The sequence below is a fragment of the Patagioenas fasciata genome, chromosome Z, assembly GCF_037038585.1.
Source record: "Patagioenas fasciata isolate bPatFas1 chromosome Z, bPatFas1.hap1, whole genome shotgun sequence".
In the NCBI taxonomy this organism is placed as follows: Eukaryota; Metazoa; Chordata; class Aves; order Columbiformes; family Columbidae; genus Patagioenas; species Patagioenas fasciata.
Window position 1 is genome coordinate 31,559,514 of NC_092560.1, and position 144,179 is coordinate 31,703,692.

At 40.7% G+C, this 144,179-nt stretch overlaps 1 protein-coding gene and 1 long non-coding RNA gene across 5 annotated transcripts; one reads left to right on the forward strand and one right to left on the reverse strand.

Annotated features, from left to right (window-relative positions):
* The first annotated feature begins 28,329 nt into the window (after window positions 1–28,329).
* DAPK1 (death associated protein kinase 1) lies at window positions 28,330–118,174 on the forward strand. 4 transcript variants are annotated; one of them, XM_065860793.2, is made up of 26 exons: window positions 28,330–28,445; window positions 28,856–29,006; window positions 70,834–71,055; window positions 80,781–80,919; window positions 82,146–82,275; window positions 82,558–82,606; window positions 82,755–82,781; window positions 83,204–83,356; window positions 83,501–83,546; window positions 85,147–85,236; window positions 86,456–86,548; window positions 88,066–88,185; window positions 89,570–89,668; window positions 90,469–90,567; window positions 91,709–91,807; window positions 93,324–93,521; window positions 94,460–94,657; window positions 98,275–98,373; window positions 102,177–102,254; window positions 105,017–105,239; window positions 107,179–107,367; window positions 109,163–109,360; window positions 111,603–111,738; window positions 113,319–113,439; window positions 114,948–115,136; window positions 115,759–118,174. In XM_065860793.2, exons 2-26 carry the CDS (start codon window positions 28,945–28,947, stop codon window positions 116,989–116,991), a joined length of 4,290 nt encoding a protein of 1,429 aa, XP_065716865.1. In that variant the 5' UTR covers window positions 28,330–28,445; window positions 28,856–28,944; the 3' UTR covers window positions 116,992–118,174. The 4 variants fall into 4 exon arrangements, with proteins under 4 accessions (XP_065716865.1, XP_071658862.1, XP_071658863.1 ...); XM_071802760.1 differs by lacking the exon at window positions 28,330–28,445 and adding an exon at window positions 28,459–28,533; XM_071802761.1 differs by lacking the exon at window positions 91,709–91,807.
* Window positions 118,175–135,877: 17,703 nt separating this feature from the next.
* On the reverse strand, window positions 135,878–140,915 carry LOC139826388 (uncharacterized). Its single transcript, XR_011736403.1, has 3 exons — window positions 140,826–140,915; window positions 137,081–137,234; window positions 135,878–136,122 (listed from the first exon to the last, which is right to left on the reverse strand). It is a non-coding gene; the product is annotated as an uncharacterized lncRNA (long non-coding RNA).
* Between the last annotated feature and the right edge of the window lie 3,264 nt (window positions 140,916–144,179).

A 144,179-nucleotide genomic window follows, 5' to 3' on the forward strand; every position in this document is an offset into this window, starting at 1 on the left:
CAGGGAGAAGAGCTCAGCACCTCCCTCTCCACGTCTCCTCCTCGGGAAGCTGTGGAGAGCTGATTAAACTGTGTTTGATGTCCCCAGGATGAAGTTTGCCCTCCCTGCTGCCAGGGCACAGGCTCTCCCTCGTCTGCTTTCTCAGCAGCACCTTCAAGCAGGAAGAAAGAACAATGAGAAACGAGAACCTCCTCCAAGTGCAAAAGCACGAAAGGCAATCTTGTGGAAGATGAAGTTCAGTTCATGAGCAATGTTGTACCAGTGATGACTGATATTGAGCTGCTGCCAACCAGCAACCCCAGGTCCCTTTCTGAAGAGCTGCTCTCCAGCCACTCCTCTCCCAATTTGTACTTGTGCCTGGCATTACTGCATCCTATGTGCAGAATCTGGCATTTGGTCTTGTTAAATTTGATCCCATTAATCACTGACGAGTGCTCCAGTCTAATAGCTCCCTCTACAATGCCTCTTGTCCCTGAAGAGTGTCAACAGCACCTCCAGTTTTGTGTTGACAGCAAACTTGCTAATGGTGCATTCAACTCCTGCATCCACGTCATTGGTAAACCTGTTGAACAGGACTGACCCCAGAACTGAGCCCTGAGGAACACTGCTGGTGACTGGTCACCAGCCAGATGTAGCCCTATTCACAGCTACCCCTGGAGCCCTGCCATTCAGTCAGCTCTTCACTGAGTCCACCATGTACCTGCTCATCTCACAGCTGCGCAACTTGTCTGGAAGCATGCTGTGAGGGACAGTATCAAAAACATTACAATCAAACCATTTGGAGGGCTAGGAATATATGACTACATTGGACTGACTTTTCAAACATATTTTTCTGAATTGGCAAAACAAAGAAACCCTCATGATTCATCACCCATCATGTTTTGTTAGGTGTTTTTCCTGACGTTGTGCTGGGAGCAGGGTCTGGCAATATTTTTCTCAAGGTGCTTAGCTTTGATATTTTTTCTTAGGGAGCTGTTTAATATCTGGCTGCCCTTTCTTGTTTTTATTGTATATTACTGACCAAACAGATGCTCTGAGCCAATCTAAACACTCAGACAGATTTTGTTGATGTTGATTCTGAGAGGAGAGATGGTGTATGTCTGTATGATTCAAGAACAAACAGGAGTTGATTTGATCTCAGGCATTAACTAAGGCACTGTGAGAACTGCTGAAACACAGGACTCCAGAGCATGTCTCTGCAGGAAATAAAAAATTCATCACCAATGATGTAATAGAAATGGCTTTTCAACATTAGCAGTGGACTTCCTTCATCAGCACTGTTCTCTATGCTTCCTTTGCATTTCTGATCAAGCTGTCAGAAAGCAGCAGGTTTATTTAATATTTTCCCTTCAGAATAAAATTCCTGTTCTCCTGTGTACTCCTCATCTGCAAAACAAATTCCCTGATTGAAGGTACGAGATGATTAAGCTACTCACGAAAGAAGGGCTTAAAAGCATAAATAGCACCTTTTGTTGTGTCACTCTGACCAACATAGTAAAATATAAATTTCAATAAACTACCATAGCACCTGGTATATTCCATTATATTTAAAAGAGCCATCACTCTCCACAGTGAAACAGACAGATGAAAAATAATTTCAGAAAAGAAGTTCAAGGCATTTTTCAGTGCCTTTGGTGTCTGCTCCAGAGTCCCGTTGCAAGGATTATGCTAAACAGGTGCAGTAAAACCCTGAGAAAGAGAACACAAGATCAAGCTCAGTCTTGATACAGAAAATAATGGCAACTCTGCACCAGCAATTCAAGAAACTATGCATGCCATTAAAACAAGGCATTCCATAATGTTTGACTCTTGCTCATCTGTTTTCCCGCTTTGCTAGGACTATTCTAACAGAAGCTCATAAATGTTTGAAGTATTGCTCTTTTATCAGTTTCTCCACAGCTTTCTCTTTGTAACCTAAGTTCTTATGATATTCGGGTCCTCTGTCATGAGACATGCCACATGCCTGGAGAGGAAGAGCAACACAGCAGCCTTGGCCCAGCACTTTCTAGTGGAGCCCATGTGAGCATAGCTCCTGATAGGTCTTGCATGGCTGCAAAGCAGTGTGTGTTGTGGTCCCCTGTTGCCTTGGGTAGCCAGGCTGCTCTGTTGATGGTCTGCTGCATTTGGCAGCATCCACAGAACAGGAAAAAGAGTATGACTCTGCAAGTACCAGAACGACTCTGGCCAAGGCAGCAAATATTTCTGTCTATCTGCACCTTTCCAGAAATCAGCTGGTATTCACATGGGGTACAGGGCAGCTTGTACATCATAAAAGGCAAGGTCCTGGACATGGAGACAGCTTCAGAAGTACAGAATGTGGAACAGGAAATATGGGGAATGGAGGAAGAGGTGCATGCATGGTATTGAAGTAATGGTTTAGGGCAAGGCAGGTAATTGTAGGTAAGTGTATGGGATCTGAGACCAAATGCTTAGTTTGGGAAGATGCAGCATATGTATCTAGGGTTGGTAGACAGTTTTTGCTTTTTTTCACAAGTATCTGTGTAAGTTACATGCCTTAGCAGCAAGGGTTGTTTGTCAGCACGGAAGTAGCCCTTGAAAGGATTTAGCTCCCATGAGGTTTTGTCTAACCTTTCTCCCATTGTTGTGGGCAATGACCCATATCAGGAGAGATGATGAGCACTGCAGCATGATGCCCTGCAAAATCACAGCTATTTAATGAGAAAGTAGTCTACAAAATGCAAAAATAGAATAGTGACAGTACAAGTAGAAAGTAAAGCAGTGTCCTTTAATCTATCTGGATATGACTACCTGCTCAAGCTACATGTTCTGCAGAAAAAGCAATTTATACCATGTAAAGCAGAAGCACTTATGTTGAAAGCAAATTATTTGTATGGCTTTCATCTCTCTGCAACATCAGACCTTTATCACCTTACTCTTCTGAATTACTTTCTGTCCAGTAGGGATTTTCCAGAGCAGAACTGTCATAATAACATTTTGTATTGACGTGTACAAAGAATTTAGTTTTTGTGATAATATCTCTTGAAGGCAAAGCACACACAATGCTGTATTTTTTTCCTTCTGCCTGCATTTTTTAGCAATGAATAAAATGCTAGACACAAGTATGAGACTGGTAGGTCTTTAAGGGAGAAATCCCTAACCCAGTGAACATCTTAGTCCTTGCATCCATCTATTAAACAATGAAGTACAACATGTGTGGTAGCTTGTGGTTGGAATTCTATGTAGAAGAAAACCTCTTGTAGAATATTACACAGAAATTTCCAGGTAAAATATAGGAGCTTGTAACTCCGTGATTTTTTTAAAAGCAATCAAGCCAAAATACCTAGCCAAGAGACAGGCAAATGTGTGCCTGAACCAAGTGGTCACTCTAAAAATGGAAAAGTTAAAACTGGGCCAGAATGCAAAGTTAAGTGGTCAAAAGGCACAACCGTAGTTACTGTTACCATGGTTTCTGCTCAACTCTGAAGGGAAGCTCTCACAAGGCTTTCATACCTCCAGGCATGCTGTGTCAGGACAGTCAGGGAACTGCTATAACTCTTGGAACACTGCCAGCCAGAAGCCTCTGACACCTTGGTTTCTGCTCTCTCTCCCATCTTGTAAAATTACACATTTCATATGGCCTATTTCCTATGGCCTGCTGCCGGTGTTGATATCATTAGGGGAGAAGAACTACCGTCCTCAGAAGTGCCACGTGATGGTTGACAATGTGGTTTGCCTTCTGTTGTTGTTCTTTGTGCATCTTCTGTGCTTTATGAAGGAGAGATAAATGGCTCCTACAGCAGTTTGCAGTAATCCGTGCTAGCATACAACAACCTCCAAGGAAGGACAGGACAAAAAATCAAGAGCAGACCTCAGCTAGCCTTCCAGGAAAAAAAAAAAAAAGCACAGTTCGGTGTTTAATTTGTAATGTAAAGTGTAACCCCCGTGTTGTGAGCTGGGTGAATGGGGACAGAGCCCAGTGAGGGTTCTGTCTGCTAACAGAGACCCACACAGGGACATCCACCCAGCTAAGCACCTTTAACGGCCTTGAGGAGCACATTGCAAAAGCTGGATTGTGTGCCCTTGTTTCCAGCATGTCCACGTTTCCAGCCTGGTTTGTAGGCAGCCCGCTTGGATCTCTCTGCACAGCCCCTCCCGCAGCTCAGGGAGGTGGGAGCAGGTTGTGGCTCCTCTCTGGTACTCTCCAGCTCCCTGAAACGTGCAGAGGCTATTTTGCTACGTTTGGCTATTTGTAATTTTGGCTTTCTGGCCTTTCAGAGAAAAGGCTGGAAGGTCTGGGGTGTTTCAGTTATGCAGTCCCTCTGAGTTTTTAAGAGATTATTCTTACTTTTTTTCTTTGTTTTTTTTCTTCTTTTTTTTTTTTTTTCTGGAGTCAGCATTCTCTGGCAATATTAATAAAGTGAAAACACTTCTCTTCCCACATCTTAACAAAGTCTGATTTCAAAATATGACCTTGTTACAGGCAAATGCCTTCCAGAATGCAAGCTACTAGCAAACACAAGTTAGAGCAATGGGAATCAGACCAGTTTTTAGAGCCAGAGCTTCCAAACTTCAATTCTTGTGGGACTGCTTCCTGGATAATAGGCAGAGTGAGCACCACATAACAGAGTTAATTTGCAGCACAGCACCTTTTATTTAACATTATACTTCAATGAAAATGTTCATTAGCAAGCCACATGCAAATGCTTCTTTGCATGCTAGTGAAAGGTTGAGAAGTTTTTGAGAAGAATTTAGGTGGGTAGGCAGGCAGAGTTTACCCAGTTAGATTCCTAATGCTACTCCATCTCTAAAAGTAGATGGCAGGGAACTGCAGGGTCTATTTCATGGCTATTAGTAAAGCATGGCAGGAAACAGGGGATCCTCTTCTCTTGTGGTATTAGCATGAAGAGTTGAGTAGGTTCCTTGCAATGGATTTTTTTTTTAATCACAATATGCTCACTTACAATTTTCCAGTCTTTTTTTTTTTTTTTTTTTTTTTTCCTCAGTATAGGCAAAAAGCATCCTGGGGGCAAAGTAAATTTCCCCAGCATCTTGGCTGACAAAACAGATACTCCATTATAAAACGAGATCCCGAAAGGGACTGTTTCTCTACATTTTGATTGCCACAAATAGTGTTGCAAATATGCTGCTTACAACCATCACCATCTCCTCTCTTAAAGACAAGGAAAGCAAGTAAAAGAATACTTTACTTGGTATCCTCTGGTAACTCTGCAGGCTGCAGGATGGTGGCTGAGGAAGCAGGACATGGGACAGTGACAAACACAGCAAGAATTCTTGAAAGGGCGGCAATAGCAGAAGGGCTGGTCCTGTCCTATGCAATAACACATTGCGTTTGTCAGCATACATTGCTGGACCAGTGGTGTCTGCACAGCTGCTGACGTATTTCTCCTCTTGGCCTTGCACAGGGAACAAACTTGGCTCTCGAACTTCTGTACGAGTAAGAAAAATGTCTCTGTCTGCATTAACTGTGTATCTTAAAATAAACTAATCCCTTTGATTATGGTAGAAGATGTTGTTTCCAGGAGGAAGAAAATAAGATATCTGGCTTATTTTATAACTGAAGATCTGTGATAATAAGGAAATACAAACAGCTCTAAGTGGGCCCTAATACGCTATTACATTTTTTGAAAAATGACTATGTAGGAAATTCACTATCATTTTAATTGAAAGACAGTATTTTTCCTGACAATAGCTGCACTATATGTACTCACAGAGCAAAAAATACCCATGTTCTAGGGTTAAAAGATTCTACTAGCTTCACTTTTCATGAAAAATGATCTTACCTCAACAGGAAACAAAAAAAATCTCTTGAATGTTTCACTTTTTGATATCAAACTGTGTTGAAAAATCTCAGTGGGCAATATTTGAACCTATGTAAAATGTCCATACTAGTTGTTTTTTTTTTAAAAAACAAAACAAAACAAAACAAAACAAACAACCTGCAACTTGTGCTTCCCTGTAGAGATTTATGTGCAGCAAATCTCAAAAAACAGAAGGAAATAAGTATGCCTAAGTACTAGCTCAGATACAGTACTGTTCTGTTTCTAGTGTGATGATTAGAATGCCAGAATAAAAGCATTTACTTAATTTGATAGGAGTATTGACTATCAATGTAGAGGGTACAACATAGGAAACAGAAGCAGCATTTGGCTGTGTAACTCATTCTTACTCAAATATCCTTCTGGAAAATGGAATAATCAATAACTCAGAGGATAATATCAATTGTTCGAAGGTAAATTAACTCAGCCTCATTCTCTTATAGTTTTAAAAGCAAGCTTGACACAATTAATTAAATATTCATGCTCCAAAGCAAGGACTTGTGAAGAGAGTTGAAGGAATGCATGCCAATGAACACTAGTGGAATTCAAAGCATTTTCTCTGATAGAAACTGTTGATCTTACCATCTTTAATGGCAGGGTTATAAACAGAGACAGAATTGCACAGCTGGTACCTTATGATAACAGACAGACTGAATAATGGAGGATCAGATAACCCCATTTGCAGGAGAGAGTCCCAAAAGTGAAGAAAAGTAAAAAACTACCTGGTGTCTTTCTAGTAACCATGCTTTCAAAGAGAAGCCTTAAAGGTGGTGGTTGCAGAGACTGTTTGGAGCCCAAAAGAGAACGTGCAGAGAGTTGATGTTCCACATAATTTTCTTCCCGCTAACAGACAGTGTCCACAAAACAGGTAAGGACCAAAGGACCAAAGGGCTTATTCTCTCAGTTTCTCATACAGGAAGGAGGCAACAAGAACTGCTTACTGGGAGCAGGGAGGAGGCAGAGTGAATAGAAAATGTTGTAGGTCTAGAGAGAAATAGCTCTTCCTTGGTTGAAGAAGTAGTTTAAAGCATGGGATGAGGAGTATTGTGGACCAATAGTCTTTTGCATCCTTCTCACGTTTTAATGCCTGGAGATCAGACCACTGTCCGTGTCCAGTGAGCTCTGATTCAGGCAAAATTTCAGAATCTTACTGCTATTCAGGATTTTCTGAATTCAAGCAGTACAAAATAAAACAGTACTTATGTAAGAGTTTTCCAGTTTTACATTAGGATTATTAATGAAATGTTCTATTTGCTAAAAGTAGCAATTATAGGGCAATAATCTGCCACTCAGTGGAGATCAACCTGACTCTGTCCTTATGTTTTGTTTCTATTCATTTACCCTGGCTTCTACCCAGGAAAAAGTGTAAAGGCTTTCTTATTTCAGGTACCCATGTTCTTCCAATTACGTATTTATACAATGAAATGCGTAGAAAGACAGTATTCAAAAATTCATTTACTTGCAAATAACACTCAGTATGTTTAGGAAGATCCAACATAAGCACATAATAACTGATCATTACTGTCTAGTTTATTACATTAGTCTACTAAATAGTCATTCTATCCTGAGAGTAGGCAGGCTATTGTATCCAGACGTTTTCAATATGTAAGAATATAACTGAAATTATACCTGAGTTGAATCCTGTTTTATTGTGAACTATTTCTGTCATATTCACCAACTGTTGCTTTAGATTTTGGAAATAAATATTCAGCATGAAATTATAGCATGAAATAATCACACAAAAGTTGCCACTTCACAATAGTCCAACCACTGTTTTCCAACTTTTGCATCAACAATACTGTAGAAAATGTTTTGGACTTATGTATATTTTTGGTGTATTTCATGTACTTTCAGAACAGCTGAACACCATTAACATGCACCTTTTCATAAACCTGTACAGCAAACCAGTGAAGAAAATAACAGATCTGAATCTCCAAGATAAACCCTCGCTCAAGAACATCTGGGACTTGTCCTGAACGGTTTGTGCACATGCTTTGCTGTCCAGCTATCCCTTTTCTGCCTGTTAAGTCTACAGTGGGAGCCACAGTTACTTTGCACTGCAGAGGTCATTGGCTAAGGAAGCTAACACTTTGTGAAACCTGCTCAGATAGTCAGCCTTAAACCGACTCTCAGCTTTGGACTTGTGGCAGAAGATTTTCTCTCTTGTCTTTGTCAGGACCTGTGAGGAGGAGGAGTGCTAGGTACACTGCTGTGCTTTGCTTCTTGGGCATTTTTAGGGTAACAAATACCTCCTGCCACACAACCAACTGGATGTGCAGGGCAGCGGGCTTGCTTTTCGAGGCAGTGACTCCCATCCCTTCCCTCCAGGGAGGCTCGGGAGTGCCTGTTTGCAAGCATCAAGGAAACACGCAAGGCAAGCTTTTTACAGAAGCCGTCACTGACCTAGCAGTGCAGCTCTGCTGGTCGAGGTTAACCCTACATAATCAAATGCATAATAATTTGGAAAAAAAGGTAAGTCTTGTTCTACCTTCATCCTTCATTTTTGCCTTAAGCTACCAAACAAGAACTCATGCAGAGTTCTTTTAGAAATAGGGAACAGTTTTTCATAAAAGGCATGCCTCAATATGTCAGAAGATCTTAGAAAACGGTAAGTGAGCAGTTTATTTCTGCCTGCCTACATAAAGACCTGCACTCAGTGCTGTGCCTGACATTCTTTCAGACCCGTACAAGCATCGTGGTGGTTTGATTGTTTTGTTTAGTTTTTTTGTTGTTTTTGGTTTTGTTTTGTTTTTTTTTTTTTGTTTGTTTTTTGTTGTTGTTGTTTTTTCTTTCTTATCAAAGGAAGCACAAATTCAACACCAGGTTTTAAGCTGTGGGCTTTAGGCCATGACAATTTTTGAAACATACTGTTAATTGTAACAACAAAAAAGATTATGCCTTATCCTTCTGCAAACCGGAGTAGAAGTCTTTCCCTAGGCTACAGGTAAACATGAACATGGGGCTCTGATCCTGTTTTTCCACTTTTGCATACATCACAGAGCTGTTGCAAACTAGCATGGCTTGCAACTTCTGTCAAAGGGACCAAAAGACAGAAAAGAAAGGCAGTTTGTAAAGGGCAGGATGCAGCTGTAGTGAAATGCCCTGGGGAAGGGAAAGTGGGCATGGAGGGTGAAGGTATAGTAGAAGGGACGTACAAAGTAGTCGCTTGTTCTGTGCCTTCCGTCATAAATGTTTAGTCCTTTTCACATAACCAATTTCAGAGAGGTTGTATTTTTTAATACTTCAGTCAACATCCAGACCTGAACAATCTGTCCTGGCAGCAAATACTGCAAACTGCTTTGGATTACAGAAATTACAGAGAATTTACTTTCAAATTCTGCCTGGTAGCATTTAACTATTCCAAATATGAAATCATGTGACAAACATGGAACCATCTGGACACTAAAAGAAACTTGTTAGCAATTTGCCTGAGAGCATCAGTGCTTAGCCTTGACTCTATGTTCTGGGCAAACTACAGGGTTAGGACTCAGGTCTGGCCATGCAGAAGCTATGTGTGCATCAAACTGGATGTGCACTGCTTCATAAGTGACACTAACATTTTGAAAAGAAAAGGGGGAAAAAGCTGCTAGATTATGCATTCTGCAATTTATTTGACTCTTGGTTTCATGTTCTGGAAAAATCTAAACTTGAGAATATGCATGTAACTATTAGGCCCAATACTCAAACCTTTTCAGGTTTTCGTGTCCCAGCTGATTTCAGTTACACACCTGAAATACACTGGAATGGGAATCTGCAAGTCACAAGAGCAGAATAGTTCTGAAGAGGAGTAAATGGTATTTTGTGGGAAGTTTAGAGGGAAGAAAAAATGCCATAGTAAGCAATTTTTAGCCATTTGCCCACCACCAGCACTTTCCCTCTCAGAATCTCACACTCGTCAGTAGAGAACAGGCTGAGCTAATGGGAATGGCTCTTCTCCTTATTTCTTACCCACCAAGGTGGATTAAAGGCTGCTAGAAACATGTTTCACTCTTTTGTAACATTGTGTTTCTTTGTAAGTAATCACTGGTGTTGCCATGGGGATGGTATACAATGGTGAATGAGAGTAACCGAGATCCTTAGATCCAGAAGTAAAATCTCTTACTAAGAGATGTTTGAAAAACATGCGGTGCCTTTCCCCATCACTACCACTTGTCTCTCTTTTCTGTAAAAATGCAAACCAACTGCAGGATTGCATCTTGGGTCAATAGTAAAGACAGAATACACTAAGTATTTTCTTTTAAAGGCTGTTATCCTGAACTGAGTAAACAAATCTGATGGTATAACACTAGAAGTAACAGACAGGAGCAGGAAGACTCAGTTTCTGGAGAAACAACTGCTTTCTTCATGTTGTGCAATTGCATCAAGACACACTTGGGTTATCATTTCTTGGAAGTCAAACCAACTGCTGGCCGTGATGGGAGGCTGGGAATCATGTGCCCCCAACCATCACCAACAAACTTTTGTCAGCCTGGGAGCCAACGCCAAGCACAAGCACTTTCATTGGAGATCTCTCCTTCCCCGGCTGTTAGGTCTTCAAGACTGTTTTGCCACCTTGCTGCACTCAACCTGGCAAAATATATAAATAACTCAGACATAGAACAAAGTAGCATCTAGCAATACACAGACATGTGCAGGCGTTTGAGCAATATGAAGCCAATAGATCCCGGTGTCACTACAGCCCGAACAGCTAATTGTGTCTTATTTTCCATTGCACACATTTAAATAGGTCTTACACTTCCATGTAGGCACTCCTCAGTCACTGATTATTTGCCCAGCAGGAAGAAGAACCTTTGTGGCATACATATTATCTGCGTTTACACAGTCACACAACTGAATTACTGACCACAACAGCATTTCTTTCAACTGACTACCTTTCTTACATGCATTCCCCTTCTCCAGCAGGATGGTTTATGCATCATGTGTATTAAGATGTCTTCTGCCAGCTTGGGACACAGGACTTCTTGAGCTTGGATAGTGAGAGGCTAATGAATGGCCCAGTTTCCTAGGGTGTCAGCTTCCTTTCCACCTCCTCAGAAGCAAATACATATGTTTCAAATCATCTCCATGGAAGACTGTTCCGTTGCCCTTTCCCACTTCTCTGCTTCTTGTATCATATAGTTGTCAGCACAGAAGGGTACAGTGCCATCCCCTGTGATTCTGTGAAGTTCAGATCCATCACAAGACAACAGAGCGTTGGAAGTCTGCTGTAAATAGAAAGGCACTGAGTTCACTGCTAGTGAGTAACTCTGCAGTTGTAAAGTATTTGTCCCAAAACAACAACTAAGATTAGCTTTCACAGGAGGAAAGAACAGGGTGACTCACCATTGAAAGGCAAAGGTACTAATCAAAGGCAACTTAAGCAGCAGTGAAATGCAGTTTCCTCAGCAAACAGTATTCTTTCCTGCTGGGAGAGAAGTATAGAGCCTAACATACTCTACCTCATTCGAAAGTGAACTGCATCTCCCAGTCTGAACTACACTGAAAGTAGAAGAAAATACAATGTAAAAAGTGTAGTCCAACTGAAAGGAGAAGGAAGCAGCAGCTGTGTGTTGGAATAAAGGATATAAGCTGTATAACAGCTATCTGTGGTGGTAGTTCCCTCTAACTTCTAAGTACCCTGAACCAAATGATGGAAAAAGTTTATTTATCAAGCCTAACTACAAGGAGAAATGCTCTGCTCCAACAGCCCTGTGAACAGGCATCAGGGATCTGTCACCAGCAAACCTTCTCCTACAGGTTAGAAGGCTGTCACAGCTTCCAGGTCTAGAAACAGACAACAACCACGGTCTCATCCTGGAAAAGAAAGACCTTTCCAGCTCTGTCCTTTCCACTTCCTCACCCTACCTAATGAATGAAAGCAGATACTTGTTTTCGTGAGGCAAGGCTTGTCAGCTCTTTTTGTAAGTGTCAAAAATACATGAATTATTTCTGTTACTGCAGCCTTTAGCTACACTCTCCCCTAGCAACTGCTCACAACAATCAAGAAGGGCAAATGTGTGAATTAGAAAGAACGGGAGAGGGACATTATCATTCTTTTTTCCTTACAGAAGGTCTACTGGGGCGTTTTAAGACCCACGTAGGAGGCTCTGCTGAGGAGGGTGATGTCAGAGTTGAACCCTGGCAACCATGGGTACTACTTCTGTTATTGTATTCTTTTATCCAGAATCTATACAGGAAGGTGCTCTCTCTTTTATATTCTGCAAGCTGGATGGTGTTGTGGAAACACCAGAAGTAATCTTTTATGTCAAGAACATTGTGTTGGCTGTTGTTCTTTTCTCTTCTTATGTTGGAGGGGCCAGCTTCATTCTTACATGAACACTCACATGAAAACATGAGGTTCGATGTTCTGATTAATTCATGAATGCTGAACTGAGATTGATCTTAGTGTCCTTTACGACTATATCTGAGGCAAGGAATTCCCCAAAAACAATTTTGCTGTCAAAACATGTATAACCACTATGGAAATCTGCCTTATTTGATGGATTTGTTTTTGTTACCAGCTTCCTGGATACCGTATACTTTGTTCATGAGACAAAATTTTTTCCGTGGTCCCACCTTGTGAATATCACCAGTATAAGCACCTGTTCATCTGATTTCCATTTATCTGTCAGTGGCATTGCTCCTGTGTTTCCCTTTAGATTAATAAGGAGCCAGCTGCTACAGTGTCCCCTCAATCTGTGGTCAAGGACACCAGATTCATGAGACGAATAGGTTTTCCAGAGCTGTAAACACATTATACCTTCAGAGTGACTGTTAAATATCAGGAGGAAAAAAGGTCAGGTATATAGTACTGCTGAGCACTGCCAGGTCACTCTAATGAGCCCTGTTAACAGATGAAATCAGAGATCAGGAATTCATCATTATCTTCTGGAAATAATGACTGGAACAGCAGGATTAAAATAGGAAAGAACACAACATGCTTTGTATGAGGTTTTTCCCAGAAAATCTGGACAGATGCCCTCAGTCTATTTTCTAATGTCTAGTGTCACTGAAAAGAGGAAGAAGATCACAGCCAAAGCATCAGGTTCCTTGACAGACCAAGGGCAGTTTGTAACTGATGGTCTAAGGCTGGAGGAAGGAAGCACGGGGCTGTACCAGGCTGCAGCTCTGCCCTGGACTGCAGGAGGGACCAGGCAGCTCACTGAGCCTCAGCTGAGAGAGAAAGAGCCTCTAGCAACCGAAAACTGGAGGGTATGGGAAACTGAGCAAGATGAAGAGAGTCAAATCGGGTAAGAGAGAGCTAAGACCAAATATACTATAGAAATAAAACAAGAAAGGATAACGTGAAAGAGACTTATACTGTATTAGGCTCCTCTAGATAGTGCACCTGTAATTCCAGAGTGAAGAAATGCCAGCCAAGTCAGGAAGAACACATGTTCCTCCCTGGAAGACTTCTGCCACTTTCACCAGTTCCTCAGGATGTCCCCTACCTTGTTGAGAAATAAGAAAGGTAGTTCAGACTGTAAGGAACTACAGCTTACCTGCCACAGCTATCTACAATATTTAATAAATACAACTGATGCAGTAGATATAACAGACACCCCCATGTAGGTAAAATTGCGTGAGCAAAATGTTTCTTTTAGCAGTTTCGCACTGAGGTGAGGGGGAAAGAACTGCTAAAAAAACCAGAGCTGTGACCACACCAGAGTGCTCAGCAGTGAAGTATGTTGGTATTTCCCTGGAAGCAAAACACTCAGACACAATCACTGCATTACTCACATCTTTGGCCTCTCTGTTAACACCACAAATGAAAGTGTGAAGTGTGAAGGTGGCTTGCACACTATATAATGTCAGGACTAAAGTTTAGCTTCCCATAGGCCAGCTGGCCTGAAACCCTGGAACTGAGGTTAATGGAGCCACCACCTATCTGTGCACAGGAATGCATAGGGCAATCTTTCTTGTAGCACTGACAAGAACATTTATATTTGTCTCCGTGTTCTGTAGTTGTGGTCTTTTTGTTTTTTTCCACCTAGAATGATACTGTGTGATCTTCATCTTTAGAATTCATTTCTGAACTCCTGTGATTTAGCGCTAATGTCTGCAGTATCAAATGTAGGTTCTTGTCAAAAGGCTGTATTTTGAATCAAGACTATGAATGTTCAAGTTCCCAGCAACTGCAAAATATTCTTCATCCAGAGAAAGATGCACAAGTATCTCTGAGGTTCTTCTATATTTACAGGAATTTTCGCTTGGTAAGGTTATGAGCTTTTAAGTTCACACTAGCTTTGTCTTTGCAGTAGGATTTGTGTTGCCATATATCAGAACCAGTAACTTACATTTAAAAAGGCTCTACTGGCTTATGAAATCTTATAAGATATTTAACATAATACTCAAGATAGTCACTCAGCCCCTCTTTTATTTTATAGAAGTCAGCATGTTTTTATTGGCCTATACAGATCTTCATGAGTTTAATGGCCAATACCATCTAACTACAGTGACTTTAAGAACTGGTTATTTTCAGTTTTGAACAAATGCATGAACTAATACCAATGACAGCAGAGAAAATGAAATAAGTAGGAATTTATGACTAGCAAGTCCTGTTCTGCTTGATCGTAGTGATGATGCACTCTTTCTCTCCTTGTTCTCTTCTCTGTGCAATATTTGACACTATGGTGGATTATCTTTTCACAGGAAAACTGTTAATGAAAGCATTTTCTCTTGCACAGAAGTTTAAGGGCCAAATGGAAACAATAGCTTGACCAAACGTTATAAGCCCAAGGCCTTGCACTGCAGGTATTCTTCTACACGTCATTGTCTTTCTGTGTTCCTACACAAGAGCAAATGCCAGCACCACCTTCTTTGTGTTTACTTGCCAAAGCAGAGGGTAAAAAAAGCCTCATTACATCAATCTCATCCCTTTGCTTGCTTGGTGGGTCTGGTTTGGACTCAAGTCTCTGTTCCTTAATCCTACTGCAAATTGTAAGGAAGGAGGGAGGAAGTGGGACCTGGTAAGACGTGTGTAGATGTAAAGGCACCTTCTTCAGCCTGAGAAGATGGCAGCGAGCATAAGCAAAGTAAATCACTTATTGTCAGACACTGAAGGAACTTGCCTTCTCCTGAGCCACCACCTTTTCAGTGGTGCATGCAGCGTGACCTGGTGAGCACAAAGAGGAAGGCCAGCCACGCAACATTACTCTGTGCAAGCACAGTAACTCCTTAAATTCTTTTTTAGAAAAGCACACTTGGGAAGGATTGTTTTAAGTGATATTTCTTCGTTTTGTGTGCTATTGAAAAATTAAGCCTTTTCATTATTAAAGCTGTATAGATGTCAGAAAACTCAGTGGGTGCTAATGCCTGTACAGGCACCTGGCACAAAGCAGTCCCTGACACAAAGGACTCAGTACAAAAGGAGAGGATCCTTCCCCAGTAACTCTCGCTGGAGCTGATGGGACTGTTTCTGCAGTCCTTCTCTTCACTGCAGTGAAGAGTGGAATGGCAGGCCCCATGCTAGCAGCGTATTTTATATAAACAAGTCACAGAGGAGCAAAGATCGTGATTCATGGAGGTTGCTATGATACCTTAGTGGGGTAGACTCAGTGTCATTCACAGGAGTACAATCCCTGAATGTACAGTAGGATTTCCTTCTGCAGCCCACAGGCAGAGACAATTCCAGCACTTACACTGCAGTATGTATTAAAACCCACCAATCTAATAATATGTCCGTTTGCTGACCCCTAAATAGCACCCAATGCTGCAGTAGTGTAGCTGTGTCATATAGTGTGAAATATATTGCTGATTTGGAGTTTAAAATAAGAATGAGGATCTCATTTTTTTTCTCCTTTCTACCAGGGTAAAGCTGCAATGAACCCCCCCCAGCACAGCAGCAGTGCTGGGTAAGTGCACCACCATAATGGAATTCAGGTTTTGGATTGCCTTGTGGTCCCAGAGGAATGTGAGCTATGTAAGGCAGACTAAATGATAACTTTTAGTAGTCTAAGATATGGATGGTGCTTTCTAACCCTTAGGGCCTACCTCCAGTGCCCCAGTAGCTCAAAAACTAGTATTTATGGGAAATTCCTATGGATTTTAATAGGGAATGACAAGCCTTCTATAGAATGTTTAGAACAACCCAGAGATCATTACAACAGGTATGTAATTCTCCATTAAAACCTATTAGCTCCTAAATTTATCTGGAATCTTGCTGACTTCTTCCCTGTTCAATTCAATAAGGCTTTTCCATAGAAAAATCCTGCACCTTTATTGCAGCCTACACAGATACAAGACAGAGTAAGTCTGTATTGTTTAACAGGAGGTAAAATTGCTGCTTTTCCTTTCTGGTATATACAAGGTGGGAAGTCTGTTCTGCATAAATTCCAACCATTTGATACGGAACAAAAATCAGTTCATAATAAACACAGCTTGTTTCAAAAAAACATCATTGTAAGTTAGGCTTAACTAAGAGGAAACTGAAAGTACTCCACAGTATTCACAGAGTTCTCTCCAATAACTATCAGCCTTTGAAGAATAGAGAGGGTAGATTTATGCCTGCCATAAAATTATTGCTTAGGGTAGAGTAATAGAGCAGTTGAATTTAGCTTCTGGTCATTAGCATCTAATTAAAAAAAAAAAAAAAAAAAAGGAGGAAAAACCATTCTAGAAAAAATAGTATGAAGTTACTGTCCAAATACACAGAAAAGCCGTGTTCATTTTAAGCTCCGTTAGCAACACAAAGGGACAGAAGAAGCTGCCACCCCGCTGCCGCTGGCAGCAGTGCCAAGGCTACAGATCACTTCAGAGGGGCCAGAGGGCTTGTGAGCAGGAAAACTGGTAGTGGTGTTGTGTAAACAAGAAGAGCAAAGAAATATGGAAGATAGATGCCAGGCCAAAAAGAAGCACAAGATTGCCCCTGTTCTTTATGCAGCAAGAGCTCTGAGACTGATTTTAACTACTTTGGTGTCACAAAAATATAATTCAGTCACTCTCCGTCCAGATATAAGTGTTGTGGTTTCTGTAAGCAGTAATTATGTGGTGGAAGCTTGTCTCCTGGACAGAGTCCTTTGACTGCAAATTGATAATTTATAGGCAAGACACTCGAGGAGAAAAGCAAAGACTGGTCTCAGAAAATTTCTCAGCACCACTGCTCCTTACAGATGGATTTGCCAGCCAGAGTGCCACATCTCAGTAAGACTTCCGAAGCCGATTTCCCTCCTTCCCCTCTCTTCTCACCTCAGAACACCCAACACATGCTAAGGTTTGTTTGCAGCCTTGTTTGACAGCAAAGATGAGGAACTCAATGCTGCAGAACTAAGGTCAATGCCAACCACATTGCAACAGAGGTCTCCAACCAGCTTCCCAAAATGGTCCAAAGGTGAACTACACCTGGCCACCTAATTTCCTATACATATATACTAAATATAGCCAAGGTATGGGACAAGAGTTTTTCAGCACCTTCCAGCCTGGTAGGTGCTTCTAAACAGAATTTTAAATAGAACAGCATCCTTGTCTTCTCCTGTCTGCACATCGGAGGGAAACGCCCTTAGATTCCCCTCTCTGTGTTTACCTTGTCTTCTGTCAAAATGAGTCTCTGATTCTCTTTCATTTCTTCTCTGTTTCTTGTTTTAATTTTGAGTTTGGTTGGTTTGTGTTTTGAGCAAACTAGTAATACAGAGAGAAATTGCTTTGTTTGATTCAATGCCTCTTGCTGTAGTCATGCTGCCTGTCTTCACTAAATTTGTAATTTGGCTATCGATGTTATTGATGTTCCCAGAGGTTTTGTGCATGCAGCTCAGGGTATCTCACCGCAGCAGAAATCTCTTTGGCAAGTATAATATGTCAGAAACAAGGTGTGAAAAAATTAATTTTAATATCATATGAAAAGCTTGCAGATATTGTAAAATACATGATCAATATAATGGAAAAAAATGTAACTGTGCCTGCTGTAGAGCTAAAGTAGTGTAAACAGGAGTGTGTAATTGAAATGAATATCATGTCTGAGCAGAGAAACAGCAAATGTGATTACCATAGTGCACACGTACGGAAAACAGGGTGGCATGAACCCTAAAAGAACAAAATAAAGATGTCTTGAGGGTAAACAGAGGAGCAGATCTCGCGTACGTGCTAATCCTTGGCTAATCTAGCCAGTAACTCCTAATTGTCATTTAAACCCGAAGAGAGAAAGAAACTGAGAACTGGTCACTACTCCTTGTACCAGCAGCTTGCCTCCCGCAGACTCAAACTGGTGATCCCAGGGGTTTGGCAGGCGACGCTGGCATGGAGCCACACAGCATTCATCTGGCTCCTGGATTGCTTTTTTGGCCTTCTGACAAAAGGCCTTACTTCTTCCTGCAGAGGGTTGATTAGCACTGCTCCTTCATTTAATGTTACTGCAGAGCTTAAGCCTTTCTCACACAGAAAATGTAGAAGATTGCTTCCTCGATCACCGATTCACTAGCCCAAGCCACTGCAGTTCCCAAAGTGAAACACTGCAGGCAGAGTGTCTTGTAATGGCCATCAAAACCTACTTCAGTGGCTTTACGTAAAAGTAATTATTTTCACTAATTCTTTATTTACATGGAATAGAAAATGGTGCGGACTGAATTCTGACCTCAGTTACACCTTGTTAAATCTGGAGAACAGTTTAATATCTGTAAACGGAATTCAAGTGTGGTCTGTAGACTGAACACACCACAAGGATTTTTGCTGTGACTTCACACCAAGCCAATAAAGCTAACACAACAAGACTTTATTTCATTTAGGGGAAATGTTTGTGGGCCACAAACACTTATTTTTCATGCTTACAAACATTTCAGTAATAACACAAATGAATAAAATACAAGCAAAAAGGATGAAACGTTTGTTAAAAATCATATTTCTGCTTTTGTAATACTTTTGTATTGAACACTATTTGAAAAAAAAAAAAATCTGTTCTTTGTTGCCATAGCAATAGATTCCCAGGGTGAAATTATATCATACTGCCTTTCTTCTAGGTTTCTGCAATGTGCAATCACCACCCACTCTCCTTCATTACCGTCAATAATCAGCAAACCCTCCCCACCCCCAGCCTCTATTCATCTGCATGTTTTGGGATGGAGGATGTAATCGTTATTGTTTTGACAGGCATAGGGAAGGCAAGTGGATTCTCAGCGTGCTGAGGAAGCACGGGAGGTGCTGTCTGAACTGTCTCCAGCCCAGTCCCAGTCCCCTCCAACAAGTCCCATGAGCGCTCGTGCACCCGCAGCCCCGCATCTCTCCTGTACATGTGCGAATGCCGGTGCCAGCGACACAACACTGCACAGCAATCTGCTGGGAGGGGTGGGAGCAAGCACCCACGCTAGCCTGGCATTGCCAAGGCCATGTCCAGTTTGAAGGAGAACCCTGACTTCCTGAAGTAAAATGCTATTGCATTAACTCAGTGTGCCACTTCACCCCTGCACCACAACCACTTCAAAGCGAACACCTCTGTAGCAGATCAACAGGCCAAGCTGAGCTCGCAGAACACGCACCATGGTCTGAAGAACACAGTGTAATGTAGTTTAACAGGCTCGTACCAACACAAAAAAAAAAAAAATCAAAAACCAAAAAGTCCTGGCCTCCGTGTAATTATTCTGAAATAACGTACAGTTACCACTCTCTCGCTGAGAATCTAGCCCTACATTTAGTTACGTGGATATTTCTCCAAGGTTAGATTCACACATGCTTTTTAACACTACATCCCCAAAATCAAAGCAACTGGCTAAGTTAAACAGATAATTCATTTTAAACACTCACCTTGTTTTAGTTATCCTGGTCCCATTGCTTTAGAGGACCGGGCCAATTTATTCTCTTGATTTACACGAGCTGAAGAATTAGCCCAGGATAACTTTATGACATCTAACATTACTGAAGATTTTTCTCTTTATTTGAAATAGAGGCTAGCGTTCTCTATTGTTTCTCCATGTTCTCACTACTTAGAAAAAGCAATGCAACTGCAGACCTACCAAGAGCACTGAAGGTACATGAGCTTCCTCCTCCTTCAGTTCCAATCCTTTTTCTTCAGCACTGCTCTCGCTCCAGAGTCAGAGGTCCCCGTCACACGGCTGAGCCACCAACCCACCCACCCCCCTTGCTGAGATTCAGAGCTGCCTCTCCCCTTGAGCAACATTCACCAGGTTTTCAATAGTGATTTCTAGTTTCTAATCTGAATTGCTTGGTAAGTCTTCGTTGTTCTTTCTCACATCCTGACTAGATCTTTCTCTCCTTAGCCAGCCTGTAAAACATTTTTGTTTTCTAAATATTGGTATTCTTTTGCAGAATAAAATTTGGTTTTTCTAATAAAAATAGAAGTTTCTACTTAGCTAAACACAATGTACTGGGGGAAAAAAAAGTGTTTTGCACAGTATTATGCATTAGGTCTTTCCAACAGCATGATAGCTGAAAGTCTAAAGAAAAAAAGAGCTGCATGACAAACTCTTTCTCCTTGCCTGTCAGTTAAATTAGCTACTAAATAAGGTTTCAGGTACAAGACACGTCATTGCTAATGCATGCCTTTGTTAATTCAGGAACACAATGTTTTGAATGCTTACTGCCCATGTACTAATTCTTTACGGATACAGCAGTATCTGTTTAAGCAATATGCATATAAATACTGTATCTTGTTTGTAATGTGAGTATAAATTAATCATTATGGTATTTTTATGCGGAGAATACTAAAATAACGTTCTGTATTTTAATGGACAAACCCATGCTACTCTGTCTTAAAGTCAGAAGACTCTGGATTTGAAAAGCACTCCCTTTATTTAAGCATTTAAGTAAGAATTTCACCCTTGGTTCTGCAGGGTGCTGCATGTTCGGATGCTCACTCAGCAGAGTAATTACCAATTCTCCAGCTTGCAACTATGCGAGCAGTTGTCTGCTCTGCTAGATTCAGAGTACACAATGCTGTGTCTGGCACCGGGGCCTCCAGATCTGCTTTGCCAAATCTCAGCTATGTGTTCCTGCAAGAATTTTCCATCCTAATGCCTGACTGTGGCAATCACTAAGAAAAAAATACATTGTCTTTTGGCAATAGCAGCGGTAGCACCACTTGTCACACCTGTTCTGTTTGTGGCTGATGAGCCTCGAGGCTATTTGGAGAAGGAAGGTCTTTGACTCAGGATGTAAAATCCTACTGGGACAGTTGAGCACATAGGCATACAGCAGCCTGCTTTTCATTTGAAAATCACACAGAAGTAAAATAATTACCAAAACACAGAACAAATAATCTATCCATCCTCGTAGCTCAACTCATTAAGTAACTTGTTCAGATTTATCTGTTATAAAATAATAAATCAATTAAAGGGATACAATGCAAAATGAATTTAAGGCATACTGGGAGGGATTAATTCAGCTGGGGAAATGGATTCTACCCCCCCTTTTAACATACTCTGCATTATACTACTTGTGAAGTGCTTGCTGTTTGCTCTCCCCATCACAGTTGCATCCTGCCTTGCTTTGGAAATTACTATTTTGGCCCAGAGCCCTTCTTCCACCATGTTTACCCCCAACAAAGATGTGCTATCAGGGCAACTGTCACAACTCCCTTATCCTCAGCAGGCTATTGTAGCCATCCATAGCAAGGCGGAACTTACTTAGGTTTTGTTACCTTGAGCTAACAAAGAAACAAGGGGAAATCAAGGGAGGGCCAGGGAACCAAAATTCAGTAGGCAACGGCTGAGCATCACAACCAGGTGAAGTCAGAGATCAACCTCAGAAACTGGCATTTCATCAGGACAGGTTTTTTTATATACCACAGGGAACTTCAAGCGACCGGATTACAGTGCTTGAACAATATACAGTATCTCTTAATCAGCCAGCCAAGATTAAGTGTCACTTACACAACAGAAGCCTCTTGTACTTTTTTTCCATAACCTTTAGCTTGATGAATCCACCAGTTTGCAAAAGCTTAGTTATGCTCCTACCTATCTGCATGGCATGCACACAGAAGCACTCTGCAGGATCTGTGTGTCGTGGGCAGTACCTGAGCAAAGGAATCACATGCAAAAGAACGTGAGCACAAACCTCAAATTTCTCTGCAGAAATTACAGCACAAATGTTTCATTGCCTGCTGTATGTGTAGGCAAGATAGGCAGATGGAATGTATGTGCATGAAACATGCCAAACATGATTACTCTATCTTGCAAACACCCCGATGACAACTCCATGCAGACATAGGTTCATGCTTAGGGATGTTTTGGTTTTGGAAATGCCCAAATACACTGAGCAAATGCTGCAGAACAGTCCAACAGACTTCTTTTTTTTTTTTTTCCAATATGCTAATGATTTCACACATAGGCATTTCACCAACAGCTGGAGAGTGCTACTCTCTTAACACTCCCTCTGTATCTGGTCAGGGTGCCAGACAGCTGATAAGTTCATCCCATCTCATTATTTTCAGACTGCTGCTCTTGATTCCTCAGTACTTTGAGGAACCTGTATCATGTACTAATCCAACAAAAGAAATCTCCTACACTTTCACCTTTAAATATCTCCTGCTGTATCTGTTCTGGTTTAGCACTAGTCAAGACTTGCACTATGAACTATTCTCCTACAAAAACTGTGATAGGCACATGCAAGCATCAAGACAGAGTTTTGGGTCAGCACACTGTACAGATTTTGAGATTGCCTTGGTAAATGTTCTTTCAGAACAGAAGATGCTATAATGCCCGCTGTAGTAATGAGGTATTTAATGTGGACTCCACACCACTGTATCTGGCATGCCATAACTACTGAGACAGGAAGAATCTGGGGCAGCAGTTAGAACCACTGATGACATTACAGACAGATTTTCACAGTGCACCCTCGAAGGGAAGACCATCACCTAGGTGTCTTGGCTCACGGGAGCTGACAGAGGCAGTCTTAGCAACTAACTGGAACAAGGAGTTAAGCGCTAGGATATTGTGCAAGTCAGACTGATCCCACAGACATTCTGCATGTACAGTTCAGTCACATTTAGCTAAAAAGAAAAATTCCTTCCATAATTTGTGCCTTTGGAGTTAAATGCGGTATCCAGCCTGCACTTCCAATGCCTTATCTGAAAAATGATTACACTAAATACTACTCAGCATGTATTTCTAAGGATAAAGCTATGACTGCCATATTACTGTACCATGCCAAAGGAATTTGAACCCACAAGTGGCTTTGCCAGGCAGCGAGCCAAGGCCAAGTGTCAGCAAGAACGTTTCCCTTCTAACAGCTGACATCGGCAGGGAAGCGGTGTGAGAGGTCTGGCTGATTACAGCACCAAAAGATGCTGCCACAGGCGCTGTCCCACCAGCCTCCTCTGCCCTACGCATGGTTTTCTCTAAAGCTGGTTCTCATCCCTGGCAAGTGCAGTGAGTGCCTGTTCCGCGTCTACAAGCATAATTACTTAACAACCCTCACTGCCACTGAGGTGTAGCAAAGGATAATTAAAGCAACTGATGTTTGCAAAGCTTTTGGGGAGTGTTGAATGAAGGTCGTTATATAAATTTAATTACTGTTATCAATTTTTTCCTTTTATATATCCACTTTGATTTTTTTGTTTGCCTTATGATTCAGGTTGTAGAGCATCTCTTAGGAAAAGAAAAAAGAAAAAATAGACATAAAGACGGGACAGCAAGTGCTACCTCATCCTGTCATAAATTACCTCTGGAAGCTTACTAATCTCAGTAAATACGTTTTCGTAGTATCATATATTACTGATAGGTCTGCTGAACTTTTACATTTCAAAGCTGAGCAATGGGAATTCTAGTGCATATTGTGCAAGAGCATGATGCAAAGCCTGTTGTTTTATGATAGTAAATGTTATAAATTGTTATTATTAATCATGCATATCACAATACTGAGAAGCCAGTCAAGTTCAAAGTTTATAGCACAATATACTGTACAAATAAGGCTTTCAGTTTCCCTGGAAAATTTCTGAAGCAGTTTGAAAATTACCAAGGACTTCCAGCAAGTGCTTTCTTCGTTTCCTCTTTCAAATGTAGGTTTGAAGTATTCTTCGGTCTGACTGAAGCAAATTAACCAAACATGCTATTACATATTTGATTGGTTTTGTTTTCACAGAAAGCCAAACTCTTTGAGCCCAGAATTAAAAATCAAAAATCCAAAGGACTTTCTCATGCTACTTTAGAATATGTATTTTGTCTCCTGGATTATACATTGTTATATGCAACATAAAAATATTTTATATTATTAGAAGTAACATTTTAACTAAATGCAAAAAATTACACATTTACCTTACTGAAATGACACGTTAACAAAATCTTTGTCAAAATGTTTTGATTTGAAGTAAACCTTCTTTTACAGAGAGAAACAGCTCTGCTAAAAATTTAATCATTTGCAGTTTGTCTTCTACTAAATAAGTATACAATAACACAAAGACCAAATCTACATGAGCAAATAAATAGTTACAGGAAATCTAAGTCAAATAGATGTAATTGATATTTAATTCTGATTGTGGTTAGTGGTTATCCTTACACCATTTGTCAGAGGCTTTCATAATCTTAATTCTGCTGCAGGGAAAGACCGATCCCCTGTAGATGTGAGCCTCCTTTTTCCATTGACTGCTTGACCTCTCCAGTGGAGAATAGCTGCCTTGCAAGGGCACTGTCACAGAAGGAATGGCATACGGCTTCATAACCCAGACTCCAGAAGTGCTGTGCCCATGACTCCGGGTTTGGGCTTTGATTCAGGGAGATGCTGAAACATATGTGTTTAAGCCTCCACATTGTTCAGAGAGTCTGCTGTTCACTGGTCCAGGTCAGGCACTCAATCGCCTTGCCAAATGGAGGCTTCATGGTGGGACGTACCTGATGTGGGCCCCTGATGAATAAACACATGAACCGGCAGATTCTAGATTAGCTGTACCTCTCTTGGGAGATTAAACACGTTTTGGTTTTTGTTGGCTTTGTCTGCGGGTTTTTTTCTGGGGGGAGATTGTGTGTGTGTGTGTGTGTGTGTGTTTTCTTGGTTTTGTTTCATGAGGAACCGACATAAATACTTAGAGAATGTAAGAGGCACTAGTCTTTCTGTGGTGCTTTCAGAAGAGCGATGCTGGTAATTTTCCATAAATTTGACTTCTATGTGGCTTCCTAACACAGCCATTAAATGAACTTTAACAATTTCTAACACAATAGTGGGGACTTCTATTGACTTAAATGCTAAGGAACGATTTTTCCAGCCTGCAAAATTTACTCTGCACCAGTTAGTCTAGTGACAGTGCTAAAAGTATTGTCTTGTGAAGCTACAGATTCTGCCTCCTTTCTTTGTCAGCTGCTTCAGGCCTTTGTGAAAGAAATCGATGGATTCAGTCTATTTTCTGAGGGATACGTTCCCTAATCACGGAAATCACTGGCAAATCTGGAGCTCCTTCTAAAGGAAAAATGCTTTGCGTTTACCAAAACTGAGTGGCTCTGTGACACTAATAGTTACACTCCCATCCTGGTGTCATTCCTCGTTGTCTCTGATAGATATAGAAGAGCAGCTTTCAGGGGCACAAGGCAAACTAGCCTTGTGAGAAATTAAACTAGCTATGAAAAATCTATGAATCAGCACAGAGAACATCACACACAACCCATGAAATTGCTTTAATAGTCATATTAAAAAAAAATATGCTCTCTTAAAAAGAAAACTCTCCACAGAAGAAATAATAGCCAGCATACAGTAATTCATGTTCTTTGACATAATTTGCATAGTACATTAGGAGAGATACCTTACCTGCATGACAGAAACAAACCAGACAGTGATCTTGAAAAGATTTATCCTGATACATTACACTTAATATGCCTCCTTGTCTATTAACTTTATGTAGAAATGGCTGTGTATATTCAGTAGCAAAGTAGCTGAAGAGTGCTATAAATCACTTGAGTTGCAGAAATAACCTAGCTTTCCTTTCACTTAGCACTGCTAGGGATACAGATGTTTTCTGCAACTTTGTAATATTTATTGAAAAACAGAATGTTTGTTTTTCTACATAGCAAAATATACATGCACCACTTGACATCGTAAGCTGCCAGGCATCAATCACTCTTTTGAAAACACGTTTGTTGCTACTAATCTTGCTCCTGATCCTGTTTCACACTGAAATAATCTTATTGACATCAGTATAACTCCTGATTTACAACAGTATAAGTAATGGGTTACTCTCACTTTATTTTCTGTTATGTTACAATAAACAAAAAACAGCTTGAAATCACAGAAACACAAAATCATGGAGATTTTGCTACTGAGTTTATTGGGATTGGATTTCATTCAATGTGCTATCAAACCTGTAAACATAAACCACAAGCACAATTGCTGAATCACAACCAACAGGAATTTAAAATTATTTTTCCCATTCACTATGCATGTGATCCAACACCATTGTCATGGAAGTTAATGGGCAATTTGAAAGCATAGCAATGGGGCTGGGTTTTCACCTGGAGTAAATGTTCCCAGGCTGCAAGATGAGTGCCACCGGGAGGAGGAAAGCCCTTTTGAGGTGGACTACATCAAACACAACTGGTTGAATACTTCTCTGAATGAACAGGAACAATGCTTCAGCTGGCAAATGTCTTCTTTTGCACCTGTGTGTGCCATGGCACACTGTGGCTGTCTTGAGCAGAGCGTGACTCCTCCTCATGCCCACAACATGGTGACATACGTTGCTGCTGCACACAAGGGCATTCAAACACAACTCCCAGGTCCACTGAGGGACCTGAGCAACAAAATTCTGGCATCCCAGACCTAGATGGACAGGTGGCAGGAGCAAGACTTCTCCCTTCTGATATAGTCAGCAAATGAAAGGGAAAATAGAAATATTTTAAGTAATGCAGTTTTCTCTTGAGCCTATGCATCTCAGTAATTATCTCAGTTATGCTGTAATGATTCCAATGTGTGCCTGCTCTTACTTGAATCAATAATGAGATTTCAATTGCTTCGGCTAAAGCAGGGCTGGGTCATAAAGAGTAATTCTGAACTGCATGTTTGAGAAATGCTTGCAGTGCAAAACACATACAACAGATGTTTCTCTTGTATGAGCTCAGGACCATCATAAAAATACCAAAACAAAGAAGTGAAAAAACATCTGAAGGTCAAGCAAGGTTAGAGTGTTTCAAATTTCATGGGCTGGCTCCAGCAATTGTCCTCATTTCCAGCAAAGGAACCAAAATGAACTTTTGAACCTGTATCCAGCATTTGTTAAAAACCTTGAGCTGTGTTGAAAATCCAACAACCTAGAAGTGTGTGAGCCATGACTTTGAAAACCTGAGATAAATACATAGAATATTGGCTGAAGACAAGGCACAGCATCATACCCCTGCATGTCTGGCTGTAACTCGGTCTGAGGAGACACCACCATGCTGCCCTCTTTGAAGATGGCTTTATATAACTTCACATCCAGCCATCCATTCAAATTCTCCCCATTATACAGATGACATCAGTGGAGGTACAAAATTTTCTGACACTTGCCCAAGGTGACACTATGACTCACTCTGAAAATTTCAGGGCTTCTGTACTTCTTGCCCTGTACCCGAAGAAGACCAGGCTCCCTCAAGTGCTAAATCAAGTAAGTGTAAAATCATACAACAGCGTTGAACTTCTTTTCATCTTTGATGAGCAATTCTCTTTCTGAGAGACCTCAGAATTTAAAAGCTGTTCTGTCATCTGACATCATGCACTCACTCGAACCTAAACAACAAGGATAGGTGGAAAGTAGAGCAACTAGGAAAAAACTTGTTTCCAAAATGTAAGCAGTGGTTGAAGCTCCAACTTGGCATCGGACCAATACTACCGAAAACATCGCTTACTGGGAAAGCAGAACCTGAGCAGCAGCACATGTGAAAACAGGAAACATTAAACCAAATAAAAGGTGCAACACTCTGCAGAAACAGAATCACAGAATGTCAGGGATTGGAAGGGACCTTGAAAGATCATCTAGTCCAATCCCCCTGCCCCAGCAGGAACAGCTAGATGAGGTTACACATTAATTAGGAATTTAATATACTTTGTATTTTTAAATAAATGATCATTATTGTTTGCTGGTGCTAAGAGAATACCTGCAAAATCTACTTCATCGCTTACTTCGAGAAGCGCCTGAAAGCACGGCCGGTGCCCGGGGCTTCCCGCGGCGGACACGCTCCCGTGGGGCCGGGAGTCCCTGCTGCGCCCGGGGCAGCACGTCCGCACGGCTGCAGCGGCCCCAGGCACCCGCCGCTGCCCACGGGGCCCAGGGCAGGTCCTGCCGTAGCGGACAGGGGGCCTTCGGCGGGTGCCGGTGCGGGGCGCCGCCGCCCCGCTCTGTCCCGCGGAGGTCGCTTTTTGGCAGAGCAGGGCAGGGCACCAGCGGCTGGGGCAGACGAGCAGGAGCCGCCTGTCCCCGGGCTGCCCGCAGCCCCGCTTCACCCCGCCGCGGGCCGGGGAGAAGGCGCGGGCAGCGGGCGGGCGCGGCCGGCGGGAGCGCGCACAATGGCGGCGCCGGGACCCGCCCCAGGCCCGCTGCCGGGCGGGGCGGGGCGCACCTGGCAGCGGCGCCCGGCGGCGGGGCAGGGCCCGGGCAGAGCCGGGCGGGCCGCGGTGGAGGGCGGGGGGTGGCGGGCGGCTTCCCATTGGCCGGGCGGCGGAGCCCCGCGCGGCGGCGTCGCGCAGTGTCTGCGCGCTGGCCGGGAGCGGCCGCGGCGCTGTCGCCGCCTCACAGGTCGCGGAGTGGCCGCGGCGCCGCGGCGGCAGCAGCGGGTGAGGGGCGAGGGACGAGGGAGCGGGCGGGGGGAGCGGCCCCACTGGGGGGCGGAATCCCCGCCTCGGCATCCTGCCCTTGCTCGAGGTCAGGTGCGGGGATGCCCGGGGGCTCTTGCCGCAGCCCCAGCGGCCCGTCCCGGTTCACCGGGCAACGGAGCCACGGAGGAATGCGGCGGGCGGGCGGCAGGGCGCTGGCGGCCGTGACGGCGACTGGGCGGCGTGCGGCTGCCGGAGAAGGGGCGGGGGGCGCCGCTTTCTTCTCCCGCCGCCCGGGCGGGGGCAGGGAGGCGCCCTCCGGCCCGCGGTGCCGTTTCCTCCGCGGGGGGAAGGGTGAGGGGCGGCCGCGGCAGCAGGGGGGACGCCGCCCGACCGCGGCACCGGGCGTTCATCTCCGCGCTCCTCCGCAGGGCGCGCAGCCGAGCGCGGGGCGGCTCCGGGGCGCTGGTGATGAGGACGCCGAGCAGGGACTGAAACCGACGGCGGCGAGGCGACAACCATGACGGTGTTCAGGCAGGAGAACCTGGAGGAGCACTACGAGACGGGCGAGGACCTCGGCAGGTGGGTGCGGGCCGGCGGCGGGTTTGGGCGGGAGGAGCCGCCGCCACTGGAGATGCCTCCGCGTTGCCTTTCCACCCCTCCGAGGGGCCCGAAGACGGGAAAGGGAGTTGGGTTTTAAGCTGCGGCGTGTTTGCGCTTTTAATACGGATCTGATAGGGTTGTGGATTTGGGCGGTTCCGAGCTGGTACCTTCTCGGCGTGGTGCCCGTCCGGGTGTGGTGCGGCGGTACCTGCTGCGGCAGTACCTGCTGCGGCGGTACCTGCTGCTCCGGACCACGGCGGATGGGAACGCCGGCTGCTGCAGCCGGGCGGGTAATTGAGAACGTGGTGCGTTTATAGGACAGAAGTTTGCTTTGTGTTGGTGGCGAGGGGCTCCGTTTTGTGTTACGTGTCGGTTTTGCTTTGGTGACACGATTAAAGAAGTGGGAGAAACTCTTGTGTTTCACCAGTGGCCAAGATCGGTGTCGGAGCTGCAGTCGGCTCGGGGATGTGTTGTTTCAGGCGCTGCCGATGAAGTGCTGCCTGCTTGAACCCTGGTTCTTGAGTGCTGTGTAGTGATCACTTCCGACCTCAAGCTGTTTGGCATGCCGTGTTTTTTCAGTGCTTTCCGTGTTTTAAACCTGTTAGTTTAACACTGAATTGTGTTATGTGCGAGTCCTTTTATCTTCCTTCTCCCTTTTTACAGGGGAATCTGATGGCATTTGAGCACAGCAGTATGGCAGAATCCTTTTCTAGTGTTCATCTCTGCGATTTCAAAGCTTAGGATCAGTGCTTAACTGCCACCGTGCAGTGTATGTGGGGCAAATCATCTCATGTCTACTTGGGTGTCCCTTTCTGTTGAAGGCTCTTGTAGCAGAAAGCATTGTAAACATGTTACTGTCATAGACAGGGACTTAAAAATACAACATTGTTTCTTATTAAAAACAAAACCAACACATTATCAGAAAGTTTATTGGGCTGTTTAAAATAAACTTTGCACCATTTATGTACAAACTTGTTGCCATGACTCTTACAGGTACATGATGGATGTGTTATTTTCACTTAGTGTTCTGAGTTGGCTTTTTCATACATCTGGAATGACAGGCTGTGTTGGACAGTGAAGTTATGTTAACTTATTGGATGTCTTGTTAGAAAGACGTTATCATGCTAAACTCTTAATTTTAGGTTGTGTGGTCTAAATATTTTGTTTGGACGCATAGAATTATTGGATTTGATTTCCATTCTTTTAGGCAACAACATGTAAAGTGTTCTGAAATTCAGTTGTAGGTTTCTGGATTCCTCAACAGAGAACTAGACTTGTGCTTACAGACAATGATATGTGATTTACTTTATAGAAAAAAAGTACGGATCTAGAAGTCACCTGTTGTGGGTTTTTTTTTTAAGGTTCTTCAGGGAGAAGATGATGTTAGTATGGTAATTTAGAAAGTGTTCAGGTTTATATAACCTCTCTTGTATTTATTTTAAGGTGTCAACACAGTGTTAGGTCCCCAGTACATATTTGTGAAATGGAACAATTGCCCATAGGCCAATTACATAAGAAAAATTTAAATATATGGGGATTTTTCTGAACAAACGAGCTTTGGAAGTCACATGTTAGCTTCAGAACACTGTAGTGAAGACCAAGTGTTTCATTTTTACAGTACAGGGAAGTGCAAACACTGAGCAATGTTATATAGTAAAAAACACCAAAGGAAAAAAAAATCAAATTGCCAGAATATTAAGTAGTGGAGTTCAGTAAAAACCAGGTATATTAATGTGATCAGTTACAGACGAAGTATTACAGTACAGGGTTTGTTTGTATTCATCTTAATGCTATGTAAACTTGGCATGCAATCTAAACCTATAACATTTTAAGAATTTAAAAGCATTGATCTCTAATCTTGTTTTTTTTCTTGAAAAAGAAGAAAGTAGAGAAAACTGGATGGTAAAACATCGTGAAATGTTTGTCAGGGCTTTTGCTTTAAAAATGGAATGCCGTTATTTAAAAGGGCCAAAGCTTTCACTTCAGCATCACTTTGAGAAAACAGGATTATGCCACTGCCAATTGTTGCCATAAAAGCATAAGAGTAAGCAAATCTCTGGATAGTTGTTGTATGGTTTAGTTCAGTGGTGGTTTTAACATCTTTTTAAACCTAAATCTCCAGGGTTGATGAAATACTCTCTTGTAAATCCCATCACTTTCCATTCCTCTTTTACCCCTTAGGTAGGTTTCTCACCCGTTGTGCTTGCATATAAATGTAGTTGCAAATGTCAACCCTGAGGCTCAAACTCGGAAAGCAGTGAATATTTAGAACACCTTTGACTTTAATTTTTTTTGTGTTTGTTTGGGAACCTGAATTGTGATTTAATACTTTAGGTAAGTAATGATGAAAGGTTTCATTTTGCAAAGTCAAATTATTTTTCCCCTTCTTAAGGAATAATACTTCTATTTCCTCTTACTTAGCTGCAGCTGTGCAGCAAACAAGCTGAATAAATGAACAGATTATTTTTTATTGACGGGTGGGGGGTGTGTGAATAAATCCTGAAGTTCCTAGGCCAACCTGCCATTTGAGAAGACTCAGTAAAGATGCAAATACTCAGAAATCTAATAATCTTCACTATTTTCCCTTGTAAATGATTTAGCAGTCTTTATTACCTTATAATCTGTCAGTAACAGGAATAACAAATCATTTGAACAAGAAAGTGGTCTAAGAAAGGTTTATTGCAGAAAGACAACTTTGGATTGTGTAAATGAAAGTTTTGTTTAAAACTGATAAAGGTGGTTTAAATATTGCTTAACATAAAACCTAGACTTGTTGGAAACAAGGAGAAGGGATAAAGGTGTGCCTGGGCTGAAAAAAAAATGCACTTCTTCCTTTTCTGGTGCTCTTGCACAAAAAGTAACAAATAGTCCTCATGCTTTTACCAAAATGTTTCATTCCATTCTTTGGTTTGTTTTGATTTATGCTTGGGGAGAATAAGAAAAAAGGAACTTGGGATTGTGAATACTGACAAGATCACCCTTATTTGTCTTGCCTGTGTGTGATACCTTCTGAGACGTTCATGGCTGATCAGGTTGGTTTATCTTAAGCTTTTGTACCAAAACAGTCATGTAATACTTGTGGATCAAATGATGTTTTCAGCACAGAACATAGAAGAAGATTGTGCTCTTGATCATTGTGCACATTGCACTGCATACATGTTTTTTTCTGCCTTACGTATTTCAAGTGATGGTGTATTACTTGCATTGTTCAGATGCAGGCTGCGTGCAGATGTGTTAAGGAATCATCTAACCATGAAATTTCAAGGGGTGGTAGAGATCATAATGAAAGAGCAACAAATCTATTAAAGCTATTTTGTTCATTTTCATTCTGCCTGCAGTTGCAGGTGGTGTGACTGTGCATTTCAAATACCCTGCTGCAGTGCGTTTACTTCAGTCTGCCCAAAAGACGGGAATTCAAGTTCATTAGTATTAAAAACCTCACGATGGTGTGCATGCAAGTAAAGACCTTGGAAACAGATCAAACTAATCAAAATATCTTTTCACCCTTCTGTGACTGGCCTTACTTGAGAGTTGCCACAGTACTGTGAGAAATGCAGCATTGCTTAAGTAATTACAGGGAGAGGTACCCAAACAAAGCTATGATACAGATACATACTGTGTCTATTTGTATGAACTGAAGGGATTTAGTTCCTGTTCTTATAAACAGCTCCCTAACCCCATATGTTGTTTTGTTTATTTCTTTAAACTTTTATGGGGTTTCTACAATACGTGTGGATTGTTGAAATAAAGTTTTATAATTGAAGAATGGTATTTGCATTGCGCTGTGGTTTGCGATTTATAGATTCCTGCTGATTCAAAAAGTAGGAAGAGGTATCTTAGAGTTTTAAACTTCAAGCTTATTTGGACCTGTTTGATTCAATAGGGAAACACTTGCAACTTGTTGAATAAAAGCTGTGATGAATCTTGTCAATTTTGGAAACCAGTCTTCTTCTGCTTGGTAGCTCACTAAGCAGAGACGCTAACAGTAAAAAGCAGTAAGTTAACCCTGCTATCTAAGATATCTAATCGCTTTATCAGTTGTGAGAGAAAAATGCATAGGGAAACATGCTGAAGATGCTGATAAGAAAGAATAAGGAGTTGTGCCAATGTGTATTTACAATCTGAAAAATGTTCTTTTACCTTTGAGTGTTTACTGAAAAGAGACTTCTTTTTTTTCCACCCCAGACACTGGAAACTGATTTCTGTAGTAAGCAGCACATACATATATATGAATATATTATATATATATATGTCCACGCGTTATTCACATATCAGTTTTCAGAAATGCTGCTTTTTAGAACTGCGAAGGCTGTCCATCATCTGTCCACACATTTGCAACTCTAACTACATTATGCTTCTGTATTGGGAGGAAGACAAAAACCCTGAACAAAAAATACTTGGATGCCAACTAGAATTTTACTTTTGTGGCACTTTGCAGGCTTGACAACCTAAAGTAATCTTTCTGGCTAGCCGATGTACTAAAATTTGTGTGAGTGTTGTCAAGCTCTGTGGTGAGATCTATAGGATGTGAAATTCTTTTGAGGTGATACTTCCTTTCAAAATGGTCACATTTAAAACCCCTGCCAACAGTCTTTATTAATGTTTTAATGTAACACTTTTTACTATGAATTATCAGATTAGAAAGTCGTATGGGGGAGGAAGGAACAATGTGAAAGATGGTCTGGTAGGGCTAAAAGTATTGCATGTAAGGTATAACATTTTTAACTGTGATACATTGAAATTTCCAGTTTTTGTTTCCCTTGCCTAATCTCCATTGCTCCATTAAAAAGCATGTGTTACCTTTTTTCATATAGAGATAAAATGGTTAAGTACTGAAGATGCAGAAGGTGCAAACCTCTGCGGTAGCATTTCCTGAGTTATTTGTACCAGTAGAACAATAATACTGCAAGTACAGAACTCACTGTTTCTATAACTACATATATGCAAATTCCATTAGGACATGATAATTAATTACAGTAAGTTGAGTTTTTCAGGGACAAGGACCTGGGAAGAAACCCTGAAAATACTGGGCACAAAGTCACTGTTTGAGCAGAAACTTTGTTGGTTGATGGGTTTGTGTGGGTTTGTTGTTGTTGTTGTTTTTCCCCAGTGTTGAAAGTAATGAAATTCAGATATAGCAAAGAACCCTTTCTGTGCTGTTTGTTAGCAACGTAAATGTTGTTTCAGTCATGTCCGTTCTCAGAGAAGTTGGTTATTCCATGCTTGTTCTGCAAGTCCTGGCCCTGGCAGTTGCGTGGGTACTGAAAAAGGTCTCTTAACTGAAAAGCATGGTGGGAGGAATTATTCTTCTGTGTCTCAAGTCACTTTACCTCCCAGCCATGCCTCAAAATGCCTCCTTTTTGAAACGCATAATAACCTGCAAGCTGCTGACTGGGCAGGCTGCAAGAGGCTGTCACCACACAGTGCCACTGGTGACAATTACTGCCTTATAAAATGTGCTGAGAGGTGCGCCGCATGTAAAGCACAAGGGGTGCAGATGTTTTTTGGGTATAACTGCTTGGTCCTGCGTAGTTTATGTCTCACTCTGGGGGAGAATAATGCCTGCTTTGTAGGTCTTTTAAAACGATGTGTAATTAAAACTAGACCTTGCTGATTATTCTGTGCCTTTAGTTTAAATGCACGGATCTTTGTAAATCTAAACTCATCAGGAAGCAGATAAAAATGCTCGTCTTTGATTTCCCTTCCAACCAGGCTCAGTAAGACATGCTCAGTACTGGAGCTGCTATGTTAGGGGTGTGCTGAAACTTTAATTCTATCTTTCCATGCTTTGCTTTCTTTGTCCTCTTTGTTTGTAGATTTTTTGGGTATTTTGGTTTTGTTTGTTTGTTTTTGTGTGGGTTTGGGTATTTATGGGTTTTTTGTTGTGTTTTTTTTGTTTGTTTTTGTTTTTTGGGTTTTGGTGTGGTGTGTTGTTGTTTTTTTTTTTTTTTTCCTTCCCATTATCTCCCTTTACAGATGTTAAAATATGTCACTTGCTCTGCTGGAGCTGTGCATACTGGACAGAAATTGGCCCCTTTAGCTTAGGAAAACGGAGGCCAAGGCTGCTCTTTTATGAGTGCTGTGTGCCAAGCTCAGTCCACACTGTTGGCTGAAAGGAGCAGTAAGACTTTCCCCTGCTGTTTCTGTATATAGTGTTGTTGGTTATTTTTGTTTTCTGATGCAGCGGTACTGTCAAAGGGAAAAAAATACACCTTATATCTAATTTATGGCAGCAGTGCACACTGAGATCAGCTGAAAGCAGTGCGAAATCTCAGCCTGTGTGCAGTTGTGATTGCCTCCATAAATTGGTCTCAAGTCAAATATATAGGAGGGACACAGATAAAGAGTCACATTACTACAAAGGCCGAAGAACATAAACTGACAACAAGGAAGTTTAGGTGGAAATTGGGAGAACGATGGATGGTGCAGTTGTTCTAGAATAACCTTGATGAATTGTCGTTCCAGTTGATCACAGGCATTCAACGGCGTATCAGTTTTTGGAGGAAATTGCGTATTTCCTGTGAGACCCACAGCTGGGCTTAACGGCTCGGTGTCCTGTTTTTAACTGGCTTGATTGTCGAACCTGTGCAACTTGTTGGTACAAATTTATGTTCCGAAGAAAATGTGCCAGTTAAAGAAGTGGCTCAGTGGTTTCTGTTTCCCGGATGGTAGTGGCTTGCCCAGAAGCTCTGTCTCAAATAAGACTGTTGTTTCTCAAACTGTATTTTTACCCCACTGCAGGAAGATAGGTGACACAAAGGAGGATTATCCAGCACACCTGAAAAGCATTCATCAAATTACTGTGCAGTGCAGTAGATCCTATTTAACCGTCCCTATTTCGTGGCTGAGCTAGGCAGAAGCTGAAAGAAGTGTGGACAAAGCCTAAAGATTTTCAAGCCTAAACTATTTCATTGCATGTCTTCGTTATGCAATGAGTTTTGGAGTGACATAAATGGTGTGAAATTTAGTAGAACACGGCACAAGGGGCTGTGTGAAGGAGTCTAGCACAGGTAGTGTTAAACTCTGAGATCTCATCACTTAGGGGGTGACACAGCACAGGTGGAATCTGCACATGTTTTGGTCAGTTGTTGGGCAGCATTCCTGTTATGGAGCAGGCTAATATCAGAGATGAATTACAGAGGCGGGCATCTTCCTGTAATCTTCTGCAGTATGTTGCTACGTCTTCCTTTGCATGATACTCACAGCGCTCATCCCTCCAATTCGAAGAGATTGGAGCTATTTAAAGTGAAGAAGAGATGCCAAGGTGGTGAAGCTGTGGGAAGAAGCTTTTTAAGAGAGGGGACTTAACAATTATGTTCACAGATGCATCTGCAGGCTGGAAATAGAAAGGTTTCTTGCCTCCAGAAGAGTGAACTTAGGGACTTGTCTTTGAAATGAAACCAATATGAACAGGGAACCTAAATTGTATCGAGACTGAGTTGTAAAATTAAAGGAAAGGATTGCATGCTATTGTCCTGGAGAAGGAGGAAGCCGGTAAGGATACACTCATTGTAAATACCTTTGATCCATTTTAACTTTCTCTTTCAGAGTTTCCAGGCATACTGTAGTCCTTGAGGATGTTGTAATTTTGTACTAAAGGTATTATATTTTTAGTGTGTTTGGTGGGCTGTTTGGTTGTGGCACACATGGATGTTGGGAACAGTGTCTTGTAACAGATGCATTTCACCCAAATCCAGAATAGTTCACATGGTTTGAGATTGCTTTAAAACACTGAGTAATTCACATGATGGTCTGCAATGTTATACTCTTGGTTTTGATGCTTTATTTCCTTCCCCTTATGCCTTCCCGATTACACAAGCAGATGTGACAGAGTTTCTGCTTGAAGAGGCAATATTGCTCAGGAGGAAACATCATTGTAGGGCTGCCTGGGCCATGTGCATGTGTTGACCACCAGCAGCAGGGCCCTCGCAGTGCAGTGGTGGATCACTCTTTACTGGAGCAAGTCCTCCCCAGTACCATCTGCCTGCAGGTGCGAGTCCATTTGTTTTGTTAGGAAGCTTAGATGGTCTTCCCTGTATGTTAACATAAAGAAAAATATCTCTTACTGGGTGGTCACAAACATAAGAGGACATATCCAAAGCTTGGAAGAGTTCACAGTCAGTGCAAACTATAATTGTGGGTACAACATGATTGAAGGGTATAGTTAAATTGAATTTTCTGTTGAACTATGCAGAGGAGTGAGCCTTCGGAAAGGAAGAAGATTACTTTGGGCAGCAACATTCTGTCTGTGTGCTTCTTGCTGAAATAGGGTGCTAAGTTAGCCTGTAACCAAACTGGCGTACTGGAAATATTTGATTTCCGCTTTATTTGTGAGCAATTATACTGTGTTTCTAAGTTTTCACGAGTCACTTGAGCCTTGCTTTCTGTCTGGTATGTAGACAGGCCTCTAGGCTCTTGTCTCTTTTCTTGGTGTTCTCTCAAGTATCAGTCAGTAGTTGTTGAGGTACTGGGTGGATGTGCCTGTAGAAGTGTTTGCTGAGTACCTGATCATGTGCCATGGGAACTTCCAGTGGAGGGACGTTATCCCCAGGTCGCACTGTCTGTTGAGGTTGTGGTCATTTGAAATTGTTATTCTTATAGGACACAGAAAATGCATTAATTTTCTGGAGCCTTTGACTTTTAACTGTCTTGTGATTACATAGAAGCGGTCTCTCTATCTCTTATTTCTCTGTTTTCTGAAATTTTTAGTCTCGTTGTCTACAGCTTAAGAGGATTTGGCTTCATTGCTGAGATGGTCCTTCGTAAACCTGTATCTCTAAATGAGACTAAACAAGCCAGTGCTTAAAACTTAGGATCTTGTGTACTTTGTGTGTCATGTGTTATTTGGTACTGCCCTTACTTTGCTTAGTTATGTAGGTATAACTAGGTGGAGCTAACTTTTATGTTGATAATATTGTATTCTATTCTGGCATGGTTTACACCTAAATTGTTCTGCCAAGTTTAACAGAGATTGAGGTGTGGGCTTTTTCCTCTTCATCCACAGAGGAAAATAATATTAGTGAGTGTTTTACTTGTGTAAAGTTGTGGCTAAGAACTCAGCACTTTCAACAAAACTGGCTGTTCTTCATGGGAGTTTTTACATGGGAGTCTCGGATAGCAATAAATTTTAGCTTTCTTTTGATATCTTTCTTCTTGCTGACTCTGATTCCTTCGTTGGGACACTTGTCTCCTGTTACGTTTAATGAAGATGATGTAGATGTAATCCCAGGGATGGATATTTCACCTTGTCACGTTCTGCTTTCTTTACCTTTTTTGGTTTTTTGTGTGTGTGTGTTGATGTTTTTTGGTTGATTGGTTTGGGGAGGAGTGGGTCCTGCTAGCATGTATTTCAAACACTTCGGTGTGGTAGTTAGGACTTGTTTGGTGTATTATCTGTCTGGCATTATTTCCTGATCTCCATGAGCATGGCCATCTGCACAGAACTACTGTTGAATCCCTGGGGAAGGAATGCATATCAGGGAATGGCTTAGTTCCTTATGTCTCATCTTTTCTCGTTGCTTTTTATTTGAAAGGGCCTTCGGATACTATTTAGTTCACATTCCTGCCTAAAAGAAGGATCACTTTTCCTTCCTTTGTTGCCAGTTATAACATTAACTGGAGGACGAACCATTCCAAATTGTATCTTACACAGCTGGTCCAGTTGTGCTGGGTGCTGGCCCGAGGCACCACGCTGGTCCAGTTGTGCTGGGCAGGGGTGGCCGTCTGGGACCACGTGGAAGAGCTGCTCTGAACTGGGATGCAAAACCTGACTGTCCATCAACCCTGGACAACGAGACTGGTGACTGCACAGTCTGAGTATGTTTTCCTGCGGCCGCAGCCGTGGGGTAGCCAGACAAGCCGTCCTTTGCAGGGAGGTCATAGCGTGCACCCTGGGATAATTTTTTTTTAAAGTGCTCTAAATTCCTAAGTGCCCAAGCTTGTCTGCAAGAGTGAGTAGTTGTGAATAAAGGCTGAAGAGCTGGGGGAAGCGGACAATTATTTGGCTGTGAACAGCAACTCATAAAACCACAAAGTATATGGACAGTTGCTAAGGCGCTTGGTATGAGATTTATGTATGTGATACAAACCGTGCTTTGTTTGTAATGCTGCGTCTTCTTAAAAAGCTGTCTTTGGTCAAGGAAGAGCAGTATTTTCATCACTGGCTCAATCTTTCTGGCTTAAATCATGTGTTTATGGATTGTATTGCTTGGTGAATTTCTCATGTATTTAGCTAGCATCAAAGTAATAATTGGAGGACAAAACCCCAGAAATTTCCTCACACAAAAAGTGACTTTGCTGTCTTCTGTGGAGTGCAAGCTTAAGGTTGTGCGTTTCTCCATGTGCTCTGGTACTGGAAGGTTAGTGAGATGCTTGTGGACTTCACAGTGATTGTTCATACCTGATGGGAAGTAATGAAGTGTGGAGAAATCCATTCCACATCTTTAACTGTATAATTTCTTGGGAAAGCTGAATCATGACTATTTTCTGGCTCTGCTTCTGCTTTTCAGTAGTTAGATTTTACCCTTTTTCTAGCAAGTGTTTGATGAATGATCCATACTCCATTACCACATTAAATGTTTTTTCAAATATACTGAAAAAGCAACATGTTCTTCCATTAGCATCATTTAATCTATCTAACAGGTGCAGCTGTGCTGCGAATGTCATACATTTGTGTATTTTTATTTGTGGCCATTCAATGTAGTTATTTTCCAGAGTGGCAATCTGCATAGAAATGCTGCCTAGAGGCACACTGTTATTGCTCATTAAGATCATAGGTCATATCCTATAAAACAGGGAGGTTCTGAAAAGGTGAAATAAAGAGAAGCTGCTCATTATGATGAAAGAGTGAATGGCATAACTGATATCTGGTAAGAATTATCACTGTGCTCTTCCTCCACAAGCTGAAGAACAAACACCCTCTTTGGGTGTGCTGCAGAAAGCTCAAAACATTCTATTTATGAAACAGTAGCAAAACCAGTCTCTGGCATTATCAAAACTGAATGTTTGTTCTGTTCATTTGTTTTAATATTCAGCCCAGGCTCCTGGTTTAAGAATTTTGAGCAAGTGGTAGCGGAGCTTTTATGTTCAGTTCTGAGTCAGATGTACATCACATACAATCTTTTAACATTTAGCAAGACTGGCTTGTGATTTAATGTTAATTGCTGAGCTGGTTCACTAATCTCATGAAAAGCCCAAATGAAAGGGAAAATGAAGTACTAAAGAACAACAGAAGCATTAAGACTCGAACTCTGACATTAAGTACTGGCATGGTATATTATGTTCTTTATTTAAATGGGTATGTACTTAGGCATTGATCATTAAGTACCTGTGCGTGCAAGCTGCTTTTTAGTACCGTAAATGGCAGTAAGGGTAGCACTTGCCTTGAAAATCTGCATTTCTCTGCATTATCCCACATTCTGGCTTTTTCTTTTCCATCATAGATGTAGTTATTACTTGAACTGTTTACAAGTGTGAGCACTCTGCTATTCATATTATAAAATGTTTTCTGAAAAGGCTTTAGCAGATGTAGATGTGTACAGACCAAATGGTTTTCAGCAAGCTCCAGCCGAAGCATCATTAATAGGAAATGGCTGGCATCCAGCTGCCTTGGAAGTTTCGCAGCCATACATATTCCCCCAGCTTATAAAATAAATACCACTACACCTCAGCCCAGACTTCACGCTGGTATTGCAGACCACCCTATCTATGAGTAGACCTCTGCATGAAACATTTTCTTGAGTAATTGCTTGGGTAAATAGGATGATACCTAGTTCTTCGCATTCTGTAGTTTCATAACCACTTAAGTGCTTGTGTTGAGGGACTTAAAGCATGGGACCTTTTCACGTTTTCACTTTGTTGTTGTTTTTACCATCTCCACGTTTTACAGGGATGATATATGTGTGTATAGACTGAGTTAACTTTCGTACTAGTTGTGTACATCTTACGTTTGTCACAATGTAACTGACACCACATAGGTGTATTGACAAAGGACCAGCTCCAAAGTCCTCTAGAGCGGGTTACTACCTTTCCCCTTTTGTTACAGTGTTATCAATGCACAGGTCAAAGCTCAGTTACTTGGAAGTGTTCCTGGCAGGAGATCCACAGAGTACCAAGGTTTGGTCAATCTGACACTATACTTGTGTGTTTTGTGACCTGTGGAGAGACAGTGAGAATGTGAAAGTGTGGCTGAGCACTACTGTCTCCTGCATGCTAGGAAGCGAGAGCTCTTGAGCTTTGCAGTATGGCTTCGTTTTGTATTAAATAAACAAATTAAAAAAAAAGGAGATTGAACATACCATGGAGAAGACTGTGTATAAATTTAAGTGTTAAAACTGTATGTATAATACCTGTACACTTAGGCCATCTCACTGAAAAGTAATCGTATGGTAAAATGAGTTTTCAACAAGGACTTATGAAAAATTTTTTATTTCTCAAGAGGTGAGGAGTTGTACAGCTCTTAAAGAGACCAAGTCATAGCACTTAGGTGTTGTGCTTTTGCTTACAAAGGAAGAGCCAACAGCTTTCCCTTCTCTCCCCCAATAACGTTGTAATTGCTGTTCCTGCCTAGGCAATAACTGCATCAGAGAGCAGAAAAAAAAATAGTGTCTGGCCATTGCTCAACCTCTCGTATAAAGTTTCAGTTACGTTGATAACTTGCATTTTTTGTCTCGTCTACTGGCACAGTGACAAGCACGCATGTCTGGTGTTACCCAGACTGTACGAGTGAATGCTGGATAGATAATATGAAACTGAAGACAGAGCTGAATTGTTTATATACACACAGGAAGCAGAGAAGGTTTTGTCTGTGCCTGTCTAGTGTGTGCCTCTCACCCAACTATTCTAACCATTCAAAGCACTATAAAATGCAGGAAAGAGAATTTAGTTCCTCGGCTACTTTCAGACTTCAATAGTTCGGTCAACTTCTTATAGCAATCTGTAAAATTGTTAGTATGGCTTTGTTTTGTGTCTACAGTAATTTGTGGGTTTTCAGGAGGACAGGATCATGAAACCTGCAGTAAAGCTTCCAGCTTTTTCAGTGTGCCTTCTCTTCTGAACATCTGCTGCCAGCATAGGCCCAGAGTACTTTATTCATTGAAATTTGCATTCCAAAACCCAGATCTGAATAGGAGAAAAAAATCTGACATCAGAATTCCTGCTCATGCAAGAGAAACTGTTTAAAAAAAAAAAAAAAAAAAGAATGACAGAACTCTGTAAAAGCATGTAATATGTCTTTGTTCTGATTAACAGCAACAAAAATCTGCTTATTTGCCAGACTATTAAGCCACATCAGTCCATTGATAAAAGTGTAATTCAGAGTGAACAAGACAGTAGTGGTGAGCACATTGATGTACAGTAGTTCCTTTTTTTTCCTATGTGCAGCTTGTAACTTGGAACAACATTTTTTCTATTTGTACACTGATGCTAGTTTTTCAGAGCCAAGAATGTTCCTTTCATACACTATAAAAGTTTTAGCAACGGTGCAACTCCTCGTTCTGGCAAGGGCTTTGTACATGCTTGAGAATTAAAATAAATCATTCTGCTCCTTTTCTGCCTCATCTCCTCCCCTGCAAGCTTTCATTCCTTGACCTTCAGCTGCACTATAACTAATTTTCAAGAGCACGATTTGACCTAATTGCTTAGCAGAGTATGATCATGGAGAAATCACATATATTGTCTGCTAACCCTGTGATCATAACTTGTTTAAATTCATGTGCTCCTTTGAGAGAAGACAGCCACACTGATGGGAGGAAAGGCAGTGTGGTGGCACTTTGAGGAGGATTTAGCAGCTAACTGCAAGATCTCTCCTTTCTCTTACTTCCATTGTCTGAAATCCCATTGTTAGTGCCACCTTTTCTTCTTGAAAACCCTTATGCTTCATGCTGCATGGCACTTAAGAAAGAAGGCAGCAACTCTTGAATCTGTGCCTGGTTGAATGATGAATCCTTATTTTCTCCAAATGAAAAATAGCTGATTGTGCATTCCTGCATATTGTTCCTTAAAAGGCTTACATGCAGGCACAGCGGAAATTTGAAATGCTGTGATGATTTGGAAACAGATAAATAGTAAGAGACAGTAAGACAAAATGAAGAGGAGATGCAGTTGTATCTTTTAGGTCCCTTGTCCTGGAAACCTTCAAAGCACAGCAACAAGCAGAAGTGGTGGGAAGAGAGGGAGCGCAACTGACTCCTGTCTATGTGGTGCCTTCCTGACCTGCACCTTGCTGAAACCTTCAGCCATCTTTTCAGTACTGGTGGTACTTTCTGTCTAGCTATCAGGGCCATCTCTAAAAAAACCCCAAAGCCATAGGCTGCCTCAGAGCACATCCTTCATCTGTTGAAACCTGCACTTCCTGCTGCTGTTGGTCACAGCGATGAAAGCGGGTCTGCACTGTGAAAACTCTTAACATGCTTCTCGTTCAAGCTGAGCATAACGGCAACATAAATGGGAGTCAAGTCAAGAGAGGTTTCTCTGACTCCTTTGTGAGGCAGATGGAAATAAGTTCTGAATTCCTTGCGTGTGTCTACCGGTACTGAAACAAGTCCCAAATTAAGTGGAGATGCAGGAGTTTTTCTAGCCTATGGAATAGCGTAGTGACAGTAAAATTCACTTGCTAGTAAGAAAGAACTTCAGCATCAAGTGTGAATTTTTTAAGGATTATTGAAGTTAATAGTACGCAAAGTATGGTGCAAGGAAGAACATCAATGTTTCCTAGCTGCTGTTGGATTCCGTGGCTAAAGTTAATTGTGAGCTATTAATTTTTACCTTTTCATGGAGGACCAATCGTGCACCTGTAGCAGATTTCTCTATCATTGTGCATCTCCTGCTGAATTCAGAGCTTCTCTGTTCCAGCGCTTGGTAGTATCTTTCACGCTTTATGCCTCCAGAAAGAAAGCTGAGGTGGGGGAGCTTTCCTGACTGTCATTTTCAGTTAAAAATTAGAAAGCAAACTACATTGATTTTGTTGTTGTTGTTGTTGTTTGTGTTCCAGTATTAGTAATCCCATTTTTCTGTCTTTTTTTGTAACTACTTTAAAAAATATATATATTGGGGGTGGGGGGAAGGTGGCTGATCCTTCAGATGTCACACATGAACTGTATGCCATGTGTTGTGAAGAATGCGTTTCAAATTAATATTCTTTTAATGCAATGTTATGGGCCTGTAATTTATACTGTAAGGTTTTACAGCCCAAGATCTTTGACTATACAACCTTAAGTCCTCCTGTATTAGGTAGGTCTTTTTGGAGGTAATGAGAGTTAAAGGTAAATGAGAATATATTTGTGTGGGATCTTACTCATTTTTTCTTAAAAACAAGGGTGGAGGGGAAGAGGAAAAAGACTTGGTGTGCCTGTTTGTGGGGACATACAGGATGTATGGTCTTTGGGTTCCTGTACTTGTTTTTTTCTTCCATTTTTACCCCACACGTAGATTGTATTATAATTGGCATGTTTCAAGAGGTCTTATCGTTAGTCAGCTGCATAAAATGGCTTAATAATAAAGTTCTGTTCCCTCACCCAATTCTTTCTCATTTTGGGGGATTATGAATTTTTAAAAGCCTTTTAAGCTGTCTCATTTGAATGCAGCTTTCTTATATCTACTAAGTGATGTTATCTTTAATAATGTTTATGTGCTTTTTGTGCGTTCTCAAGAATGACAATCTCTCCTGACAAAAGAGGTATCGCACAGAAACAGTTCCTCAGCTACAGTTACAGCTGAAACACTGGAAAAAATAAGATAACGTGACACTTCTTGAACTGAGAATTGAATCCATTCTTTAGGGAAAGGGATGAGCTTTATGAATATGGTATTTAATATCACTCTGGTGGTGGTTATAAAATGTGCATGCATGTGTTTGCGTGGCAGGTACCTGCATGGAGGTAGAAGATAATGCGCATTTTACACATGCACCAGGTAGCCTTGTGCTGGAGAGCAGGTTTACTCTGGTTTTACAGTAGGTGTATGTGATGGCTGTGTGCTTGTGCAGTGTGGAACAGGGCGCTTGCTCTGACAAAACCGAAGCAGACCTGCAAGTGTTGGGTGCTGCTGCTCACCTCACCTTTTCAATCGCTTCCCCATGTTTCAAGGCTGCACAAAGAGAGGCTAGTTAATCTTTGGAAAACTTAGACCGGGTTGTTAAGTATATTTGACAGCTTGTTTATATATGTAGTTCTGTTTGGATCAGTTGTTTTCTACCCTTTCTTCTCCATTCTCTTTCTTCCTCATTGTATCAAGGTTCAGTTGTTTCTGTATGCTACTAGAAAGAACACATCACTGCATTCTGGCCTATGTTGGCTGTTGTCTTGGTTTGCATTTGGTTTTTTGCCATTCACGCTTGGCCAGCTAGTGTCTTGCTTCCTTGCCTGTTGGATTTTTTTACCTGATTTTATCTCCAAGTCTCAAAATCTACCATGTTATGCTTATTCACTTAAACATGCAGAAGTTCGGATTTTTCAGGATATTAATGGTTATAAAAGGAGACAACGTCTTCAGTTTCAGTCTAAAAGTGTCTCAATTTGTGATCTGCTCTTAGCCTTTGTCCAGCATCCTGACTGTACCATCTGCCTCAGAAAGTTGATACATGGTGAACTCTCATAAATTGGTTTTTCTGTTTGTTTTTTTTTTTTTTTTTAAGTGCATGACTGTTTTAGCAGAATGTTACTGGAATACTGTTACTTTGGCTTAAAAAGCTGTTAAAACAACAGTGATGCTGGGATCATTAATATCAGAAGACATGTTACAGTGAATTCTTGCATCCATCTTAGTTAACATTGCTAATTGTTAGTATTTATCTTGCTTATACATATGTAACTGCAATAGAAGGTTTCGTTACTCTGTGGCCATTTAGAATTTTTATTCTGAAAATTGTGTGGTAACTTTTTTAAATAGGGTAGGAAGATGTTGAGAAAAGAATTAGTGTAACTGTCTTAACATTTCTTGTCTTCAGGTACTTTTGAGAGGCCATTGAAGGTCAGTTTACTGTCTCTTGCTATTTTCAATAGCTGCATAGCTTTCAAGCTCTTTTTTAGGTGTTTAGGATGTGCAGTCTTTTGCGTTTTAGGTTAGAGGAGGTTACTCTGAATGTGGTTGAAGAACTCTTTCACAGATGGGTCTGTAATGTGGCCTTATTATCTGATTATAATGAAGGAACTATTGAATTAATATCTTTCTTTGAAGACACCAAAGCTGGTCCTGCATACAGTCTCACTGTTGTCCATACAAAACTTCCTGCTGAAATTCCCAAGACTCCAAGCTGCACAACAGTACTTTTCTGGGACAAGAAAACTGCGTAGTTAACAACTAGGTATTTGTTATATTATGCATTTCTGCTGGGTTTTAGGTTACAGGGACAAATGTAGGTTTTGACCATTCTCCTCACTTGAAGTGGCCTCCACAGCCATAGCAATGTGACCCTTTTGTTTTCTGTGGAATTTGGATATAGTTTGCCAGCAGTGAAAGCTGCTGAAAATGTTTGATATTAACTGCACTTCTTAACATATGTAGTTTGGTGCTACTGCTGGAAAGTTAGTCTAGCAAAGTGCAGTGTTTTCAATTCTGTCCTCTCAGCCTCGTCATTCAGGGAGGAAGACATCTGCAGGGAAAATTTCAGACCTCTTTGGGGTTTTTAGTCTTTATTAATTCAAAACAGTAAGCTTATTTTGTTTTAGGTAATACATATCTTTAAATGCCCTACATAAAAATAAAATCTGATGTTTCCAAAATAGTATCCTAGATGTAATGAACTAGCTATAACTTATTTCAGTTTTATTTCTTAATCTGAGAGTAATTAATTTTCTGTAGTCAGAAGAAGCTGAGCACTATGGAATAGTACTGGAGCTTCTGACTGAACCCCATGTAACTCTTAGTAAATCTCTCCTTAGTCACATTATATCACATGACAAAACCCCTCACCTTTGGCTTTTGGGGGAGCTCCTAATGCCACCTCCAAAATATTTCCTCTGACTTCTCTGTCTAGTGTTAATGATTAGGATATGACTAGCCAAGCAGAAGACTTGTGTTAGGTGTTTTGCTCTCGTGAATAAAAACTGACAAGAAAATAAGAACTCCATAGAACTTCATAAGTAAGCAACCTTTTTTTTTTTAAATAGTATAAAATAAGTTGAGAACTATATTGGATATATGTATATTCTCGTCTGCCTACTTTTCTAAGGTCTCTACTGTCTTTCCAAGTCTACTTGCAGGATACAGGGCAATGTTGACTTGACAAATTTCAGTTCACTGCTACTTCATCCTCGAACATGTGGTAGCACTTTCCTCCATGACTTCTGTGAACACTTTTCTTAAAAACTGTCTTTTAAACCAGATCATTGGGCATTAATGGCTAGAAGTAAATTGTGATTTTTATGAGATCAGTTGAAGAAGAGGTGTGACAACAGGAACAAGTAGTTGGACGTGCAGGTGGATAGGTAAGGTGTACAAAAACATTTTTGTGCCTGTTTCACCATGAGACAGAGGAGGAACATGTTGGAGACCCCTTCTGCAGTCCTGTATGCTGCTGAATTGTCACTGTGCTGGCAGTCCTGCCCAACAGACATGTAAAGTGTATGATGTTACTGTGAAGATTAGTTAAACCAAATTATGGAAAAATACTATGATGGGAAGATGATGATAAATTGCATAGACTAGTTTCCTGTTGTTGTTCTTCGTAGTACTGCTTTTTAAACTAATTTTATGTCCTCTCCTGATTTACTGAAGATGTTTGTTTAATGTGTGGCCTCCATAAACTCTAACTTTGGAGCAGAGCTTTAGAAGTCAAAACAACTGCTACTTGCCCTGCTTTCATTTTTGGAGTTCCAGTGTTGGCCTGTTTTGTGTTGCCTTCATGGTGCTGACTGAAAGTTATTTCTTCTGCTGGTCATGTGGCAGATGAGGAAAAGAGTTACAGCATTATAGCACAAAAAATCATGTGAGGCTAGGGAAAGAGTGCCTCTTTCTTGGTAGTGGTCTGGTTTCCACGTGGTTGTGGGTTTTCTGTAACATCTTCAGAAGAAGGCTGTGTTCCTTGTGCTCACTGTAATTCCATTACCCTTTGTTCTTGTGGTCATGAGAAATATCTGCAGAAACACAACTATTGCTAGCGGTAGCATCTATAGCCTGCTGAGCAAAGATCACGTCTTTCACGTGGGTGTAGCTTCAAGCCGTTCTTGTCATCTGTTTTCATCTTATTGTCACTTTCTCACTGTCTTCTTTCAGCACCACTGGGAAATGTTTGTGTGCAGGGTTGTTTACAGCTGCGTGGTAAATTTTTAGCTTCCAGTAAAACTGCTGCTGCATTGCATCTTCCAAAAGGACATGGATTTTTGAGGAACTTTTTGTTTAGAGGGGTTTGTACTTGCTGTGAGGACAGTTTGTGTCTGCATCCGTGGTGAAAGTTGTGTTTGGACGCTAGCAGCAATGCCTGAGTGGAAGCCTGAAACTCACACACCTATCAGGATTTCACCTTGTTTACTCAAATATTCTTTGAGACAAAGCTGGAGATAAACTTCCTCTGATGCTGAAGGGTTTTTTATTTCTGTGCTTTGAGAAAGCTTTCAAAAAGAGCAGTAAATTTCTTAGGTTGAACCTAGTGAGTGCATTGAGAGTGACAGTGAATTTAAGCCTCGGAGGTGTTATAAAAGAGGTGAGGCTCACTGGTGTGTCTGTTGTTGTTGCTAAGGTAATGAAAAGCAATCGGAAGCTTTTCTGAGTCTTTGGCTGTGATTGTACGGTTCCAGATGGGAAGGTGTTTGGGGATTCTGTGTTCATTTGACAAGACTTCCATGTCAAGCCTACAAGTTGATTTTTGACTGCCAACCCCACAGTAGTTGCTGTGTGCTATGGCAGCTGAGCTCTGCTCTCAGTCTCTGTCACCACCAACATGCTGTCACTTCAACTTCCTTCCTGCCAGCTAGAAAGCCTTACAATTACTCTTGGAGTAACACCTGTGCAAACTCCTTAATTGCAAGAAAAATTTCACCAGTGTCATTCTAGGAAATAGAAAGAGAGCTGTCTTTATTTGGCGAGCTAGTGCTTTTCTGCTTCTGGCAATCCTTCTTAGTTTTGACTTTATTTCCCTCAAACTTGTGTTGCTTCTGGCACATTGCTGGTGTTCAGCTGTGAGGAAGCTGTGACACCAAACCAGCTTTTGCTGTGAGTATGAGAGAAACACCTGACCTGTGTGAGAAGGTGAACTTGACAGAAAACTCAGGTGCCACCACATTTTCTGGATCGGCTACCAACACCACGGCTGGCTTTTGTAAATTTTTTTGTGACTGCTGAGGAGTGTGCCAAATATGTTTGCTCGTATCTTGGCACAGTGGATGTACTGTACAGGTTTCCATAACAAAGCAGTGACAGTCCATCCAGAATGCTGTTTGCACACCATCACTCTTGCCTTGACGTGTGAGGCATTTCACCCACAAGCACGAGACAGCTGAGGGCAGTAGAAGATACCAAGACTTTCTGGGGACCTGGGCTTGATCTCTTTGGGCAAATGTGGTTTGGTTTTTGGCCCCATACCCTTCAACTACATAACCATAGAGTGGTTCTCCATGTTGTGGGAGGTGCATGCTGCCCCAGGGCCAAGGGCCACGATCTCACCAGAGCAGCCATGCCAGTGGAGGGCTGCCAATAGGACACACACTGCATTCCCCAGTGCTCTCTGTGGTCACCCCAGCAGGAGGGAGCAATTTGGGGCCAGTACCAACCCCATCTGTGTGCCACCTCCTTGCTGCTGGTGGAGGGGCCTGCTGCAGGACCCCCAGGGGTGACACTGGCTCCCGCAGCTCTCCATTCACACCAAAAAAGGGCAGCATTTTCTGGCACCCAGTGTTTTGGCACTTGGTGAAATTGAGCAGCCAAAGCAGTTTTGGGAACACTGTGGGGTAGAGGGTCTCTGATTTGAAAGAGAGAGTTTTGCACCCTGAGCAACTGAGAAGCAGAAACATGAGGTTTTCCTGAGGCAGGTTGCTGAGATGGCATGAACAGGGAGGGAGCCATCCTACAAAACACCGAGCTGTCCCCCAGGTTCACAGATCTGCATTCAAGTGCTGACCTACGGGGCAGCCACTGCTGCCTTCTCTGTCTGGGCATGAGACCTTTACGGGAGGTTAAACAAGAAAATGCTGCTCACCAGACTCTGCCTCTGGCAGCACAGGTTTTCTTGCAAAGTACAAGAAGGCCATCTTAAAACACCTCTTTCCCCACAACAAAAAAGGACAATTAAAATTTGTTGTTCTTCATCAAACTATTCTGCAAGGTCAGCTGTAGCAAATGCACCACCATGCTGATCTCTTGCTCTCTTGGAGTTCCTCATTGACACTTTTTCCCCTTGTAAAGAGCCGAGAGAAGCCCCCCATCAGAGCGATTTTTCTTTTTCTGACACTTTAACATGAAAAAGAACAAAATGAAGCATGACACTGGGGGAGAGCGCATTGTACTGGCCTTCCTGAGACAATTTGTATTCAGCTGAGGAGCTGGTGGCAGAAGGGCAGGCTGCATTCAGCTCCATGGCATGAGATACGTGCACAGAGCTGTCGAGGTGCGTGCTCATCAAACATAAGACTTTTTATAGATTTGTGCTTCTGTGAAAGAAACAATAGCAGTCCCTGCTACAAGAAACCAGTCAATACTAAAGAAACCTTATTCCATGTAACATTTCAAGTAGATGCAACTTATGCAGATGAATGCTGCTGTATGACAGAAAAAAGGAAGGAAATGCATAAATGGAATGCATTCTTGAGGCCAAAATAAAATGCCTCTGTGAGCTGGCTTTGTAAAAATCAGTTTCAGCTCTGCTTTCAATACCAGAGCGTGAGTCATTTCTGTCTGTTTCCTTGGGGAATACACATTCCTCAAGATGGCAATAGATACAAGAAAAATTCAGGAATTAGTGTTGTGTAATATTTGAAGTCTTTACTTGAAAAGTCTGTATCTAGAAAATCAAAGATCAAAGTAAGCTGTGTTTTGTGAACTGAAATACTTCAGGATTGTCTGTCATTTTTTCCATGTGCAAAAATTTGTAGTAAGTAGAACAAATATATCTTCCATAAGGCAGGCTGTCTCTTGTGGGCAACTTGTTGTATTAGAATACCATGTAATACAGAAACACCTGACCAGAACTTACCAAGGAGAGCTTTGTTGCAGAGTTCAAAATTAATCAAAAGCTCTTTGTACCCCTCTAGCATGTCAAGAGCACTCCTCCCTAAGCTTGTGAAATCTATTAGCACTTTTGGGAAGTGAATTTCTTGTGGTATTTTTGAGGAAGTCATGGCAGAAAATACCTCTTGAAGGATGGAGGGAGAAGTGCTGTGCAGAGAAGGTTCATTGGAAATACTGAAATGCCGCTGGGTGAACTGGTTCTGCTTTTTTCCAGGGCCCTGCCCATGTTCAGCTGGGATGCAGGGAGGCCCCAAGTAGAGGTGAGATGGGGAACTGAATCTGGGGAGCGCACTGCTGGTGGTAGCAGTAGGGAAGAAGCACAAATGCCCTACTTGCTTGTTTGTAACTCTCCAGAGCAAAGCATGGCTGAGGGATGGACTCGGATACTTCTCTCTGTCAGGATGCTACCACCTCTTTTGCCAGCTTGAACTGGACAATACCAGCTTTCTGGAAGAGTACTCTTGTTAAAGCTCCGTTTACAAAGTCATTTGTGAATTCAAAACCAGTTGCTTTATTTTGAGGCTGTATTTAAACATACTTCATCCCTTAACCAGGTGTCACCAGGTTATACCACTTGTTTTATTTCTGGTGTAGCATTGCATATCCATAGTACATAAAGCAAGAGGGTGGAGAGGAGCAAGGCCAGGTTATGTATGACTGTTTCCAGTTCTGCAGTGCAAAACTCTGGAGAAATGCTTCTTGCTTAAGACCACAATTTCTAAAATGTTTCCTGCAGTTTGTTCACTCCTTTGCTCTCAGCCGTTGTAGCTAAAGAAAGGATTTCAAGTGCAGCTTGCAATGACTGTTATGCTGATGTCCGTGCAACTGCATTTTTATTCTGATGTCTGACTATTCATCTGCGTAGAAAGAGCTGCGTCACTGAAAGCTGGAACGATGCATGTGAGTCTTTTGTAGTGATTATAAATACACAACTGCTTTGAATAGCAAATCTCCTGGCATCCTGTTAGTCAAAAACAAACTTAGAAAAAAGCACTCCATTTTGGCACAGCAGCTGAATTTTAAGAAACAAATCTTTTTAGTAATGCTGATATGGAGTTGGAACTCTTTCTTTTTTTCCTTCCCCTCCCCCTTTTTATTCTCATTGCTGATATTAATTGAGCATACTGCTTGTATTAATTTGAATATATGCACTGCATATCTTACAACAGTCTCTGACTTTTCCTTCGATGTAGTAGTTTTCATAGCTTTCATGAAAATCATCAAAGTAAGCATGTGGACTTTGGACTGCTTCAGAATACTGACTGCTGAAGTAAGAAATCGAGCTGTTATTGGGTCAAAACTTACAGGAGCGGGTTTCTGTGTGCAACATCCACTTGCGTGGCTGAATCAGAGAAGGTGTTCCACACCTGGAGAAGATCACTGAGAGATAGCTGCTGCTTGGAACAGGGAGCTGCCTGCACTGACATTGCCTTGCAGCATGGCCTCAGTCCTCCTGTGCACAAGCAAGGTGCTTTCTCTAGCAAATTTAAGCTTAGGAGCTGTGCATTAGATAAGTATTTCATCCCAAGTCCAACTTGGAGTGAAAGTGAGGCACCACTTGCTAACTCAAGGAACCTTAGCCCATAAGTAAGTTGTATTAATATTAGAAGCACGGAAGAACCCCAGATCATGAGTTTGAGGTAAGTTCTGACTGTTACAGAGTACTGCTGTCTCCAGAGATTTAGTTCAGATGACCTTAAATCGGGATCCCTACATCTTGCCTAATCTTCCCTACGGCACAGTAATTTTTCTGCCTACATTGAGTAAAATACAGATTTAAAGCATTTGGAAAAACATGCATTTTTAAAAATGAGCTGGTTTATATGAAGTATAAAGCTATAGCGTGATGACATATCTAGAAATCACTTAATCCATTTCTCTATTTCAAAAGAAGATTAACTCGACTGCCTATAAGTGTAGAAAAAATGTTTATGCTCAGCATAGCAGCACTAACACTGAAAATGAAGCTTTTAATGCTCTTTTCTTAACTAAATGCATATTGCTGGCTTTTTCGTGATGGGTCAAAGTAAGTGCTTGTAGGCAGAAAACATGTTAGAAATCGTGCAAGGAAAAAATGTTTTTTGAGAGGAAGTGGATGCCATTAAGAATATGGAACACTTTTAGACAATTTAAGAGAGCCCACAGATGAATAAAACGATGATGCACCCGATTCTCTTATTAATTTGATACAAGCTTTTTAATTTTCCGGGATCTTTTGTTATTTCTCATTTTAGGTTCTGTAAAAGTTAGCCAATCAGACCTCCAAAGTTTTGACGTTTCTCCCTCTTCTGAAATTCTGTCTGTAAGTCTGACTGGAATCCTCATTCTTGTTCCACGAGGAGCACTCATGCAAATAAAATGCACACTTAACCTGAGCCCACGTAATTATTCAGCAGTCATGCTCCAAATTTGGAGCCTCTGGTGCTGCACAACAGCACTTTCAAATCCCACCAAAGGGAGGAAACACTGTGTTTTGAATGAAGGGAGCAAAGCAGCTGGTTTTGGCACCAGTGATTTTCACCCATTGCTTCGGCAAGTACACTCTGATTGTTGTTGTAGCACAAAATCCTAAACCAAAATATTTCCCAATTAAACAAAACCAATACCAAAGTAACAAAGAGCAGCAATCTGTTTGGCATATTTCGACATTTCTATGTTTCCACACAAAAATGCATAGATTGAGTTGCTAGTTCATAGGTTTTGTTTCCCCTGGAAGGAAGGGGGTTGGAGAGTTTTGTGTTATGTTAGAGAGTCATGGAGGTTTGTGTAGAAATGGTTAAAAAAAAAAAAGCTTGTCACTGTTTTATCCATCCAGTAATTGAATCTGTACTGTGCACTCAAATTTGGCTCCAGCCCTTTCTGTCTTTGGAGTAACTCCTAAGAAATATCTAGGTGCTGTAAGTTAGAGCTATATGCAGTAACCCAAAGAAAAATTAACTTGCTGTGTTTTCAGGTAATTATTCTGTTTAGTTCAGTTATGGTGAGACTATTGATACCAGTAACTAGAATGATTGGGAGTGGGAGAAAAAGGAAGTAAAATACCTGAAGAAAACCAATAGAAATTATGTTTACATCTTTGGAAAAGTAGTGGATTGAAACTGGGAAAGAGATATGAAACTTTGTGCATAACAGAATTCCTGGAAGTGAAACATCTTGTCAAATACAGGAACTTCAGATGGTTTGTACTTCAAATGGGGCAATACTCAAAAATGGACTGTCCTGAGCCCAAAAGCAAATGGATGGGTCCAAGAATTTCCTACTGAAATACCATTCCCTAAGGAACAGAATTTTTTTTTGTGCATATGAGATGGGGAGGAGGGAAGATTACAAAGGTGGGCGGGAAGGCAGATACTTTCTATGTTGATGCTGGTTATGTAGCAGGATTTGTAAATTAATCCTTTTGCCAATGCTGCAGATTGATGGGTAACCACATGATGTGCCATCTGCCACTTAGCAGTGAAGTTTAATATAGATTTTTGTGCAGATATGTTTTTATTTTTTATTCCTTAAAATGCTTGTTGCAAGTGTTATTCAGCTATCTAAATAAAAGAGTAAAAAGCTTTGAAAGCAGATTTGTATTTTTAATGAGGTATGTAGCAACTTTAAATATATAATTTACATTTTACTCCTTATTCCTTTATTTAGATTATAGTAAAGAATTTGAGACAGTGTTTTGACTTGAACATGCTATGAGTGCACCTGTTCCATAGATCTGTAGTTGAAAACTTAATAGTTTCTGACTAGTTGTTTCTCCCTATGTAATAAGTAAGCTCTACTGAATGTTAAAGGTACTTGCAAAGTTTGAATGCCCTGTGTGGGGTGCAGCTTTCTGTTTCATCCAGAAAGGAAACATAACAGTCAGGGTTGTTTTATTATTTTCCCAGGTATGTTGCTTCATAGTGCTTTGCCATTTTATTGCAAAGGTAAGCTAGGCAAGTTGTAAAGAAATGAAGTGCTGTGCTCAGGGCTGAGTATCATGCAGCAAGAGGGCGTTTGGAGAAGGGCGTCTCTCCTGGTGGAGACTTTGTGGGGAGCGCTGATTAATTTCTTTAATTGTGCCTCAGGAAGAGACCTGAGTACCTGGCCATCCCACTGGAGTCAAGTGAATAGGTAAGGACAGGGAAAAGCAATAAAGAAGTGAACAGAGTTGGAAGGAGTAAGGAGGAATTTGTAGTTTTTCCAAGTTATGGACACCATGGCTTAAATGTCTGGATCTAGTGAAGTACAGGAGAGGTGAACTGGAGACTGCTGAGGCTGGAGACTAAGGTGGAGATCTTAAAAATCTGGATTTAAGGGTGCTCAGTGAGGAAAACAAATACAGTGTGCTGAGAGTTGTGAAAATAATGAGAGAGAATGAGAAGAACACCTTTCAAATATATTAAAAGCGCACAGCAAATGGGAGGAAGAGTGCTGAAGGTGGTAAAGAATAGAGATAAAAAGCCTATGGATACTTGCAACTGATAAAAAAAGCAACAGTATTTTAAAAAAGGCCAAAGGCAAACAAGCAGCATTTTGTGTGGATTGTGAAACTTTGGCCAAGAAAGACTTCGAGTGACACAGCCAAACAAGCGGTGCATGTTGCGCAGCGTTGCCACAGCGGACTACCCGGTGACAGCAAGCCTCGTTAATCAGGTGTGTTGTAACCAGGAAATCAGTTCATGGTTGGGGTGAAAGAAAGTAAAAGAGGGTAAGTAGTAGGAGGTGCCATGCTCCAAACTCTCTTAAATATTGGACTTGTCAGTTTTGTTGCTCCTGCCGTTATTTCTAGTCAGGATGTGGAGTAAATTCATGAGGCGGTTGCAGCTCTGTGTTTAAAGCCATGAAACATTTTATTCGAAGGTCTTGACTGGAAAGCAGACACAGTATTACATTTAATAAATGGGAGCTATTTCCAGGAGTCTTCAAATGTTTCCCAAAATGGTTGTACAGGTACTGAAAAGATAAATAGTACCTAGAGAAAAAGACTTCCATGTGAATGCTAAAATCTTCGAATGTATCCATCAGTATTAAGTTGACACATTTACACGTTTTGTATGAGATTGTTCTGCATCATATCTCAATCATAAAATAGTGATTTAATGTGTGGGGTTTTTTCAGTTATTTTTTGTTTGAATTGTGTAAATCCATCTTCTATTTGCTATGAAAAAGAAAATTATAAGGGTTATTTTAATTTAGTTAATTAATTAATTTAATTTAAGAAATTGAAGACAGCCTGGGAAAACAAATTAATTTTACAATTACCTAAACTGAGGGAAATTGAGTCACAATTATTATTTTTTTTCCCTTAAAAAAGATGAAAAATCAATAGTCTTAAATTCAGCTTATCATTTTTAGTGTAGGATATAGAAACACACAACTTGGGCAGCTTCAGAGGTTAAGCTTAAGGACTGTGCAGAGGCTTTAAGATGTATCTTTCTTACAGAGCATTTTCTTCTGAGCAGGCAGCTTTTGAAGGACTTACTGAAAGCTCTATTACACCACTGGCTTATCTACCACTTTGGGTTTACGGATGTTAACTTTTATGTCAAGTCCTATGTGTACTTTTTTATATAATGTTTTTAAACAATGATGAAATGCTGTGATAAGCTTTGACAGTGTCTTACAATTATATGCTTTGTGTGGCAGTTGAGTTTAGATAATAAATATTTGTTGAAGTATTGTATATACAAGAGACTCTTATTTGGTTTGTACAGAGCTTTCAGTTCTTTGCTGTAATTCCTGTATTCTTCTTCCTCATTCTTTTGAGCTAACACCAATGGTATCTTCAAACAGAGACAAATTCTTGTTCAGTTCAGATGAAGTCGTCAGAGGTGATGTTCTTAGTGTGATTTGTTTGTATTAAATTTGCCGTACATATATTTGATTTTATTTTGGGTAATTAAAATGTTCTTGAACATTTACTTTTTCCTGTACAGTAATGTGTGATGCATCATGACTCAAGTACTTATCTAAACTTCCCTTTAAAGTGGTGAAGTAAACCAGAGTTCAGTTAAATCTAACTAAATATTGAGGAGGCAGACGACGTAAGGAAAATACAAATGTTCTCTGTTTCAAACAGATCCTATGCTGTTTGTTGGTTTTGATTTGTTTTGTTTTGTTTTTCCCCCCAAGTGTTTTCATAACAGTTTTCACATTTAATCACACAATAAAGCTTCTCTGACTTCGCTTTTTGTAATTCCTTCCACTCTCCTCCCCGCTCCGAGGTCATATGCTAGCACTCAGGAATCGTGCATAGCAGATTTATTTGCAGCTTCATGGGGAAACCTGGTATTACCCAGTCAGAACACATTTTGCATGCTGAAATCCTGTTCTGTTGAGAGCCCTGACTTGAAACAAAGCCTTCCTTAAAGGGAAAAAATGTAAAGGCGCTCTCCTCGGATAAGAGAGGGTGCAGATGAGAATGTTGCAGGCTTTTTGCCTCTGGATTTCTTTTTCAGGGTGCTGTGTTTCTACTTAAACCCATTTCAAGGACAGAAACTAAATTATTGCTTACAAAGATAGAATATATCAAGTATCTATCTGCGCACTCCATGGCACACTGTATATAAAACAAATTATGAACAAAATACCATGCAGTAGCATTTTATTTTTGTATCCTCTTTTTACAATGCTCTTGTTATGTATAGAGAGATACTGATGTATTTATACGTACACAGAGAGTGGGTGAAAGCATTTACCTGTGTTGCAAGTGAACAGGAGAGAAAGAGCTGTTCTTTTGGTTTCTTTTTCTTTTTAACTAGTACTTTGTTCAACTTGACAAAATCAAGCCTAATGATCACAAGATGATGTTTTTTTCTGAACTTGTTGTTTCTAAATGTGAACAGTTCTTCAGTCATTTGCAGTTTAAGTTTATAGTCAGATCGTTGACATGTAGGTCCCACTTTAATCATCTCTGCATGATGAACTGTACTAGTTAATAAGTGCTTTTCAGCCCAGCAAATGTATGCGCAGGTGTGTGCACGCGTGTATGCTCCAGCAGTTTAACTTGCTTGGCATTAACTATGTTGGAAAAACTTTATAATTGTTCTGTGAGTAGAATAGGAAAATCCCAAGCAGGTCAGCCCCTTTCATTTAAGTGAGGGTGTTTGGGAAGGGCCATGAGAAGGTCTACTGGTGTGCTGGGTCTTTCAACATGTGGGCATGGGATGCTAAAAACATTCCAAATCTGGCTGTTTTCTTCATCCCCTTTGAGCCAGCCAGAGCCATCTGATTAATCTGCTCGTGCTTAACAGTAATTACTGTTCTGGGCAGCTGTGTTCAGTGAGCTGCGATCTTGACCGAATCTGTACATGGATATTAGGTCTGTGCAGTGGTCTGTCAAGTGGCTGCTTGCCTTTCTAAATGTATGGCCCAGAAAGTGATGTAATACTATAATAAGTGATATAATACTATAATCAACTGGAATCACAAAGACACTTTGTAGCGTAATCTTCCATTCAGCACTGGGTACACATGCATACCTGTACACAGGCAAAGAAGTAGTCTTGTCTGTTTCCACCTTTCTAATCCATCATGCCATGTAATTATTCCTCTGTTGTTTTTTGGTTGTTTTGTTTTTGTTTTTTTTTTCACATGTGATTCAAAGCATGTAAGGATAAACAGTAAACAATGTGGTATCTTTCTTGTGCTCTGTCATAGATAAAATTCTTAATCATGCTGTTATGTCCTCCCTGAGGACTAGCGGCTCCTCTGGGACTGAAAAGTCACTTTTCTGTAAGCTTAGTAAACATCTAGAGAAGTCGGTTAGCAACCTAATGAAATGGCAGAAAGCAGCAGAGCAACAGAGACCTCCAGTTTCATCAGCATAATGTGCTGAGGTTGACAGCATGAGAGCATTTCTGCAGGACATAAATACATAGCTGAAATGCAGAGTGAGTTGCTTTTAAAATAACCAAACAACAGAAATGTGAGGCATGAGCTTATGGGGAAAAGAGAGCAGATTGGACAAATTCTCTGCTTCTGTGATTCTTCACTTTCTGGCCCATCCTGCAACCTGATTTCAGTTATACGAAGTTATGGTAGGTACTTTAATCTGTGCATATGTTTAAAAAGTTAACTTAGCCCACCTACTTCCTAAAGTGTTTGAAACCACAGATTCTGACTGCTTCATCTTGTGATACCATTTGTTATAGATACTATCCGAGTGTTTATATATATTTCATTAATAATTTTACAGTTATATTGTTCAAACTGTATTTGAATAGGTAGTACAGCAGAGGTTTTGGTTCATTTATACAGACAAAACATGATATCTGATAATGCAGCATTTTTTCTCACTGGAAGCATTTCATGGAGTAATAATCCAGATTATTCTGAAAGGGTTTTTCTTTTTTAAATATTACATAAGGAAAGAAGGCTTTTTATACTTTGGATGTTTTGTTAAAATAAGTATTTTATGTGTTTATTCTGAAAGATAATCAAACTCTTTTATCACATACATTGAGTCACTATATTGGGGTCAGGACAGTTCTGAAACTTGGTAATTTGATACCAAAAGATGGTCTAAATCAGAAATTAGGAAAGAGAGTTTAAGAGACACAGCATAAGTGTATAAATACATCTATGCATAACAAAGAAACCAGGAGCTAGGAAATAGTGGTTGTCAGTACATTCATTTGTCTTTGCTTTATAAATCCATCTGATATTCCCTTCTGCTCCCCATTCCTTGCAGTCCTTGCTCTTTTTGGCTTTGCTGCTTTTCCAAAATACTTCTAAGGAAGGTCTATCAGCATACATTTTACTGATGGGTACAAATTACAACTTGATTTAAACTCTGTACATGTTGGAAATATACTACACAATGCATGATGTGTGTTACTCTTCTTGTTTTGTACTTTTAGCTCTGTACTATTCATGGTAAAGTTGAATTAAGTCCTTGTATTTGTTTTTGTGTATTAGTAGTTGTTGGAAAAGGCCACTCCTAACAGTGAACTCTGATACACCATCAGATTTCAGCTGTCTTGTTCTCCCACTTAAAAGCTGTATCTCATTTAACTCCTCTTTTGCCTCTTTTCTTTATTGCTGCTTTTTCTGTGTGCCTCCCGAAGTTACTACTTCAATTGTGCTATGGCCAGTGTGCCCTTTCCTAAAATAATTATTAATATGCAGCTGAAACATGTTTATGGTGATTGGTAGGCTTCAGATGCTTGCAGCTCTTTCTTCTACTGAGGAATTAGCTGCTGTTCCTTCATGTGACGGAGTGGTCACGTACTTTGAGTGCTGCCGCTTAGGCTCTCTGCAGACAATGAAAATGTGTTTCTCCACCATTGCCGCAAAGGAGACAGCTCCACTGTCAACTGGGAGATGTGTGTCTGTGTCACCACTTGAAGTGTAAACTTGTTACTTGCGTTGAAAACTGTTTTGCCAGAGCTGTTTAAAAATAAATAGCCTAATGATCTATCTAGGATCTGTGTGTCCTTCAGCTACAGCTGTCCTGCAATGTTCTCATCTTCTTCATGTTGTTTCCCATTTATTTTCAAAGCTCTCCAGTACTTGGAGGGCTTGCAGCTACACAATACTTCTGGCATTCTCTCAGCATCTGTCCTGGAGAACTAAATGTTGCAGGGCAAGGGAAGGAGCACAAAACTTGTGAGCACTATACAAGTATTTCTGACTTTCAGAACCTAAATAAATGTAGTGTGAGCTTATCAGTCGGTCTTGCTTTCATTCCCTGTTGGCCTGTGCTCTTAGGTTGACTGCAAAATTAAAAATATGGTTTGGGGAAAGGGCACTTCTGTTCTCTAATGCGCTCTGTGCAGGAAAAAGATGTGCAAGCATGCTTAGAAAAAAAATCTGCCTGGCAAGATACCTTGTTTTGGAGTATCCCAGTTTCTTTATCTGTCAAGATCCATGAAGATTTTTCTTTGCAGGTGTAATGCTGGTAGCTAGCGCTACAGCTGCTCTTCCGTGGTTTGTATTTTGAGTATGGTACACACAAAACACTAGTGCTGCCCAGTCACATCTGCATGGAGTGCTTTATTAACCATGGCTTACCCCACCCTACTAATGCTGATAATAGGTTATCTCCTCAATATAAGTGTAATGATGTGTGGTAGTGACTCCCAGCTGTGGTACTGTAAGCATTATACATGCAAGAGAAGATCTCAAGTGCCTCATGAAGTTACTGTCTTTTGCAAGACCATAAACAGGGAGAGAGGAAGGAGGGGAAAGAGGTTGCCTCCAATTTGGCATTGCAACTGAACAGCAAATGAAGTTTTGCGTGATTTGGGAGGTGAAGAGGGACTTAAGGTAGCTATAATCCTTCACAGTTTGTGGAGAAGTCACTCAGGTACTGCTGCTTCACCAGGAGATTTTGTGAGGGTTAACTTTATTAGCAGAAGTGGCTCAGATACCCCTTGATGACAGGCAGCGGTATGTGGGTGATGATGGTGACTGATGGAGCTGACTGCACATGAGATAGTGCTGGGGGTGGAAATCACCTGCTCTGCTGGTCTTTCCATAAGAGATCTGCAGTGGGGAAGACAGAGGTGTCCACAGTCTGCTTTTTGGAGGGGGGGAGACAAATGGCTCTGTGACTCAATTGCAGTTTGTTTCACTGGCTAATCTGATAGTACTATGTAAGGTTTTGTTGTGCTTTTTTTCTTTTTTTTTTTTTTCCCTCTTGGATTAGTGTAATTTTAAAAAGGAAGGCAGGCAAACAAAAATAGTAAAAGCAGTTCTGTACCTTAATAAATTTTCAGAGTTGAGTAGTGAATACCAAATTTTTAAAACAGAAAAAAAAGTGCCTAAGTGTCAGAGACATACCAAGACACCTTATTACTCTGATGTCGGCATGCCATTTTCCCTGTCCCTATCCCTGCTCCCATTAAACTTTGTCTTTTTAATATAGTCCTCAAAAGATGGCATGGGAGAATTTCCCTGTTCTTGCTCTGTTGTGGCAATAAATACTAGAAAATTGGTCTCTGCAGGTTACTTGATGTCAGAGAGGCACCCCAAAAGTTGATTTAGACAGGTGATAAGCTCCCAACAGACTTTATTCTAACCAGAACTGTTCAACAGAAAACCAGCTAGAAACAGGGTTTATCCAGAATTATGTAGCACTCCAACACAGTGATTCCAACTTAAGGGATCAGATTCCCAAAACCCTGGAGTGATTATTCCAAATGCGCATCTTTCCACTCTTACAAAGTGAGGTCTCTCAAGGGTCCCCAGAAGATCACTTATGAGTTCGTCAAGGTGCTTCAGTCCTCGAGGGATGTTCCTTAGGTGGCCAGTCTAAGGAGGAGAATCTTTGACTGCAGACCCACTGCTCTGAGGAAGACCAACTGAATGGGGGCCTCTGGTGGGCCCCATTCAATCTGGTGGCCTAGTTCTATCTGAGCTGTGGTAATTTACGGTAGTGGTCCAGAAACTTCTCTCAACCAAGGCATTTCAGTGGTCCTTGGCTCTATCCACTGACCAGTGGTCCATCAGCCTAGAAGTTCCTGTTGCTTTTGGGGCATGGCAGGAGCAGGGGGTGACAATAGAGGAGGGGGACAGTGCTTCTGCTATGCATCCACCTCATGACCACAGCCATTATTCAGCTGATCTCTCTGAAGTGGTGGTGTAGTCACGTCTTGCCTTCAAAGTTAGAAGGGAGCACAGTTTCAGTGAGTCTTACTGCCTACTGCAAATCGTCATTTCTCACTTATCTTCCAACTATTACACATACTATCAGTCATAAATAATACAATATCAATCAATAGTTAATAACAATAGAATTGTAACAACAGTCATCAACGCCTATAGGAAGCATCATCCTGTAGTTGTAGAAGGTTGATTGGCCCTCTAGGCAAGGAAAAACCAAACACATAAAAACTTTCCCCAACTGGTTAGTCCCCAGTGTGGCAACAATTGTTTCTGAAACCTTTGCTTCTGTATTCATCTTGTTAATTTGGTCCTGCAGTGGCATTGGTACAGTTGAAATGGTGGACGCGTCTCTTATCTGTTGACATGTCCAAGACTTTGCATAATCATGTAATTGCATCTGGCTACTACTGGTTTTCTACCATGTTTATGCTATCATTCTGTGTTATCTCTTGCAACACATTAAATAGCTCCTTGGCATGGATACAATTGAAGGCAAAGATTCCTTATCCAGTTTGATACGTTGTCACTTTGAGAAGAGAAAAGATTTGAGTCATAGCAGTACTGACAAAAACAGAGGTAGTATAATTTTACACCATTCCATTTATGGCCGTACAAGGTTAGTTCTGTATCTGTAAGTTCCATTATACCAGAACCCAGTTCATTACCATCACTGTGCACATTAATAACCTTAAACTTGTTTCAGTGGTTGAGAGTTTCTTTATCTGGGCAGTTACAATAGCTCCGTATGACTTCTTCAGAAAACCATGTCATCTCTGGATTTGGCAATTAATATTTCCAGCCTTCGCTGCAGTATCAGGGCTTTTGTCGTACTTCAGCATGTCTGTGTTTGCTGCTGTCACCACTGCTAGGAGGAATGTCGAAGGGTGATCCATTTCTCTATTATTCTGTTAGAAAACACAAAACTTGCCTTGGGCTTTGAAACAGGCCTTTAGGTTAGAAGTCTTAAATTATCTACCGGACACTAATGTGGTGAGTTTTCCCACTCCCTTCCAGAGCTTCGTAGGCATATAAACCTCTGGGTTTTTTCAGGGTCATTGGCACAAAGCTGACAGAGGGCGGCTTTGCCATAACAGGTTGTCCCACATGTATTTGTAGTGGAGGCTGATCCTTTTCTGTGTGTGTGTTTTCTCCAGTACCCCAATGTGCCCAGTAGGTGTTGCAACTCTGCTTTGCCATGTGTGGTCTGCTCCTTCTCAACAGCAGATAGGGCATCACTAGGTGCTGCAACAGATCCCACTATCCTCCAAGTCCTTAGGAATTTAGATTCCTGCCCAGGACCTTGGCATTCACAAGATGGACTATCTGATTCATTTTTTGTCAATAGGTTCCAGATAATCTCAGCTACCTGCCCAACCTGTTCCTTATTGTCTCCGCCCACCAAGTGTGAAAGGGTCAAGTTCCCCCTTCTGAGGGACACGAAGCGGGGGCAATTTGCTCCCTCCTGGATCACAAATTTGACCGGGTCTACCTTGAGGAGAGGTTAAAGCTCCTGAGGCAGGGGAGGGCGGTTGCTGGTGCTTCCTCTGTTCCCAAGAGCAGGGGGCGCCATCCGTGCAGCAGCACTTGGGGTACCCCTAAGGCTAATGCTTCGCACCACAGATTACCTGGCTCCAGGCTGCTGGTCTAGTCTGACCAGCCATGCAAGGGTTCAGGTTCCCAGGACGGGGATGGCCACCCAGCATGGAGCTTGCAGCTGGGGTACCGGATCGTGCTACCCCTGTCTGTGCCGCCTGCGTCATCCCATTACTTCGCACGCCCGTGGGGAACTATATTAAATTATGTCCCTGCCCTTAAGAGCATGTGCACGTGCACAGGTGGATTTTTGTATGCACCAGCACCATCTCAGTCCTTTGTTCCGACATGTCTGCCCTCTCCCTCTTTGCATTTCTACCTTTACCTGATCTATCTCTAATTGTCTGTTAGAATTAACCTGTTCCAGTTGCTCATGGTATTAATACAGGTCCCATGCCTGTTTTAAACAAACACACAGGACAGCACAAGAGGTTGTGACCATACTTGGATCAGACCATCTTTCTTTTACCCATTGTATATCGGGAAGGAAGGATTACAGCTTTGACTCCACAATTTCTTAATTTTTTACATTCGGCCAACTATTCCAATTTAAATGTCATAGACACACCCCAAAAGTCGGTTTAAGCAGGCAATTAGCTCCAAACAGGCTTCATTCTAACCAGAACTGTTGGATGGAGAATCAACTAGAAACAGGGTTTATCCAAAACTATTCAGCACTCTGACAACTTTGTAAAATGCAGGTTTGGATGCTGGTTTTGAGTTTGGTTGCTACACAGCCGGTTCAAACTCAGATCCAAAAACTCTAGAGTGACGATTCCAAATCACATCTTCCCACTCCTACAAAGTGGAGACTCTTAAGGTGTACCGTCCCACTCAGTGGAGTGAGGGCAGAGTTAACTTTTAAATACTCGGTGAAGGAACCAAAAGTAATGACAATTACTTGAGAATTTCAATTAAATAATGAATTTACTTAAAACTCGGCAGAATTACGGTGATTAGTGGCTTGGCTAATGTTTGTAACTATATCATAAAACTTAACAAGACGTCAACAACAAAACTCAGAAGAATATTACCCTTATGTTGCCAGAATAAAGTTAGAAAGAGAGAGAGGTAGATTAAGATATCAGAAAAGAGAGATAAGATTTCACCACTCCAAAGGTCAGTCGATCCAACAATGATCTCTGCACTTCTCAAGGTGGTTGGTGCGATGAAACTTCACACAATGCCACACAACCTGGTGTCCCAAGTGAGTGTTTTTTAAACTTTAGTTCATTTGGTAGGAGAGAGCAGCTCATCTCCTTCCTCTTCTTACTCCTCATGCTAATTGAGGAGATTGTTCCAGAAGTTGGTCGTTGATCCCAGAAGTGAGTTGATAGGTCCTCTAAGGGTAACTGGTGATTTGTGGTTTCCGCTACCACCAGGTCAGTGATCACTCCATGACCCTGCTTTTATGCAAGCCCAATTAATGAGGTAGGCCTCAAGGAAGAGATATCATTAATGCCTTTATCTCAAAGATTGATGCCTTTGTTTTGCAAATAGTAAGTAGGCCTCAAGGAAAAGATACTGTGCTACCTCCGCAGCACTTATCTCTTCCTCCCTGGCAGAAGTTGCGAAACCAGCTCTTTAAGACGTAACAAGGTGCACACTGTGTCCATCACACAAGGGTACCCAGGTAATTGCTTGCCAATAAGGCAAGGTGTCTCAGTCCTCAGGCAACATGCCTTAGATGGCCAGTCTAAGGAGAAGTCTTCCACTGCAGACCCACTGCTGTGTGGAAGACCAACTCAATGGTGGCCTCTGGTGGGCTCCATTTATACCCTAGTTCAATCTGAGTGATGGTAATTTATGGTAGTGGTCCAGAAACTTCACTCAGCCAAGGCATTTAACTGGTCCAGGGCCCTGTCTGTTGACTAAGGGGTACATGCATGACCACAGTGGTCCATCAGTGTAGAAGTTCCTGTTGCTTATGGGGCAGGGGAGTGCATCTGCTCCACTTGAGCATGTCTGTGTCCAGCTTGTGCCTCTTTTGGAGGGTTCTTTGGGTAAGAGTTTCATTTCAAACAAAAGGAGCTAGCTGGTGCAGAGCACTGGCAGTTGAGAGGAATACAGGGTATCTGCCACCCCTAATCACTGTGATCATCCTTCTGGAAGAAAATGAAAGGATTTTTTGGTTTTTTCCCTTTGATTCTAAAATGTCAGTCTCTGTAGTTAAAATTGTAGTTAAAATTCATGCCAGTGAGTTTTGGGATCCTAAGGCAGGATTGATAAAAAGTGGAGTATAGGAGCTTCATGGGTGATTCCATCACCTCTCTGCATAATTTTTGCATATACGTATATATCTATGTATTGTAAAAAGCGGCATGTGTCATCTTATGATTTAAAAAAAGATGGAGAAATGTAATGATTAGGTAATGGGATAAGGACTTTTTCTGAAGCAAGTCTGAAAAATCACTGAATGTGGTGATATCATGTCGATTGTCCCAAAAAGCATGTATTTAGGATAGTAATTATCTGCTAGTTGAGTAAGAATTACAAGATCACAAAACGAATTACTGTTATTAGCAGAAGTATTTGTTCTCATGTCAAGCTGTCATCCTGCTGTGTAATATGATTCTGCCATGTGGAAAAAAAAACTAATGTCAGATACTTTATTAAGTCTGAGTTTATGATTTACCTTTTTTTTTTCAGTGTCTTCTAAAATGGCAATAATTATTTTGACCCCACTCACTTTAAAACAAACCTACAAAAGCAAGAGAACTTAAAAACCTAAGGGGCTTTTCTGGCTTTGAGGATGCTGTCCGGGATCTGAAACTGTAGGATCTGTGGGAGAATATTACTGGATATCAATGTGTCAGCCCATACAGAGCTGACCTACAAGACGTCTTTACTGCAGTTCTACAGGTTAAAGCCTGGTAAATACCCTTTATTTACACCTCTCCCCTGCTTTTAGAACAGGAGTTTAACAGAGTTGTAAGATGGTGTGGCTTAGGGATCTGAGGCACAGAATAGCCCCTTTGATTGCAGCTTAGGTGTGATCTGCATGTACAGCATTTAATAACAAACAGCTAATTGTGGGGTTATGCACTGAGTACTGCAACAGCAACAATAAGAAGGTTGTTTGGTGTATAACTGACACGTACTCTAGATACCTGTTAGTTGATAACTTTCTTGCAGTCTTGAGCAATGTCAAAGATTTCTGGAGCCTGAAATCGTAATAAGCCATGGATGGGACCAATCTATAAAGTCAGGTGGTTTTAAACAATGTCTTCTGATAACACTTCCATATTGAGTTGTGATAGATGAGGTCGTCTTTCAAACAAGTGGTTGTAGTTGGAGAAAAAAGTAGAAGACTGAAAAAATTAAGCTCCATAGCTCAGAAGAGGAGGAGAGAGGAGATCTACTTGTCTTACCAGGTTCACTTTGTTTCAGTCAGCCTCGTGCTGTAACGTCATAGTTGACCCATTGGCAAAATCACATTGAACAGCCTTAGCCTTCAAGACATTGGAAGCAGCAAGTGGCTTTGAGGAATAATGTGATTCAAATACAGATAATACTGTGGAAAGATAATCTTTCTTTAGCTTATAGGTCCACAGCCAGTGCGTGGGCTAAAGATGAGAAGTTCAAATATCAGAGTTTACCAAAAGTCAACAATTCTCAGTGAAACTCCTAATCCTAGCAAACTTTTATAATGAAAACCTCTTGGATATCAAAATGTATCTTATGTTGCCGTACTTCAGAGTTACTTTACAGTCCCAGCCTCTCCAGAGCTGATTTTAGTCTTTTGGGTTTTGTTGTTTTTTCATCTTTTGGGGTTTGTCGCTGTTTGTTTTGGTTTGCATTGTGCATTTCGTTTTGTTTTTAAATGAAGTAGTAGCTTTGGCCAAACTCACAAGGTGAGCATCAATAAGAAAGTGCTTAACCACATAGCAATCAGGCCCATGGATGAATTATAAGCAGAAATATTTTTCTTATTCTACCAAGTAGTTTAGGCTTCCGGTCTGGAAGCCAGACAGGTGACCAAAAGGCAAGCAATGGCTTTTTACTTCCTTCTGGTGCGTGAACTTGCATAGCTGTTCAGAGTTGTGGCAATGCCACAGAGTCCATGCACTGCCTGACTTTGCAGTTTCCCTGGGACTGTGAACTTTTGGAAAAGCTGATTGCTCTTTAAATAAAGCTGAATATCTCTGTGGACATCTGCGTGTTGTGGGGAAGAGAGTGAGAACATGACTCCTTTCCACCCCTGCCAGGCAAGGGCCAGAAGACGCTGTATGCACCTCTCTGCAGCAGTGCGAATGGCTGGGTGCATGCATTGCTCTGGCTGGCTGTCCCACTGTGCAGAACTGTTCAGGCCTTGGAGATCATGTCGTAGAGTTGAACTGAACCAGGCAGAGGGGCTGATGTACCTTGTCTAGCCCTCTGCTGCCAGTTTAGGATAACACAGATCTTCCAGATGTCTTGTGCTGTATCTGCCAGTCCCATATGAATGTCTTTGGTATCCAAGAGCATCTAAGATAGCACTAGGTGACCAAATCCAGGCAAGTGAAGCAGGTCTTCCAGCCTGTGTCTGATGGGGAGTAGGATGTGGTCCAGCCTAAAGCACTGCTCTCTCCACTGCAGTTAGTAATAATAACATGTTGGGCCCTGTCTGGTGACCTTGACAGCTTTGTGCAGAGTAGTGAGTGGTGCGTGAGAATTTAAGGCAAGGGGTTTTTTTCATGCAATATCAAGTCATGTCACAAGTTCTTAACACAATTTCATGAAATAATGAAGAATGAAATTTAAATGGTGATCATGACATTGGAATCAAACATCAAAACTTAAAAGACTGGTGGCTGCTTCTCTCAGTTTGCTTCTCTTGCTGCCTGTGGCTGCATTCAGAGGTTTCCCAGCTCATGGTGGCTATTCTAGAGTCCCTTTCTAGGAGTCCTTAGGAGAGGATCCATCTCTGCCCTGTCTTCTGGAGGTGGCAGTAATTTAGCCCTGCCCAACTGCATGTCCCTGTTCAAGACAATTGGCCACTCAGGGTTCTGTGTGGGGTCAGCATAGTAATTGTCGCAGTGGTAACCCAACAGCATAAAGTATTCCTAGCTGATCATCCCTGTAAATTCAAAAATCATTAGCGTGGTTTTCCCTTACAGCATTTTATTATGTTTGATGGATAACACTGTTGCTGATCAGTTATCATCTTCTATTTTCTATCTGTCATGCATTCCTTAATTACTTAATTACTTTGTGGGTGTATTTGGCACATGTTGATTCTCGAGTAATAAAGTAGTATTGTGCATTGAGTTCATGCATGAGATGTGTAGCTTTGAGTGATTCCCACTTGGCACTTTGTCATTATGTGATGCCCTTTTTGTGGGTGATGCATCTCCCTATTGATCTCTCCGTCAGTTGTAATTAATTAACCAGTAGTACAGGTTAGCCTCTCTTCCAGGTACTCGGTAGAATTACGTGTGCCCACATGTTAAATTGCTGTGTAGATAGTCAAACCTATTAGGCTTAGCTTTGATTTGACCGCTATTCTGCGTCTACTTTAGAGGACACCACTTATGCAGTTAACAGGGTAGGCTAAGATCAGAAAATTTTTGCATTGGTATCATTCTCTATTTCTGTGAATTCTTCATATAGTGAAATAAACCAAGAACAGAATTGCTAGAGAATCCTCCTCAAGAGATGTGAAAAACTTAAAAGGAAAACTCTGCAGTATTACAAATCGAGGTCTTGCTTTAACTCAGCATTAGATTCCTGGAGATTTCTGATCTGAGTTGGTGTGTACATCTGGTAGCCACAGCCTTATACATCAGTGATAATGTACTGGAGTTAGCAGCTTCCTGGAGTTTCTTCTGGTTTGTAACACAGTCACAGGATATTCTTCCTCAGTGCCTCTGTATTTTTTTCACCTCCAAACTCATTCTACTTAGCAAGATAATACAATAACTGTAATTCTTTATATTACTGTAGTTAGTGCTTTAAAAAACAAAGCAGTGTCTTGAAACCTAATGTTGTTTTAAAACTTCTAAAAAACGAAACTTGAGGATAGAATAGCGTCAATATTGATAGATCATGTAGATTGGAGGAAATTAAGGACTGTCTATCCTGCAGAACAACAACAAAAAAACCCCTCAGCATTCATACAGAAGGAGAAATCCAGAAACCTTACCTTTCCTGAGTAATCCCTGAGCACGTATTTGTCCAAAATCCACTGATCTACACAGGTGTTATCTTTTACTTATGGATATGCTGAAAGCTGTATGTATGTACGTTTGTGTGATGTGAATGCGGTTTCTTAACTTACCTTTTCTGCCTCCGCTGTATTTCTCTTCAGGTATTATTCTAGGTTGCCTAAAAAGCAGCTATGTACTTTAGCCCAGTTGATAATTCAGAGGTACAGCTGTTTTTCCCCAGCATAGTAAACAGAGGCTACTCTTAACTCTAAACTTTCTTGAACTGAACACTCATCACTCATCTTCATTCTTTCCCTCCTTTCTTTTTTTCTTCTTTTCAGTGGGCAGTTTGCAGTAGTGAAAAAATGCCGTGAGAAAAGCACCGGTCAACAATTTGCAGCAAAATTCATCAAGAAACGGAGAACGAAATCAAGCCGGCGTGGAGTGAGCCGGGAGGATATCGAGCGTGAAGTTGGCATACTGAAGGAGATTCGACATCCTAATGTCATCACCCTGCATGATGTTTATGAGAACAAAACTGATGTCATTCTTATTCTGGAACTGTAAGTAGCTCTAGACACCTGAGAAGGAGTAACAGAATGTTTGTTTGTTTTTTAAAAAACAGACAGTTTCTCTGAGAATCAGAGTGATTTAATGTCTGTTGTTTAACCACCCCAAAAGGAAATACCTAATAGCCTGAGAATTCTTTAAGTCAGAGTTGTAACTTCCTGATTTCTACACATATTTTTCACTGTAAATGCGCTACAAAGGTTAAAAAAACCATCCAGCTTATTTAGGAATTTTTTCCTCCTTGTTACTTTAAGCACTGTTGATGTTATTGGTCCAGAAGAATAGCCTGGAGCTAGATAAACTGATTTTAAAACAAGAACAGAGGGAAACAGAGATTCTAAGTGGAGTTCAGCAAATTTTTCTGTCTTATATGTTGGTGTAAAGTAAAGTAGCATCACTGAATGCTTTTTCTCTTTTCTTAACCCACATAACAGAGAACAGAATTTTCCCAGTTCTGTCCTGTTGAACTGTAAATAGCTTTCATATCCTTGTTTTAGTTCACATTTTTCATCCAAGTTTAATGCTAATGGATTGAGGTAAATATGTTGGCAGAAAATACTTCTGCATTGTTTCAAATCTGACTTCAAGTTCCTCAAAGGTTGCAAGTTTACGCTTTAAGCATTACTCACCCATTATAGTTTGGCAGCATCTGCTGGTGGGACGTGCATGTCTTTACGTAGTTTACATGCCTGACACTGTATGTTTCCATACTTGCTCTGTATCAGTTGTATGTGCTATGTGCTCTAGAGTGAGTATTTTCTGCAAACAGATGATTTGGTGCCAGAATGCTGGGCAACGCTTTTGTCATTTCCTTGCCTGTTTTTGTGATTTTTCTTATGTAGTGTATGTCTTCCTGTATGCTAGCTTTCGTAAGTGATATTTCCACTTACCTTATAAGGCTACTTTAGTGTTGCACACTCTCAGTAACATGTAGATTTACAGTATAGAGTGAAAAGAAAACTGGGAAGTAGCTCTTGGAGTTCCGTCTTTTCTATGGTTTATACATGCACGACACTGCTTTGTTACGTTACAACATACTTTTACACTCCTTAGTCCAGCAGTCCAGATTTACTGTAATATTTATCGTAGTCTGAGTTGTTTTTTTTTTTAGTTCTAGAAGTATACACTTAAATTAGTTTATCAGCTTTGGATAACTTGAGCTAATATTTTTTAAAAGAAAGCTAAATTACCATCCTTTATGAAGTAAAGCTTCATTAAATTCCTGTCAGAGTATCTGCTACTCCTGGTTTTAGTTCAGAACTGTTTAAATGTATTGTGAATACACAGCAAAATTACTGTGATGCTGCTGTCTCTCCCCATTTGGTACTAGCTCTCACATCCTTCCTGTCTGTGACCTTACTGTCCATGTATCGCTGCTTCTGCAGTGCTTGCTTTCTGCTCTGTAATCGGTACAGACTAAGTCAGGCCGGTGTCTGGACTTGAAAGCTGCACAGTGGTAGGAGGAGTGGACTCATTTTCCCACTTGGACATGGGATAGGAACTCTTTTGGTAGCAAGATTGCTGTGTGTGTCTGTGCATACCCACTAACATTCATCAAATGGAAGCAGATAATGCTTCTGACAGTGTGTTTTAGTGTTTTTATTATAAGCTCAGCAAATGACTTGTGTTTCAGTGTAGCTAATTTTTTTGCCAATGTCATTTCAGTTGGAGATTTATTTTTTTTTTTTTCACTTTTCCAAACTGCTATGCAAATCTTACAAGTCAAAGAAGCGCTGTTTGGGGTATCACAAAGATAACACATTTATTTAGTTAGGGGGCAGAAGATCAAAAGATGACATGTTAGCAGTCCCTTTGTAAACTGAATAAACTAATTGCTGTAAAGTCTTGTAATTCTCAAAATCGTTGTCATATTATGTAAAGCTACTGTATAGGCAAAAGATAGGAGTTTTAATCGCATGCTTAAACACTTAAATATGTAATCCCTTTTTTTCTGATGTTCTGATATTCACATTTTGCCTAGGGAGCTACTCCCTTGACATTCTTTTTTTCTTACAGAAAAATTTCAAACAAACAGAAAGCTGAAAGCTCATAAAATAACCTGTTTTGCTGTCCTCAGAATCCATCCCAAGTTACCATTTTACTTTCTGTATAGAACATAGCATTTTTCCTGGGACTTGCGTTCCTTTATGACTACAAGATGAGACAAGTACACCCCATACAGACAGGGTTTTGTGTAACTTTGTGTAACTAGCATTTAGAAAACTAAAAATCAACACTCCAGCTATGTATGAGAAATTCATAACAAAACAAAAACCCAGAAGAAGCACTGATTTTGTATTAGTAAGCAAGTGTATTAACACAAGCAGTGGTGAGGAAAAGTATCTCTGGTTTCCCTTCTTAAGAGAAGCTGCAGCCCACAGATGTCCAGCCACTGCAGCTGCCCCTCTGGTGCCTGCCAGATTTTACCTTTCTGAGTCTCAGGGCAATGGTGTCTGTAGCCTGTTCACTATTGATTTTTCTCTCTTGGTTCAGCAAGAGGTTTGCAGTACTGCATGCAGCCTCCTGAGCATTTTTTTTGCATTATCAATCAGCTGTTTCTCAGAGGTGAACCACAGACTGCAGAAGTCTTCAATTAATTCCCCTGCAGCAAATGTTATGTCAGTCAGCAATGTATTCAAGGTGGTGATTTGTATGCAGTAATATGTGGGTAGTTAGCTAATTAACGCAGTGGCAAGGTCCTCACAACACTGAATGCAAATCAAAGCTGCTTATGAAAAGCTTTATCCACATAGGTGTTTGGAGGTTTTTCTCTCAACTACTTTGTGTCAGGAAACTGACCTACAAAAAAAATTACAAACCCTTTAATTTCTGAAACTTTAAAAATAAAATGCTTCCTTAAAATATTCAGCAGTCACCCACAAGCATGACATATCCTTGAAGAGCCTTACTTTATTACAGTCTTTTGCTATATTTAGAGAAATCAGGCATATTTTCATATTTCTAGGTCTTTCTTAGTGGCAAGTGTCTCCTTTGTTTGGAAATAACCTTTGAAATTCCCACTCTCTGGACTCTTTCTTCATCTTGCAAAGAATGCTGTGCATATTACATATGAACTGGAAGGCACTGCCTCTTCCTCATCTAACTTAAAATTCTAATAGTTTGTTGTTTGTTTTTTTTTCTCTCTCCTCTTATCACATAAATAATTAGTCAGAATTTTATAGTGCTTTTTTTCCAGCTGCAGCAACTAGTCTCTTCTAGATGTTAGCAATGCTGACCCATTCCCAGTGAACTCTGCTGAAGCCATCATTTTATCAGACTTCCCAGACTAGAAAACAGACGCCTCTGTCGTGCAGTGATAATTATTTTCTTTCCTCAGGCATGTTTTGCACTTACTTGTTTCCCGCTTTGCTGGCATTGGATACATAATCTCTGTCTCTTCTGTTTTGTTTTTCCTTCCACTTTATTACGTCTTTGTTGAGACTGCAGACCTAGAAAATATACTCAGTGTGTGGTACTTTGTAAAGCCTTGGTTATGGTTTCTCAACACAGCTGCAAAGAATAAATACCCTTATCCTAAATTACATAGTAGTTCCTTAGAATGCTCAAAAGTAATGCAGATGGTCTTGCCTTTTAAAATAGCTTGTTAGCAATAGCTGACTCTTTTCACTGGGAACCTATGGCTGGAATTAACTTTTCATAATTTTCTCTGAAAAAAAATGTACCTTCATTTCTGAATTAGAAAGCTTAATTGAAGACCGTTAGCTCTTGTAGCATGGTTCTGAGTGATGAATATGTGTTTTTAAAAAATTTTAAAAAAGGAAAAAAAAAAAGAGGAGAAGAAAGCTTTGAATGTCTTAGCTCAGAAAGACAGGAAAGACATTCATCTACAAGTGATCGTGCGTTAAATACTAGGTTTTATGGTTTTTTAAAAGTTAGTTTCTGTGTACATCCTTTAAAATTTAGTCCTGTGCATCCCAGTGTCTCAGAAAGAGTTGCCACCTTATTGGTACCTTCAAAATAATAAGCAAAACAGAACAAAGCATGGAGAGGATGATAGACCCTTGTACAAAAATTCAGAGGATGTCATGAGTTGCTCATTGAAAAGTAGATAAGAGCGTTATCAATGGTGAACTCTTCAAACTCCTGTCTTGTCAGGGAATTAATTTGATTCTTTACATATATAATAGCCTGGTTTTCAGAGAAGCTTGGAATCTGCGCAGAGTTTCTTAAATTTTTAGTTGTCTTTTGATAAAAATAGCTCTGAGGGTTTTGTTAATTTTACCTGTAAGTCATAAGAAAGTTGTTCTCGAATGACCTTGTACTGAATTTTGAAAGGAGGATTGAATCTTTGGTGGTTACTGAGATGTAACAGCAGGTAAGCAAGATCTGCAGTGCTAAGTTGTAGATGCTGTGCCACCTTTTGAGTTCAAAACTGCACAATTCATAAAGGCTGTGAAATGAAGCGGATGTAAAACCCCTTAACCTTAAATAAAACAGAAGTAGCAATGTTTCAGTCTAGTCTTTGGCTGACAACTTCTGTTTCGAAATAATGCGAGGAATCACACGAGACATTTGACCACAGAAACCTTAGGGAAAATACTACTTTTGCAAGTTGACAGAAGAAATGTTTGTATTAGAGAAGAATTCAGATAGTTTATCAAATTGAATCTGCTTTATGAATTGGAATAAATTGGTTCTGCAATTCTTCTTTGGCTTTACTAGTTTATGTTTTTTGGAAATCTAAGCAAGATAAATTATACCTTGTAAACTTCAACTTACTAGGTTAAGATTCTTCAAACAAGGGGTTTGGGCTTAGGTTTTGGGGTTTGTGTTTTTTTAACATAATCAGAAATCCTTAGATAATCATTAATGATAATTTAGATTAATCTATTACAATATGAGCAGTGTGATCAACATGGCATGTGACTGAGTCATTACAAGGTGACTACACTGACTTTGAAGGTTAATTGGCTCTAAGTTCCCTGTGTAGGTTGCCATAATGACTTCCTCTGAGATCTGGTGATCAGTTCCATTTCACGGTTAAGCATAGTTGAGAAACCCTGGCAACTTGCAAAAGCGTGATGCAATAATCCTTTTTCCACAGGTGTGATAGGTTTTCTTTCCCAGAGGGAGATATGTGGGTTGCAAATGCATCTGTCAGCCTGCCTTTGGGAAGGCTGGAAAATGATTTTATCACCACTGCATTTTATAAGGAAGAATGCAGTAGACTCGAAGCTTTATTTTACTGTATCAGTTCGGGAAAGCTAGCACCTCAGCCTAGAAATATCAAGGAGGCAACACATACCAGCTTTGCTCTTAATGAAAATGTTTATACAAAGTATTTCTAAAACATGTGCTCTGCTATTTGAAAGCAATATAAAATGTAGTCATGTCATGACACTGAAAATGTATTTACTTAGCCCTTATGATTTTCTATGTTATACTATAGTCAATAAAATAATGTGTCCTTTAGGGTTAATATGTGACCTTCATCAGTCACAAATTATTATTTTATTGAGCAAAATATTTGAACAACCTATTATGACGGCAAAATTTTGACTTAGTTTAAAGGTAAACAGAAAGGTTTTATACAGGAACATTAAATAATTAGTGTTTTAAAGGAAAATGGTATGTGAAGTCAAACATAGAGGCTTTGCAGCTGTAAAGGAATTTAGCTGTGTATCATGGTTTAGCCCCAGCCAGCAACTAGGACCACACAGCCACTTTGTCACTCCTCCCTTCCCTGGTGGGATGAGGGAAAGAATTGGGAAAAACAAGGTGGAACTCGTGGGTCAGGGTAAAACCAGTTTAACAGAACAGCAAAGGAAGAGGTAAACAACGACAATAATAACAGCAGAAGAATATACGAAGTGAGGGATATACCATCTAATCGGTTGCCAACCTGGAAAACTGATACCCAGTCCACTCCCGAGCAGTGATCATGAGCATCAGTCCTGTGCAGCTGATCCTGAAAGAGCAGAGACCCGGACTGCGCTTCGCAATCGAACACAATCATGCCAAACAGCTGGTCCAGGAAAAAAAATAGAAAAAATTGGAAAAGCCATCTCCGGCTGTATACTGAGCATGACCATAATGGTAGGGAATAGCAGATTGGGCAGCCTGGGTGTCAGTCTGGGTGCTGTCCTACTATTCTCCCTCCTAGGTTCTATGCACACCTGCAGCTGGAAAGTTGAAAAAGTCTTTGGTTCTCCTTGCCAACAGCCAAAACATCAGTGAGTCCTCATACTCTTTTCATACCAACTTCACAGCCAGGAAACTGAATGGAGAGAATCTCTCTGCTTCCAGAGAATACTAGGTACAGAGAGCCAGAAGTGCTCTACAGAAGAAACAGCAGTGCTTGGTGAACCTCTTGCTCCTCTTCCCTTCAGGAGGCAATCTGTATCCAGCCAGTTAGACACTGGCTGCACGGGCCCCTCTGCAGACCCAAAAGGCAGACTGGGGTTGATTTTGCACAGCTCTGGAAACACACATGATGATCTGGTTTTCACCAGATTGCAACAGGGTTTGTGCACCAGCAACCCCAAAACTAACTTAAAAACAAGGCTGGGACATTGTAATGGAGATGGAACCAATGTACTTCTTGGGAGCAGGTGATGTTCAAAAAGATGAGCCGTAGAAGCTGATGTATGAAGTTCTCTGCCCCTTCTGCTCTCTGTTTGTGAGAGGGGATATGCACAGGTTCATTGGTGGAATGGGCCTTTTGGCTTGGCTTCTGACTCCGCCTCTGAAGGTGACTATGGGACAGTAAAATGTGCGGTGTTTACTGTGGGACTGTGTTATCCTGGCTGAGGCACAGGGCTAGCATTGAAAACCAAACAGCATTTTAGGAGATTCGTGAAGACTTCATTAGTTTGCCCTCTATTACTTGCTTGAAGTAATTGGCTTGCAGTGATACCATGATTTTCTCTGTACCCGTGGTGGTGCAGCTTAGTACCAGACCTGCCAGAGTCAGCAGAAAGGTACACAGCCTTCTGACGAGCTTGAAGAGGAAGGCAAGAAGCATGGCCTGCATTACTGAGCTCCCGTGGGGATGTGGGTCACAGCCCTTCTCATTTTGGAAGGGCACCTGAAGCAGAGGGACCTTTCCAGGAAGCCAGGCTTGTGTTTGCCAGCCATGGCAGTGCCCAGAGGCAGAACATGGGGTTCTGAGCTTCCCCATGCAGCTGACCTGGTACCAACAGGAGAAACCACAATGTCCCAGTCTTTAGGTGAACCCCCACAGGATCTCACCCTAGGCAGTTAGGGGTGAGGTGTCTAATGTAAAGGGGCACACTGAAATCCCATAGACCAGAGGTACAGCTGCTTCTGGAACAAAGCTTGGAGTGTGTTATTAATACATCCAATCCCTGCTCGCTCACCTACTCCTTAAGCAAGGGCTGCCAAGTCACTTAGGGCAACAGTACTTAAGCACACACTGCTTTGGAAAAATCTGCCATGTTTACTAATTATTTCCAATTGTAAGAAAAATATGCACTTTTTTAAACCCATTTTCAAGATTTGCAAGTACTAGGTGTGTATCATAGAATGTCCTGAGTTGGAAGAGACTCACAAGGATCATCATATGACAACTCCACAGTTCACACAAAGTGTCTGAGGGCATTGTCCACTCTCTTCTTGAATACTGGTAGGCTTAAATATATTATGTATGAAATGCAAGTAGCATTTTATTTCATGCTATTATAAGGTCTGTGATATAAAAGAAATCTCACCCCAACTAACCTGTGGCAAAGACAAGAGGATATTACTCAGCAGTGCTGGAGAAGAGCTGTATACAATCTCGTGCAATTAACTATTCACAAATGTGACATCTTTGAGTTGCATAAAAACACATGTACATCAAACTTGTAATTTCATGCGGTCTAAGCTTTCAGGGTATGAAATTGCACAAAATGGAATGATTGCAGATAAGAAGCTGGTAAAGATGAAGAGGCTGTTTCTGTTTTACACAAATATAGATACATTTCTTTGTTAGATATCTCAAAAATAAGTAAATTTTGGCAACTAAATCTTTCTTTTGAATCTAAAAGAAACATGTATAATCAATGCTGCAGTTCATAGATGACAAGTGACTTTCACAGAGGCTGTGTATTTTTAGGATGCCAACGAGACTAAGAGCAAGCTGTAGCCACTGTAAAACATACCTGTACCTGTGTGATGCTGCCTCGATCTGTTGCAGACTGCAGAGTGGGCAACAGCGTTGCAAGTTGGCACTGCGAAAAGTGCAGGCTCTGAGCACCTCTGTTACACATGTGATGGCTCATGAACACTCTTTGCATCAGCAGGTGCTTTCTTTCACTGTTTCACAGCGCAAGTGATCTGCTTGAAAAGCAGATGAGAAAACTGTGTTTGTTGTGGTCTTCCAACCTCTTTCTCAGCCAAAGGTCTGGCCCACTGGCTCACCAAACTGTGCCAGCTGTCCCAGGGCCAAACTGTGTGGAGTGAGTAAAGGTGCTGGGTTTTGCTGTCAGGGCTGGGAAGGGAGCTGGGGTGAGTCTGCTCTGCTGACGAGGCTGCACACCAGTTAACAACCTCCCAGCAACCACAGCAAACATCCACGTGGAAACACATGAAAACAAGTTCTCTGTCATGGGAAAGGCCCTTAGCCCCATAGCTGGAAATGAAGAGAGATGCCACCATAGCGTCACCATCCAGGTTTCTGTCCTTCATTGCGAAGTGCTGCAGAGGTACAGACCTTAGCTTGAAAACCCTTTGCTATTTTTTCCATCAGAATATGCACGTGTTTCAATTTGTACAATGTTTCTGCCTAGCCTCTATAAAATAATGAACTGCATTTGATCTTTAGGAATTTCATTTTAATGTCTCTGCAACAACAACAAAAATGACCTCTTCCTTCCATTCTATAATTCTTATATCTAATGGCACTTTGTTTCAAGAGTGGCTTTCAAGCAAAAAATATTACAACATAAATAATACCCAAAACAATACCCTCATTATCATCTAGGCAGCTCAGTGAAAGCTCCAAGGACTCATTAAAATACACTTTTTATGCAATTTGCATTACAATAATGCAGATTAAGTCTCTTGAAAAGTAGACATGATAAAGAAGTCAAATGTATTTCCAGAAATTTACCCAGACTGTTTAGGTATTGTTATATGTCAATCCTCTTAGTTTTTATAATCAGAACTTTAAATAGTGAACAGGTTATTATTTTCCACGCAGAAAGGCAACATGAATTAGGGTGTAATTCCGGATTTTTTTTTATATATAAATGCAATGCAGAATATGGGGGATAATATGACCACCTCTTTGGTCTCTAAGACATTTCTAGGTAATAATGCTGCTTTTATAAACAGGAAAAACAGTTCACTGCAGTGGACAGTCATCTCAATATATGTCCTTAAACTGAGAGGAGATGATTGCTTGTGTTTTAAGAATAGCTGTAGTTTGTGTTGCCTATTCATTTCAGTATCTCTTTTTCTATTGACAAGTATCATCACTCCTGCCAGACTGCTGACTGAGCTGAGAAGAGGGTCATCTTCAGTTTCTCTTCCTCAAATGCGAAAGTCCAGTTGTGCTTACGTACCTTCCTTGTTTCTTTCCTCTCTTCTTTCTGCCTGTGCAACTAAAACACATGCTGGAAATAGTCTGAAGTACACTGGTGGCTTTTCCTAGTAGCGAATGGGTTGTAATGTTAGAGTACAAATATAACATACATGCTGAAGGAACCTGTTGGTTAAAGCGAGCTCATCAATAACTCTGCTTCTGCTTTCCAAGTGTTGCAGGTGGAGAGCTCTTCGACTTCTTGGCTGAGAAGGAATCTCTCACGGAGGAGGAAGCCACAGAATTTCTCAAACAGATACTTAATGGTGTTCAGTATCTCCACTCTCTGCAAATTGCCCACTTTGATCTTAAGGTGTGTTGAGCAGATAAAAACTTTGACAACTGTAAGCAATATCCGTTAAAGTCCTTTGTAACATCAGCCACAAATCTGCCATCATGCAGATCTTGGCCATAGTTCTGTTTTGCTAGCTTGTGTAGACAGGAGAGAGCTCAGCCATCGAGAAGAAATTACTGAACTGTAAATAGATTCCATCTGTTTTTAATGTAAGATTCTTTGTGGAAAATGGCAACTTCTGATGAAATTAAACCAGGCAGTCTTGAAATAAAAATTATGATTATGGTTTTATGGAATGCGAGTGGGACCTTGATGAAATGTTCTGAAGAGGGTGCCTTTCTTCAACCTGTTGTTTGGTTTTTTTTTTCTGTTGTACACATTTTATGTTCACATTAACATTATTTATAGGTACTAAATTTAAACTGTACAGAGTTAAGTACAAAGACTCTTGTAGAGGAGACAGAACAGAGAATGTCTTATTCTTTTTTTGCTTTTGGGACTTTTTTGTTTGTTTTTAGAAAAACTGTTCATTGTGTCCTTTTGGTAATGAAAAGAGAGCTTTTGTATCTAAACTCAGTTATTGCTTTTTAATGTTTCGATTTCAAAATGTTTTCCTCTGTAAGATCTTTTTTCAGAGGCAGGCAGCTGAACATGCCCTGAAGTCTGCTGAAGTCAGCAGCTATATCTATAATAGGAAAAGGAAGCATAATTATTGTAGTGTGATGCAGTTCTAAAAGATGTGTTGTGTCCTGGGGATGAGGTAGGGAAGGAAATGGTTTTCAGTGTAAGCATACATTTTCCAGTCTTATCCTCATTACCTACAGTAATATGTTTGGTCATTGTATGACAGTCAGCAAGGGAAAATAATTATGAATCTAGTAAGAAATACATTTCCTACAATAGGAAATGTAAATTTTTGCTAGTGTTCTTATAATAAAACAAAACATGCTGAATACCAAGAATATGTGAATTGAAGTACCCAGCAAGAATTAAAGTATGCAGAACAATAAAAGTACACAACTGAAATGTAGGAAGCAAAGAAAGAAAATGAAATCCTAATTTACTATAGTTAATTTTTAGTACGTGTTAGCTCATAATAGGAAAAGACTTTTATGCTGAAGACACAATTCAAGTGGCTTAAGAAGGTAAAGAGGAGTGTTCAGTGTTAAAGAATGCTTGTATGTGTCAGACATTTCATATCTGTGTATGATCTCTTTTTCTCTCTCCCTTCCTCCTTGTCAAAGCCTGAAAACATAATGTTGTTGGACAGGAATGTACCAAAGCCTCGAATCAAGATTATTGACTTTGGTTTAGCACACAAAATTGACTTCGGAAATGAATTCAAAAATATCTTCGGAACGCCAGAGTTTGTTGGTGAGAAAACTGTTGTTTCTTCAAATTATTCTTTCTCAGTCTGTGAAACAGTGTATGTGTCTGAGCTTGGTTTGGCTGAGTTAGAGATAGTTAGTTTGTGTGTATTTCACAACATTTTGAAATTTAAGTAAGCGATTTGTAGCATTCCATTCCAAGTTGAGACTTACATTAAGGTGTTTTTGTCTATCAGCATCTTAGCTTATTGTCTCTGATATATATAGGCTCAGAGTTACATAGGTCTGTTCTTTGACTAGGTACTGATCTTCCTGCTTTCTCCTTTAGCTCCTGAAATAGTAAATTATGAGCCTCTTGGTCTTGAAGCAGATATGTGGTAAGTTATTGGATCTTACTTGAAATAAATACCTCATATTTACTCTTATGTTCTAACCTTTTTTTTTTCTCTCCTCTCTCTCCCTCCATCTATTTCTTTTCCCTTTCTCTCATGCCCCCCTTTTTTTTGTTTCCCCTCTTCACTCCAGGAGCATTGGTGTAATAACTTACATTCTGTAAGTACCAAAATCTATGGGTGATTCTTACAAATGCTGGGTTTTTTAATACTGATTCTATCTTCTGGGTTTTTGGTGGTGCCTGTACAAGTCAAACCATTTGGATTGCATATCATGATTCAGGTTGAATGATCATAAAAGCAGTAGTATAACTATTGACAGAATGGCCATTAATGAGGATTTAGATAGTATGGGAAGCTGTCTTCAAATCTGTAGGTGATTTTCCACAGTGGCTTTATCTTAATCAATATTCTCTGAAATTACAGCAAAGCTTTTTGCCCTCCTAGATCACATATTCATGAAAGTATGTTTGCAGTCTTAAAGCACAAAAGAAAAATGTTCACTTTCTGCTGTTACTTGACCAGAGATGGTTGAAATGGCAGTTCTACAACATATAATGAGAGGAATATTCTGTCTTGCAGTCTAAGTGGTGCATCACCATTTCTTGGAGAAACCAAACAGGAAACATTAGCAAATGTGTCTGCTGTGAATTATGAATTCGAAGAAGAGTTCTTCAGTAATACTAGTGCCCTAGCTAAAGATTTTATACGAAGACTTCTAGTAAAGGATCCAAAGTGAGTTGGTTCGCTTGTGTATGCGTTGTTGCAGCCTATGTCTCTAGTATTTCAAAATACCTGATATTTTGAGATGTTACTTTAAGAAACATGTAGCAGTATGTATTTTTTACTATCTGAAATAGTTCTTTTATTCTATTAAAGGAAGAGAATGACTATTCAAGACAGTTTGCTGCATCCTTGGATCAAGGTTAGCGTGTAATTCATTCTCTGTCTTGTTTTTAATCATTCTTCATTTCATACTTAGCTTTCACTTTTCAAGTTCCTTAACAAGGAAAACTGGCATATTTGTTTAATCTAACCTACTGTTTTGGAAAGCTGTCTGTATGAAAACTAACACATGCAGAATGTGGACTTCAGTAACATATCCTCTGTACGAGTCAGCAATAAGGAAGTAGCCCAATATTGAGATTAAAACCATGCTCAGTCAGAGAAGCTAATCTTCAGGGAGCATTGGACTGATAAAGATACATTCTTTGAACCCAGGCCAATTTTCTATCACATTTTTAATCTTCTTATTTAGGTTGGAAAAAAAGGATCATCTCCATCCCATCCTTCCTCTTTAGACTGACTTTCTGTGATTCTGTGACTGAAGAAATCAGTTGATGTGGGGTGGTGGTCCACTTCTTCTTTCAGTGTCCCACCGTGTTTGGTTTGGATTGAGCTGTTGTGGTGCTACTGGGTTGAGAGGGAGCAATTACATATCATGTTGTGAGGGTGAATAGTAAACCTCTTCAGTGCCATTGATTCCCTGGGTCTTGGGGATGCACAGTGGGTATTTGATCCCATTCCACTTCCCAGAGAACCAGTTAGCAGAATATTTATCCATGCCACAGCTGCTCCAGTTCACAGTTTTAGCATCCCAGGTCAGACATTTCTACACCAATAGGCCAAATTACAAATTTGACTGGAAGAAGTAATGATACCCGGTGTGCTTTGCTGACCTTTTGATGGGGTCATCTTAAACTATTGAAAAATGCTTAACATGTTGAAATGATCTTTTTAAACCATTGAAGCAATCATTGTCCAAGTTTGTCTCCCAGGGACCAAGGTCTTTGCTCCTGCAACAAGGCATGTTGTTTTGTACAGTGCTATGTTCCTTTATATCCTAACTTTGCGGGCATTCTCCCCCCTACCCCATTGGTCATATCCTCTTTTCCTCCTTCCCATCACTACTTTTACCAGCATTTCTCCATAAAAATTACTTCAAGTGTGGGGTCAGATAATGTAAAAATTGATATAAGCCACTGGTAACTGCTGCTTAGTATTAGCCTATGAGAAAGTTCAAAGGGTGCAGCCTTACCGACTGCTGTACGGGCAGGGGTTTGTGAATTTCTGTGATTCCAGAAGCAATCCAGCTGATTACACTGAGCCTGAAATGAGCCTGTTTGGCTGCATTTAAAATCAGCCAGGAAATACTCCTAGAAGACAGGACTTCTCCAATGCCTCCATCACAGGGAGTTGAGGGACAAAGCTGAATGTTCTGTTGGCCTTTTTGTTTAAAATGAAAAAAAATATTTTACTGTTGCATGAAATAGTCTAAGGTCTGATTTCCTTTAGGGCATTTTCTCAATAAATTCTACCTGTATGGCTCACTAGGCTGTAAATGTTAAAATCATGCTTAAAATTACTTTATTATTGCAGTATGATTAGAGTACTATTATACTATTATAATGTAACTGGAAGTCATCACTGAAGGACAGGCATACAGGAAGATGCTTTATGAAGGTTCTGGTAGTAATTGTGGGATATTTCACAACAGCTTTATTTTTTTTTTTTTCCGCACATAGCCTAAAGACACCCAGCAAGCACTTAGCAGAAAAGCATCTGCAGTGAATATGGAGAAATTCAAAAAGTTTGCAGCACGACGAAAATGGAAAGTAAGTCATTCAATACTTCTACAAAACGTTGGTAGCAAACAAATTCAGTAGCGTTACCTGCTCCATGGAAACACCAGTGCCTCTGTCATTTGAAATAAATTAGGTGCTTGAGTATGGCAATACCGGAGGCTTCTTTGTTAGTGATCTGCATACAAATGCTGGTGCGTAGATTGTTTGTTTTATGCATCTAGCTGTATGCTGTCATCATCTGTCCTGGCAACGTTTCAGAGAAAAGCCATTTCTGAGTGTAGGTACATGTACAGGAATCCCAGTAAATCAAACATCTCTTAAGCAGGCTTCGCAAAATTAACTCTTCCAGTAGTTAATGCCAACACTCCACAGAGTAGGAAGGAAACAGTAGTCTCTTTTGCAAAGGATTTCTGGTCCGAGACTACTAAACTGTTTAGAAGGTTGGGATCACTTAATTTTTCCGGAACTGGGGCAAGGTATTAGCTGAAAGTTTGATCTGTGCAAGGAGCCATCAAGATGGTTATCCTTCCTCCTTCAGTGTGCATGTTGGGGAATTCACACTGAAGCTGAGCCAGGGCAGTACTGCGCTATGAGGAATCTGTTTATCATGAACTGAAACACAAGACAACAAAAGTCACTACTACTAGAAAAGTTTTATACATTGCCAAGAAATAGGATGATTTTGCTAAGCTGTGGACCAAGGCACAAAATGCACAGCTATGCAGTACAATTTCTTTGCTGCAGGTTAGTGTTCATTAGGTGAACATCTATGGTGTTTATGAAATTTAAGTACTAGTCTGCTGACCTAGACAGGTCTAGGAATTTCTTGAACTGTTTTGTAACATGTCATTTAAAGGAATGCTGTCAGCTAATGTACACTCAGTTCAGGTTTTCTGTGTGTACGTACTTTAAATTATGTATGTTTAAATGTTTTCAGTGCAAACAACAGCATATAATACAAATCTGTTTTGCTTTGTATTTGAACAGCTTGGCGAAAGTAGCAATCCAAAAATGTTATGTAGCTTTGCTTAGTGTGTATGAATAGCCTATTTGGATTATAAATGTTAAAAGAGATTGAAGGTTTAAATGCAATATAAAAAAGAGATGGAGAGTATTGAAGACAAACACCAATTTATTTTGCTAATATGACAGTATTCCTTTAAAATTGCTGCAACAGCATCTTGTCACAAGTATTCTGGTTTGATTTTTTTTCTTTACATATAGCTTTTTTCTTTTTATTTTTAAAAAGCAATCAGTACGCTTGATATCCTTGTGCCAAAGATTATCAAGATCTTTCTTGTCCAGAAGTAACATGAGCGTCGCTAGGAGTGATGATACTCTGGTAAGTGTGTATTTACACGCTTAAAATGCTTTACTACATCTGAAACATAACACTTTCTGAAATTATTCTAACAGAAATATTGGGCTATCGAAAATGTGCATAATTAATTTCGTAAGGCACCAAGGATCAGTTATCCATAGTCTGATCTTCTCCGTGACATCAACCTTGAAATGTAATTTATTACTTACCATGGTGAAGCTGATAGCTCGTTCCAGAAAGCTGTCTTGGTTTTGAAGTGTGATTCAGGAGGATTTTTTGTATTGTAACTATTATATTGTGAAAAAGTTGCTTCTGAATTTCTCATGGCTCTCTGTAGTGTAAAATAATAATGCAATTTTTAACAGAATATTCAAAATCATTGAGATCCTGTTAGATCTGATGAATGCTAGACAGTAGTATCACAACAAGCAGTTGTTTAATGAAGAAATTTTAAAGTTGGCCAGTATTCAGTTTGTGGTGTTATATATGTCTACTAGATTTAAGTAATCAAGAGCAATTGCTGTATGCTTTGTAATTACAAGTGCTTGTAAATCCAAAAGCATTCTTATTTAGCTTATTCTCCAGGTTTTAATATACGCTTCACAAATTCCCTGTGATCAGCAAAGTAGGTATGTTAATATGTTTAGAGCCGAGTAACATCATCTTTTCTGTACAGTAATAGGCTCAAACTTCAAAAATTCTGTAAAGCCGTTTTTATCCATATTACCTGCCCTGAGTCCATCCTGTGCAACTCTGCACTCTTGTTTCCACTTATCCTTCTCTTACTGTTTTGTTCCTATGCTCTTTGTTCTCTTCGTCTCTCCCTCCTTTTCCTGCTTCCCAAACCCCAGCTATAAGTATGCCTTTTAACACTGGGTCAGCATTTCACATCAGTGTTGCACCTGCAAGGATTGTACTGATGCTAATGTTCTAAAAAATCTGAAACCGTGGGAGTGATCGAAAAATTTAGCTCACTGAATTTCAGTTCTTTCACATTTTAGTGCATGAGAGAAAAATAAAGTTACACCTGCAGAGGTATCTAGGCTCATTACTTCTGTTCTAGATTTTAACTGGTCCATTCGACTAGAAGAAATTTTGATCCGAATTACATCTACTGTGTCATATTCCTGGATGGTGCGAAACTTGATACTCCAGTTTGGGTTTTTTTGATGTTCGCATATATGTATAGAATTAGTTTCATTTCATGCAAGTATCGCATCTATTGAAAGTCCTAAGAGGAAAAAGAAAATATATCTAATAAAAGAAACCTGTTTTCACCCTCAGTGTGTAATAGGTTCATGTGCAGAAGAGGGAAGTGTATTGTGCTAGAAAAAGTGCAGGCGTCTTTGGTATGGGTTTTCAAATAATATGCATATGTGTTAACCATATACTTCATGAAGGATTACAATTTGCAGCTGAAGCACTCTAAAGACTGAAAATTTTCCTTTAAAAAATTTTTTAGATGTCTTGGCAGCTGTTGAGAAAAGGATTTTTTCCTTGAAGCTAACAATTTTTCTTCTTTCTCCTTTAATTACAAGGATGAGGAAGATTCTTTTGTTATGAAAGCTATTATTCATGCCATCAATGATGACAATGTTCCTGGGTTACAGCACCTTCTGGGATCTCTGACAAATTATGATGTCAATCAACCCAACAAGGTAGTGTGGTCTATGTTGAGGTGCGTGGGGGACTAGCTATCACCCTGTTGAAAAGAGCAATGTGGTTGTAAAATAGAAATGTAACACCTGAAATGAAAAGGAAAAGACAAGTGGATGCAAAATAATTCTGCCTTTCTTTAGGAGGAGTTTTAATGTGTTCTGTGTTCAGGCTTCTCAAACTACCTGAAAATGGAGCCCAACATGTTGTGGGGTTTTTGTGCTTTCTTTTTTTGCCTGGGCCTTTGAAAAACTATTAATCAAATTTATTGTCAAGGCCTGTGGTTTATCAGCCTTTGCTTTTGTTTGCAGTTGTTTTTTTTCTTGTGGCAGATGAAGATGGCAGAATAAGGAGGAAGAAACAGACTGCCAAAACTGACTTTGCAAAACACTGTTAGAAACAAAAAGTCCCATATTGCAGAAGCTGGTGATGTAGACATAAAGTTAGATGGTGTAGTTCATTTTCATAATGAAATGACTTGCCTACTAGAGCATTTCAGTGTACTGCTGCTACAGTAATGGAACTGAGACCAAAAGACTGAAGTTCTATTACTGGTTCTGCTGTTTAACCTTGGATAAATAATCTCAGATCTAATTTTTCACTCTTTTGTATATTTATATTGACTTTCATTGTAAAGTATAGGACATTTCAAAAAAATGGACCCAATTTAAAATCACTATATACAAATTCAACTATTCAACTATTGTCTTAGTGTTGTCCTTACAGCATATGGAGAGAACATAGATCTTTTATAAAAAGGTTACCAAATTTGGTAACTCGTTAAACTGTCTAGGTTTTTGTATAATTGTAACATGTTGCCATCATGAAATTGGGTCCATTTTTTGAAACAACCTATACTTTGGGAAATATTAATAAAGAGCATTATGAAAGTAAAGCATCTCTTATTTTACTGTAGTGAATCTTGAACCTTCCAAGAAATACCTGTAGTTTTTGTTGTAATGGTGCAGTTCTATTAAACTTCCCCATATGAGGCTGTTGGCTTGTGTCTTTGAGGTGTTGCGACAAACGCTCTGTGTAACCCGGTTTAAAATGTAGATATAAAGAAATTGCAAAGGGGAACATCCTTGCCAAACTGGGCTAATGAGAGCTTAACGTTAATAGTCCTAATTTTAAAAGCATGCCTTTAGTGTGTGGTGTATCATTTATTAAATGTGAATTCACCTCAAAAATATGGATGATTGCTGTACAATAAATTTCCTTGGACAAAGGGACAAATTAATTTCTCTATCACATTCCCTGAAGGCTTAATTAGAAACTGGAAGTCCAGAGTCAATCCCTCTGGCATCAATGCCTGTCTTCTATTCCACTCTTTTCTTAATCCTTCAAAAATTAAATGTATCATTCTTGCTTGTATTTCATTGTTAGCATGGTACACCTCCCCTACTGATTGCTGCTGGCTGTGGAAACATTCAGATGCTTCAGTTGCTTTTAAAGCGTGGTTCCCGTATTGATGTTCAAGATAAGGTCAGTGTTCTGCTTTGTTACCATTCTGAATAATTTTTTCAGTACAGTTAGCAGAGGAGAAACAATTCAGACCAAGTTTTATTGGAAATGAAAAAATCTGGGCTGTAGAGCCCATTTTCTGTCTTCCACAGCAAGAAGATAAAAGCAATTAATTAATAATGTCATTTATTACCAGTGCAGATTTTGATCACTTTATTAGCTGAAGTAATTTGAATGATACTAATCTTAAAATGTAATTCGTGCTTAGAAAATTGCCTCAATTAGTTTGAATTAGTGATTGCCCTAAAACACAGTAGAGAACTTTCTTTAATATGGAATGCTAAATGTACATTTTAATGATGGGGAATCATACAACTAGAACTCATATGTGATGGAGGGTGTGCTTTGCAATAAGCTTTTTTTCCAAATGTGTTCTAACAATCTGGGGTTCATTTAGAGCATACTTGGAAGTACTGTCTGCTTCTGTGTCTAACAGATGGTAAAGTAAGCAGCAGTAAGGTTTTTGTCTCAGTACCGTTCTTTCCAAAAAGCTCCCTTACCGAGGGGAAGCGGATTATCCTTGCAGACAGTTAGTGATCTTGTTAATCATCTTTGTGTAGAGAGGTTTTTGTTATCTTTGTTGATATGTGGGATTGTAGAACCAATTTTAAGGTTTTTTTAAAAAGGTAAATATGTACATGTAAGTTTAGTAGCAGTTCAATATATCTGTGTACATCTAAGTGCATATATACCTCAGCTGAAAATCTAGAATTAGGATTCTATATTGATCAATAACATCTGTAATCCCATATTTTTGACAGGCTGGATCTAATGCAATCTATTGGGCTTCTCGACATGGTCATGTAGAAACACTGAAATTTCTCAGTGACAATAAATGTCCTTTGGATGTTAAGGATAAGGTAAGAAAAAAAAATTTTAATTTTTCATACAGAGAACCTTTTTTTATAACTTCATCTTAGCAAAGATAGAGGTCTTTCAATTCAAATGGTTTTCAGCCATGCCATAATTCCAAGTTTGTGACTGGATTTAGTGTGGTTGTATAAGCTGACATATAGGGCTGTGATAACACAGCTTTAAAGTAGCTGGGTGTACTGATTATTTTCCTGACAAATGTTAACCGAGCGTGCATATTAAATGTGAGTACATGGTGGGTAGGTGGGGAAGTACAAATCTAAATTAATTTTCACTTGAAGATGAGATTTCTCATTGGAACTCAGGGTAGAATCGTGATTCTGTTTTTTCATTCCTCTTGATTGAAAATCACTTTTACCTGACAAGTAAATTTGACTGTTATTGAGTATAATGAAGCCTAACAATTTATAGCTGATGAGCACTTACCTTGTCTCTAGCAGTGTTACTTGAGCAACATCTGCCCTAGAAACTAGTTGCTGTTAAAATCTCATACTGTGGTGATGTTTTTATCCTAGCCAAAGCACCAGTACAGAGGCAGTTATGCTTGTAAAATACAGTTTGCTTTATTGAGGGAACTAGTGCAAGGTGATGCGCATGAGCAGAAGTAGTGTTCGACTCACGATAGGGCTACTAGGAAAGAGGTTACTCTCTTAATAAAAATACCATTTATTTTTCATATAATTTCAACAAAAGGTTGTAAATAATAGCATGTAATCACCAAAATATGTCAGGATATACCAAGGTGTTAGGCCAACTGCTGGGTGCTGGAGGGTATATGGAAATAGTGTAAATAGAAATAGGACATCTGTTTCAATGCTGGTTGCACATGCAGCAGCCTCCTCGTATTGCTCAGGAATCCCATTGTGTCTGTGACCTGGAACAAACTAAGTAGGAACACAAGTTCTGAAAAAGGAAGGTCTTTGAAGACATAGCTTGTCAGGTGGTGGTTTGTCTGTCACATTCAGCTATGGTTGGTACGTGGGAGATCTCTGCTCACCGCAGCTGTGCTGCCAGGTTGTGGGGAGGGAGGAGACCCCTTGCAGCACACAGGTATTCATACTGTACACAGTGGAGTGTATCTTGGGGGGACATACGGAATTGCACCAGCATGTTCTTCTGTAATTGCAGTCTGGGGAGACCGCTCTCCACGTCGCAGCTCGGTATGGGCATGTGGATGTGGTTCAGTTTCTCTGTAGCATTGGATCCAATCCAAACTTTCAAGACAAGGTGAGTCATGGGCACTCTCTTTTTCTTCAATACATAGGGCTTTAGTATGAGTGGTCAAAACTCTTCGTGTTGCCTTGCAGCCTCTGGCATGTTTGCATTTGAAAAAAGTAGCAGAATTATGGAGGTTTCGATACCTCTTAATAGATGAAGACTATGCAAACAAAAGTGTGGCATGAACCAACTACTGTTATAAAACACAGGTTCTCTTGAAAATGAAAGCTTTAAGATGAAGAAACTCAACATCACAAAGGTATGGGTGGTGGTATATGCTCTATGAGTTCAGCTAAAGGTTTTTGTTAGTTTTTGCCTTGACGTCACCTTGGGTTTAGTCATCACAGGACTTTTCTGAAGTGTTAAGCACTCATTTTTGGAAATGAGAGGAAGGCTCAGGAGGGCTTCTTTAGAGCTCTGAACTCTTGTAAGAAAACAGGAAAGAAAAGGCTTAACAGAAAAAAAAAATCCATTTGACCCAAATTTAACAGTGTGTGTGGGTTCCACAAGCCTTCCCAAGTGCTGCATCCTTTAGGACTACCTTTATATTGTTTGAGCAGCAGCAGGCCAAGGGACCACAGGACGTGCTATTTGACTATTCCTTTTTCCTTAGTTTTTACAGAAATCTTGAATACAGTCCAAGTGCTCTGATATTATAATACTAGCATGGATTGTCTCCTAGTGTATATTTGCCAGGTACAGAAAGGTATCCCATTTCTCAGACTCTGACAGAATTACTTTTTTGGTGGGTTTTAGTCTTCTCTGCTTTTCAGTGGGCTACTTTCAATAGCTTATTTTTGTAAAACATTTGTCTTCCTTAACGATGTTCCACATAACTGTTACAAAGTGCAAGGAGATTGAAGGTGAATATTTTGAAGCCTACTGGGTTCAAGCAAAAAGCAAATTAGAACTTCAGTCATAACTAAACTCAAAATGGTTGCAATTTCAAAGGCTTGTTGCGTTGCACATTTAAAGGACTTGGGTTTCTAAGTACCCAGGTCACTGCCTATTCTCCTGACTCATTAGGATGTGTCTTTTGAACATGGTAGTCAGAGTGATCTGCCTCAAACTGCAAGTCTAGTGGGATTTGCATCTCCTTGGTGAGCGATCTGTTTTAAACACTGGATTAGTCCCTCAGCACACAGTATGTAGAAGTTGCATGTGAATAAGGATCAGTTTTCAGGTGAGCGAACCAAGGTAGTTAGCTTCAAGAGCATGGAGACATTTAAACTAAGGTTGCTGGCATCCACATTGTTTGTTGGTAGGTAGTTTTATGGTGAGAAATACTGACTCTCAGGATCCAGGTAATGCTGAAAATCTAGTGCTTGGTGTATTGGCTTGAGTTATCCTTGCTTTGAGAATGTCAGTATTAGAAATTACATCATCTTTTTAAAGGGCTTACCTCGTAGACTGTCTTTCCTCTTTGATGTCATCTTTCTGTCTTTCTAAGTTAAACTGGGGAATTCTTCCTCCTGGCGTTTGGTTCAGGTCTGTTGTGTTTTTTTTTTTCTTTTCCATTTGATAGGAAGAAGAAACCCCACTGCATTGTGCTGCTTGGCATGGCTACTACTCTGTTGCCAAAGCACTCTGTGAAGCAGGTTGCAATGTGAACATTAAAAACAAGGAAGGGGAGACTCCACTCCTGACAGCATCTGCTAGGGGTTACCACGATATTGTCGAATGCTTGGCAGAACACGGGGCTGACCTTGATGCAACAGACAAGGTTAGTTTGAGTTGGTTTTGATCACAAATTACGTACAGAGATCATAGATGTAACAGAGCCGTATCTCTGAATTGCTTCATTTGAATGCTGCAAGCCAGCATTGTTTCCATGATGTGGGTTTTCTGAGCAGTTCACACAGAGGCTGTTTATGACACCAGTAAAGTCTTTAAAGTTGCCCACGGATTATTCTTCCACATTTGGGTTTTTGCTGATTCATTATCACCTTATCAATTATCACCTTATGAGTAACACTATATGAAAATGTCAGGAACATTGGGTTCTGTAATTGGCAGCAAACTATTAACTTCAAAGAAAAAGGATAAATTTGCTGTTTGTCTTCGATTCTTACGGGTTGGATAAATCACACTTATTTCCAGCTATTGCTGTTTTATTGCTTGGACTTCTGCTATGCTTTTCCTTTTAGCCACCTTTATTGCTGATAGTTACTAAATAGTTATTAAAGCAAATTCAGAAAAATACTTTCGCTTCTAAAAGAGTTAAATTGGTTTTTTCCCGTCACATTGTCTCTTTAAATTGTTCCACAAAGAGAGCAAGCTCAGTCTCTGAAGTTACTGATCACTGAACAGATTGCATGACTTTTGCATCACTGACTTCTGTCAATAAACACTAGAGAAGTTTACACTATGCAGCTGATTGTTAGAGTTGTTCACTCTCCCACCTCCTAGGGAAGTCATCAGTAGAGAATGTGTATTTACATTTCATCCATTCCACTGCAAAGCCCAGTGGCTTAATAGAAATTTGCTTTCATCCCATAGCTGATTTGTTCTGACAAATACTGTGCATCTCCCTGCCTCCACCCTCAAAATGAAGATTCTTGAGGCAAGGAGATGCATCCATTTACATAAAATGATTGTGACTCTGCAACACGCTTTGATGTTTAGCATTTTTGTATCTCACAAGTTATCTTGTGATTTCAGGATGGTCATATAGCCCTCCACCTTGCTGTGCGAAGATGTCAAATAGAAGTAGTTAAAACTCTCATCAGTCAAGGATGTTTTGTAGATTTCCAAGACAGACATGGCAACACCCCCTTGCATGTGGCCTGCAAAGATGGGAATGTTCCTATTGTGATGGCACTCTGTGAAGCAAGTTGTAATTTGGATGTCACTAATAAGGTAAATGGAATACGGGTACTGAACTACTCTGTTTAATAGCTCACCTGTTGATCAGATGACCTTTTCCAGTTCTCTGGTATGAAAAATATGTTTCCTTTTTTTACCTCTTGGAGTGGCCAAAGGCAAAGTATTAAATTACTCACCTCACAAATTTGCCTGTTTCAGTTGAATAGGTGGTTAAAGATACATGAAGAAAGAGCCCAAGTGAATTTTACCACTCAGTTCTAATGTTGAAGTATATGCCAGCCTTCTTCCCTAGCTGTATAGATTTGCTTTGTGCAGATTACATCAAGGCACTGAACAACAGGTGAAATGCATTGCTGCTGGCCTTGGTTTGATGTGATTTAGTAACAGTGATTTATATACAGAAATGAAGACTGGTACATTTTTGTGAAAAATCTGCTTTGTATTCTTCCAAATTATGTGAAAAAATCTGCACAGTCATCTAACAAGGGATTTAACTCAACTGCAGATTTTATTCTCTGTTATAAAAATAAGTGTCATATTGGTTGGTTTATGTTTTTCTTCATTGAGTGGACTTATTAAATCCCAATCATTTATCTCAGAGTAGAATAGGTTTAATTTATCTAATAAACAAAGTGTCACTGGCAGGGTACAAGAAACCTCAGAATGAAAACGTTAAATGTAAAATTATTTTCAAAAGTTGAAGTCAGCAATCTGAGCAAGATGCTTTTTGGGAACCTTCTCATTGATCATCCTTTCACAGCCACGTGACAATTACAGAAACACTTGGTAAACGTTATAACCCTAAAAATGTTGATTCCAGTACATATCACTGGTTTACTGCTAAAAACGTGAACTGTCCAAAATTGTTGTAAATGTTGATTCCAGTACATATCACTGGATTACTACTAAAAATATGAACTGTCCAAAAATTGTTGTGCGTTTCCAGAGAGAATGTGTAATAGCCGGTCTGTAAACTTTGACATACTGGTGCCATGTTTGCTGCTTCTGTTGTGCTAATGCTGCAGTGTATGAGATAACTGACTGTGGTGCTTTACAGGTTTAACATTCTGGCTTACCTCCTAGAGGTCTTTAAGAGAAAAGTAAGCTGTTTCAGGAAACTTTGCTTTGGTTAGTTTGAACAAGTTAAGTTCAGCCCTCGGAGTCTGCTGACAGGCAGTGGGGCTTAGGCTTGATATTTAGCTCTGAGGGTCTTTTCTCTGCCCTACTTAATTTTTATATACTACAAACTTTAGACTTTATTCATACGAGTCTTTATGTTGCTATCTGCAGCTTGTTTCATTCAGATGTTCTAGCTCATTTGTTTTTCTGGAAAAGTACATATGCTGGCAATAACATTTCAAACTAACACTTCGATTTATTACCAAAGCACTGACCTTCCCTGTATTACTCAGCTGAAGAAAGTTGTGAGGCTTTTTGTCTTGAGGATTGTCCAGTGCAATCAGTTTTGATTTTAATAATTAAAATCATCAGCTGCCAAGTGAAAAAACCTACAATAATGAGCTCCCCAGTCCTGCCTCTGACCTTAAACCTCATTGACTAGGCAATTAAATCCAGATCCACAGATAAGAATGCATTTTGAGGAAGGTGAGTTAGTGCAGCACAAGTTTGGGTTGGCATCTCTCTTCATTATGGAGAGCGCTGTGGCCACAGAAGCTGTGGTTAAAGGCTGTGTCCCATTATTCTTTTAGGAGTCATGTATAGTAAAGTGATTTCTAGAATGTTCTTTATCTGAAAGGGTAAGTTTGGGTCTAATACAATAAAGAATCTCTATTTCTACTGGTCCTCTTCAGCCCTGTAATGGAAGTGCATTAACACAACAGCTTATCCTTGGTCCTCACATCTGGTGTTGACCCACATATACATAATACCAATTGGAGGCACCATTTATTTCTTCCACAGACTGCAGTAGAAGATCATACCCATTTATTTAGAATCATAGAATCACAGAATCATTTAGGTTGGAAAAGACCCTCAAGATCATAAAGTCAAAGTGTAAACCTAACACTGCCAAGTCCACCACTAAACCATGTCCCTAAGTGCCACATCTGCACACCTTTTAAGCATTTCCTGGGATGGTGACTCCACCACTTCCCTGGGCAGCCTGTTCCAATGTCTGACAACCCTTTTCATGAACAAATTTTTCCTCATATCTGACATAAGACTCCCCTGGCACAACTTGAGGCCATTTCCTCTTGTCCTATCACTTGCTACTTGGGAGAAGAGACCAGCACCCTCCATGCTACAACCTCCTTTCAGGTAGTTGCAGACAGTGATAAGGTCTCCCCTCAGCCTCCTTTTCTCCAGGCTAAACAGCCCCAGTTTCCACAGCTGCTCCTCATCAGACTTGTGCTCCAGACCTCTCACCGGCTTCATTGCTCCTCTCTGAACTCTCTGCAGCACCTCAATGTCTTTCCTGGGGGACGATCACTGCCCTGGTCCTGCTGGCCACCCTATCCCTCATACACAGCAGGATGCTATTTACATTGAGGTGTAGAGTTTTGAGGCGCTGGGACATCTTTTCAGTTTCCAGCTGTCTGAAAGTTAGGTTTGCTTTCAAATACTCTTTCATTAAATAATTTTGTGAGTTTGCTTCTGAACAGAGGATTGAAATGGAGGGAGCAGTACTGAAAGCATGAAAATATGCGAAGTAAGAGTAAGAGGAGTTGTAAACAGAGAATACACAGTAGTGATATTTACAACAGTAGCTCTGATCATGGAAGACAAGAAGTGGATGCCATGAGGACCCGTTGTCAGTGGAAATACTCAGAGGGAAAAGCAAAAATTGGGAAGCAATACTTACAGCACTTTCCCTGTGTCACTGAAAGCTCAGATTCTTTCAGGCTGACTTACTGCATTCGTCCCTTTTATTCCTTTGGGTGGAAGGGAGGAGACTGCAGATGCTTAATCTTCAGCAATACTTAGATTGAAATAGAATCCAGAGCTTTAAATGTTAAGGACTTAGTGTTACTTAACTGGTTCATATTTAATTAAGCAAGATGCAATTAAATTTATAGGTAATTAGAAAGACATTCTCAGATATAGCCAAAAAACTTTAAAAGATTCCTCCACAGTTGTTGGGGATTTACCTATAAAATTGTTTCCCATTTTTTAAGTAGTTAATCTAGCCTTTGTTTTTAAATGAGGTTTAAGCAGTTGTGCTTAAGCTGTAATCAAAAGTATTTTTTCTTACGGTTTTTGCAAGACCTTTGCTGTATTTGTAATTGTACAATATGTTTGATTATTAGTCATGAAATTTGGAGTGAAGTTCTTTGGCTGTTCTTTAATTACCTTTTTCTTCTCTCTGAATGCAATTCTTAGGAGCTTTTTCAGCACTGGTCAGTAACTGAGCTGCAGTATGATTTTCCTGCCTCCTGCCCAGGCTAAAGCACATTTTATGACTAGTTTGGTTTTGAATTTGATTGCACAAATGTTAATAAGTGACCTTAGGAAGCCTTGTGTTCCAGGCATATACAACCATTTCCAGTGTTTGAATATTCCCCAAAAATTATGTTGTACTCATATGCTACCTGGCACCACATTCTTGGCTTCTCCTCACAGAAGCTTCTAAAATTGTACAAAGTTTAAAATTGTCAGATTGCTTAAAAATGACACTTTTTTCCCCATGCTAGTATGGAAGAACACCTTTACATCTGGCAGCAAACAACGGCATTCTTGATGTTGTCCGATTCCTGTGTCTTACTGGTGCCAATGTAGAAGCTTTAACCTGTGTAAGTATTGAGAGACACTGTTACGCTTCTTGCTTCTTTGATGTATGATAGTAGGAAACTAATTCATCTCTTAGAGGAGAGGGAAAAAAGGATAATGGTTTAATATAATTACATTTTGAAATCTAAGAAAAAAAAATGTTAGGCTGTTGTATGTCCATAACATGAAAAGCATTCGCTCTTGTCTCCTTGTTCCTTTCTTAACGACTGCATTTAAAACTGATTAAAGCACAGTACAGCTACCGCTTAATCTACAATTAAGAATTTCTTCACCCGAGTATCACTGGTAGCAGCACTGTGTTTTCTGTAGGCACAGTGCACCACTGTCATTAAGATGTACATCGTCTCACATCACGTACAGTCACCATACAAATGTATGTATCTTAAATATTTTTCTTGCTTTCAGGGAATTAAAAAGTTTTATTTTCATTGTGGGAGATCTGTGGGTGCATGGAGGAGTGAACTAGCATGCAACTATCCTTGTAAAACAAATAATTTATGATAAATCAGTCAGCACCACTGCCTCCAATTAGTACCACTGAAGGTATTTTTCCTTCTCACTAAGGTGAGAAACGTCCTTCTCCTAGCTGACATATCCACAGTAGGAATGAAGTGGTTTTTATTATGCACACCTCATACATACATTATAGGCATCATACACACCATTACCTGTGTTTTATTTTCAGACTCATTGAATCAGTTTACATTGCTATCACCACAACAAATGCATTTTGCTCAGAAGTAACTATTGCTCTATTGAAATTATGTTCTTATCAGATTTTAGTTGAGTCCAAGTTTTTCAAAGCTCCTCCTTACAAGGTATCCCTGAGATGGCTGAAATGGAGAGAAGAAGGAGAAAACTTCTGTTTCATTTTCTTTACCCATTTGATAGAAAATATGAACATTTTCGTTGTTTTTCTGTACATTTAGCACTGTGTTTTTTTCCACTATGAATCTCATGCAACAGGAGGCCTGAACAGGCTTAGCATCTAAAAATGACTTTTTGATAGCTACTGGATTGTAGATTGCCCTGTCCCCTATTAGTAGTAAAGAAATATGTATGCAGTGGACTTTGTGGGAAGTTCCAGAGATTTTTGTTTGTCACCTGGTTTAGTCTTTAGTCCCTTTTTTCTTTTTTCTTTCTTTTTTTTTTTTCCTCTATGTCCCATTGTGTATCCGTATTTTCAGTACGACGTACTCTAGAGATAAGATAGAGCAAATAGGTGATGGGGCAGTTCTGGAGCTGTGTCTCTTCATTTACACTATGATGGCTTTGTTGGTATAATTGCCTTTGTGGACACTCTCCTTCCAAGATAAAAGTACTTTTTATCTCTTTGGTTTAGGTGAGTTTTAAGGAGATATTGAAGCAAATTGTGCTGATACTAAATCTGGCAAACTGAATATACATAACTATCCATTACTCTGGCTGTGTTGTGGCAGAGAGAAGGGAAAAGGAGGAGAGGAAGTATATGTGGTGATTTTAAAAGCATTTCAGTTTTGCATTAGTTTGCTAGGTCCATTTTAAACTGTTCTGAAAAGTCTTATTAACAGCTCTTTCTGAGCCACTGCAGTAGAATTAATTACCTTTTTCTTCTCTCTGAATGCAATTCTTAGGAGCTTTTTCAGCACTGGTCAGTAACTGAGCTGCAGTATGATTTTCCTGCCTCCTGCCCAGGCTAAAGCACATTTTATGACTAGTTTGGTTTTGAATTTGATTGCACAAATGTTAATAAGCGACCTTAGGAAGCCTTGTGTTCCAGGCATATACAACCATTTCCAGTGTTTGAATATTCCCCAAAAATTATGTTGTACTCATATGCTACCTGGCACCACATTCTTGGCTTCTCCTTACAGAAGCTTCTAAAATTGTACGAAGTTTAAAATTGTCAGATTGCTTAAAAATGTTGAATGATGATGCTTGCAAATGGCCACTTAAACTCATGACCAGCTCTTGCAGGCACAGCTGTGTGATTTGCAACAAAGGATCCAGTCAGCAGTTGCAACAAAATATTACCACCAGGTGTGAAATATGCTTTCATGCATCCTATAACCAAGCCCTTTTCAAATATCAGCTGTGCTTACACACTGCCATTCCAGTGTATAGATACCATGTACTTTTCAAGAAAGCTTGAATGGGAAAACAACTTACTGAAACCCATTTTCTATATTGCTTATGTATACAAATTATATTACTTGTGCTCTACAGTTCTGTAGTGGATATCCAGAGAATTAAACAGCCTCATCTTCTTCACAGTTTTGGACAAAAAAGGGAACTTTGTTCTGTTAATATCTTTTTCATGGAAGCAAATGCTTTTTCTGCCTGTTATCTCAATCAATAAATTGAGCTTCCAGATCTGAGCCTGATTTTCAGCAGACACATGAGCTGAACTGCTAGCATGTATCAATTGTAAACATCTCAAAATGCTTTTTTGGGGATATATTTGACCTAGAGTTCTTTCTGCTGTACTTGGTGCTTGTTGCTAATGCTCTGGAGTATCCTTCACCTACTCACAGGCCTTTCTGCCTGTCATGTTTACTGTGTGGTCTGACGACCATGGACTTCAACAATGATGCTTGTCGGATAACACCCTTGCTATGGTATTGCTCCATGAAGGAAGGTGAGCTCGGAACGGAGAGCAGACAAGAAGACAAGCAGCGACATTGTCCTCACCGACAAGGGCCTGGTCCCACAGTACCCAAGCAAGGCAAGCAGGGCAGATCCGGTGATGGCCACCAGCTTCAGCCAAGAGTCTGGGTCACCAGACAACTCCATAACAATTAAGCAGGCCTGAGGTTAAGTCAGAGTCAGGAATTGGGCTCACTGACCATGGTCAGCCAAGGGTATAGTGATAGTGAGGCAAGTCCATAGTGAAGAAGCAGATTCAAGGAAGTCAGGGACCTGTTCAGTGTGATACATGGCAACGTGGAGGCATGTAGCTGTAATATTGCTCAGGTGAGGACCAAGGGCAAAGTAGGTGTGCTGACCCTAACCTCCTGATCCCAGTTAATCCCAAGTTCCTGCTGTATGAGAAGAGTAGTCTCCTGGCGGGGCAGCTAGCCTGCCATCAGGAGAACTGCTGGAATACTTCTAGTGCTTCTTGGCTTCTGTAGGGGGACACTCCATCGTCAAAGATATTTATTTCATATGTAGGGATAATAATTACAGAAACCTCAGGAACTACTTTAGACAGTGCAGGTTTCACGTGAAAAGCTAGTAAAATCAAAGATAGAAACTCAAGAAAAATATATTAGTTTTCCAGTACTACTTCTTAATAAGAGAAAGCTCTTATCTGAGGGAGCAAAAGAAGCAAAGTGTTCATAAATTAGTTGCCTATTACCAAAATATAAAACAGTAGCATTAATGTTGTAAGAGTGAAAGTAGTAAGCAGTTTTTCTTTCAGACTGTTTAATAGTAAACTGGTGACCTGTGAAACATGGGTAATTGAATGGCAAGACCAGAATGCTGAAGGCAGCTTTGCTGCTTTTATATTTGCTGATGCAATTTAAACCACATCCCTTACAATGTTCTTGCTTTCTGGAAACCTCCAGTGGCTCACACGCCACTGTCATTCTTTATCCATTAATAAACAAAAGTTACCTGCTATTCATGTGAGTGAATATGCTGATATGTCTCCTTTTTGTGAACTGTTTAACCTTTTAGATCTGTTCAGCATGTAATAGCTAGCAATTACTTGCATCTGACGGCAGTTCTGTTACTGCCTTGAGCAGCTGAGCTGTGTTGCACGTAATTTTTTTTATTGTGGGCAAAAGGAAGGAACTACTGCTAAAAATTTGTGTTTTAACAGGATGGGAAAACAGCAGAAGATCTCGCCAGAGCAGAGCAGCATGAACATGTAGCCAGTCTGCTTGCAAGACTTAAAAAGGTTGGGAATACATTAATTTTAACTGAGGTGTTTGTGTTTTTAAGGTGCCAAGAAAAGTTTGACCATGGAAAATCGTACAATAAGATATTCATCAAAGCCATTTTAAATAGGTGTTGCAAAAGTAGTGGAATGCTGGAATGATGTCTTTTCCCATCCCCGTGTCCCCACCCTTCATTTTTAGGATGAAATAATGCCCTCAGTTAAAGCTAGTATGTACATATTAGGAAAAATGGCTAATCCTGTCTGGACCACTGATTTATTTTATCCTGTCTCTGACAATGCCTAGCAAAGTATTTAAGGTGTTCAGAAGAAACTGGAAAATAAACTGTTAAGAATTAGCGCATCCCACAAGAGGACTTATTTCCCCACCATCACCATTTTATTTAGACTGAGGTTATGAAGTATGAGGGGTTTGTGCCCCTTCTGGAAACAGTAATACCACGTGGCATAGTTACCTAAGTTCTCGGTGTCTTTTTCTAATTCTGCTATTTCAGTATCTCCAAATCCCTGTACAACCAGAACACAAAGCTGATCTGGTCTTGTTGTAAGGCAGCAAATCTGACACATCTGATACGCATTGATTATTCTGGATAGGCAGCATCACTCGTGCCATGAAGGTTCGGGAACCACTTGCCTGGAGAATCCAGGTAGCAAGCAGATAAATTAAAACAGTCTTGTTTTAATTATGCTAATGGGTCTGTGGAAAACTGAAATAAATGACCACTTGGGAGCTGCAGTAGAATATGGTGTGTACCAGACGTTTCCAAGGTAAAGTAGAATCATGTCCTTTAGTCATTCAGTAAATCTATAATTGTAAAATTGTGAAATGTATTGGTGAAGATGTCAGAAAGTGACAGAGTTCTGATTTCCTTTGCAATGATATCTTTTATAAATGTTTGTTGTAACAAGTTCTGTTTGCACAATTTTATCCCCATACCAAACCCTTGCCTGTTCCTTCATGCAGGTGGATAAATTTGTGGTTTAGTCATTATATAAATATGGAATTAATATGAATTGACCTAGAACAAAAGGGAGATCAGATAAATCTCTTCTGAAAGAGACGTTAGTAGATGTAGCTGTCTTCTTGATAGCAGAGTCTACTTAATTATTGAAGACCTGCCTATACATGTGGGAAAACTGTATGACAATTATATACTTCATCAGAGTATACTTTGCAACTGAGAATCTGATGACTTGAAATTAATAAACTGCATCGAACCATTGAAAATATCGTAGTACTGCTCAAAATAGTCAATATCATCTAGTAGAGAACGTACCTGACGCTTGTTTTATTTTCAGTATCTGTGGAGGGTTTTGTCCCTTACAGGACACACATTAAGAATGTCCTGTCATAGTGACTCTTGGAAAGGATTCAGTATGAGCCACGAGGGTGTGCAGTATTTACATTGTGACTAACTTATTTAATAAATGCCTGTTAGCGGGGAAGGAACTAAATTATATGCGCTACTATTTGTGTCAAATTTCTCAGCTTAATTGCTGCATGCTTATAATTTGGGGGACTGTAGGTGCTCGTTCAATGACTCATCCTACATTTTAAACTCAGTACAAATGTAGAACACATCTACTCTCTCATCTCCAAATGAGGGAATGAAGGATGATGCCTTTGCCCTTCCACCTTTTTGCTATCTCCATGTTTCCTTAAAACAGGTCTTTCTGTGGTGAGAGACACTTGATAGTTTGCTGTCCAGCACTGCATCCTTTTGTTGAGTTGATCTTCCAAACTCAGCTTGTGTGGGAAATAAGACCATCCATGTCTGATTGCCCCTTATTGGGTAAAGAGTAAAGACAGATTTTATTTGTTCATTTCCAATTCTGTCTTCAGCTGGAAGAGAAGGAGTATCCTTCAGATACCACAAGACAAGATACAGAGGGGTAATGTCGGAGCCCGAAGTGGAAAGCTTTTCTGTAGGAGATGTGATTGGGTTTCAGGAAGGCCCCTGTAGGATGGTGAGACTGCAGCTGTGGAAGAGACAGTGAATGCACACAGGGCAAACTGTGAGAGGAAAAATAAGTAGGGAGGCACATCTATTTAGGCCTGAGAGTAAAGAGGGAAACCAGGGTGTAGACTTGTAGTAGAGGGGTAGAAAAATGGAAAGTAAATAGTATGCGAGAAGTACTTTAAGGTAAAAAAGAGTAATTGTGTGGGGAAAGGAGAGGCAAGAGTGATCTGGGAAAAGCAGTATTTATCTTGCAAAGAACTGAAGTGGAAATAAAGAGAACTTGGTGGAGGGAATGGGAAGAGTACAATTCTCCTAAATACAAGAACTACAGAAAAGTTAACATAAAGAAGGAGGGAAATGCACATTGAGTTTTCAGATTGCTCAGGCGGTAGCCATCACTGCAAAATTCTTAAATGCTGCATGTATATTATATAGAATTCTGGATATTGTTTATGCTACTGTGACTGACAGGTAAGGAAAATTGCCACTGAAAAAGGCTAGCTTTTCCACCTTTGCCCTCTCCATCAGAGGTCAAAATGATCCCATTTGCTGATATAGAGCCTGAAGTCACATGTGACTTCCATGAGACTCAAGGTGGCTCTAGAGAGCAAGCAGTCAGCTGTGCCTTGTCTGCCTGTCCAGTCCCTTCTGCCAGCAGCTGATAACTTGAATGATGAGGCAGATGAAGGAACTAATACAGATGAAGACCAACCTGGCAAGAAAGTGTTATCTAAACCTTAGGTTGCTGTGAGGCAGAAGTTCCCTGCCACATATTAATTTCTTCTTCGCTTTGAATTTTAGGATACGCACCGGGGGCTTTTCATCCAGCAGCTGCGGCACACGCAGAATCCACAGCCTCGGATCAAACTGAAGCTGTTCGGATATTCTGGTGCTGGGAAGACAACCCTTGTGGAGTCTCTCAAGTGTGGCCTGATACGAAGCTTTTTCCGAAGACGTAGGCCTAGACTTTCCTCAACAAACTCAACCAGATTTCCCCCATCTCCTTTGTCTTCCAAACCTTCAGGTATGTCCTCAAAGATGTAACATTTGAATGAGACAAGATTTTCCTCTTAATCTGTGTAGCTCCTAAGGAAGAGCTGTTTGGTACACTACAGAAGTTTGTAAGAAACCAAAGCAAAGCAGAGAGGGTATTGACTTCTCTGTGTGCAGGCCAGTACCTAAAATAAGAGCGAAGAAAAACAAGGGTGTGGAGAGTGTAGGAGTAGTTAAGGTTTTGTTTACTCATATGCTGCATAAGTGAACTTGGACAGTGGAGGACAGAACTTCTGAACAGTGACATTTATTTTTCACAAGAAGTCCTAGGCTAGAAATGCCACTGTCGTTGTCAGATTCTACTATCATGATTTTGGGGATTGTTTTGTCACACAAGCTAACTCATCACTTGCAGAAGCTCAGCTTTAAACTGATGTTTAGAAGTAGCCTTACTACTTAAGTTTTAAGTGGGGTCAGGATTACCTTTTTATTTAGAAACATTTGGATAGTACTTGTAGGTTTAGGTGTCCTTCATCTTTTAGTAATGTCAGAACATGGCTAGTGGTAGAATTCATGTCTACTTTCTCTCTAGTCACCTTACTTGGGGTGTGACTTAACAAGACAAGAGATAGCTGGCACAGGGATTGTTATTGCAGTTGCTCTTCACCTAGAACAAGGGGCTCACATCCATGACAAAAGAATAAAGAAATTTACTACATGAACCATTGATTTATTTATCTTACATTACTGTGCCACACAAGGGGAGATAAGTCACTGAAGGCACTTCCTGGAGGCAGATGCAAGAAAGTTTTGACTAAAGACAGGTTTGGGTGTTTTTTATATATATATTGGTTGGTACTATAACCAGAGGATAGGTGTTACGTGTTCATACCATCATAAAATCAGACAGGACTGCCAGTCACATTGGCAAATAATTATAGAAATAATGGTGATTTTGGAGCATGCACTTGAAAATAGCTTACCTAGATATAAAGCCAGAAACTTGTGCAGTTCTATGCAAACAAAGCCAGTATGGCATTGTTTTAATGTTCAAATTTTTTGGTTTTTGTTTGTTTCAGTATCTGTTCTTTTTGGATGAAAATCAACATATAACATGTAAATACTGTTGTGAGTTGAATGACATAATCAGATAAACATTAAACCAGTACAGTTTGGTCTAAACTTGATTATGTGCTGAGGATTGTTTAAATTCTGTAAAAACAAGTGTGTCAAGTCACCATGTATTTATTTACAAGAGCCTAAAAATTTAAATGCTGTGCTAGAAGATGAAACATGATAGTTTTACAGCTGACAGGTAGTTTGTTTCTGTATTAGAACCCAAATATTGGACTTCAGCGTCTAGTGGAGGAAAGAAGTGCTTACTTTCTCCACTAGATGGTGCAACTGCATTAAAAACCCTTTCATTTCTCTTTTAGGGAATCTGACTCACACATGAACAAAACAGATTGCTTATTAGAAAAATAATTTTGATTATGGGCCTGCTCTTCTCCTCCACCTCACAAGAAACAGTTGTTACACAGTGATATTTTTATCCTTACATACAAGAATCAATTGTATGAAAATGTAGTATTTCCATGCCAATAAAAATAACCATGCTATAAAAACACAGCTCTTAGCTAAAAAAGCAGTATATCTTTGCCACATTGAAGAACTTTAACTATTGAAAGCTTTCATTCCCAAATAATGCATTTATCTTCTCTGCTTCCGACCCAGAGATGTATCTGCTAAAAGGCAAGAAATGCTAGATGGGGTCACCCTAATTAATTTTCTTTTTCATCATTCAGAATAAGGATGTAGTTGTGTATGCTCACAGCTTGGTAGTCATCTCCTTTCTTTGAAGAGCAGTTTGGTTTTCTTAATCAGCTTTTATGCCTTCCATACTTATTTTGAAGTGACCGGGTTGTGATTTTCATATGGTTTGTAATCTCATTTTCCTTTCCCTGACCCAGTTTCAGTGAGCATTACGAATCTTTATCCTGGTTGTGAGAATGTCAGTGTGAGAAGCCGTAGTATGATGTTTGAGCCAGGCCTGACCAAAGGGGTGTTAGAAGCTTTCGTTTCACCTGCTCATCACTCTCACTTCTCTGCTGATGACCAGTCCACCAAGGCCATCGATATTCAAAATGCCTACTTGCATGGTAAGCAGAGCCCTGGGACAGCATGCCTTAATGCTGTGGGACAGTTAATGCCATGTTGCTTGTTTCTAAAAATAAGTTTTTAAAGATCTGACTTAGTATGGTAGTGACTGCAGTTGAGAATCCAGCACTGGTGGGGTTTGGTTTGTTTGAGCAGAAAGTAAATCTGCATGAGGTTCTGTACCTGTAATACACATAGGAATCACGTGTGTCAGTTCCTTACAATATCATATATAAATGCTCTTGAGATGAGTAAGTGGGACAGGAGGAAAGAGGGATTTGGTATAATAGGAGTGAGTTGGCAGACTGGCTGCTAACATGAAGGCTCCTTCACCTAGATCATATGTTGTTTGGGAATCTTATCAGATTTAATCTAGTCTCCTATACCCAAGTGTCCACACCATATAAGTGGTTCCCAGCTGTATGAAGGACCTACCATTTTCATCCTGTGACATGGCTGGAGCACGTTTGGTGAGTCGTGGAGCTCACCAAACATGGTGAGTGGAACTTTGGATTTAGTTTTTTCTTTTTGTAAGGAAGCTAACTACTTTGCACTTTAAACAAGTGAACAGTAAGAGGGGTCGGTCAAGGGAAGTTGTCACAAGTACATATGTGGTGTTTGACTATGAAGACCAAGCAAAATGGTGTATATACACCACCAGGCATCCTAATAGTTACGCAGATTTTAAGGTCTCTCCCAGTAAGATCCCATCTTAATACAGAAAATGTTTTGCATGCCTTCGCTGCAATTTTGAGGCCAAGGTAGGATTGATCGAGATTTTACTTTACAGAGAAAAACCTGTTTATGAATGCAGTATATGCACACTGGCACATGCAGTGACAACCATTTGTCCTAGATGCGGAAGGGTTTGGCATGTAGCTAAAGCTTGTTGCTTCTCCAGGCTTATTTCCTCTTTTAGTGTAATTTGAAACCAAGTCAGATTCTGCAGTGAAACAGATTTGTGCAACAGACTGTCAGAAGAGGTTTCTTTTCTTTTTCTGTCCTGTCTTGATATAGAAGAAAAGTGTGCATATGGGTGTACTCTAAATAGCTGTACTCATAACAGCAGATTTGAGGTTTCTGGCTTCTTTTCTTCTAGAAGTCTGAGGTGCATCTTAATCAGCATTCATTTAAATAGAGGTAGTACAAGTGCATCAGACTTCGCCCTAATCAGATGGTGAGTCTGGGAAGTGCCAAACAGTGCAACGCACTCATACTCTTCTCACCCGAAGCTAAAGGAGACGGCCAAAAGCAGCTTGGTGCTGTTGGGATCATTAACGTGCTGATTCTTCAGTCCTGATTTAACAATGTGATGTGAATGCTGCAATTCTGTAAAGCGAAGTGGCTTCTTTGAGAACACCCTTCAGCTGTTTTTAATACCAGTGGTGGCATGTTAAGGAGAAAAATTAATAAAAATGTTGAGGTTTTACAGGTAAGCAGGAAAAGAATGGGGGACGTTATTGTTGTTTTTCAAGGAAATTGGAAGATCTGTTGCTCTTGTGCAAGGCAAAGGCCAGTTTAATGTGTAAAGCTGCGTGCATTTGACACACAGGTGCTTCCATGTAGCATCCACCTGGATGTCCTAGAGAAGTGAATGTGAGAGAGGAACAACAGATTCTGAGAACCCAACTTCTCTTTGTTCATGATTGCATTTTCAGTCTTGCTTTCTCAGATGCATAAAGGTTATTTTTGTGAAGTGAAATCAAATTAACTTCTTTGTTTATCTTTCCATGGTGGAAAGGTGCTTTGTGCTTACTGACAAAGTGTGATCTCTTCATCTGTTTGTCTGCTTTTCAGGAGTTGGTGATTTCAGCATCTGGGAATTCTCTGGGAATCCCGTATATTTCTGCTGTTACGATTATTTTGCTGCGAATGATCCCACTGCAATTCACATAGTACTTTTTAGTCTTGAGGAGCCTTATGAAATCCAGTTAAACCAAGTGACCTTTTGGCTTAGTTTCCTGAAATCATTAGTGCCAGTTGAGGATCCAATAGGTATGTACTTCTGCCTGTTAATGTTCTTGTGTTTCTCTGCAACTTTGTACATCCCCTGTGTTGAGTGCTGTTATGTGTTTTCATCCTCATGCATTCAAACAAACTTTACACAGGGTTTCTTAGAGAAAGGGAATTTTATCTGTGGAGCAAGTCTGAAGAGTTGTACACACCACTTAGTCCAACTGGAAAGGGTCATGAGGTGCAGTGCATCCTCTTGTGGCACTGGGATTTACATCTGTAAATGGCAAATGAAGTTTTTTGTCAGATAAGCTCCGTGGAAAAGTGTTTCAGAGGGTTGGATGCATTTAAAAACAGGTTTAGACACACTGCTTAAATTCTGCTTATGTCTAACCCCAATTAACAGTTTGCCAGCATAAATTAGTCTTGTCAGTAAGAACAGGACAGAATGATTTTGTGCAGTGACATTACCTCTCAGTGCATGCCGCTTCAATATGTTTAACCAGAGCTGTATTTGAACTTGAAACATGTTAACCTTTGGTGCATCAGGGTGCACAAAAAAATTAGTAAATTTCACTTTGTATATTCTCAGATTTTGCACAGGTTTTAAGTAAGTTTGCTTGTTTTATAGTCAGGCTTTCTAAATGAAAGTTACTTGGCAGACAAACAATTTACATACCTTTTTTTTCATTAAAAGGTCTGTAGATCTAGGTGTAGATACCATGTAACTTGTTCATGTTTGTAGCTGAGCCTTGGTCTGCAGATGGTGACAGTTTCATGTGTGAACCAAGCTCGGGCAAGTCTTGGTGCTGTCAACTGAAATGTTATTCCAGCCAGTGGATCTAACTCAGCATTCATGGACATTTATAATGCTGCTGGGGACTCACCAGACGAGCGTATCAAATACTTACGTAGTGCATGGAGTATTTTCCCTCTCTGTCTGCTGGATTCTATATGCCTTATCTCAGCCAGATAATGATGAGCCAAGGCCTTCAGTTTGCAGTTAGGGCACCTGCATGCCTTTTATTTTCCATTTTAGGTCAAATCACAAGGTTAGCAATATGAGTATTTGGATCTAACCAACATGAAATTTCTTCTGGAAGTAAAAGCACAGAAATTTGCGTAAAAGTGTCAAGGCTGAAAATCAGGCTGATTTGCAATTGCTGAAAGCATTTCGTGGCTCCTCAGTCAAGCAAGGAAACTTAGTTCTTGATTTGACCAAGTTAGAATTTGAGTTAATTGTTCTTCTTGCTGATCTAATTATCAGCATTATTTAAATGATTTGCTTAAATTAGTGTTTATACTGGTCAGCTCAGTTTTGTACTATTACAAATATCTCAAGTAATACGTAGTAACTTACTTAGCAGAAAACTCAAACTTTTGGCATTTCCAGTCATTTTGTCTTAAATCCTTCAGCTGCCAAAAAAAAAAATATTACTACCTTGAAATATTTACCTTGAAGTGCTATGCAGAGATTTGGGAAGATGTGACTTTTTATGAATGAATCAAGAGTTTTAAGCTCTTAATTGATAACTTCAGTGACGTAAGCATATTTCTCCCATGTGACATTTTGTCAGGCAAAAGCAGCAGGATTATATGTACTCTCTTCTTAAAAAAACAGTCTGACAATGTCTCCTCTTTTCTGGAAGATCAGTTTGAGAAAAGATTGAAAACTGTATGTTCTGTACTGTCACCTCATTCATGCCATTTGTATCTTTTTTTTCTCATTCTTTTTCACGGTTTCTGCCAGGCTTTCCTACTTAACTCTCACCTAAGTGAGAGGTCATTGTTTGTGTAAGTACTGCAAAATAGCATTCATACCAACATATGAATGTTGTAGACATTTTGTGTTCCCCTTATAATCCTCTGCTTTGCACCTGTAGTATTAAGGACCATCCAAAGATAATGAGAAACCCTTTTAAGATGCTGTTATTTGCAACTGGTTTTTCTCATGCTATTATAGTTTGTAGTTAATAGATATATCATTAGTGTTCTTGACTAATTTTTTGTTAAAACAATGAAGTGATGTAATATCAATGTATCTGATAATAATCAAAGAATCTAGCTGTTCAAATTGGACATGATATAGATAAGGCTATAGGCAGATAACAGCCAAAGCACCAGGGTTATAAGCACAGTATGGCTATGCTTAGAGTTGGTAAATGCACTGCAAAAGGAATTGGTATGACGAATGTAAAATGTACTGCTGCTTTCCTTGCTCAGTAAGACAGCCATCTCCACAGGCTTGTCTCTTAGTGATGGAGTGCTCTTGTTTCTCTTCTAGCATTTGGTGGAAAGCTGAAAAGTCCCCTGCGTGTCGTTTTGGTTGCCACACATGCTGACATAGTGAATCTTCCTCGCCCTGTTGGAGAGTTTTGGTATGACAAAGACATGTCATTGTTGAAAGAAATCAGGAACAGGTGAGTGGGGAGTTTATTTATATGTAGTATTTAAACATGTCAGTTGGAAAGAGAAAGTGGTAAAAGACATAGAAATAAGTAAAAGGTTTTTATGTGGCTTAAGTTTTATGATATTGTGATACATTGAGTATGTTCAGCAACCTTATATTATGGAAGAATTGCAAAAAATTACAAATATTACAGTTAGCAAGCTGCCTTAAGCAAGCTAAATTTGAGAGCAGCTACACTGAGAGATATGGGACAGGCAAAGAGTAAAGTCAGGACCCTGAATTTTATGAAAACAAACTTCCATCTCTTCAAGGAGTTAGTCAGTACGACCCCCTAGGAAACTGCCTTTAGGGACAAAGGGACAGATCTTGCAGATCTTAAAAGATGTTTTCCATCGAGCACAAGGGCTCTCAATCCCCAGGTGTAAGAAAAGAAGTAAGGAGGACAAGGGGCCAACGTGGCTAAGTGGAGACCTGCTGGTCAAACTAAAGAGCAAGAAAGAAATGCACAGGCGGTGGAAGCAGGGACTGGTTTCCTGGGAAAAAGCATAGAGACATTGCCCGGTTGTGCAGAGATGGGGTCAGGAAGGCCAAGGTGAAGCTGGAGCTGAACTTGGCAAGGGACACAAAGAATAACAAGAGGGGCTCCTACAGGTGTGTCAACCAGAAAAGGTCAAAGGAAGCGTAACCCCCCAGATGAGCAAGACTGGAAAGCTGGTAACAGATGAGGAGAAGGCTGAGGTACTTGGTAATATCTTTGCCTCCGTCTTCACTGGCAAGCTCTCTTCCCACACCTCTCCAGTGGATGAACTACAAGACAGGGACTGGGGGAGCAAAGACCCTCCCGGTGTAAGAGATCAGGTTTGTGACCAGCTGAGGAACCTGAACACATGTAAGTCTATGGTACCTGATCATATACATCCCAGAGTCCTGAGACAATTGGCTGAGGTAGCTGCCAAGACACTCTCCATGATATTTGAGAAGTCCTGACTGTCAGGTGAAGTCCCTGGTGACTGGAAAGAGGGAAACAACGCAACCGTTTTTAAAAAGGGTAGAAAGGAGGACGCAGGGAACTACTGACCTGTCTGCACCACTCTGTGCCTTGGAAGATCATGGAACAGATCCTCCTAAAAGCTGTGCTAAGGCACACAGAGGACAGGGAGGTGATTTGAGACAGCTGTGATGGCTTCACCAAAGGTAAGTCCTGCCTGACCAACCTAGTGGCCTTCTACAATGGAGTAACTGGCTCAGGTTGCCCAGAGAGGTGGTAGATGCCCCATTCCTGGAAACATCCAAGGCCAGGCTGGATGGAGCTCTGAGCAATCTGATCTAGTTGAAGATGGCCCTACTCATGGCACTGGGGTTGGATGAGATGAACTTTGAAGGTCCCTTCCAACGCAAACTATTCTATGATTCTGTGATTCTGTACTGTCTGTCATAGTAAAACATCATAGCATAATCAGTAGTTAAACTTTTTCATTATTTCTTGAAGAAAAATACCTCTTGTGTTATTTAAGACTGAAGTACAGCTGGATTAAGAAATAAAACTGGATTTGGGACCAAGTAAATAATTGCTTACCTTTTCTGTTTTAGATTTGGAAATGATCTGCAGATTTCAGACAAGTTATTTGTCTTGGATGCTGGAGCATCTGGGTCTAAAGATATGAAGCTTCTCCGAAATCACTTGCAAGAAATAAGAAGCCAGATAATTTCTGTAAGTAATGTCCAATGGTCTGGTTTGGGCCAGCAAAAATGTGAAAATTTTGTGTAATAATTTACTGTAAATTTAGCACTTACATTGTGAAACCTAAAGAAATGAGTGCTATATCAATTTTTTGGGAGCATGCAGGACAGACCTGGTGATAAACACACTCCTGACATCAAAGATTCAGTCAGCATTTTCAAAATTTTAAGTGTTCCGCACAGGTCACCAAAATGATTCTCTTGAAAGGGAACAGTTGGAGAATTTCAGTTCAAAGGTACAGTTTTGTATTTTGAATTGACAGGAGTTGGATTCCAATGTTGACCCTTCATTTTTTTTAATTTCTAATCCTTTTTTTATCAATGTATTATTACAGAGAAAAATAATATATTTCAGGCAAATAAGTTTTTCATTGAAAGAACCCAAGAGTAGAACAGTTCCCTCAACTGTTAGAAAGATAATTCCCAATATAGATCTGTGAACTGAATATCTGTTAACTTTTTATTGCAGTTTTTTACTGAGAAATATATGCTTGGAGTTGCATTTATGTGCATAGGTATATGTATATGAGACTAAAGGTAAAACAAGCATGGTTTGATGTCATCAGCATTAATCTACGAGACTTCCATACCGGGGGTGACCCAAGTCAAGTTGTTTTGTAGCCTGTGCGAAATATATTTACATTTCTTCATACCAAAGGCCCTCTTACTTGTGTGACGTACCAACAAGACTTTCTGCAGCTACTTTTTTTTTTCTTTAATTAATTAAAAGTGAACTTATTACTGAGTTCATTCTGTAGGATGATGAAAATGTTTTGGCTTCATACAAAATTCAGCCTATTTTACATTCCAAATGGTTGGCTGATTGAATAAGCTTTCCTTCTCTGGCAAAACTATCATAGCCGTGATCACCAGCTCAAAATTTAGAGGGCTTTTCTGCATAAGAATTGTGTGCTGTGGCTTGAGAATTCAGGATGAAGACATCAGTGATGTCCAAGACAATCAAGAGATAAAAGTACCATCTTTACCTCTTCTCTGGTACTCTGCTGTCCCACTTGTTGAAGTAAATTGGTCTTGTACAGATATTGATGAGTACAGATTTTAATTAAATGTTGATAATATCTGAAATAAAGTTTAATTTCTAGATGCACGAAGTCAATTGATACGTCTTGAAGTCACTGTTTCAGGTGGTCGGCACATTTGACAAGGCAGGATTATATAAACCCAAATTTGTTCCACATGTCAGTGTTCCCTTGGTAATCATGGCAATCTTTGGAAAATCTGCTTATTTCAGTGAAAAAGTTGTTTCTGGAATTCACTTCATGAAGAAGAGTTAGATCTTACAGCAAGTAAATGCTAGATGGAAGAGTAAGGGTCCGTCACATGTGGAACTCTTTACGTACATCATGAATGCATTAGACCTTGTAATCTCCATTCAAACAAACCAACCAAAAAACGCAACAATACCATTATTCTCAGCAGAGTAGAATTACAAATGAATGTTTTCTGTGCTTTTTTAAGACTTGCCCAGCTATGACTCACCTGTGTGAAAAAATAATCTCCACACTGCCTTCATGGAGAAAAATGAATGGACCCAACCAGCTGATGTCCTTGCAGCAGTTTGTGTATGATGTACAGGAACAGCTTAATCCCCTAGCAAGTGAAGATGATCTACGGCATATTGCACAGCAGTTGCATAGCATAGGAGAAGTAAGTGTTTCTATCTGAATTGCATACCTTTATTACCAAGGCACTACTTTCATAGAGTATTGCTTAATTAGGGATTTAAGCAAGTGCCTGTAGTTAACTTTATTTTCTCCTCCCTCGTAGTCTTATCATAAGAAGAAGGGACTGATTAATAAAATTTTTTGTTATCTTTATTGTCTTGTGGCTCCTATTTCATTCAAGATTATTTCTTTGAGACAGGAAGAATTAGTTTATTGCTATACTTGTAGGAATATAAGATACCCAGAAAGGATAAGTATGCTATCATCTTAAATGAGGTAGCACCTAGCATGTTCACTGCATATGAGAAATTTGTGTGTATCCATCAGAAATGGAATCGTAGAATAACACGTTTGCATAAATAGCTTGCAGGGCATGGCTGGGCTTTACAGCTGTTGGGCTCTAATGGCTTTGTTAGTAGTGGAAATCAAGAACAAGATCTGCTCTTTGTTCTAAATACTTGCAAGAAATTAAAATGCACTGTTTGTTTTTCTCTTGTCAGCAGTGTTAATTAAATGATTGGGTTGGTAAGTTAGGAAGGAGACAACACGGGATGTCATTGTGTACTTCATGAGATGTAAATAGCAACTTTCTTATTTATAAACAGATTAACATTATGCAGAGTGAAACTGTCCAAGATGTTGTGCTTCTGGATCCTCGCTGGCTCTGTTCAAATGTCCTTGGAAAAATCCTGTCTGTGGAGAACCCAAAAGCTCTGCATCACTATAGAGGTCGGTACACCATAGATGACATCCAGCGTCTGGTGACAGACAGTGATGTCGAAGAACTGATACAGATTTTGGATGCCATGGATATTTGTGCAAGGGACCTTAGCAGTGGAGCAATGGTGGATATTCCTGCTCTCATAAAGACTGACAATCTCCACAGGTCTTGGACAGATGAGGAGGATGAGGTGATGATTTATGGTGGCGTTAGAATCGTTCCTGTGGAACATCTTACCCCATTTCCTTGTGGAATTTTTCATAAAGTTCAGGTGAATCTCTGCAGGTGGATTCATCAGCAAAGCACAGAGGGAGATGCTGATATACGTCTGTGGGTAAATGGATCAAAGATTATGAATCGTGGAACTGAGCTTTTAGTGCTGCTGGTCAACCATGGTCAGGGTATAGAGGTTCAAGTTAGAGGACTGGAAACAGAGAGGATCAAGTGCTGCTTACTCCTGGATTCTGTATGCAGCACTATCGATAATTTAATGGCCACAACCTTACCAGGCCTTCTGACTGGGAAATACTACCTTAGTCCTCAGCAGCTGAGGGAACATCATGAACCAGTGATGGTCTACCAGCCTAGAGACTTTTTCCGTGCACAGAGTCAAAAGGAGACATCACTGACCAACACTATGGGGGGATATAAAGAGAGCTTTAGCAGTATACTGTGTTTTGGGTGTCTCGATGTCTACTCCCAGGGAAGCCTAGGGATGGATATTCATGTTTCTGATCTGAATCTGCTTACCAGAAGAAAACTAAGTCGACTTCTGGATCCACCTGATCCTATGGGCAAAGATTGGTGCCTTCTGGCCATGAACCTGGGCCTCCCTGATCTTGTTGCGAAGTACAATACAAACAATGGAACACAAAATGACTTTATCTCAAGCCCAGTCCATGCTCTTCTGCAGGAGTGGAGTAATGCTCCTGAGAGCACTGTAGGTATCCTAATGTCTAAGCTGAGGGAATTGGGTCGCAGAGATGCAGCAGACTTTTTACTGAAAGCATCTTCTGTATTCAAAATAAACTTAGATGTTAATGGTCAAGAGGCATACGCTTCCAGTTGCAACAGTGGCACATCTTACAACTCAATTAGCTCTGTAGTGTCACGGTAAGAGCAGGTGTTTTGCATGGACATCTTTTCAAACTGCAGAAACGATAAAACGTTACAATACAGGAGTTTCTGTGCATTTTCACATATGGGGTTTTACACCAAGGGATCTTTATCCTTCTCCAGCACCACCTTTTTGTGCATAAACTTTCTACTTCTAACTGTGAATTGTTGCTCTTTATCTATTAAAAAGGCTGGTGTACTTCTAGTGTTTTAAAATTATTCCTGATACATAATGTGCTGCTTAATAATGCCATTTTAACTGGAAAGTCTTAACTTTTGGATTACGTACTGCAACTGTTTTATAAAATATCTAGGTTCTCCCTATAAAAGGTAGGGGGAGAGGAATAGCACATATTACCTGAAATGTGTATTTCTTACACCTATTTTTTTTCTTTGCATTGTGTCCTCTGGTTAATTTTTCTTAAATATATTTGTAAGGAGAGAAACCCACCATTTGTGGTCAATCTGACTGAATTTAAACCCAGTTTATAGCTGAAAAAGCGAGTGCCTTTTGCAGAAGGGAGGGTGCAGCTGATTTGAGTGACCCTGCTGGAGTTACAAGAATATGCTACCTCTGTTTCACTTAAATTGTCTGCATGCTTATTGCAAGTGGTGCTTGCCTTTTAATTTTTCCTGCACTTCTAAGACATTGGTGATGACTCACACAGAGCGTTCTTGTGCCAGTAATATGGGTATAGACATGTAACACCTAATCAGCTTCAATTATAGTCAAATCATAATGTGAAAAATCTCTTAAACTTGCCAATTATCATGCTTCATTATTTCCATGCACCTCAGGTAAAAGTTCATATCATTATAGAGTTCAAAAAACAAAAGTGTTGAATACTGCAGAATAATATTGTATAGCTGTCAGTTGTAATTTGTGCATAACAAAGGTTTTCTACTATTAGATCCTGCATTACTTACTTCCTGTACTTGAAAACTTTGATGGGGATAAAAACAAAAAGGAAGCAAGGTTTCTTGCAGTGATAATTTTAAAATTGATATGAGGGAATATGACCCTTTCTCTGTTTAAAAAAAAAAAAGCATGTAATTTTAATGGTGCGATGTGTGTTTGTTTATATATATTGTATGTACATATATTAATACTATTTTTTTCCTTAATCTTACAATGTAGTAAAATTTTAAACAATTTTTCTACAAATAAACTGTTGCTTGTTGCATCCTTGTCATTAATATTCTATACCTGAAAAACACCAGAACTTCCCTTTTCCGTATGGTTGCAATCATGAAGAGGCAGTGCCTGGCTTCTGAAGTTCTGGGAACCTCCTGTTTCACTTCAGGAGGATTTCTCAGTATGCTGGAAGAATATTTATCTGTTTACTGCAGAGGTGGTCCCCCTGCAGCAGAGGGATTTGGATTCATTCACAACTGGCAAGCCAAAGCAGTTTTCTATGTAGTTTTTTCCACAGCAGATGCAAGACTGCCATTGGGAATCCTCCAGGCGATGCTGTGCTGCAGAGGGGAGAACGCTGCCTTAGAGCCCATGCTGGGTAATGGTCCTTTGCATTGATGATCCCCTCGTCACATGAGGACTGTGCTGCTGCTGTTGTTGCTGCTGCTTGTTTGAACCCCCCAGTGTCCCTCACAGACCACTGCACAGTCTCTGCACAGCACTCCGTGCAGGCAGCGCTGCTCAGTGCCCCCTCCGTGTGTGCGTGCTGCAAAGGAATTAAGCAGATTCTTCTCTAAGATGCCAGTTGCCTTTTTCCACTCTCTTTCTTTGCATATTTTACCCTAGTTTTATTAAATCTTTCCCTGGGCATCACTGGGCTGCTTTGTTAAATATTTTTTAGAAGTCTAGTCCTTAGAAGTGTAGTTGATGAGTGGTCCTACCCTGACGTGTCTCTGCTCTGTTATTCTGCCTCTGACAAACCAAGTTCTGTGTCTCCCACTGCTGTTTGAAGTTGCTCAGCAAGGAGCCCGGATTTGCCTGTGTTATTTCATGGCCACCACCGCACTTCACCCTCTAAGCTGTGGAGGTGAAACTTTCTGGTTTTCTAGGTGGTTTTTTCAGGCCTGTTCCTCCAGCATCGAACTTGGAGTTACCTTCACTCAGTCTGTGTAACTGCAGTGGAGAGGGACTTGGTATCACAAGTCCCGTGAGAGCAGGGGTACTGTGAGGTGCTTTTCCCATGCAGGGCGGTCAGTGGTGTCTGTCTGGGACTTAATTCACCGCTGTGCTGCTTGTGGTGGAGTGACAGGATTTTGAGATAGCAGGTAGCTCCTCCCCGGCCTGCCTCCTCAAAAGCTTTATGTGTGCTCAAGATGCATGATTCACTTAAACAACATTGGTGTAACAGTATTTTTCTTTGGCTTTTTTTGTGTTTGTTTTGGTTTGGCTTGGTTTTGGTTTGAGGTTTCGGGGCGGGGGGGGTGGTGGTGGTCTGTTTTTTCTGGTTTTTTTCCTTTTTTTTTCTTTTTTCTTTTTTTTTACTCACAACAGCATGTTCCTGACAATTCTCTACTTCCAATTACTGTAAAATGCAGCCCTGGCTGTACAAATTACTTAGCAGATACTATGACAGATCTTTGGCAGTCACAGCCTATTGCATCGTTTACAGTTTTCATGGCAATAGGTTCAGGAAAGTGAATCACAGTCATAGGATAGTCTTGGATTGCTTTCCTATAAATCATGTGCCACTGAAAAACAAAGAAAACCAAAAAGTTGTCCTAAATGACAATTTTGACAAAAAAATGGTTAGCGATGTGATACAAGTGGGCATCACTTCAGTTGCTTCACTTCTATTGATTTCCTGTTTTGTTTTGTGAATGTAACTAGGAGCAGAGCTTTATTCCAATTTTTTAGAACTGTGTTTAAAATGCACTGATCCTGCCTGACTCACTCCAGAAACTGAGGAAATGCCAAGCCTTTGCAAGACCAAAGATGTTTAGCTATAAATGTAAATTATGTACAGTTTGTGCAAGGTACATGCTAAGCTCAGCTCCTGCCATTGAAATAAGTGGAGCTGGATACTAACAATTAGGAGACTCTTCATTGTGCTTCTTTGTAGCTTCAGAGCAGAGCTTCTGAAACACGATTTTGAGGATAACTCAGATTAGCCCCAGCGTTCATTTTGTCCTCAGAATCCATAATGCAGACAAACTGAAGCTTGCAGCACAGTTGCTCAAGGCCAAGGTGCATTACAGATGATCTTGGGTTTAAAAATGTTTCATTACAGACACCTGGACTCAAAATTCTTGAGAAATTTTCTGAAGAAGATAGGGAGGAAGCAAATATTTTGGGGCAAACCATTTTTCCAAGTCTTTTCTCCCTGGCATGCAGCAGCATGCATAGGATGGGAAAGTGCTTCATATGCTCTTTGTATGAGCTTTTACTGGTTTTACTCTCTGTGGAAGTTTTGCTTCTGACCTGACTGGTGAGTTTGGAAAGGCACAAGAGATCAGTGGCTACCTGCAAATGATTTTGAGGATGGTACAAGAAGGGCATCCAGAGGTGACCTTAGGTGGAGGTGGGTCTATGTGATTCTTCTTGCCTTAAGAGGATGTAAACTGGAGACAGCCACAGGTTTTGGGATCCTTGTTTTTCAGGAGATTGAGAAAGAGTTATGAAACTACAGGGGTTTAGCAACCCCCCCGGGTGTCAAAAGACTGACAGTGCAAAGGGGCTTAGAAAGGACCCAGAGCACTGTTTCCTAAATGGTCGGGTCTCTAGAGAGAGCAGCAGTGAAGCTGTCAGAGCTGGCTGTGCTGGGGCCAGCCCCAGGGCCTAAACCTGTGCTGGTTGCGTGGCCCACTCCAAGAAGTCACCTGTTAGTGCATTGCAACCTTTGTATTCCATTCCATTGTTTAAAACTACCACCTCAATTTCAATCACATCACTGTTCCAGCTTTGCTAACGAAACAGAGGAGTAATACCCAAATCGTAACTCCAAACAAATCAAGCGAGCCGTTGGCTGAAACCTCTCTTTAGGGCAGAAGAGATGGAGCAGTGCAGCGTCTTCTTTGAAGGTTGCCTTAAAGCACTATGTAGGATACTAAAATTTATTTCTATTTGTCTTTCTGTTTGTTAAATTCTGTCCAGTGGGTCACAGCATTAAACAGAACCACAGATTTGCTCCCATTCTTTCAGTCTTTGTCTGACTTGCAAAACAAGGAAGTGGGTAGAAAAGAGGAAGAAAATCAGTTTTAACAATGCCTGAGGTACTTGGTTACAGTCAAACCACTGGGACTTTGCAGGCAGAAGTGTTTGGGTCTCCAAAAGTCTGATAAGCTGTAGATAGAAGAGGACTGAAGGTATTCCTCTGTGTAGCTATGCTGTTTATCATAACAAGCTTTACAGGAACAGTAGGGCCAGCAGATGATGCTGCCTCAAAGCCAAGTGAGGATCTCAGTGGACCTGCTTCAGGTTTACATTAACCAAATTGATTTAGCATTTCTGCACTAGCCAGAACACCCTGGGTGAGGCCCAGATCCAAAATGTGCATATTTAAAGATCGTTCTTCAGAATTCAACTAGGCTGCTGAGTCAGTTGGATGTGCCTCAAAATTCACAGCCCTGCCCTGAGACATGGCAAACCTGGACTGTCTTGCCAAAACTCTGGGTCCTGCTGTCACTAACTGGAGGTCACCTACACATGGGCATGAGTGCATAAGGGCTGGGTGAGAGAGACATCAGCACGTGGTACATGGAGAGGGGAGAGTAAAGTTGTGCTTTGCAAAACTGTTCTCAGAGGAACATGGGAGAGAAGGCAGGGCACTTGCGTCAGGGGGCTTAGACTGCTGATGTGCTGTTAAAAGATCACATGTGTGTGACTCTTTTGAGGCACTGTGGGCTTCACTTTTTGAGCTGGCCATTGCATTGTAAAATCTGCAACTTTAGCCTGGCCACAAATAAGTACACTTTTATCATTAGATTCTGTTTTTCCATAGAGATTAAGCAGACTCATTTGCACACCCCTACACAGGACTGCTTATGAGCCAAAATACATGTAGCAGAGTGAATCAGCTAAGCAAAGGGTGTGCAGAGAGAAGAGTTATCTGCTGGGAACATTGGGATAACAACAACAAATCCTGCTATCACTAAATTTACTTACAAAGCACTACAACTTTGTAGCATTGGCATCTTTTTTTAGTTGTTTCTGTTGGTTGCAAATGTGGAAAAAAAAATCTACAGGGTGCTAAGTGCAACCAACTGCTGCTGAGCCAAAGCTCTTATTACTGTGGAAAACAGAGGGTCTTGAATTTTGTGCTGAAGGCAATGTGTCAGTGCACATGAAAGCCAGAGCCAAACCCAGATGAGTTGCAGGACAGAACCAGGTCCTACTTTCCTAAGCTTATAGTGTGTATTATTTCGTCATTCCTAAAGTACATATTGGCAGAAGAAGCAGGAAAGAGATTACTTTGGAGGTGTTTCCACCCACTAAAGTCTTTGCTAGTTAGGGTTAGATTTGTTGATCTGGTTATATATGAGGAGTTAAACCACCATCCTCTACAACCAGAACACTTTGAATCAAAACTTTCTGCAGACCCCTGAGGATTGTGTTGACAGGGGGAGAATGCTGTAGCAGTGAGCCTGGAAAACGTGGAAGGGAGTGAGTCACCGTGACCAAATTAGCAACAGATAGGATGGGCTAAAATTCCTGGGTTGCTCACAGTCAGAAGGAAATATTGCTTGCAGCTGTCAGACCTGGCAGTCAAGGGCCAGCTAAGGTCTTGAAGGAAGCCTGAGGCCTGCAGCATACCTGCAGTACCTGTCTGCTTATAGAGTGTTCAAGCTGATGGATTAATACAGTTTCCATGTGTGCTTCAGGAACTGAATTGAGGCCCAGAGCTTGGAAGTGCTACCGGGGAGACTTTAAACCTTTTGTCCCAGGTACTATTAGGTGGCTGAGAAACACTTTGTGAGAAATGCTTTGCTGCCTTCTCAGGAAACTACAAGAAGGAACCTAATCCACTGGTGTCAGTTTGGATGTACAGAATGGGTGTAAAGAATGAGCACAAAGCCACCAAGTGACCTCCCCATTTGCCATTCATTCTCCAAGGACCAATGTTTGTTTGTACTCAATTAAATAGGGAGAGCATCTTCCCAAGAGTGGCAGAAGGTCAGGGTGTGTTACAGGATGAACCACTTACCCAGCTGTGACTTTGTGCTACGCAATTATCTTATTTCTTACTATCATGGCTAGGAAAGCACTGTAGGAACTGCAGTAGCCACCAAAGAAAGGTCTAGGTCAAAAGGAGAAATTCTGGCTTGCTTTGTGTATTTTACTCCACTGAGGATATTCAGCTATTTAAATATTCCAGTCTTCCATAGTAGTGCTGTAGTTTCATAACTCCCCTACCAGACCTGCCTTTCTGCTTTAAATCACTCATATCAGGACAAAGTGCTGCATCACTGACCTGAAATGTTGTCTGCAGCGCCAGGCGAGCCAGGTGTTTGTGGAGGAAGAGCACAGGTCAAAGCCAGTAGACGTGGTGGCTTCTCTCGCTGGCCAGATAAATCTGTATCTTTGTTATGGTCACAGGACCTCTCTCTGCTGTCAGTAAAACTGTGTTGCTGACTCCACCACAATTCAGCTGTGCAGTGTGGATGGTGATCTCTCTGAATTTCTTGTGGCATTAGCAGCAAACACATGTATTAAGGAGAACAGTGGGGAGACTGTCTTACTCTTTTCTTTATGGTGTGACTGACTTGAACCATCATTCACATTCCACCTGCGATCTCAGGAAGAGGCATTGTGGGCACCTGAAACTCAGGTTTGACATTTGTGTGTGTTTGTATAAAGCACAGCAACACTGCATTAAGCAGTAAGGACATTCTTGCCTCATGCCCTGTTTGTTCAGCTCCACTTTTTTATTCTCAGAAGTAAAGCTGGTTTCTATACAAGTGCTGGAAAACAGTTGTTTTCAGCAAGCATTTATGATCTCCATGTCTGGTCCCCATTGTTTCTAGGGTATGGTTTCAATGAAACTTCTAAAAGGAAAATTTTCCTTGATGGAGAAACAAACCCTTTGGCAGCAATTTTGTATTCATTGAAGCTGCTAATAGAGACTGCCGCTGACTGTTATTTTGACTGGTAAGTGGAGTAATATGCAGATTGTGTCTGTCATTAGAAGAACTAGTCTCAAAACCTGATGGAAGAACCTTCTTTAATCCACTATCGGTCTGGAGCCAAAAATCCTTGTAATGCATCTACACAGTAACTAGCACAGCAGAGTCAGGACTTCCGTACACCTCAGCATAATAGATAAAAATGAATGATGGCTGTCCTCCCTAACAGGTGTTTAGAGACTTGGTGCAAAAAGAATTGTGGTTTTTGCATTGTTGAAATTTGCCATTTGATATTGGACACATTCTTAAATAAATGTGCTTATCTTATACATCATTTTAATGCGCTTTCCTTGCTTTATGTTTTTTTGCTACTGACTTATTACATGCTGTTATTTTGTATTTATTTTAGACTACAGAAATTATGTTAGACAAAAAGCAAATTCAAGCGATTTTCTTATTTGAGTTCAAAATGGGTCATAAAGCAGCGGAGACAACTTGCAACATCAACAACGCGTTTGGCCCAGGAACTGCTAACAAACATACAGTGCAGTGGTAGTTCAAGAAGTTTTGCAAAGGAGATGAGAGCCTTGAAGAGGAGTGTAGTGGCCGGCCAGCAGAAGCTGACAATGACCAATGGAGAGCAATCATTGAAGCTGATCCTCTTACAACTACACGAGAAGTTACCAAAGAACTCAATGTCAAACATTCTATGGTCATGCAGCATTTGAAGCAAATTGGAAAGGTGAAAAAGCTCAATAAGGGGGTGCCTCATGAGCTGCCTGAAACTAAAAAAAAAAAAAAAATAGTTTTGAAGTGTAATCTTCTTCTACGGAACAACAATGAACCATTTCTCGATCACATCGTGACATGTGATGCAAAGTGCATTTTATACGACAACTGGTGATGACCAGTTCAGTGGTTGGACCGAGAAGAAATTCCAAAGCACTTTCCAAAGCCAAATTTGTACCAAAAAAAGTAATGATCACCGTTTGGCGGTCTGCTGCTGGCCTGATCCACTACAGCTTTCTGAATCCCAGTGAAACCATTACATCTGAGACGGACGCTCAGCAAATCAATAAGATGCACCAAAAGCTGAAATGCCTGCAGGCAGCATCTGTCAACAAAAAAGGCCCAATTCTTCTCCACAATAATGCCTGACTGTACCTCACACAACCAGCGCTTCCAAAGTTGAAGGAATTTGGCTACAAGGTTTAGCCTTATCCACCGTATGCACCTGACCTCTCCCCAACTGACTACCACTTCTTCAAGTGCCTCGACAACTTTTTGCAGGGAAAACACTTCCACAATCAGCAGGGTGCAGAAAATGCTTCCCAAGAGTTTGCCATATCTCAGAGCACAGATTTTTATGTTACAGGAATAAAAAACTTATTTCTCATTGGCAAAAATGTGTTGATTGTAATGGTTCCTATTTTGACTAATAAAGATCTGTTTGAGCCTAGTTATAATGATTTAAAATTCATCATCCAAAACTGCAATTACTTTTGCACCTGCTTAATAGATCCACACATGCTCGGTAGATGTGAAACTTGTGGTTCTTTTTATTGGTGGTCAGATCTACAAGCACCACTTACACCATTGCAACCTTATTGTTAATATCAATCAGGCCTAGAGCCACATTTTGTCTAAATTGAAATCAAGATTTTCCTTTATAGCTTGGAGGAACTGACCTGCAGACCTGGTCTCAGTCTTACTCAAGGGCTTGCATGTCTCTGCTTATCCTTTTACTCCTGTTATCTGCCTGCAACTCTACATGTTCATCCATCTGAGGTAAGCCTCAAAACATAAGGTGTGCAAACAGCACAAGCAATGATTTTGAGAAGCTTTGAGATCAGCTATAAGACCAGTAAAGTCATTTCATTTGCAAATCCAAGCTGGTTTAATTCTCTTTTTGCAACTGCCAAGTAAAATAATTCGTCTTTTTTGAATATAGGGAACATTGCAGACTCTAGACAGCTTGTACTGTAAGAGATATGGGCTATTATTCTGAAATACGACTATTAAGAAATTGACCTGAAATTGCTCACAGGAAACATCCAAGAACACTGTCTCTCTCGAAGCAGGAGTCTGATGTCTCTCTCCTCTGCTTAGTAGAAATGTTTCTTGTCTTTGCCCAGCAGAAGGGTCTCTACATTGGACAACTGTTGGTCAACAGCATAACCAGCAGATATGTTCATCTCTTCACAAATATTATTATCACATGTGGCTCTGGGTCACTATCAATGCTTGAGGGTGCTCCCCAACACTTAAAAAATCTCAGTTGGAGACATACTGTGCAGGTGCACATTTTTGTCATTCAGACAAGGCCTCCATTAGCACTATCAACAATAGTGACTTCTTGATGTTGCCATCAGGCAGGGTGTGGTGGTAGGTTATTAAACTGCCTCTGCCACTTAGTTTTCATCTGACACATGCTTAATGGTGAGGATGTCCTTCCTCTTGGCCTTTGAATCAGTCCTACTATTGATGAGGGATGTTGTCCAAATTATGTTACAGTAAAAGTTATTTACAGCCATAGTGTTATGGTAGAGCCAGGTTCAGATTCTTGACATGTTGTATCCTCATGTTTTCCAGCATTAGCCAGAGGTGACACCATCTTTTTGCTGATGGGAAGAGATGTGGTAGTTGTTGTGGCCTAGGGACTGTCCTGGATTCCCCTGTGAAGAGATGAGGCCTGCAGTGTAAGCTATTAGTGAGAGAGACTTTACTGAGTGTTGTCACCTTGGGCTATTTCTATTAATTATATGAAAGGGGACTGGTGATGAGAGTAGAATAGAAATGTAAAAAATAATGACATCCGTGAAATCAGTGGCTTCTTGACCTTGCCCTATGGTTGTGAATGTGAAGTATAGCTGTTGATCGAAGATGCAGTGTTCAAAAGCCAGGAACTGAAAACAGAGGCTAGAGTCAAAAAAAGGTTGGTGTTCTTGCACAAGGAACAAATTTCACAAGCTATCTGGCTTTGCGGTATCACAAATAGCTATACTCCTTTCTTAGTTCACTGGAGCAACAAACTTCAGGGACAACTTCAGCTATCACAAGCCAGATGTGGTCCTCCTAACCTCTGCTACCTGGAGCCTATCTGTGACTGCTAGCTCTGAGGAGCCAAGTAAATTAAATATTAGAGGGAATGGGAATGCAATAGTTAAGTGTTGAAAAAGACAGATTAGAAAGTCTATTGATGGCATTCACATTTGCAAAACATCTACACTGCTTGCTGTAGGGAGCAGAAAGTTTTTTAAAACAGCAGCAGGAGCCAGTGACAAATCCTCTGCATTACCCCCCATGACACAGACGGGGTCATAGGAGAGAGAGGTCCTGGTTCATCCATAGTCATAGTAAACAAGAGTGCACCAGAGAAATAAGATTAAACACTTTCAAAAGCCAGTCCATGTTCTGGTACATGTTCCTGGAGAGCCCCGTACGTCCAGTTCTGGCAGAGCCCATTTGCAACAATTGCAAGAGGGAGTCCAATTCTGCCAGCTTCGTAAGTGCCATGTTCAGCTGTATTGGAAAAGAAACACGGTAGAGGTTAGTGGGAAACAGTAAACAAACTCCATGTGCAACTAATGTAACTACGTGTTTGGGGCAGAGAGAGATGAGCAGGTGCTCTCCTGGCTGATGGCCACAGCTCAAAGCCCTAATCCAAGTATTTTGGTCAGGAGGCTGCTGGCAACTGCTAATCAAATCTGTCCAAGGCTGACGTCTCTTATTTATGGGTAGTTGGTGCGTGCAGGTGGTGCATATGTGTTCGTAACTGCACCCAGGACAGCTGATGGGGGTTAAATGAGCTGCTGCAACAACTTCTGTGTTTTGCTTTGTCTTCTTTTTATCTTTAATCTAGAATATTTTTGCAACAATGGAGAGAGATAAACAAAGAATTTGTGTACATAAGGTAGGTGAATTTGATGCTGGCTGGTCTGCACCCCTTCTCAGTTTGACACAGAAGAGACGTGGTAACCAAGTTCTGCTATGTCTCAAATCAGCACTCTGGTCTTGACAATGCAAGATTTGATGATGCATTTTCCTAAGTATTGTAAACTAATCTAAAGCTGTGTTACTCTGAAAGGGGAGGTCCTGCCCTCTCCGCTCTTGCACTGCAGCCTTCTGGGCTTGCACTGGTACCTATGTGGTTGTATGCTCAGCCAGTTCAGCTCACTCATCCAGCAGGAAGCTGTCACTTTGTGTTGTAGCCTTTGTTCGCAGCCTTACGAGCTTGCTGCTGTGGCTTAGAGCAGGAATGAGAAGTCACAGGTGAGGGGAAGGGCCAGGCTGCCTTTTTTCACCAGTAATCCTTGTTCAAATCCACCTCAGCTACTTGAGAAACCACACCCATAAGTAGTTTCAAACACTGTAAAGGTTTTACTTCAATATTTGTTTTAGTTAAAAGCATCTTCACAAGCTCTGATAAAACTCTGGACAGATGTCAGTGGCCCTTGGCAGAAAAGATGCTTTAAAAAGATTGCACTAAGCTAAAATAGTAGTTTACCCGCTTCTACAGAATAAGCAAGGATCCCAAAGGCCAAAACACCAGCAAACAGGAGGTGTCAGAGCCTCTGCCCTGGGGGGTGTTTAACCAGGAAAGCCAGCCCTGAGGAATGATTACAGCTGCTCTTCTGTGGAGGGGAGCCCAGTACTGCAAATGCAATGCTGTGGGATGGAGTGAGCACTCCTCACCAATGGCCACTCCTGAAGTACTGAGAACTGCCATTTGTTTTACTCCTGTGAGCGAATGAAGAATGCTAACCATAGCCCTTTCCTTCTCTCCTCAACTTCCCTTTGAGTTTAACTAATTCTACTGCACCTGGTGACGAAGGCAAGGTTAGTACTGAAGAATGCAAAAAGGATTCCTGTGGCATTGCTGAAGTCACAGAGTTTATCCTTGACTCAGCCCTTTGCGGTGTGCAAGCAGGTCATAGTGCTGCCCTGCTTGAGAGTGCTGGGCTGAGGCTCAGCACAGGGCATGTTCCTGAAAGTGGTTGAAGTCTCTGCTGCAGGAGCCGCATGCCTGCAGATGGCCATTGCTTTTGCTAAACTCCTTAGAGCTGTGCAGGGCATACTGCAGTCCCACAGCACTGTCACAGAGATGCAGACATGGGCCGTACCACCCTGGCTCAGTGGGACCTGGGCGTTACGTGCCATAACTAAACAAATGCTAGGAGGAGAGAGACTAGCTGGAGATGTGGATGGTAAAACATAGGACATGAAGAAAAAATACAGTACTACTTGCCATTAAACATTCATGAGTAAAACCAATTTGTGTGTCATCTGACCCCTTTCATCTCTTGCATTATACCCAGCAGACATTTTTAGTCTACTGGAATTTTGATATGTTGTTTTCCTTTCAGTCAGAAGAGAGAAAAAAAACTGGTTTTACAGATATGCAGCAGCTGCTGTAAATGCTGCTTCATAAACAACATAATGAGCAAATTGAATTAAAAATCAAAACACTGTTACAAGGCAAGGCTCAATGTTCTGTTTCTTGCACACCAAATAGTACCACTGAGTTCAGGACCTGAGTCTAGATCACTCTGCCTGGGAAAGCATTTAAAAAACAAACCAACAAAAAATGCTGATTCTGTAAATGAATTGTGAAGCACTTTGCTTAATATTTCAACAAGCACTGACAAATTTACAGGTTGGTCTATGATCCTGCTTCTGAAGGTCCGCATTCATTCAATCCGTTCTGCACCCTCAAAGCAGCAGAGACTGCTGTACTGGGCCTGACACACAGCACCGGTTGTGCACAGGGGCCACAGTCCTGGACCAGCCTTCCTAGGATGGCACCACCCCAAGGGCTAGAGCAGAGGACAACTTGGTCCCCAGTGCCAGGTCAGCTGTGACCAAGGATTAGGGTATTGCTTTTGGACAGTGAGTTCCCCAGGTACTGCAGTTGGACACCAGACTCTGAGCAGCATCACAGCTAAACCGCTTCCATAGATTTGGGTGAGTTTTCCCCAAGTGGTCCATGTTTTCTCAGTAAAGAAGTTACAGTGTCTCTCCTCTCGCCCTCCAATCCTGCTTGTAGGGAAGAGAGTTTTCCTTGTGTAACAGCATCAGCTGAAGATACACCAATCATGCAGTTTCCTCTCGGCTCTCCCTGACCTGTGGTGTTTTCTGCATTGGCTCTCAATGACTGAAAAGGTTTGCAGATTGGGAAGGTCGCACTGCCTGTGAACGGGAGAGGATGTCCCTTTGTGCAACTTCCAGACTCTACCTGTCTCTAAGAAGCCTGCATATGTAATAAAAGTACAGAGTACTTTTCTGTACGGAGTACAGAAAGCTGTTTCTGGTTCTATTTACCTGTAGGTTTTGTCTTTTGTTTATTAGGTGTGGAAAAAGTAATTAATTTAGCAGGGCTTTGGGAATCTGTATTTGTAAATTATTTTCCTCTTCACTTACAAAGCAAATGTAAGAATCCATGAAAATAAATAAGTAGGAAGGACTGGGCTGTGCTACAGAGTTTAGTTTAGGACAAGCAAGGGATCTGTCATTGCTTCAGGTGTGGATAACACTGGCTTTCACACACTCGGTTCCAAAGTGCAGAGGTACAAACCTCACCTTTTCAGCAGGAAAGAAAAGAATACACTGGCTAGGATCTGAGGTACATCTTCCTTGACTTAGGAGACTGAAATTCATCTACCTTGTCTGAAGTGGAAATGAAAAGAAACAAAAAATCCTGCAAGTGAAAAAATCAGGTGAGAGGGCAAAATGTCAGCAAGAAGTTTTCCCACAGGAAGTAGTTCTTTCAGGCTTTAGTATTTGAACAAACTGGGGTTTGGGGGTTTTTTTTGTTTTTTTTTTTTTTTTTCTCTAAGTGTTTAAGGTTGTTTTGTTTAAACTGTTCAAAACTAGCTCTGGTAGTTGAGTACAAGAGAAAAACCAACACGAGAACATGTGTAGTGGTAAGCAGAGGAGTCATCCACTCAACCTGTATAAAGATTTTTCATTGCACTTTCAAGTATTTTAAGCACTCGTAGGAAATAAAAAAAAACAACAACACTGAATGCCCTTGAGGACTGATCTGAGAAGTCTGTGCATTGGGAATTTTGTTGGAAGCAAAGATCTTCTTGGAGGAAATAATCTTTGAACACTTCCATTCCCAATCTCATTTTCTCTTGGTAATATACGCAGCAAGACACGCATTTTCACTAACGTGATATTTAGCAGGGGTCTGAATGCAGGAGTGGGAGCGCAGTCCCATACTCTGAAGCCTCCATGCTGTGTTTCTGTAGAGAAATGGGACCCTGATTTTTTCGGTCCCCCGAGAAGAGCTGTTTTTCCAGTGTTATCACATGCAGGTCTTTAAGGTACCCACAGGAATATCATGAGTTTCTAAAAGCTGATACCCAAGCTGCCTTCTGACACCATCAACAACCAGGCAGTGACCATCAACAACAAAGCAGTGACCATCTCTGACCTCTTCCTGGCTGTAAGAGTTTGCTTATCAGTAGCGCTGAGAGAATAACAGGCATGTCTCCCAGCAAGGACTGCTGTGAGGAGGCTGCCAGGAGGTGCCTGCAGCCTACAGACACAGAGGCAGACGCTGTGGCTGGCAATCTAGCACAGACACAGATAAGAAAGTTCAGACTTGTCAACAAGAAGGAGCAGGAGGTGGTGTAAGGGACTTTCTGAGGGCATCCTCAAAGAGCTCTCATGTGACATGATACACACCAGGTAAGAGTGCAATGTAATTGTCATTACCACATTAAAGAGAAGAAAGGCTGCAAGAGTGCAACTGTGCAAACCCCTGTTGGTTGTGATTCAATTATAAGCAAGCTGCACCTTGCAGAGGTAAGATGCTCCAGCCACCTCTTACACAAACTCTACTATAAGTTAATGCAGTCCCAGAGCCAGGAGCACCCCCATTGCTTGTTTTCTCATTCTTAAATGTTAGAATAGTATTTGGTGTTGCTTTTATCCTAAAAGTCACCCAGACTAAAACTGCAGGTGCTGCACTTCAGTGTGAATCATAGCATAAATATCACCACAGTCACTGCTCACCACAAGCAGGTTTATTTCAAAATGACTGTTGCAACATTCCTGCTTTGTTTGGTTGTTTTACAATCCTTCCTCAACTCCTGTCAGCACGCTTGTCTCTGGGAGGTGAGAGAGAGAGTCTCATCTCACCCCTGGTCACCCTTGGAGGCACAATCTGTTCAATTCACCTGTAAAAGAAGATGAGGGGTCTCTCATCTGACCATTCTGCAAGATAAACAACTGTGGTGATTTCACATGGTCAGGTTTTTTCGCAACATAACCACGTATCTATTACATCGAATTTCCTGCACAGCCTGTACGTGATGCATTGTGATAAAATAAGGGGAGGTGTCAGGTGCAGGGAGACACTCGAATGCACCGCTGCATTGACCTAAGTCTCTGCCTGGTGACATTGCATTGCACAACCATCAAAACACGGACCACAATGTGCCCAGACCCCTTGTCCTTCCCTCACTGACCTCCGTCTGTCTTTGCAGGGGCTCCTCTAGAAGTACAAAGGGTATTGCTGCAGGAGTTCTGTGCCTGAGCAGGAGGGATGTATCTCTCATCAGAGGACCTACAGTCATCTCACTGTCCCTTTGAAACATGATGTCTTCAGCCTATGTTGGCCAGGGTAAGAACCTGGTAAACAGGAGCACAAATCAAAAAATTATCTATGTTGTGACCTATTTAAAATGAAAAAGACTATGTCGACCCAAGCTACTGCCAGAACTTGTTTAATTGCTATAGCTGCTAGCCAAATAAGTCATGTGTGGACACTGGAGCTTGAAGTCACCAAGCTAGCAGGGCCCTACTCAACACGCTCTGTGTATGTCTGTAAATGCCTGGCTTGACGGGACTGTATTTAGGCACATGGTACTTCTGCAGCAACAAAGAGTCTGGGAGTTGTTTCATCTTTCAAAGGGAAAGCATAATGCCTTACTTTCTCCAGCACTCTGAGTACTCCATCCACTCGTGCTAGTGGGTGTGAATTTACCCTGTTCTGCTAAGGGTCCATGCTGAAGGCAGCCCTATAGAGAAGTCTTGTCCTCCACATGCCTCATGCTGTCCTTTCAGTTACTCTCTCATGTCGATAGACAGCTGGGCTTTTCTGACAGGGGAAACAACTTGAAATGTAAGAAAACAAGAGTTTGCAAGGATGTCTGCAGCACAGCAGATGACTGATTTAGTCAAATTGGGAAAAAGAAAAAAAAAATGAAACACATCTCTTCCAGCCTGAGGAAGCTCAGAAGAAAACAAGTTCTTCAACTGACAAAAGAAAACTCTACAGAGGCTATAGAAGAAGATAGCACATAAAGTAAGGCTCAAAGACAAGTGAAAAGAAGGCTGTAACAAGGTCCATGTAAAACAGCAGCTCTGATCTTCTGTTCTCACCTTGCCTACCTCCATGTAATATGAGCGAGCACTAACCTGTTTTGTGAGTGACATTGCTTCATCAATTCTGCCTAAAGAAAATGCTCAGTTCATAATGCTCAGAGCCTTCTCCTCCCTGCGAATAAGTTCTGAGGGAAGAAAACCAGGAGGGTTTGGAACACAGAGTGAGGAGCATCCCTCCAGCATGAAACACGTCCACAAACAGCAACACCACCAACATTGATTCACCACATTCAAGCCCTCAGTTTGGACTCTTTGGACACTGGATGTTAGTAACTATTAAATATTGTTGTAACACTTGTACAGGTTGGAAAAAAACACTAATGATTCTTATACTCTGTATTGCAGAGAGTAACACCTGCAAAAACTGCTGTACAAACTCAACAGCAGCTCTGGGGCAGAGAGAAAATTTCTTCTCACTAGTTCCACTTGGCCTCCACAGCATACAATATGCTTACACAACTGGTAGGAAGTTGCTAATTTCTCAAGTTAGGTGTTTCCACAGCAAAAAAAAAAGTCAGGTTACTCTCCATCTAGTTCTCTGAAAAATACCATCTTAAATTACATGCTGTTCAAAACACTCATTCTTCAGTAAGACTGCGTATGTGTGCCCTGTAATTAGTTTTTACTTTGCAGTCTTCATAAAATTTGGTACTACAGTGCCGAAAAAAAAACAACAGAGGTACTGCATTACTAGTGGACAAAAGACTTAGTGTTGTCAGCTATTCCCTGAGCAAAAAGAATTCATTTCACCATCCCACAGAAGCAGACAGTTAGGTATTTAGGGATCAACCCTGCAAATATTTAAATGTGTGTGTAGTTTATTCATGTGAGTGAATTCACAGAATTCTATGAAATCACCTTTGTGGATAATATTACAGGGCACGTTTCTTCACTGTCTTAGGAACTGGGATGGCTGGATGTTCCTCCCAAGTGTTTTAGAAGTGGCAGTGTTCTGGTTTTAAAATTCATATTAAATAATGGATTCTTCATGTAATATGTTGAGCTTTAATGCTGATCCTTCCCGTGTAACTGCTTTTCTAAGATGTTTGGTTAGAAAAATTATTGATGTTTATTCTCATTGTTCTCATTGTTGGTTTCTGCTACATTGTCAAATCACCCTTGGCACTCACAGGGTGTTCAACATCTACAGTAATTTCACTTACCCCAAGACTTCACATAATCAGAACCAGTCAAATGGAGAACCAAAACTCATCCCACCTTTGCCTCCTCCTTTGTCTGCAGTCTGCCTGCTTGCCATGCCAAGGCTTGGTCTTCCTAGCCAAGAAAACTGCACTGCCCTTTTCCTTCAAGATGCTTCAGTTTCTTTACAAAATAAGCACAGGTAGAAATGTGTTCCCTCTGGCTCTTTATGGCTACAATTAATCATTTCAATAATCTGTCTGTCTTCAGTAATGACACAGAGGCAGCACTAGGATCTTCTGCAAGCAAATGAGAGAACCGGCTGTGGAGACAGCTGGGCAACATAGATTCTCATTATCACTGGATCTCTCTTTTGTCTCCTTTTCCTCCTTTCTTCTTCATAGCTCTTCCCATCCCCAATGAGGAAGAGAGAGGTGTGCCACAGACAGTCTGGAGCTCTGCCTGCTCGGATGAGGGAGCACCAGCAGCTGCCGAGCACTATTTTCTGGTAGCTGTGGTCTGCCTGACTTTCCCCCAGTGGAGGCTGGCTTTGCTTTTCTTCTCTCCTACCAAACTGCCGCCTTCCAGGCAAGTCGGAGATTTCTCTTCCCTTTCACATCAGTGTGCTCAAAAGATACAGGAGGAGAGAAACAGACACACAGATGATGTGATGCCCTAGGTCTCATACTCTTAGGGGGAAAAAGCACAAAAGGTACTGATGGTCTGACTAAGGGAGAATGTCTGCATTGCCTACCTAGCAAAATTCTTACAGATGCTCTTTGAGTTCAGCCTACATAAGGATGCAGAATAAGGCACCATGCACTTTGCTGTGGTTGACACAAAACTGCTTACTTTCTTTCTCTGAAACAGGAAAATGGAAAAAACTAGTTGTGTTGAATTTCTGTTTGCACCCTCTGTTCATAAGAAGATCCTGCTTTGTGTCGCACTCAGCAATTTAGTGAGAAAAACACTGGGGTTAGTAACTTCAAAAAGCTGTTGGAGAAATGAGGTAACCCTGGCTGTTCCCAGAACCAGTGGGAGGGAGGAACAAAATGGAAACTTGGGGGAAAAACAACGGGCAACAGGCAGGTGAATGATGCAGGTGCATGATTGCAAGTACAAAACCAAAGGTGAGGAGAAGGTTGTCCAGGAACTTGAGGATAAACTGTTCTCCTATGATATGTCTCACCTACTCAGCATTCAAAAGGAGCCAGCCACAGCCCCACTATCTGCAGTCTTATCAGAAGAAAAAAACACTGAACACTGTAGCTGGGTTTCTATGAATGTACCTTTGCTGTAGAATGTGAGAACAGGTAACGAGCATCCTTCTGACTTCCTCTGCTTGAGGAGGAGAACAGCAATGGCATAGCCAAGACCTCACTGGACTGTGATACTTCCATTCTGTTGTTTCCTCCTCCTGGCCTGTAGTGAATTCAGGATGCAGAATTCCGTCTGAGCTAATGAATTACAAATCCTGTTGATGATTTCTTGTAGTCTTTCCAATGTTTTGCATGAAACAAATGGTTCTGGGACTTTTTCAAATAACACGTTAACATTTTACCTTAAAAAAAAAAAAAAAGAAAAATCAGCTTGAGAATTGGCTTTCATCTTCTGCCCCTAAAGTTTAGGTAACCTTGCAGTGACACATAAGCCGACTTGGCAGCAAAAGGTATTTGTCTCTGCATCCAGGCTTTAGCTAGGACAATAGATAGGAAAGCTGTGTGGAGATTTTATAGAGACACAAATCCCAAATTAATTTCACAATTGATCCCCTAATCCTTCACAGAACTTAATTAACAAAGCACTGTTAGCTAATGTTCGTGGAAGAGGAAGGCATTTTACGTGGAGTTGTGCTAAGCATTTGACACTGTCCTGTACAACATCCTTGTCTCTATATTAGAGAGACATGGATTTGCTGGATGAACCACTCTATGGATAAGGAATTGCCTGGATGGTTGCACTCAAAGACTTGTGGTCAATGGCTAGATGTCCAAGCAGAGACCAGTGATGAGTGGAGTTCCTCAGGGGTCGGTATTGACACCAGCACTGTTTTAACATCTTTCGCAATGACATGGACAGTGGGATCAGGTGCACCCTCAGCAAGTGTGCCAATGACACCAAGCTGTGTGGTGCAGTCGCCACACTGGGTGCTATCCAGGGGGACCTTGACAGATTTGATAGGTTGGCCTATGCGAACCTCATGAAGTTCAACAAGGCCAAATGCAAGGTCCTGCATATGGGTCAGGGCAATCCCAAGCACAAATACAGGCTGGGCAGAGAATGGATTGAGAGCAGCTCTGAGGAGAAGGTTTTAGGGGTGTTGGTTGATGAGAAGCTCAACATGACCTGTCAATGTGCACTTGCAGCCCAGAAAGCCAACCCGATCCCGGGCTGCATCAAAAGAAGCATGATCAGCAGGCTGAGGAAAGTGACTCTCCTCCTCTGCTCTGCTTCCATGAGAGTCCACCTGGAGTAGTGCATCCAGCTCTAGAGTCCTCAGTGCAGGAAAAGACATTCACCTGTTGGAGAGGATCCATAGAAGGGCCACAAAGATGATCCGGGACTGGAGCACCTCTCCTGTGAAGATAGGTCAAGAGAGTTGGGCTTGTTCAGGCTGGAGAGGAGAACACTCCAGGGAGACCTTATAACAGCCATCCAGTACCTAAAGAGGACCTGCAAGAAAGATGGAGAGGAACGTTTTACAATGGCATGTCATGATAGGACAAGGGGTAATGGCTTTAAACTGAAAGACAGTAGATTGAGATTAGATATTAGGAACAAATTCTTCACCATGAGGGTGGTGAGACACTGGAACAGGCTGCCCAGAGAAGCTGGGGATGCCCCATCACTGGAAGTGTTCAAGACCAGGCTGGATGAGGCTTGAGCAACCTGGTCTAGTGCAACATGGCCATGACAGGGGAATTGGACTAGATCAGGTCCATTCCAACCCAAACCATTCTATGATTCTGCAATTCAATGATTCTGTGATTTTCTGATTCTATAATTCAATCAATGCAAGGCATTACATTTAGTAGTGATACTACTACAGTGAGGTGTTTTATTATCTCCTTTTTCTTTGTTCTGTTTATATTCAATCAAGATTTAGCCAAAAACATACAATGTGCATTAACACAGTATCTAGGGTGGTTGCTGCCCTCTGCTTCTCTCAAACAGTAGTGATAAGGTAAGGCTGACACTTAATGAAACTGAGTTTTACACAGTGAATGGTCTTGCTGATAAAGCTTGGGTGCAGGGGGGAGAAAGAGCTTATTTTTGCTCTTTTCTGTTTTGAGGAAGTCGAGGCATAAAAGACCACTATAAAGGACTACCAACTGATCTGATGGGTGGAAAAGAAAAAGACAGGGAAAATGTTGACAACTCTCACGGATTCTACTTAACGCAACTACCAGTCACTTCTGGCAAATCTGTCCTTTGTTTGTCTTCATTTTCACTCTGCAAGAGGAGCCCTCAGCACACAACTTGTCACATGAGGAAAGGTTAAGGGACAGACAACTGGCGCAGAAGGGCCTCTGGCTGAGGAAGAGGACTTCTGCCTCACCAAGGTTACCACAGAAGGAGCAAACAATCTTGGCGGCGCTGGGGATGTATGGGATCATCTGCAAGGCACAAAATCCTCCCCAAGCCCGAGTGAAAAGGCCATGTTCTGGCCAGAGCTAACACATATATGTTGTGCTAGCTATTCTGGTATCATTTCAAAACATGTGCATACCGATTGCTGTTGAAAAGCAAGCACAGAAAGCCAGCCAGTTATCTGAGTCTGAAGTTTCAAAACTATTTTTTAAAGAAAATCTGAACCTACCAGCCTTTTTTTGATAGGTCTTTAGAAGTTGATTTAATGTTTTCAGTCTCCTTCAGACAAACCAGGCAACTGAAGACTTGAATACTGGGCAATGAGCAGTGTTTTATGTAGTTTTTAAATGTAGCCAAACATGGAAAGAGGTTTGGTCGAGTCTCAGCTTGACTTTGTCAGTTCTGCTTGGCTTTCCTTTCAGTGAGGTGCAAAGAAGAGGGGAAAACAGCTTTCTAGGTGGAATGAGAAATCTTTCTAGCCAGCCCAACTAATTCTAATCTGGTATTTTAAGGAGCATTTAAATGGAAATTATTGTAGTATACTAAATGCAGAACATTGAATACAATACACCGAACTAATACACAAAACTGTGTGATGTTATATTTGTTACAGATATGTTAATTCATGAAACAATTATTAGTAATAAAAAAACTAAAAATACTCTTCTTGCTAGGAAAAAACGAGTAATTAGAAAAATATTTTAACATTAATATGTTGACATTTGCCACTGCACATACAGTCAAAATAGTCACAAAATAAGGTTTTATAGACAAACTCTAGACTGCTAGTGTGTTGAATCTTCCATATGTTTCTTCCTTTCTTTCTCCCTTTCTTCCCTTCTGTCTGTCTCCATCACACTATTTGGGAATTAACCTTTCGGAGCCAGACTGTGAATGTATCTAGTTGTAGATCTGAGTGGCAGGACTGAGGACCTGTGTACATTTGCACTGAAACCTGCAGCAAGGAAAGCCTCTGTCATCAGAGATGGCAGCTGGAGCCGCCTGCGTTCACCCAGGCAAACCAATTCCCACGGAGCAGAGGAGGGACACTTCAGACAGCAGCTCCTGTGCCTCTCCAGCATGTCTGCCCCAGCCTTTGCCAACTAAAGCAAGCCAAAAAGAGGTAAAACTGTGTTTTGAACAGGTATTTGCTTAGTCAAATACAAAATCATTTTTTTAAAAAAAAAAAAAGTTAACTGTTGGAGAGGAAAGAGCCAGTGCTGTGTGTGGATTCCAGCATGTGCTCAGCTGTCTGCTCCTCCTGTTCATGGCAGGCATTTGGGATCAGTGTCAGGGGGCAGAAGCCAACCCAGGCACACAGGGCAATGAGGTTTCAACACCAACTTTCCAGAAGTGGGAAAAGGTCATATTTTTGCATTAAATCATGGGTTATTGTAGGAAATCAGTTGTTTGCAAGCCAATGTGCAAGGTATAGCTTACTTGGCTGACACCTGAGTCTCTGACTTGCAGTAATACTGCTCAGGGAAAGAGGAATCTGCAAGTAAAGGACACTGGCATGTGAATGATGAGGCTTGAACTTGAGCAGGTCCGAACCTTATGCAGCCTGGCCACAGTCCAGCACAGCTGCATGCTACCGTAGGCACCACAGCAATCACCCATACCAGCCTGCTTTGCTAGCACTGCGTGACCACACATCAGCAGATCACCCACTGTAAAAGCAGACAGACGCAGGTGATAGGGATGAGAAATTATTGTATGAACGTTGTGTCAATCACACACTGTGCACTTCTGCGAGGCTAAGGGTAAGGCCTGGCGAAATCCCTGTGGATGTTCCCATATGGTGCAAGAGGAAGTTGCGTAAGCTTATAGCCGCTCATGGGACAAGTCTGAGAAGCAGCACTTGGTTCCCAGCTCTGCAGCTGCTGTGCTATGTATGGCCTTGTTGTGGAGTCCAAGACACTGCTGCAATGTGAAACAGTTTCCTAAAATATCTTGTTTGACATTGGCCACTGACTGAACCAGCTTCATCTCGCATCCAGACAACTGTCCCCTTGTGCACGCTCACTGTCAGTGCCCCATGAGGAACCAGCACAGAAACCCTTCTGCTTCTGCTGTGCTATCCTGAAGCTTCAGTGTGCACAATTAGGGTGCTCCATGGGTTGAGGGTGATCAAAGAGGAAAAGATCAAAAGAAATTCTGCTCTACTGATGGTGAGAAGATTCCAAACAAGCAGCTCTTTGGTGGCCAGAAAGGTCCTACAAAAGACCTGGTGTAGTGTGTGTCTGCCACAGTGATTAAAGAGTTATTAAAACATTTGAAATCATTATGTAAATCTGACAGCAATTACCAGCATCCTCGTGTTCAATGGGTGAGTGTGCTCCAACTGGCTCTCAGAGACAGGCCAGGCAATGCATATTGCACTTATTTATGCCACATCTGTTCTTATTCCCAAAATGAGCTAACCTTTGCATTTATTTTGATTAGCAGAAGAAGAAAAAAGATGCATTATGATTTACCATGACTAGCCTCTGTTTTGGAAGAGCCTAGAGTGATATATCCACAGGTCATTCATTTGATTTCAGTGGCCACAACAGCATAGTACTGCCTCTTTTTGCTTCAGTCTTCTCATTTGTAAAGCAGGAATAACAGCAGTTGTGAGCCACCACTGTTCTTATCCAAAAAGCACATGCACTCGTCTCTTTTTCCTCTTACCTGATTTCCAGGAAAATAAACTTTAAACCAGTATGTGATTGTTTCAATTGCCTCTCTCCTCTTCTGCAAGCAGCTTTTGTTTAACCTTCCCTCACGTGATCTGTTAATGACGCCCAGCCTGTAACTTTAAGGTTTAAAAATAATTCCTCATATCACTCTCAGACTCTAACTTTATCATAGGAAATGCTTTCCAGCATGTCAGCTTGCCCTTTAGACACCACTGCTCCAAGAACAACAGGAGACAGACAAACAGGTTTTTCTTTCATGCTTTGCAACTGTTTACAACAGCTTGAACAAGCACCAACATCGCACTCAAGCACTTCAAGATTTATACTTCTCTGAACTTTGTTACGGTTTCCGTTTCAAAATAGAAATGTTGAGTCATTGTTTTTTCAAATCAAAATGTGATTTCAAGTATCAAATAATATATTGAATACTCCCCAAAGCCTTTTTTTAATTCTGTTAAAATACCTTCACAGTGATCTCCGGGGTAGAGATGGGCAGTGAAAAAATTGGCCTTGGTCAGAGGAACGTCACAATACAGACAGGATTTGCAACTTTCAACTTGTTACGACAGAATGTTAAATTAAGAAATTCAGGAAATAGTAACTACTTTTGTGTAAAAAAAAAAAAATCCTTTTTAGTATGAGGAAAAACATCACCAATGTCCTTTAAATTTTAGATAAACATCAATATAATGTGGAAATTATTCTATATTCATGAACATCTGCATCAGCAATTTAACATGATACTTCCCCATGTCCACCCACATTTCCCCAAGTTAGCTTTTAAAATCACAAATCTCCCAAAACTCAGAAATTACTATCCACCAGAAATCAGGAGGAGACACTGAGTAAAGAATGAGGAATCTATCAAATTGAGGTTTGAAACGTTAAGGACGTGAGTTAGACCATGATCAAAGCTTCAAAGCTGACTTCAAGTATGACTCAGTACTTAGCCTCTCTAAAAAAAAAAAAAAATACAAGTTAAGGTAAAAGAAGAAAAGAAATCAAAACAAGTCATTTTTTCCATGTGTACAAAAAAAAAACCCACCAAACCAAAACCAACCAACCAAACAGAAAAACCCACCTCATCAGAAAACCTCACAGAAAAATAATATTGCTTTTGGGAAAACCTAACCCTGAAGTAGCAGTGGTAGGAGGACCCCCACCCCGGTCTTTCTTGCAAAGCAAGCAACCCCTTGCATCATCCCCAGCTCCTGTGACCAGGTGAGACATTGAGATGCAAACGAAGTTGCCTTTGCTTTGTAGGTCAGCAGAGAAGCTGGAATGCAGTTTCTTATCGGACATTTGGGTGAGGAAATGATGGTTCTGGGAGATCACAAGACTGCTGAAAACAAAGAGATGTTTCAGAAAGCTTGTATCACTGCTCCCCAGCCATTTCCCAGGTCTTCAGAAAACTCACGGAACCGTGTCTGTGTTCCCTTGAAGCAGATGCTGCTTCCTTTTCTAAACCAATAATAATGCAACTAACTTCACTCTGGGTGCTCCAGCTGAAGCACGGTTTGAATCTGATATTTTACTAGGGAGAATCCAAAACAAAGATTCTTAAGTGGGTACTTACAAATGTCGTTAATTTCAGAAGGACATCATGAACTTCAGAGCCACCTCAGGTCTTTGGTGAGGAATAGCCAGGTTGTGGAGCAAGTCTGGTTACTTTTCGTGGAGCTGTAAGGAAGAAGAGAAACAGCTCATGGATTTTTGGTAGCCTTTTTACCAGCCACATTCAAATCAAGTTAGGTTAAAAATATCTGCAGTTCCTAAAACTTTTCTGAAACTGACAATAAACTTAGCATTGAAGTGAGTAGCATTTCTTAAGATGAAGTAGGGATATCCATTCTATAATTGTCTTTTCACAACCTCGTAGCTTTCTGACAGTCACTCTGGTGTCGGAAATTTAGTGTGCTTTTTTTCTGTATGGAGAATCTTTACCGCAAAATAGAAGAACAACATGATTATTTTTCTGAAAAACAAAACAAAAAGAAAGTTGACCTAGTTTTTTTTGAAGTTTCCTTTTCCTACACGCAAATATGGCTTTGGCATTTCTGACACATAAATCAGACTCTGGCATGTAAAATCAGCATTAGTGTTCTCTGAAATACACACATGCTTTTCTAAACTGGATCCATGTTTGGCTGAACAGAAATTCATATATGACTTTTTTTTTTGTTTGTTTGTTTTACCATTTAATAAAAGTTGGTCAGTGAAAATCTGCTATGAAATGCAGGAATTTGCATTTGAGGGTAGATGACGCTTTAAGATACTTCTTGACTAAGATCATGCTGCTATAGAAGCCCATTCTTAAGCCATGGTGTAGTAACGTAAAAACCAGATTTAAGCCAGAGGACTTTAACACAGCATAAACATGTTCACATCCAGGCCCTTTTAAGGAAGCCAGCTCAGCTCTTTCTAATCCAGGAACAAAGATTCTGAATTTAGTCTTCATAGTTATGCAAAAATCAATGTTTGGCTAAATAAAATGTCCTTCCTTTGCTGTTTTGAGAAATGGCACCCAAACAAATTGCTTGGTTTTACTTCAGGAAGTATCACAGCATGCGGGTTACCCTGAGACAGCTGATCTACTTGTGCCACACCCTTGTCACAATTAAACTTGACATAGCTTATTCTGTTTACATTGCACAGATGTTTCTGATACATTGCCAGCTTGCTGTAGCTTTGCAAGTCAACTACAATTAAAAAGGAGCTTTGTTTTTCTGATTTCTGTGTCTTTTTTTCTGACAGATACAGGTTGGCCCTTTCCTCTGTGCATTTTTACCAGGAGATCAAAGGAGAAAAAGCATTTAAAAGTACAAAACAAATTTCAGAAATTCAGGATTCAAATAAGTAGAGTGGTTCCAGAGGGACAGGATTGTGCTGCATATCTCCTGGGCTGTGCAGCAGCAGGTGATTTTCATATTGATGAGACACTTCTCTGGAGATCAATGCTGAGTTCACTCCTTCAACTGCAGAGGCAACATACTGCTATGCAGGTTCTTGGGACTATTGAGAAATGCTTGGCCTCTGTCACCTGGAAACTTGTAGGGCCAGATAGCTACAGGGTGGTTGGCAAACTTTTGGCTGTTGCAATGGAAACATGACCAGTTATTAAAAGTTGTTGTTCCCATGTCTTAGAAGAGTGGTATGCCTTTGGCAAAACAGTTGGGTTTTGCATATATAGAGTTCCTCAAAAGCTGTTTTTTCCAAAGCAATTTGGGAAGTTACCCTCCAAAAATGAGATATTAACGGACAAGGGTTTTCTTCCTTTAAAGTTCTGATCTTTAGGTTACTTAGGTTAGCATGGCTATCTAGATCTCCTCTGGACTGAATGGCATGG

Coding starts and splice junctions, on each gene's coding strand:
- DAPK1 (XM_065860793.2), top strand. CDS start 28,945: ATGACGGTGTTCAGGCAGGAGAACCTGGAGGAGCACTACGAGACGGGC. Junction 80,920..82,145: donor TTGCCCACTTTGATCTTAAG/GTGTGTTGAGCA, acceptor TCCTTGTCAAAG/CCTGAAAACATAATGTTGTT. Junction 82,607..82,754: donor GGTCTTGAAGCAGATATGTG/GTAAGTTATTGG, acceptor TCTTCACTCCAG/GAGCATTGGTGTAATAACTT.